Raw genomic sequence first — 116,022 nt, 5'->3', positions numbered from 1 at the left:
ATCCTCAGAGTTCTCCTATCACAGCCATTCAACTGTAACTGTTTTAAAGTCACCATTGACCTCATGGTAAAATCCCTGAGTGGTTTCCTTCCTCTCTGACAACTGAGTAAGGAAGGCCTGTATCTTTGTAATGACTGGGTGTATTGATACACCATCAAAAGTGTAATTTATAACTTCACCATGCTCAAAGGGATACTGAATATTTTTTATTCTGTACAGGTTTCCTTCTTTTCACTCTGTCATTTAGTATTGGGAGGGTGCTCTAGCCAACAAACAGCAGAGACCTGAGGACACCATTCCAACCTGGAACTGAGCCAGATACAAATTCAATTGGCACTAAGGTGTGAAGTAAAAGGCCTTTGGGCTCAACAAGAGTCTTTGAAGCATCCTCTGAAGCCCCCTCTTGCTGTTCAAAGACCATTCACTGGCATTTTCTACAAGAAATCTGCCTCCAGAAATAAAAGCTTCTCCCAAGTGGGTGTGACACCTGCTCCCATTGCCTGCTGCACTGCTGCTTGGATTCCACCAGGCAATCTGTTCACCGTCTTCCCTGCCTGTCTCACCCTGTCTGGTACAGGTACCTCCATCACACTCACCCCTCTCTGTTCACCGTCTGCCCTGCCTGTCTCACCCTGTCTGGTACAGGTACCTCCATCACACTCACCCCTCTCTGTTCACCGTCTTCCCTGCCTGTCTCAACATGTCTGGTACAGGTACCTCCATCACACTCACCCCTCTCTGTTCACCGTCTGCCCTGGCCTGTCTCACCATGTCTGGTACAGGTACCTCCATCACACTCACCCCTCTCTGTTCACCGTCTGCCCTGGCCTGTCTCAACATGTCTGGTACAGGTACCTCCATCACACTCACCCCTCTCTGTTCACTGTCTGCCCTGCCTGTCTCACCCTGTCTGGTACAGGTACCTCCATCACACTCACCCCTCTCTGTTCACCGTCTTCCCTGCCTGTCTCAACATGTCTGGTACAGGTACCTCCATCACACTCACCCCTCTCTGTTCACCGTCTTCCCTGCCTGTCTCAACATGTCTGGTACAGGTACCTCCATCACACTCACCCCTCTCTGTTCACCGTCTTCCCTGCCTGTCTCAACATGTCTGGTACAGGTACCTCCATCACACTCACCCCTCTCTGTTCACCGTCTGCCCTGCCTGTCTCAACATGTCTGGTACAGGTACCTCCATCACACTCACCCCTCTCTGTTCACCGTCTTCCCTGCCTGTCTCAACATGTCTGGTACAGGTACCTCCATCACACTCACCCCTCTCTGTTCACCGTCTGCCCTGGCCTGTCTCCCCCTGTCTGGTACAGGTACCTCCATCACACTCACCCCTCTCTGTTCACCGTCTGCCCTGGCCTGTCTCACCATGTCTGGTACAGGTACCCCCATCACACTCACCCCTCTCTGTTCACCGTCTGCCCTGGCCTGTCTCCCCTGTCTGGTACAGGTACCCCATCACACTCACCCCTCTCTGTTCACCGTCTGCCCTGGCCTGTCTCACCATGTCTGGTACAGGTACCCCCATCACACTCACCCCTCTCTGTTCACCGTCTGCCCTGGCCTGTCTCCCCCTGTCTGGTACAGGTACCCCCATCACACTCACCCCTCTCTGTTCACCGTCTGCCCTGGCCTGTCTCCCCCTGTCTGGTACAGGTACCTCCATCACACTCACCCCTCTCTGTTCACCGTCTGCCCTGGCCTGTCTCCCCCTGTCTGGTACAGGTACCTCCATCACACTCACCCCTCTCTCCCGAGCTTTCGCTCGCCTCCAGCACACAAGCACTGTTGGGGCGACTGACTTGAACTTACAAGTCGTTAAATATTTGTATTTTTTTCTTGTGCATTTTGCTATTTGCCTCATGACTCCTGAATACTTTGTTGACTACAAACTTTCTTTACCCAACCGTGGGACAGACGGTTTGTTCCCACACTCGGGACTCTGACTCTCTACTGGTTACACAGACTTTTGGCCTCCCATCCTATTCTAACCACCTCGCCGGCTTTGTATTCATGTTACCTGATGAAATTGCTGTACAATATGATCTTGTTGCAATCTGATGCACATTCAGATGTCATAAACCAGCACTGCAGATCTCTCCCTGTACTATGTCGTGCCTTGATTGTATTACTGTTGATGGTATCTGGAAATGTACATGTACACCCTGGTCCATCTATACTTGCTAGCCCCAATTCTGACTTGTGCTCTGATATCTGCTTCACTGATTTCTGCTCTCGTAAAAGCCTGGGTTTTCTGCACGTTAACACTAGAAGCTTATTAACAAAAATGGATCAATTGAAATTGTGGGTTCACAGCTCCAATCCAGATGTGTTTGTCATTACTGAGACATGGTTAAGGAAGAGTGTTTTGAATACTGATGTTAACGTTTCTGGTTATAACCTTTTTCGGCAAGACAGATCTTCAAAAGGTGGGGGAGTGTCGATCTTTACCAAGGATCACCTTCAGTGCTCGGTTGTCTCCATCAAGTCTGTCCCCAAACAATTTGATTTGCTGGTTTTAAGCATTAAACCTTCAAATAAACTCAGCAAAAAAAGAAACGTCCTCTCACTGTCAACTGCGTTTATTTTCAGCAAACTGTAAATATTTCTATGAACATAACAAGATTCAACAACTGAGACATAAACTGAACAAGTTCCACAGACATGTGACTACCATAAATGGAATAATGTGTCCCTGAACAAATGGGGGGCGGGGGTCAAAATCAGAAGTAACAGTCAGTATCTGGTGTGGCCACCAGCTGCATTAAGTACAGAAGTGCATCTCATCCTCATGGACTGCACCAGATTTGCCAGTTTTTGCTGTGAGATGTTACCCACTCTTCCACCAAGGCACCTGCAAGTTCCCAGACATTTCTGGGGAGAATGGCCCTAGTTCTCACCCTCCGATCCAACAGGTCCCAGACGTGCTCATTGGGATTGAGATCCGGGCTCTTCGCTGGCCATGGCAGAACACTGACATTCCTGTCCTGCAGGAAATCACGTACAGAACGAGCAGTATGGCTGGTGGCATTGTCATGTTGGAGGGTCATGTCAGGATGAGCCTGCAGGAAGGGTACCACATGAGGGAGGAGGATGTCTTCCCTGTAAAGCACAGCGTTGAGATCGCCTGCAATGACAACAATTTCAGTCCGATGATGCTGTGACACATCGCCCCAGACCATGATGGACCCTCCACCTCCAAATCGATCCAGAGTACAGGCCTCGGTGTAACGCTCATTCCTTCGACGATAAACGCGAATCCGACCATCACCCCTGGTGAGACGAGAGCAATTTTTGCCAGTCCTGTCTGGTCCAGCGATGGTGGGTTTGTGCCCATAGGCGACGTTGTTGCCGGTGATGTCTGGTGAGGACCTGCCTTACAACAGGCCTACAAGCCCTCAGTTCAGCCTCTCTCAGTCTATTGCGGACAGTCTGAGCACTGCTGGAGGGATTGTGCGTTCATGTTGTAACTTGGACTGTTGTTGTTGCCATCCTGTACCTGTCCCGCAGGTGTGATGTTCGGATGTACCGATCCTGTGCAGGTGTTGTTGCACGTGATCTGCCACTGCAAGGACGATCAGGTGTCCATCCTGTCTCCCTGTAGCGCTGTCTTAGCTGTCTCACAGTACGGACATTGCAATTTATTGCCCTGGCCACATTTGCAGTCCTCATGCCTCCTTGCAGTATGCCTAAGGCACGTTCACACAGATGAGCAGGGACCCTGGGCATCTTTCTTTTGTGTTTTTCAGAGTCAGTAGAAAGGCCTCTTTAGTGTCCTAAGTTTTCATATCTGTGACCTTAATTGCCTACCGTCTGTTAGTGTCTTAACGACCGTTCCACAGGTGCATGTTCATTAATTGTTTATGGATAATTTAACAAGCTGTCACGTCTGCTCCCACTCTTCCCTTCCCCTGGCGCTTGAGGGCGCCAGATTACCCTGCATCACATGCTCCTGCCATCATCACTCACACCTGCCCTCCCTCGTCACTCGCGTCAGTGTTATTGGACTCACTTATCACCTGTAATTTCCTCCCCTATATTTGTCAGTTCCCCAGCTCTGTTCCCCGCTGCTGCATTGTATTGTTTTTGTCTTATGAATTTGTTTCTGACGCTGTTCCTGTCTCGTCTCTGTCCGTTATAATTAAATGTTTACTCCCCGTACCTGCTTCGTCTCAACAGCGGCATTCCGTCTGACAGAATGCAGCAACCAAACATACGAATCATTCGGAGGTACTGGCGTTCCAGTTGGAATGGTGGCAGCGACTCTGGGTTGCCACTGATGGAACCGGGGTGCCTAAGCCAGGGGTGCCTAAGCCATCGGGCTCTCACGCCCTGGCTGGCTCGAGAGGTTTTCCTGGCTCGGTGGCTTCCCATCCCACGGCACACTCCACTGGATCATCGGGCTCTTCTTCAGTAGCGGGATCATCAGGCTCTCATTGCCTAAGCTTCGTCTCAACAGCGTCATTCCGCGTGACACAAGCATGGGAAACAGTGTTTAAACCCTTTGTTACGTTCCCCAGTTTCTGTGTTGTGGTTTTGTTTGTATGTGTGTGTGTTTCAGGATGGCTTCCTGGATTCCTCTAAGCAGCTGATTTTTTCGGCCCCATTGATTGGAGCTGACCCTGCCCTCTCGTCAGAAACAGCTGTCTTCAATTACCAACTTCATCTGACGCTATAAAAGTCAGTGTTCTGTTGCTCAGAAGAGAGCTGATTGCTGAGAGATGAGGGGGATATCCAGAGTTGGTTGTTAGGAGAGAGATGATTAGTGTGTCCTGTGTTGGGGTAGGAGAGGGGGCTTTGACATTTACTTGCTTTGGTTCCGTTCAGCCCCTGTTCCCCAAAATTACCATGTGATAGAATAAATTCCTTGTAAACGGTACCACTCTCTGTGTAACGGTTCTCTTGTGGTGAAGGAGAGTCGGACCAAAATGCAGCGTGTAGATTGCGATCCATGTTTAATGAACAAACGTAACACGAATCTAAATACAAACACTACAAAACAATAAACGTAACGAAAACCGAAACAGCCTATACTAGTGTAAACTAACACAGAGACAGGAACAAGGACACTAAGGACAATCACCCACAAAACCCAACACAAAACAGGCTACCTAAATATGGTTCCCAATCAGAGACAATGACTAACACCTGCCTCTGATTGAGAACCATATCAGCCCAAACATAGAAATAGACAAACCAGACACACAACATAGAATGCCCACCCAGCTCACGTCCTGACCAACACTAAAACAAGGAAAACACATACGAACGATGGTCAGACCGTGACACTCTGCCTTTGTCATCCTTACTCGCACCTACAATCGCATACCTCTTTCACTCCACGGGGAGTTGTGTTGTAGCAAGGTGTTGCGTTCCCTCTTCCTAGACGCGTGCGTAACACCTTTACAACGAGGATCTGTGAAGTTATTTGGATTTTTACAAATTATCTTTGAAAGACAGGGTCCTGAAAAAGGGACGTTTCTTTTTTCGTTAAGTTTAGCTCTTTGTTGCTGGGTGCTTTTGTCCTCCATCAGCACCGGCCTGTACCCTACCTGCCCTAAGGTCTCTCCTGGCCCCTTACACTAAGTCTGAATTTGACCTGCTAGGTGACCTAAACTGGGACATGCTTAACCCACCTGACCAACTCCTAAAGCAATGGGACTCCCTAACTCTTTCTCTGATTTTCACCAATCCCACAAGGTATGACTCCAAACACCCAGAAAAGGCGACTCTCCTCGATGTTATCCTCACAAATAATCCTGATCAGTCTGGTGTTTTCGGTAATGACCTTAGTGATCCCTGTTTTATAGCCTGTGTTCGTAATGGCTGCTCAGTGAAACGACCTGTCCTGATTTGTCATAGACGCTTGCTAAAAAACTTTAATGAGCAAGCCTTCCTTCATGAACTGGCCTCTGTAAAATGGTATAGAATCAGCTTGATTCCCTCTGTCGAAGACGCTTGGACCTTATTTTTTGATATTTTCAGTGGTATTGTTAACACGCCCCCATAAAGAAAATGAGAATTATAAACAGGTTCAGCCCCTGGTTCGACCGTGATCTTACAGAGTTACTCCACCTCAAGAATTGCATTTGGCGAAAGGCTCGGCACATGCATACTCAAGCTGACTTATTTCTCATTCAGGCAAATGAGAAATAAGTGCACTCAGTCTATCCGGAATACTTAAGGAGCAGGGTCTAACCCCAAAAAGTTCTGGAAAACGGTTAAAGACCTGGAGAATAAACCCTCCTCCTCACAGCTGCCCATGTCTCTTAATGTTGATGATGTGGTTGTTACTGACAAGATGCACATGGCTGAGCTCTTGAATCACCACTTCATTAAGTCAGGATTCCTATTTGACTCAGCCATGCCTCTTTGCCTGTCCAACATTTCCTCATCTCCCACCCCTTCTAATGCAACTATTCCTGATGCTTCTCCCTCTTTTTCCTCTGCCCCACTACAAAGTTTCTCCCTGCAGGCAGTCACTGAGTCTGAGGTGCTAAAGGAGCTCCTTAAACTTGACCCAAAAAACCATCTGGGTCAAATGGTTTAGACCCTTTCTTCTTTAAGGTTGCTGCCCCTATCATTGCCAAGCCTATCTCCAACCTTTTTAACCTGTCTCTCCTTTCTGGCGAGGTTCCCATTGCTTGGAAGGCAGCCACAGTTCGTCCTTTATTTAAAGGGGGAGATCAAGCTGATCCTAACTGTCATAGGCCTATTTCTATTTTGCCCTGTTTATCAAAAGTGTTGGAAAAACTTGTCAATAATCAACTAACTGGCTTTCTTGATGTCTATAGTATTCTCTTGGGTATGCAATCTGGTTTCCGCTCAGGTTATGGATGTGTCACTGCAACCTTAAAGGTTTTCAATGATGTCACCATTGCCCTTGATTCTAAGCAATATTGTGCTTCTATTTTTATTGACTTGGCCAAAGCTTTTGATACGGTAGACCATTTCATTCTTGTGGGCCGGCTAAGGAGTATTGGTGTCTCTGAGTGGTCTTTGGCCTGGTTTGCTAACTACCTCTCTCAAAGAGTGCAGTGTATAAAGTCAGAAAATCTGCTGTCTCAGCCACTGCCTGTCACCAAGGGAGTACCCCAAGGCTCAATCCTAGGCCCCACACTCTTACATTTACATTTTACATTTAAGTCATTTAGCAGACGCTCTTATCCAGAGCGACTTACAAATTGGTGCATTCACCTTATGACATCCAGTGGAACAGTAGTGCATCTAAATCTTTTAAGGGGGGGGGGGGTGAGAGGGATTACTTTATCCTATCCTAGGTATTCCTTAAAGAGGTGGGGTTTCAGGTGTCTCCGGAAGGTGGTGATTGACTCCGCTGTCCTGGCGTCGTGAGGGAGTTTGTTCCACCATTGGGGGGCCAGAGCAGCGAACAGTTTTGACTGGGCTGAGCGGGAACTGTACTTCCTCAGTGGTAGGGAGGCGAGCATTGTTACATCAACAACATAGCTCAGTCAGTAGGAAGCTCTCTCATCCATTTATATGCACATGAGTCTTATACTCAGCTGGCCCCTCCCTGAATTTTGTGTGAAATGCTCTACAACAAAGCTTTCTTAGTGTCCAACCAGCTTTCTCTACCATTAACCTTGTTTTGAACACCTCCAAAACAAAGGTCATGTGGTTTGGTAAGAAGAATGCCCCTCTTCCCACAGGTGTTATTACTACCTCTGAGCGATTCGAGCTTGAAGTAGTCACCTCATACAAGTACTTGGGGGTATGGCTAGGCGGTGCACTGTCCTTCTCTCAGCACATATCAAAGCTGCAGGCTAAAGTTAAATCTAGACTTGGTTTCCTCTATCATAATCGCTCCTCTTTCACCCCAGCTGCCAAACTAACCCTGATTCAGATGACCATCCTACCTATGTTAGATTATGGAGACATAATTTATAGATTGGCAGGTAACGATGCCCTCGAGGGGCTCAACGTTCTTTACCATTCGGCCATCAGATTTGCCGACATCACTGCACTCTATACTCCTCTGTAAACTGGTCATCTCTGTATACCCATTACAGTTTTATCTCAATCTCTTCAAAGACTCAATCATGGATACTCTTACTGACAGTTGTGGCTGCTTTGTGTGATGTATTGTTGTCTCTACCTTCTTGGCCTTTGTGCTGTTGACTGTGCCCAATAATGTGTGTACCATGTTTTGTGCTGCTACCATGTTGTGTTGCTACAATGTTGTTATGTTGTTTTGCTACCATGCTGTGTTGTCACGTGTTGCTGCCTTGCTATGTTGTTGTCTTAGGTCTCTCTTTATGTAGTGTTGTCTCTCTTGTTGTGATGTGTATTTTTAATCCCAGGCCTCCGTCCCCGCAGGAAGCCTTTGGTAGGTCGTCATTGTAAGTTAGAATTTGATCTTAACTGACTTGCCTAGTTAAATAAAGGTTGAATAAATAGAATAAAATAAAAATTGTGGAGTAACTATAATATTGTTGATCCATCCTCAGAGATGGAGAAGAGGTAGTCATTCAAATATCATGTTAAACGCTATTATTGTACAGAGTCCATGCAACTTGTGACTTTTTAAGCACATTTTTACTCCTGAACCTATTTAAGCTTGCCATAACAAAGAGGTTGAATACTTATTGACTCAAGACATTTCAGGTTTTCAGTTAAAACATAATTCCACTTTGACATCATGGGGTATTGTTTCTAGGCCAGTTACAAAATATCTATATTTAATCCATTCAGGCTGTAACGCAAGTCTCCCTCAACAAATTATATTTAAAAACAAGTTTTATTAGATATAATTACTGGGAATAAATATAGTGTCATAACACATTGTACACAGAGACATCTAGAGCAGGGAACTTTAACCTTTTCATGCCTTTTCATATTCTAGGCCAAGCCACACTACTGTGCCAGCCTGGTTACACATCCATTGTAGTTGCTAAACTGCTGGAAAGGACCATGTGAAAGCCAGCTCCGTACGGTTAGGGTTAGCACAACAGTGTGAAAAGTGTATGAGTATGCTTAGTTCCTGAAAGTCAATATCAATACCATTTCCACTGACTTCAAATGTTACTGTCAATTATAAAGCACAGACATGTTTTGCAGGAAGTCTGCCAACGTTTGGCCTTTTATTGGACAATGTAACAAAGGTAGATCAGACAACACAAATCAACAGAATCAACATCCAAAGTGACAAACGCACCAAGAGGTTTTCATAAAGTGCTGACCAAGAAAACAGACAAAGTAACTTAGACATGAAAACCACATAGAAAAGTAAAAATATGATCAATGAAAAGACTCAGATGACAAAACAAATTAAAATCTACCTCACGATAACTTCCGCCTCTGGAAAATGATTAATGGCTTTGCTTGTCCCTTAGTTGCCATCGCCTCTACGATTTCAAAGGGCGTGTAACAGGCATATTATCAGTAGTAATTCATTTGAGATTTGACCATGTAATAAAAAAAATACAAAATAAAATTTAAAAAAAACTCGGTCCGAGCGCTTGTACTTTGTGCAATTTTCATTTGTAAAAATATATTAAAACCCTAGTTTCTAGTACATTCTAACACCACTCAGCAACAGTCAGTTCTAAAGGCACACAGAAACATTCCAACAGTGCTTAATTTGACCTCTAAAATGGAAAACACCCCATCATCATCATCAGTCTGTGACAAAGTAAAACAAATGTCTATATTCAATCAAACCTCCATCAATGAAAAGCTTATCCACACCGAGGACAAACATTCAGTCCAGTTATATTTCCTGTCAAAAAGTTGGTTACAATAACCTGCTTTGTAATGAATAATTAACATTTTCAAAGTGTACTGCCTTAGTTAGCTCTGCTTTGCACAGAAATGACCCTTTCTGAAAAGAAAATGCCAATGTTTAAAAAGTATAACTTTTATATGCAGAGAAAAATATGTATCAGATGGACAAAGATGGAGCCCTCTGTAGAGAACCTCAAGACCTACGAATAGATGTTAGAAAGCTTTCATAAACACTCAAAATGATAGAAAAAGGATAAGAAAACAAAAGGCTGTTGACGGGATGTTGGTTTACAACGTTTCCATTGAGTGTTTCGGTGTTAGGCTTAAGACTGAATTGAGCTGACCTCAGATAAAATCAGTATCACTCACTTCTCAACCCATTCAAAGACAGCATAAAAACTTACTTATTGTCAAATGCTATTGAAGCATGAGCTTTTGACAACAGGACAATTAAATGAGACAAAGTAAGTAACATTTTAAAAAATCTGACCAACTGAGAAACAAATGTAAAAATGGGAGCGGTGCAAATGGCGTTTTGAAAGTTAAACACTAGCTTGTGTGTTGACAGTTGCTGCATCTATACCCGGTTGGGTATATATTTGTGTGGACATTGGTGTTCTGCTGAATCCTGGTTGGGGACTTATTCAGACAAATACCGTGATGGAAGCACTAATGTTCAGTAGGACAGTACAGTCCTTCCCCGTCACATTACTATGTCCCCCAACTACGTCTCACGTCTTCTGATGCCTTCTGCCGTTCATTTCAAAATAAGGGTCCTCGCTTTTGTTCTTGAGTTGGGTCTTCTTTGTGAGAGCAGTGTTCTTTTGGGAAGGGAGGGCTTTGATGTTGGGGCTGGTATTTTGGGGGGCCGTTTTGGTGGGCAGCGGTTTGAGAGAGGGGGTGATGGCAGAGGGCGCTTGCCTCCGTACTGCCCTCTGGGCAGTTGGTACCGTTCTCTGGTTGGTCTTGCCAACAGCGGTAGAGCCACTAGGGACCACATGTAACCGCCCAGTGGTGCCGCCACGTAGAGGCACAACCACTTTGGGGACGGCCCTGGTTTGGGCCTGGCTTTTGGCTGTGGTGTCTTTGCTCTTGGGGAGCGAGATGGTGGATTTGGGCAGGGCTGTTGTGGCAGTCCTGGGGGTAGGGGTTAGTGTCCTGGTGGGTTGGGCCGTTGCCGGCCTGGGTGTTTGCACAGTCACACGGGGGGTTGGACGGACCCGTCTGGCAGCATCCGGACGAAGGCGCGAGGCCGGGGAGGCGGGTCGCCTCTGAGACAGGCGGCGTTGAGTGGCGCCGGTTGGGGGTCGGCCCTCTTTCTGGAAGGGGACCCTCGATGGGGCTGTGGCGGGGCGTGGCACTGTGATGGAGGTGTGGGTGGATGGAGTGGAGGAGGGTTTAGGAAATTTACAGGAGGGCTCGGGGCACACAGGGCTACGAGGCTGGGAGAGGGCGCCGCGAGGGGACGGCCTGAGCTTCAGCTTGGGGGCAGAAGGAGCCACAGCTGGGGAAGAAGAGGAATGGAGCAGTGGTGCCGTCTGCTGGCTCTTGTCACTGTGAATGGAAGGGCTTGGGCCCTGCTGCGAAGACAGGGTGGGCGACACAGCAGCCACCTTCTTGGGGATTGGCAAGGGCTTCTGATACTTGGTGGTGTCCCATCTTTTCCACAAGTTCATCAATGGTCCTCAGAATTGAGTGGAGGTGTTCAGTAAGTCGACTTTTTGTTCAGGTTCATCAAAGAAAACAGTTGGCTTCTTGGGGGAGGGAAGGGGCATCTGCAGGATCTTTTTGGGTGCTGCTGCTGCTTTCCTGGGCAGAGTAGGGGTCGAGACGGGGGTGCAGGTGGCTTTGGAGGCCGAACCAGAGGAAGACGAGGAGGAAGACGAGGGGATGAGGTTGACTGCAGCGAGAGGGTCCATGTCAGGTGGAGGGGCTGCTGCTGCAGAGCCGTGGACCAGTGGACCCTTCTGGTATGCCAGTATCTTCTGCTCCAGAGTGGTGAACTGGAGCACCCGGCCAGGGTCGTACTTGAGCAGGAAACCCCTTAGGGTGTCCCAGCCACCCCCCACACGCACCATCACATGCTTCCCATGCAGCATCTACCACAGTGAGAGAGAGGGAGAGACAGGGATAAATGTGAGACATTGCAGTTAGTCTCTTTAAAGGGTTAACATGGTTATTTTTTTACTTAACTATTCCTCGAGACCCGCATCTACACTCACTCCTACTACTACTTTACCACCCACTACTCACTCCTACTACCATCACTACTCACTCCTACTACTACTTTACCACCCACTACTCACTCCTACTACCACCAACTAATATCTACAGTGCTGCCAACTACTATCTACAGCCACCATCTATTTTCCAGCTGCTGTTTGATGGAAGTGTTAACGCTGTACCTTGGCCAATAAGGGTGTAATCCCTCCTGTAGGTCCAGTACTAATGAGATCCACTCTGCTTCCATAATGAGCTTAGGGAGTGATCTGCTGCTGTGTGGAAACGTGAGACAGACCTCTCCTCCTTCCTTTATCCTACACCGCTATTTTAAACACTTGGCACGGTTTTTTACTTTCCAGTTATATAAGCATTTTATCATCCTTAAATACCCAACAGCGGTACTAAGCTTACTTTTCCAAAATGTCTAAGTCTACAGGTATATAGCAGGTTGGTCTCAAGTCTACAGGAATATCTAGTCTATATAATAGGTTGGTCTCAAGTCTACAGGACTATCCAGTCTATAGTATGTGAAGGTATAAAAGGACCAGACAAGTACTGACCATAGAATTAAGTCATGTGTAGTAATGTAATTTATACGGTGCTGACGCAGCCAAACGTGTGCCAGGCACCGAGACTGTGTCACTATACAGTGTGTGCCGCTCACCCGGATGAAGAGGGTCTTGTCTCCCAGCCTGTAACGGCCCTCTGACAGGTATTCAATAGATACTCTCTGGGAGCAGTTACACGGAGGCTCGTCCGTCAGATGTTGCTCCTGTAACACAGAGGGAGAATTAACATGGGCCTATAGAGTCCTGGCTAAGGAAGCAAGAACATGAGAAAGAAATGTTCTAAAACATTGAGAAACCCTGTTTCATTAACCCATCGTCTAAGGATAAAGCAGAGTTGCTAACAGGAAAACTCAATGAACCGATGAACTCAACTGAACCAATTTTAAGTTGCAAAGACTTGAAAGGCTATAGAACAGCATTCAGTAGCAGCCTCTGAATACTGTAGTTTAAGAGGACCGCTTTGGAAAACACACTAATCAAAGGCTAAGTGTCATGCAGCTTAGGCTGTGGACACAGGAAGCGTTCTGATGTCCGTTGATGTTGTGACTGCGCTGCATTGGTGCCACAGGCTACAGAGTCACATGACCCCGGATGGATGGAGCATCACAAGGACCATAATGACTCATACAGCCCTGAGCAGCGAGGCAACTAGAGCCACTGCTGCCGCCATTTTGGATCTGATGAACTGGGTCACCAACTAACCAACTAACTGGGTCACCAACTATTTTAATTGAACAAGAGATGAGACGAAAGTGGAGTAGAGTCCCTATTTAGTCAGTACAAATTTGACAATAGCAGTTTTAACTCCTGGAGTGACTTACCCCAGGCTGGTAGAGGCCCCCATGCTGGCAGCACACCGTGAAGGTTTTGACTGCAGGAGCAGGCTCTGTCGTCTTCAGCAGGGTCTCCTCCAGTTCAATCTCCTTCTCCAGTTTCACCAGCACCGGAGGCTCCACCCCATACCTATGGAGAAAAACAGATCAGTTCAGTGCTCTTAAAGGACTGTTAGGAATGGAAAAAATGATGCCACACACATTCATTTTTGCTGCATTGTCCATCTTTCTACCCCAACATACCACATTGCATAACTACAGGATCAGTGAAAGGTCAAAACAAAACGTGGTGGTCATATTCTAGAATGATCTCATCTTACATTTGTCACAGTGCAACACCTACAGCACACATAGTGCCAGTCAAAAGTTTGGACACACCTACACATTCAAGGGTTGTAATGTATCAAACAACACCAAGGGCAACATAGTAATGTATTAATCAACTCCTAGGTAATTAACTCCCAAGGATAATGTAGTAATGTTACAAGAGTGGTGGAGTGGAATGGATTGGACCCTACCTCAACTGTACAACCATGGTTCTACTCCACTGATTACACAAGACTGAATGGGTTTTGGTTTGATTGATATACCTGTGATACCTGTCACAGTGCAACACCTACAGCACATACAGTGCCAGTCAAAAGTTTGGACACACCTACACATTCAAGGGATTTTCTTTATTTTTTACATTGTAGAATAATAGTGAAGACATCAAAACGATCAAATAACACATGGAATCACTGTAGGCGTGTCCAAACTTTTGACTGGTACTGTACATCATCCATCAACCAAGGGAAACTTACTTGGAGACGATGCGACCGATCTCTAGCAGACACAGACACACCTGCCGGGGATCCTTGTGCAGAACTGCGAGACAGAGAAAATACATACTGTAGAGAGACGACATGGTTGTATAGTATAGCAGCAGTGTCACAAACCCATTACTTATAATGAGAAGGTGTCCACATAGAGAACTTATGTTAATTGCTCTCTATGGTGGATCCTATTATGTCATTAAGGAGGATGGCTTAAACAAAAGCCAGAAAATGGCTTGCAGTGGAGGCATCTGCTCCGTTCAGTCATTAAAGGCTTACAACTCAGCCCATGTTCCTTTGAACCGATTAAGCTAAGAAGCCATTAATCAACTCCAAGGGTAATGTTGTAACGTATCAAACACGAAGGGCAACGTAGTAATGTATTAATCAACTCCTAGGTAATTAACTCCAAGGATAATGTAGTAATGTTACATGAGTGGTGGGATGGAATGGAGTTGGACCCTACCTCAACTGTACAACCATGGTTCTGCTCCACTGATTACACAAGACTGAATGGGTTTTGGTTTGATTGATACCTGTGGACATTCGCGCTACAATGCTAAGCTAACTAGAGGCTGCCGAGACAAAATAACCCAAATATGCACTTCAAAACTATCTGGAGCGATTGCCGTTTGTGATTAGCTCCTACTTACTGTGCCTACTGGTCAGTACAGCCTCCCCACCAAACTAAAACACGTACCTAGGCCCTCCGATTCAAACAGGTACGTCTCCTCCACGCCTATGTGGCGACACCAGCCCAGGAAGTTGGCAGTGTTGTCACGGGCGAAAAAGGACCCTGGAGAGGCATTGCACTTACATGCCACCTTCTTCATGGGAAACAACTGCAGGGAAAGGCATTCAAAAAGTATAACAAATGAACCACACATGCATTGGCATCACAGTTGACATATGACCATTCTTGGTTAGGTAATATTTTCAAATAGACAGAAAAACAAATCATTTCAGAACCAAACACACCAACTCTTTTCAGATGGGAAACAGACCACCAACTCAAACTACCCTATCCTTACCACTCTCCCCACTCCCCTACTTTTCCTTAATATCCTGTTCCCACCGCCATTCCTCTCATCACAGCTCACCTTGCCCATATCCGAGGCCCTGCTCTGAGAGATCCTGCTCTGCAGAGCTCCAATTAACCGACACAGCTTCACCCCGTTGTTCAGCTCCGCCATGAAGCTCTCCGCTCTCACCTCCTCTCCTGTGTATCAGAGACAGAGAGGAAAATATTAGCATGAGTATGTTAGTGTGCGTTGTTGGGAGTGAGGGGTGAATGACAGGGCAAGACATTTAAGGCCAAATTATTAACAAAAAAGGAAGAATTCTAGGCTGCACATCCAACAAACTTCCATTGCCAGGTTCAGAGTACAAATAATGCCACACGAACAAGACAACGACACACTTTTTGAATTATTTTCCCCCATGACCCTCCTGGTCTTACCCAGCATCCCGGTGAGCCAGATGGCCAGGTCCTCTTGCATGGGTACCAGTGTGGCTTCGTGGCGCACGGCCAGCCACTGGTCATACTGGAAGACATCGGCTAAGCCCGGCCCATGGCGCAGCGTCAATGGGCTGCGTGGACTCTGCAGGGGCGTGTCAAACTTCTCTCCGAACCACATCTGCAGGGGGGGGGGGGATATAGAAAAAACACATTGAGTGACAAACTACCACCAGCTGGTGTCGTTACTATGGGAAGACGGCAGAAAAAGGTTTTGGGGGCTGACAATTAAATCTTCCGAGCATATCGCTTACATTCATCCGTCATTCAACCCTTCCATTATATTACAAGTGGTGTCAGCCTGGCAAAGGAAATGTGTCACATTTTCAGAATGGATTCCAGCACTGTAGTGATTGTATCCAAATGCTCGTAGACTAAAGGAGCTGCACGGATCACTGGAAGTGGGTTTAGACACGGCTGGCAGTGGGATAGACCAGGGGAGAAATCCGAAATCCTTCACTCACACAGGCTACTAGAACTCAGCCCCTGGCACAGACTGTGCTTTTGTCAGGGCAAGAATAACATGATTGAAGGATATCAATTTTCAAACATGTTGATATTCATCAGTATACAATTTCGACATTTGGACAAAAAAAACAATCCAGCTACACTAATTAGATTGAAGTGTAAATAGACGGAGGAAAGGTTGCCTTGGAGATTGAGCAGCATTTTGAAGAAGAATAGAAATAGGATATTGTCGAGACAACCAAGTACTCTGAGGCTGCCTACTAGATGTCTGCGGTGACATTCCACTCGCAGTGAGGGAAAGGAAATCAGCTGAGGGGAGGAGAATGCCTGGAGGCTGGAACAAGCCTTGTATCCTACAGTCACATCAGATCAACCTCCAATCATACACACAGCTGACAGTATATCCGCTATCGCTTCCTCTCTCCCACACCCTCATTGGTATATCATGATTGAGACTCTCCCTGGGTTTAGCCTCACAGAAAGGCCTCGTTTGTTCTTTGGGAGTTTTTCCATGACCCCATTTGAATGACTCCCAAACTTCAGTGGGGAAGAGAATGGGGGTGAGTCAAGTTATCACTGCTGGAGATATCAGATGTCACAGAAAACATCCCAGACTGACGAGAGTATGAGAGAGGAAGAAAATATGAGAGAGAAGGAGGGTATGAGAGAGAAAGAGAACGAGAGCAAGTAGGTGTGAGATCGAAAGAGTGAGCGTAAATGGCCCTGCTCAGTAGAAAGTATTTCAAATTCTGTCTGGTTCTCAAAAAGAGATACATTTAATTAATACAGAAATAAGAAGAAAACTCCTCCTCCCCAACCCCCTCTCCCTTACATAACTGTGTTCTAAGGATAAAGTGCCTGGCTGGTGCTCTGGGCAAGGCAACCCCACAACATATGTTGTTTTCCGTCTTACCCGTACCAAATATAGCTAATTAGAGAAAAGACGACGAGGAGGGGAGTGTTTGAGTTGCATAAACATGTGGAGATTACCACCATACCATTGGGGATTACCCGTTGTGACATCTCCAGCGTCACCTGACTGGATGCAGGTTTCACAGAAATTAAAGTTTTAGTAGCCCTCACGTGGGCTTATTGTAGTTAGACATCAATTCAACTGATCCTTTATGGTAGTACTTGTGCAGTAGAATACCTACCACCTTTCTTGTGTCCAAATAAAATTGCTAAATGGTTTTGGGTACTGTGAAAACTTTAGACTCCTCCCAAGTACATGTTTAGTTTTCAGAATAAGGGTGTAGGGGTAGCCTGTGTACAGGCAAGTAGACTAATTGTGGAAACAAATACCGCCTATTCCTGGTAAATCTAGCACATAACAGAGGAAGATTGTAGAAGTTTTAACCATTGGACATTAAAGCTCCCTCTTAATGGAACATAGTTAGGAAAGGGATTTAAAAACAGCAAATCTACATTCCTAATGAAGCCACCAAATAGCCATTCAGGATGATGTGGATCGCATATATGTACACATACTAGGCCTCTTGATTGCATGTTGGTGTGATCACAAGACAGACACCAAGCCAATGAGTTTGAATACTTCTCAAATGCATCCTTTCACCCTTCCTTAACAGAATCACATGATTTGAGTGCGAAAAAACTAAGTTTCCACTATATTGCTTTCACTAATAATGTCACATCAGATTAGTGATGGTGAAAAAAATGTTTACAGTTACATATCGCAATATTTATTTGCGCTGTACCTGCGCCATAACTCCAGTATTTTTCATCCTATATCTTGTTCTCCATCTTTTTTTAAATAGTGAGCCAACATGTTTTCAGCACTTTTATTTCCCTGATCAACACTCATTTTCTCATGGCTCTCTTATCGTCCCTCTGCAGCAGACATAGGGTGAGCAATATGTTAGGAACAGCAAAGCATTATAAAATCATAGTATCCAATCGTAATACACATTGTATCGGCACCGACGTATCATGATAATATTGTATCATGAGGTCCCTACATCAGATCAGTGATAACGTCAAGGACGAGAGGAAGGAAGGATTCAAACAGGGCCAGAGTTACACCTGCTAGTCCTTTATGCTCCTCCTAGTTGTGAAATCTTCCCATGGTTCTCGTTGACCTTTGACCTAGAGAGTAGAAACCCCCCACTGCCGTAACCAAGGTCTGAGTTTTAGTGAGGTCTGGACAGGGGGGAAAGATGAAGCTCATTTACTGCATTTCTATACCATTTAAAAACTACAAAATGCTATATGAAAAACAGCAAAAAAGAACCCTAGCCATAATCACATTCCCTTCAGTCCATCTACAAACACATAGCCTATTACCTATACAATTAGCTGCTAAACATTAACCAAGCACCGTGATTAAAAACTACAATTTATTACGTTACAGAGGGATCTGTTTGCAGCAAAAGTATTTTATTAACAAAAAGTAAACAAATGAGTTTGCTTTACAGAACTTCTATTTCAGACCATTTTCTGCAATTGTACACATTTTTCCACAGGGCGGGAATTTTTTTAAAGCACATTTTCTACAATTCTACCATGTTAATATAATATCTGAGTGAGAGTGACTAACAAAATAAATGGGTGCCCCCTGGAGGTCAGGGCCCCTGGGCATGTGCCCTGTCAGTAATTCAGCCATGATTACTACAAGTTTAGTTAGCTGGCTAAATTAACTCATTTACCAATCAAAACATTTTTACTGACTATCAGTGAGTAACATAACTGGAAAACTGCTTATGTACATCCATCCAAGTTTCAAAATTGCACTTAGTGTATTCCACTATCCTAACTCAACAGTAAATTGAGATCCTCGACGACTGTGTGCCCCCCAAACAATAAATCAAATAGTTAAAAAAATATATATATATATTTAACAAAAAATGTACGAGATCCAGACCTCTGTGTCCTCATATGTAGTACGGCCCTGCTCACAGGGTCTTATTGGCCTCCTCAGATATCAGACGGCCTTGAGAGAAAACAGATTATGTTGCTGGAGATAAGACCAGTAAAAACAGTAAAGTGATTGGTGTCAGTCCGCCTCCTGAATAGACAAGCTAAACCAGGAAAGTGTTAAGAGATTTTGAATGACTTGTGAGGGGGTCCTAAACTGACGGGGAAAAATACATTAAAAAATACATTTAAAAAAATCACAATTTTGCTTTGCCATTGTATCCAAGGCATTTTGCTTACACCTGACTGCTACTCCTATCCTTTAAATATGTAAACACAGCAGGGATAGGGACCACGGTATGAGAAGAGGTCTTTGGACTGGGCCTTTGGGGGAAACAGAGTTACCCCTTCTGAACAAAAAATTCCCAAAATCCTTGTATGTGCATAATAAGTCATTTTCTTACCTGTATGCCAGCCTGCACTGCCATCACTGCAATCCGAGGAGATTCACCTTTTCATCCTGAAACAGACATGAGGCTATTAAGTATAAAATATCTAGAAAACAGCATTGGAACATGGGCCACAGCACTGAGGGTATCAAATCACCATTCTTATAGGAAATAGGGTTGAGTTTGCTGCCTCCTTGATCTTGCTTTGTGATTCTATACCAATTATGACAACACATTCAAGCATTCACATTCGATACGTGGCTCACGCATCATCATGTCCTATCCACCACGTGCTAACAAAAACAACACTTCCAGAAAATCTGAAACATCTGCAGCTGACACACATGGTGAGGATGATACAGTCCACAGGGCTGAGAAACATCTGGCAGTAGCAACCATCTCTGTAGATTTTGTCACTTAATAGTAGAGCTTCTCATCTAGGTAAGAACACTTTTCAAACACACTCAACTAAAGGGCTGTTTAGCATGTAGTCTGGAAAGTTCAAGAATGGGATGGGACAACACTGATTCAGCATCAGTCCATGCTATCAATTACACCTTCCAGCCTTAACAGCTTCTACCCCCAAGCCATAAAACTGCTGAACAATTAATCAAATGGCCACCGGACTATTTACATTGACCCCCCCTCAATTTGTTTTGTACATTGCTGCTACTCGCTGTTCATCATCTATGCATAGTCACTTCACCCCTACCTACATGTACAAATTATCTCAACTAACTTGTACTCCCGCACACTAACTAGGTACCCCTTATATATAGCCTCGATATTGTGTTACTTTTTACTGTAGTTTATTTGGTAAATATTTTCTTGTTGAACTGCACTGTTTGTTAAGGCCTTGTAAGTAAGCATTTCACGGGAAGGTTTACACTTGTTGCATTTGGCGCATGTGACAAATACAGTTTGATTTGATTGAAAAGGACATGAGTCAAGGACCATGTGCCAAGTAAATGACATGATATAGGTTAGTGACAAACGAATGAAACTATCTAGATTAGGTTTAAAGCGCTGTGCTTTACCTTAAGAGATTATGACTCAAAGATTGACATGTTTTTTTTTAATGACTAAGCACACATACATACATCTCAAGGTATTGGAGTGGCCATCACAAAGCCCTGACCTCAATTCTATAGACACTTTCTGGGCAAAACTGAAAGTGCATGAGAGAAAGGAAGCCTACAAACCTGACTCAGTTACACCAGCTCTGTCAGGAGGAATGGGCCAGAATTCACCCAACTTAGTGTGGGAAGCTTGTGGAAGGCTACCCAAAACATTTGACCCAAGTTGAACAATTTAAAGGCAATGCTACCAAATACTAATTGAGTGTAGAGGTCGACCGATGATTTTTCAACGTCGATACCGAATATTGGAGGACCAAAAAAGCCGATACTGATTAATCTGACAATTTTTACTTATTTATTTGTAATAATGACAATTACAACAATACTGAACACTTATTTTAACTCAATAAAATCTATTTAGCCTCAAGTAAATAATGAAACATGTTCAATTTGGTTTAAATAATGCAAAAACAAAGTGTTGGAAAAGAAAGTAAAAGTGCAATATGTGCCATGTAAGAAAGCTAACGTTTCAGTTCCTTGCTCAGAACATAACATATAAAAGCTGGTGGTTCCTTTTAACATGAGTCTTCAATATTCCCAGGTAAGAACTTTTAGGTTGTAGTTATTACAGGAATTTCCCTCTATACCATTTGTATTTCATTAACCTTTCACTATTGGATGTTCTTATTGGCACTTTAGTGTTGCCAGTGTAACAGTATAGCTTCCATCCCTCTCCTCGCTCCTCCCTGGGCTCGAACCAGCAACACAACAGCCACCATCGAAGCAACGTTACCCATGCAGAGCAATGCAATGCTTGACGCACAACAAAGAGCTGCTGGCAAAACGCACAAAAGTGCTATTTGAATTAATGTTTACGCGCCTGCTTCTGCCTACCACTGCTCAGTCAGATGCTTAGATACTTGTATGCTCAGTCAGATTATATGCAACGCAGGACACACTAGATAATATCTAGTAATATCAACCATGTGTAGTTAACTAGTGATTATGATTGATTGTTTTTTATAAGATAAGTTTAATGCTAGCTAGCAACTTACCATGGCTTACTGCATTCACGTAACATGCAGTCTCCTTGTGGAGTGCAATGAGAGAGAGGCAGGTCGTTATTGCGTTGGACTAGTTAACTGTAAGGTTGCAAGATTGGATCCCCCGAGCTGACAAGGTGAAAATCTGTAGTTCTGCCCCTGAACAAGGCAGTTAACCCACCGTTCCTAGGCCATCATTGAAAATAAGAATGTGTTCTTAAACTGACATGCCTAGTTAAATAAAGGTATATAAAAAAAAATCTAAAATCAGCAAATTGGCGCCCCCAAAAAAAACTATTTCCGATTGTTGGCCCTAATTAATCGGCCATTTCGATTAATCGGTCAACCTCTAATTGAGTGTATGTAAACTTCTGACCCACTGGGAATGTGATGAAATAAATAAAAGCTGAAATAAATAATTATCTATTATTCTGACATGCCACATTCTTAAAATAAAGTGGTGATCCTAACTGACCTAAGACATTTTTACTAGGATTGAATGTCAGGCATTGTAAAAAACTGAGTTTAAATGTATTTGGCTAAGGTGAATGTAATCTTCTGACTTCAACTGTGTGTGTGTGTGTGTGTGTGTGTGTGTATATCACACACACAACTATATACAATTCAGAATGTAAAGCACTCCCTCTTCCTCCCAGGATGTAGGGGATTACCCAGACCCATCCCCTTTGCCCAAAGGATGTGTGTGTGAGAACGAGAGAGCGAGAGACAATAATGAGCTATAATAGCCTCTGACACTTTAGTCAACAAGAAAACACAGCCCCCCCCCCATACACACCCCAAAATTGCTCCCTTTCTCCCTCAGCAATCCACCCAAATCCCCTTCCCAGTCTGTTCTATAGGATAGAGACTGAGAATGTAAACTTCTCTACTGGGCTGAGCTCCAGTACTCAAACGTCACCATAGACCCGAGTGGCAGGCAGCACAAACTAAAACCCTAGCACTATGACCGCATTTCAATGTCATAGATAGGGTTGCAGAACTTTCAATAAATTCCCTGGTTTCCCCCGAAATCCCAGATGGGGGATTCGCCGAATCCGGAGGGAAGAAGCAGAAAATCCAGAATCCTCCACCAGGATATCTGGAAAACCAGGGAATTTATTGAAAGTTCCCAGAATTTTGCAACCCTAATCATAGATCCACATTTCAGCTACTTAATACACTGTTGTCATTTCAAAGACAGCTCTTTACGTGCACAAAAAAAAAGTGCATTCAGTTACTCTGACACAGCGTGAGAGAAATCAATCCATGTCTCATCTGTGATGCGTTGCTCTCAGCAGAGAACAGGATGACAGCAGTGCAGACAAGCAGAATTACCTTAGGACAGGAGGAAGACAGTAGTCATGTACGAAAAGAGCTGCGTAGAACTCCCAGAAAGTCGGAAAAACCCGTCTCCACCCTGCTTCTGACCGGAAAGCAGAAAGCGCAGCACAAAACATGCAGGCTCCTACTGGCTGGTTCCAGACTTCAGAGTGTGTAATGTCGACAGCCAGAGAGAGAATGACAGAGGGAGGAGAGAATGGAGGGAGGAGGGAGAACATTCACTAATGAAGTGGCTCTGCTCAGCGCTGCGGAGGCCCCCCACTCCTGCCACAGCCAGTCCTCCTCTCACAAAGCACCCATTGTTACACACCACACCCCCCTCCAGCCACCCCACACGTCCATCATCCCAACTCTGCAGCCTGCCCTGGGAGCTCCCTGCGAGGAGCTAGTGGAAATGGAGGGCTAGGGGGCAGGGGAACCAGCCACTTCCTCATCCCATCCTCCTTCCCCAAGCCCCACTCCAAAAAACATGATCGCAAGGGGAAAGTTTGGTGTGGGGAAGACTGAAGACGAAAGGGCAAGGGCCAGGGTTCAAATTGCACATTGTGACTGTCCCAAAGTTTGCATTGTCTAATGCTTATGCGGGTGCCCAGGCCAGTGCACATGTCCTGATTTGCTAAAAGGTGACAAGTACTGCCATAGTTGGAACCCTGGCAAGACTTGCTCCTGGAGCAGATCAGTAGGTCTAAACTACTGGACAGTAGACAAACAAAGAGGGGGAGAAAGAGAGAACGGGGTGACTTTCAATTTGAGTAGGGAGGCGTATGGGGCTGACAGCCGAGGACAAAGGGAGCACTAGTCTCTAGAATGTGCTGCATCTGGGGCCCCAATGCGCGAGCTGAGAGAATGCCTCCCCGTGGGGACCAAAAGGGCAGCATGTGCGTCCACACCACCACCAAAAGTCAATGCGAGGGAGGGAGCGAGAAATGAAAAGAGAGCCGTTCAAAAACAGAATGTGTTTTATACTGCTGGGTTGGCTGAAGTGAATGTGCGAGTGTCTGAGGAAAGGGCAAGGCTCGACACTTGACAAGGGCCGCTGCCTCGCACATTCGACAGTGGTTGCTGAAACACTTGAACAATGCCTGTTCGCTCTTGGCAGCCCTGTTCAATCAAAACTGGTCTTCCAACAATGACCTTTGGGTCCAGCATGCATGTTTGAATGAATATGCATTTGAGCTAGTTTTTGCTTCATAATGTAAACCTTGTTAGGTACATTATTATACATGGGCACATTGTTGGGTAAATTAGATGTCTTTATCTTCTTTGGAAAAGGACCAGTAAGTAAGCATTTCACTGTTAGTCGACGACGCATGTGAAATAACATTTTATTTGATGTTGATTCATGTGTTTTGCTTCTGATAGAACCGGGATGTAAAATTACAAATCAAAAACCTGACAGCTCTTTAAATGAATTGAAATGGTGAGTCTCCCTTTGTGAGTGAGTAAATGGGAAGGTTTAATGAAGTAGAGGGACATGAGCCAAGCCTCTCTGTAGTCCTGAAGATAAACATACACAGATGGATGAGGGATCAGTAATCATTTAAGAGGATCAGGGGCTATTCCAGACATGGACGATCCACCCTCACCGATCACAATACTACAGACAGCACGTGGCACATGGATGGAGCTGCAGTCGGAGTACATCATGTGTTTGATGTGCATTCACAGTGGATTGTAAAGTGTGTGCGAATTAGTGAGTTAGGGGGGTGATATGCGTATTTACCAATAGCATGGAGCAGCTGCACGAGTCTAACATAAGAGTGTAAAGGGGCTGTAAGCCAGCACATGGGGCAATAACCTTTTTCATTTTAACCCTGCTCTCCTGCCAAACGGGGTCTGCTCCACTCTCCCCAGAGACTACCGACTTCTTTTTAATTTAACTTCTCCCGCTGAGCCCTTTGTGTCTCAACTTAATTGGCCTGTCAGTTGAAGGTTTCATTCGGTGCCTCTCCATCAGAAATGGACCTTGTATCCATTATGGGAGTAGGTGCATTCAGGCAGGATTAGGCCTAAGTGTAGCGTACATCATTTAGGCTCAAACCCATATCCTTCAATTAAGAGTTGTCCTGAAGATGACGGGTCGCCAGGAAAGCCCCTCATCGGCTTTTAGGTGTGAACTGAGGAGACACCTGCCAATCCCACTTCATCCTGGTTTGATTAGTCTATTACTACAGCATGCACTTTGAGGCTGCTGGGAAGTTTGTCTTTAAAAAAAAAAAAAATTGAGATAGTCGCACTTCTAGTAGGGAGTAAAAATGTGTGGATTTATTGAAGTCCGAAATTGAGGCAACCAAATTAAAGTTGTCAAAGGGAGCCAGCATTGAGTTAGATCTCCTATAGGGTGATTGTGCCCGTTAAGCTGCGGAAGGACTGGCAGCTTTCCCATTCATCGGGGGGAGTTCGCTCGCTGATTAACATAGGCTAGCTAGGCCACTGAATAGCAAGTCAACGCAGATGACATCATCCCTTCAGAAAACAATATCCCAACTGAAGTAGCTAAGAATGTCCCGAAGACTGCCAAGAGCACTGATCTAACCTGACAGTTTCATAAATGTTGACATTTGCTTTAAATACATTTTCCAGAATGAATAGGGCTCCATGGCCATACTGACAAAGTCCCCATCAGGAAGGCCTTCTTTGATTGCCGAGGAGAGGGTTGTGATCTGATCATTGCAGTGATGGCAACAACTGCAGAAGCTGCTGTATTTAAAAATGGGTCAGTTGTAAGGACAAGGCAGTTAATGACCTCATCTGAAACTGTGACTGGATGATGTCAACAGAATTAAAAAAGGGGTTTGACTTAAAGAGGGTGTTGAGGAAATGTTCTGTGTGTATTAGGGTATGCTGAAATGCTCTTATGACAGGAACATACATATTTTTTTGGTTATCTTAAAAGGTATACAAGACTAGTTGTACCTTTCAAATTGTACGACTTGTGTTCTCCATTGTGCTAAAACTCAAAAAATAAAATTGGAACACAATGCAAGACCAAATATGGGCCTAAGACGTGTAGGCTAATTTGTAACCGGCTTTATCAAAGTGGTCAGATAAGCTGCTAGACGTCCGAGGCCCTGAAGAAGACCCTCACAGATGGTCAGGTAAGGAGGGTTACTTGCCTGTATGATAATCCCAGGGGTAGAGGGGAGTGGGACTGGGTAAACCTTTCACCTTAACATGAAAAAAGCTCAGCCCTCAATAAAAACAAAAGCTACCATAGACCCTGTTGTCATTAACTAATGACCTCCAAACACCCTTTCAGCATCCTCCTCTCATCCTGTTCATTGTTTTGAAACTGGACTCATCATCAACTGTCGTAGAGGAGTCCAAAGACCTCTAGAATTAAACTGTATATATTCACAGGACGCCTAAAAGATAAACTCCTCTCACTCTGTCAATTAATCGATGTTCATTGATTCAGGTCAGCGAGGTAATTTCAGTAAGGCCCTACCTATAGAAGTAAGTCAACTCTTGTAATAGAAGACTCCAGGAAAATACGACACTCAAATCATGTCTGTTTTTATATCAGAACTGAGAAATTTAATATTGAATGAGGTCATTAGCCATGAGGGTTCGGCAGGTAGAGAGTGAGACAATGGAGACGTTCGCTGTTAACCAGACAGGCTACAGCCCAGCTGAAACCTGGCCAAAGGAGAAGACATTTAAGCCAACAGAGAAACATTTGTGCTGGGGAGACTATGAAATATTCAAATCCTTGGTGAATGCATCCTTTGAATGTGTACTTTGAGAACCAGTAGCCTAGCATGCCATATGTTTGGCAGAAAGAGAAGAACTTCTGCTGAACAAAGTGAGCTTAAATGACTGCCCTAAGGCAACACGCCAAAGTTACCACACCAACCAACCTATCCTGGAAATGAAAAAATTAAATTATCATGAATGTATGCATCACTGTGGGCACACTGCCTGCCCTCCAGGACATCTACAGCACCCGGTGTCACATGAAGGCCAAGAAAATCATCAAGGACCTCAGCCACCAGAGTCACGGCCTGTTCAACACGCTACCATCTACAAGACGGAAAGTACTGGTGCACCAAAGCTGGGACCGAGAAAATGAAAAACAGCTTCTAACTCCAGGCCATCAGACTTTTAAATAGCCATCACTAGCTGGCCTCCGCCCAATACCCTGCCTTGAACCTTAGTCACTTACTAGCCGGCTGCCCTATGTACATAGTTATTGAACACGGGTCACTTTATTAATGTTTACATACCATTTTACCCACTTCATAAAGTTGAAGTCTGAAGTTTACATACACTTAGGTTGGAGTCATTAAAACTCATTTTTCAACCACTCCACAAATTTCTTGTTAACAAACTATAGTTTTGCCAAGTCAGTTAGGACATCTACATTGTGTATGACGCGTACATTTTCCAACAATTGTTTACAGACAAATTATTTCACTTAATCACCATTCCAGTGGGTCAGAAGTTCACATACACAAAGTTGACCAGAAAATGTCACCATGGCTTTAGAAGCTTCTAATAGGCTAATTGACATAATTTGAGTCAATTGGATGTGTACCTGTGGATGTATTTCAAGGCCTACCTTCAAACTCAGTGCCTCTTTGCTTGACATCTTGGGAACATCAAAAGAAAATCAGCCAAGACCTCAAACAAATTGTAGACCTCCACAAGTATGGTTCATCCTTGGGAGAAACGTCCAAATGCCTGAAGGTACCACGTTCATCTGTACAAACAATAGTACGCAAGTATAAACACCATGAGACCATGCAGACGTCATACCGGTCAGGAAGGAGACATGTACTTTGGTGTGAAAAGTGCAAATCAATCCCAGAACAACAGCAAAGGACCTTGTGAAGATGCTGGAGGAAACCGGTACAAAAGTATCTATATCCACAGTAAAACGAGTCCTATTGTCGACATAACCTGAAAGGCCGCTCAGAAAGGAAGAAGTCACTGCTCCAAAACAGCCATAAAAAAAGCCAGACTACGGTTTGCAACAGCACATGGGGACAAAGATCGTACTTTTTGGAAAAATGTCCTCTGGTCTGATGAAACAAAAATATAACTGTTTGGCCATAATGACCATCATTATGTTTGGAGGAAACAGGGGGATGCTTGCAAGCTGAAGAACACCATCCCAAACGTGAAGCACGGGGGTGGCAGCATCATGTTGTGGGGGTGCTTTGCTGCAGGAGGGACTGGTGTACTTCACAAAATAGATGGCATCATGAGGATGGAAAATGATGTGGATATATTGAAGCAACATCAAGACATCAGTCAGGAAGTTAAAGCTTGGTCGCAAATAGGTCTTCCAAATGGACAATGACCCCAAGCATATTTTCAAAGTTGTGGAAAAATGGCTTAAGAACAAAGTCAAGGTATTGGAGTGGCCATCACAAAGCCCTGACCTCAATCCTATAAAAAGTTTGTGGGCAGAACTGAAAAAGCGTGTGTGAACAAGGAGGCCTACAAACCTGACTCAGTTACACCAGCTGTCAGGAGGAATGGGCCAAAATTCACCCAACTTATTGTGGGAAGCTTGTGGAAGGCTACCCGAAACATTTGACCAAAGTTAAACAATTTAAAAGGCAATGCTACCAAATACTAATTGAGTGCATGTAAACTTCTGACCCACTGGGAATGTGATGAAATAAATAATTCTCTACTATTATTCTGACATTTCACATTCTTAAAATAAAGTGGTGATCCTAACTGACCTAAAACAGGGAATTTTTACTAGGATTAAATGTCAGGAACTGTGAAAAACTGAGTTTAAATGTATTTGGCTAAGGTGTATGTAAACTTCCAACTTGAACTGTATGTATATACTCTATTGTAGTCAAGGCTCATCCTATAAGTAACTTTCCTATAACACATTTTCTATTCATATACTGTCCAAATAGTATACCAAACATTAGTAACACCTTTCCTAATATTGAGTTGCGCCCCCCCACCCAAAGGACACAACTGTGGGAAGTATTGGAGTCAACATCGGCCAGCATCCCTGTGGAACACTTTCGACACCTTGTAGAGTCCATACCCAGACAAATTGAGGCTGTTCTGGGGGCAAAAGGGGTGGTGCAACTCAATATTAATGTTTGGTATACTCAGTGCATATATTCCAGACTGAAATTGCACGTACTGATATTTCTTAATTGACGTGTGTATTGTTAGGTATTATTGCACCGTTGGAGCTAGAAACATCAGCATTTTGCTGCACCTGCAAAATGTGTATGTGACCAATACAATTTGATTGTATTTCTTCAGTCACTTCTCCCTCTCCTGTAACCATTCCTCTGCCACTCTCCCACTGGTCCCAGTCTGGCCATTAGTCAACAGTACCCTAAATAAATGAGGAGAAAACCAAGAGGTCTTCATGATCTTCATTGCGTCCAGGGCAGATAGCAGCACATATGGGCTCACGTGGGGGTTTAACCCATTAAGCTGTTCATATCTTATATGTGGCAGTGTTTTTTTGGTTTGGCCTCCTTCTGGAGACTCCACTTCCCCAAAATGTGAGGCATAATGCCAGAGATCAGCCAGATGGTGATTACGGGGTAGAGGGGCAGAATCAGGGCTGTTTTGGGGGCGCACTCCTTACGCATGCATGCGTCTGGATCCAGTCCAGAGCTCAAGTATGACCCTATGCCTAATTTTTATTATTTCTGCACAGTTGCAGTTGCCTGACAAAAGCAGCACAAAGGGAAAAAATAACACTCTTTGTGTGGTAGGCCTACATATGAGAAATACCTATGAAAAATATTTGTTTTCACATTACAGCTCAATTCAGATACAGAAATGTGTATGTTAAAGAAACAATAAGCAGGTCTACTTGAGTTTCTAAAACGGGTATAGTATTTTGGATCCCTTTGTTGTTGGTGAAATGGTCTTCCTCTGGGGTAGCAGCACACACTTAAGCAAAGGGAAGCACCTGCACAACTTTGCTATTACGGTATTCCTCTAGCAGAAAACCAGGAACAGGAGATTTAAATGGACATAAAATCAGTCTGTAGTCAAACATGTTCTATCCATCTCAAGTTGTAACGGTATAGCCTAACATTATGTAGCCTGAAAGTAAGCCATAAAATCAAGGGTATCTCCTTTCCAGAGAAAGGCTGGATGGTTGCCAGAAGATACGGACCCAGGGCTCGAAGCCTTGGGTCTGGACACCACCCTCTGCAACTGGATCCTGGACTTCCTACCGGGTAGACCACAGGCTATGAGGATTGGCAACACCTCCACCCTGACTCTTAACACAAGAGCCCCCCCCCCCAGGGGTGTGTCCTCAGTCCTCTGCTGTACTCCCTCTTCACCCACAACTGCATGGTTGCACAACACCAACGCCATCAAGTTTGCTGACGACACCACGGTTATAGGGCTGATAACCAACAACGAGTCAGCCAATAGGGAGGAGGTCAGTGAACTGGCATTGTGGCGTCATGATAACAACATCCCCCTCAATGTCAGCAAAACAAAGGAGTTGATTGTGGACTTCAGGACACAAAGGGGGGTGGGGGGGCATGCCTAGATCCACATCAACAGGACTGCAGTAGAGAGAGTCCTGAGTTAAGTTCCTTGGCGTGCATATCACTGAGGACTAGTCATGGACCAACACCACCACCACCCTTCTCAAGAGGGCACAACAGTGTCTCTACTTCCTAAAGGTGTCCACATGATTCCCAGCTGAAACAGTTCAGTAGAATTTGTGCATATATTATGATGAAATTGTGGCATTTTCCCCCTGTTTTGTACTTCGGTGAGTGTTTTTTCAGCAGTTCGGGCACACATTTTTTCTGGAGGTAAGCCAAAGTTCTGAGCCGAAGTCTACTTCCCTTCGTCAGTGATTTGTTAACAGTAGGGACTCTTCAATAAAGTATTTTTTTGTCATTCAACGAGAGATGACTTGTTTTCATGCACATTTTATCTGTTGAAAAATACTGACGAACACATGCTGACGAACACAATGATACATCGAACTGAAGCATGCTGATGAACACGAGGATACATCGAGCAGATAGAAATACCGCTGAAAACTGCCCTTTTCATCCTCGTGCTAGCTACCATTAGTCACAGCAGCCATTTTTAAATGACAGTGTCAGCCTATCAGATCCTTTGTTGTTCAACATCATGTGCCATTCCATAATGGCTGCAGTGGCTACTGGTAGCTAGCATGAGCACAAAATGGGAAGTTTTCTGGGAACACAAGTAGTATTTTAATCTTATTGATGGAGCATGTGGATAAAGGTCAAATTTGGAGTACAGTGGCATATCCCATTCCTGCATTGAGGCACGTTTTCAAACTCATATCTCACACCGGCTCAACTGTGTCAATGTAGCCAGGACATAAAAATGTATCAAAAAGTCACACTATATACAAGCTCCCAGTAATATATTGGGTAAACCACCAACGTTTCAGCATCACTGTGCCTTCTTCAGGGTCATGAATGTAGCCAGGACAAACATATTTTCATGATTTCACTAATATCATCAAAATCAATAAATCATAGCATGGTTTTGGGCTTATTCAGTAGTTTTTACCTGATAAAGTCGAATGATGTCAAAACTACCATTTCTATTCATAAAAACAGTGGTCACAAGCTAGTTGATTGTGATCTTTAAGGCATTCCTAGTCGATCGCCAAACATTTCTGTAGAAAAGCTAACGTTAATAAAGGCACACTGGCTTGCGATGCTTTTTTTTTTTCTTCCGCCGAGTTGCACTGTTGGCGGTAGGTGCACAGGGTCGGTGTTTCTATTTTCAACCATTTCATTTGTCTGAAAGACTAACTCTGCCTATCCTGCGGACCAGGAGATCTGTGACTACATCGAGTGAGCAGAATGTGCTGACCAATCCGATAGATCAATTCACTGTGCCTACTACAGCTTCCATGACACTGGGCACAAAAAAAGTTTGATACTAGCCTACGTGAGACTTCATAACTTTTAAACCCATGACCAGAGAGAGAGACTGTCAAAGAACAAAGCAAAGATCTGCTGTTTATATGAGTTTTATTCAACACTATTACAAAAAGCACTCTACTTCCACTCGCACTGCAGCTGCAATGAATGAGTAGCCAAGTGTATCGATAGCCCTGCATTTCTATTATTATTAGTAGCTCGTTGTGTCTATTTGAATATCGAGTATTTAACTTTCTCTGGTCATAGGAACAATTTGTGCCTGAGGCAGATGTGGTGCGACTCAAGTTTTTCCATCAGGTGGAAGCCTGTCCCCTCTCTCTGATCAGTCTCACTGGAGGAAGGAGAGAGCAGGGACTGTGAGCAGTGGACCCCTCTGCTGTTCTCACCCTACCTCCGCTGAGACTAATGCTGTCTTTGAAACAACTGGGAACCCGGAAAACTCTTGACTTTTGAGGGTTCAAGACAACTGGCAATTCTGAAAAAAAAAGAGATCCCACTGGGGGAAATCGTTTTTGAACGGCCATCCAACTCGGAAACTCAGACATCTTTACAGAGCTCCGACCTGAAGTTCACTGACTTCATGATTTGACCTTTGAGGCCAGACTTTTATGGAAGGAGCGCGCAATTTATTTTCTAGCCACCATAGCCTGAAAATGACAGCTATGTTCTAAGTCCTCCTATGGACTGGCACTTATGACAAACACCGGTACTAAACCAAAGATAATAATCTGTTTTAAGGAATAGATTTTGTGACTTCTTGATTTATTTAATTTAACTAGGCATGTCAGTTAAGAACAAATTCTTATTTACAACGACGGCTTACCCCGGTCAAACCCTAACCCGGTCGACGCCCTAAGGGACCAATCACAGCCAGTTATACAGCCTGGAATCGAACCAGGGTCTGTTGTGACGCCTCTAGTGCTGAGATGCAGTGCCTTAGATCGCTGCGCCGCTCTGGAGCCCTATAAACTGTGTGCACAGTTGTTATAGTCATCATAAACGGATTACTATAAACTTTAATACTAACATCACCAATCTGAGATAAAAAGGATGGGTATTTCCTGTCATTCGTGTGGTCAATTTTTTTTGTGTATTATGTTGTAACACATTATGTCCACCATGAGTAAATTTGAGTAATATAACATAATTCAACGTCAAAGTAATTCAACACTAATATATTATCATACTACTTTAACCATGGAGTTTAAAAATGCCCGTAAACGCAATTTAACCAGGCACTCTAGACTAGAGCGTCCATAGGGTCTGTGCAGCAGGATGAATGTTTGACTACCATACTTAATTAATGTAACCACGATTGTGTTCCGACCTCAGTACACACAAGGGTAAAAGGTAGTGTCGGTATCTTCTGGCAAGGTGGATGGTTGTCCAAGGCCAAGCATTTCTGTTCCTTGCAGTTTGTATCCATGGCAACATTTTCAAACACGCAGTCATTAGTAGGGCGTCTATAACCTGTGTGACATGATGATGCTCATTATGCACGTTCATACATGGACACGTCGGCAAATTTAGAGTTTTCGACTTCTTCGCTCATTTCGAAATGTGTGTTTTAAAATCCTTTACCAGGGTTTTTCCAGATGTGTACGCCTAATTGTACATTAAATGTAAAACAAGTTCAGTAATCTAAGCAGGCTACCATATTACACGCCTTTTATTAAAACCATGAGACAAAATCTAGTCTATTGTGTAGACTATAATAGGGTTTACGAACTTAGCAACTACATGAAAGTCTTCCACTCGAGAGAAGAGATCAGCCACGGGGCACTTGTTGCTTCCTCGTGGGTTGAGAGAGGAAAGGACAGATTCGTTCACGCCACGGAAACAATAGTCTAGTGTTAACTCACCAGCAGCATATACATTACCTGTTCCGTCTCTCGTATAGTTTTCTTTGAAAGTTCCCAAAAGGTTGAGTTCTCTGTCATTAGTTGTCAGTTAACCCTCTCTCCAAACGTGCATGCACTGTTCGAAACAACCAACCAGAGCACAGCCGAAGCTCTTCATGGAAAAGGGGCGTGGCGAATCTCCTGCTGGAAGAGCAGGTAGGCGGACCCAAATGACGCTCCAGGTGGAGTTTGGCTAAACCCACGAATAATATAGACAAATAAATTGTGGTTCGTGAATATATTGTGACAAATCAAACCCCATTTATGTTATGTTGTCATATTTGTTTACGATATTTTCAGCTCTCAATTACTTTTCCATCATAGGCTAACTTTGGACATTTATGGAGACTTCTGGGATATTTTTTAAAATAATTATTGTTGTTGCAGACCTGTTGTTGCACACATCTTCAAGTCTTGTCAGTGCCAAGTTGTCACAGATCTGGAATACTGTAAATTACACATATAGAGGTTAGAGCGTTGGGCCAGTAACCGAAAGGTTGCAGGATCGAATTCCCGAGCTGACAAGGTAAAAATCTGTCGTTCTGCCCCTGAACAAGGCCACAGTTCCTGTGCGCGGTGGATGTCGATTATGGCAGCCCCCCGCACCTCTCTGATTCAGTGGAGTTGGGTTAAATGCGGAAGACACATTTCAGTTGAAGGCCTTTGTACTAGGTATCCCCCCTTTCCCTTAATTGAGAGACAGAGAGAGACACAGACACTCACTTGAAATGTCTCTATTCCTTTGGAACTTTTGTGAGTGCAATGTTTACTGTTCATTTTCTTTTGTTACTTAACTTTCGTTTATTATCTATTTCACTTGCTTTGGCAATGTGTTTCCCATGCCAATAAAGCCCATTGAATTGAGAGAAAGAAAGAGGCTAAAGTTCCTCCTCTCTGTCTCTAGATCAAAAGCAGATATATACTACCCCTCCAAGGCTGTTAGTCGTTACTACAGGCTAAGACTTTTCTGGGGGAAATTTAAATTGAGTGAACTCAATAAACAAATGACATATTCTCTACTTCTTGCAGTTTTAGCTTTTACATGTTGTTTTTTAAGTCAACCAAAAGAAAATGTGTGCTCTTGATTAAAGATAGGCTAAATAAAATATATTGAAATTGGGCCCACCAATTGTGTGTGTGTGTGTGTGTGAGAGAGAGACCATTGGAACAACTACTGGGACTTGAATCAGGCTCAGCAGACATCTGGTTTGAGGGAGACCTAAATTGGACAGGGAATTGAGCCAGTGTGGCTGGATGGGCAATGAGCACTCTCACACAGTGCAGACACAATGATTCTAGATGGTGTACTGTCTGTACAATGACACAGCCATCTGATCAGGTTGGGCAATGTCTCCACAAACACCCATACAAAAGAAGCGTCCTTCACCCTTATGCAAAACACACAACTTTTTTTCTGAATAGTTTCAAGTTTTAATGTCACATTCACAAGTACAGTGAAAAACCTTTCTTGCAAACTCAAAACCCAACAATGCAAAAATAAATAACAATGTAATACTAGAAGAAAAAAACACGAGAAACAAGAAAATACATTTTATATCCCATAAAATATGTCAAAATGTAATTCTATACATAACATTATAGTGTCAGGAAAGTACACCCAAGCACGCTTCAGCCCAGCTTGAACAAAAAGGGAATCAGGTGATGAAGGACTTGAAAATGTATGTCTCCTTAATACATTTCTGATCTATGCAGAAACAGAATGCACATTTTTCTTAATTTTCCTGGATAGTCACCCGCTGAAGTTTCCAGGGATATGGATTTTTTGGGGGGGATGAAATATAGTGTGTATTATATACATTTTTGCATTTATTACAGATTTTCCATGAAAAATACACCATGTGACAGATGGCCTTTATAACTGTACATGTTGCTGGTATGTCTAAAACAAATCAATACATTTCTGCTAATTATTTGTTCCCTGATAATGTATTGGTTTGATATGTATTAGTAACGTTTCTTACATAGGACATAGAACGTCTCATATGTTTGAACATGAAACACAACATATTACAAAATATTCAAGGAATCTCTTGCAAGTAAGATCTCCACAAGGGGAAGCTATTTTCCACGTTATGGGTTTACCGTCAGTAATAACATTTATTCCAGTTGAGATCCAGGAAATGTCAAGGACCTGGAAGGCAAGGACGTTACATGCAATTAGAACCCTGCTGAGATCTTTTGTCTAGGTGTGCAGAGGCAGCGTGGACCATGGCCCCATTTACGCCATATGCTATAAAAGGACTGTCAGACCAAATAAAGACCAACATGTGACATCACAACTGACCATGCATGCAGTTCATCACTGGATGGACACTGCTTTCAGCTTCATGTCTCAAACCAGTGATGGCCGATCAGCTTTTTAAGGTCAGGCAAAATATTGCACCTGAATGTATTTATTGAAACCAATACAAAGCTACAGAGCACTGCTCATACTGTACAGAATCACATTAGAAATGTTGGTAATGTCAGGGATTTTGAGGAGAATTGTATTTATTTTATAAAATGGCTAGCTATTGCTTACTTTATGTATTCTCTTCTCAAATTATATTGGCATCTGAAATCTCATTTTAAGCAGTATCCTGTTCAACAAAGAGAACATGATTGTTTAAAACGTTCATGCCTAGGATAACAGGCAGTTGTTTGCCTGGATATATGCATTTTATTTGACATTATTACATGTTATAAACCCTACAATGCGTGCCTACATGTCATAGATCATTGCATTACAAAAGTATTGCGCTATAAGGAAGTCACTGAGAAATAATTAAATAATATAACATGTACTGTAAATAAAGGTTAAATAAAATAAACATGTAATGTGGTGAAATGGGTGGTGCCAACATGAAGGTCTTACTGTGCCTTGTCTGTGTTGCTTGACTATAAGGCTGCTTCTTTCCACACATTTTTTTATAACAATGATTGGGGGCCAACATACTTTACAATAAATATTCACATGGCCTTACAGGAGAGACAATGTGCACATGTTCAATCTCTATTGAAACATTTTTATGACATTATCCTGATCTGAGCCCCCCAAGCTGACACAATGGACATTTGCTGTGAATAATTTTTTGTCTGTATTTTAGATTGATTCAGTATCCAAAAGTACATTTCAATACTGATCCATCAGTTATGTGAATTGCTTACAATGCAGCCACCATTATACATTTTTAGCAGGCCTTCCAACTAGCTAGATCTTACTACAAATTGTATCCGAATCCAGGGCTTTGTGTTCTATTTCAACAGAGCGCGTGCTGCTAGCTAACCGCGCGAAACTTTGCCTTTCAGTTTATCTGTAGCTAGCCAGCCTGTGGGAGGACACGTCCATGTTGTAACTAGCAACTGTCTTGTGTCAAAACGTGAAATTATTAGCTACAGTTGTTTATATTCATTGTGAAATTATAGTTAGCCAGTTACTACGAATACGCACATCCCAGTTTCTGCGAACGTTAGCTAAATTAGAAGATAGACTATTTAGCCAGTTAGATAACGTTAACTAGTTTACGATTCGTAAAGTCGACATGGTTGTTAGATAAATTCGCTAGTTAACGTTAGCTGGGCAGTTGAAATAAAGTAATGGGTAGACTATTTAAATAATCCCTCGGGGTTAGCGATTATTAGTTGAGTTTTCAGGAACGTTGACGTAGCTAACGATATCTGTTCAAAACCAATATGCCTCTAGCAAGATAGGTACCGTTACAACTAGCTATCCAATAATAGCTAGCTACGTTGCCGCCATGCCAGCAAATAAAACCATTCTGCTCATGGAAGGAAACGCTGAATATTTGCTTAACTCCAAACCCATTCATAAACTGTCCTGGATCTAAAACTGGCTAGCTATGTGGCTAACGTTAGCTGCTGGCTAAAATGTGACTGACTAGCTAGCAGCCACCGTCAACTAGTAAATCCGAAATCGAATGCCTCAATGTTGACGAGCCGCTAATCTCAGTATTGTTGCTATTTATTTAGCTGAGTCGTTAATATCCAATGGGTAAAGTTAGCTGCACCCATAGACTTTCTACTCCACAAAATGGGGTCTATTAACGTTTGTCTCCGCCATTTTGTGACAGAAATTTCTCTGAGCACAGGGGTACGTGTAATGGTTGAATGTAGTAACCTCGTCAAGTAGATATCCGTCTGGCAGTTACAGAAAAGGGATCATGAGCAATTTCCATTCATCTCAGGAGACAAAAGTCATTTCTGAGTGCTCGGCTATTGGTTCCAACACCGGTGATAACCTGGTAGCTGTTTGCTCTCAGGCAAGGGCTGCAGATACTGGAATAAAGTTACATTACTAGCTATCTCCAATTAAGCTATGACACAATATGGCATTATCACTTTGAAATTGTAGCTAGATTTGGTAGAAAGTAGAGTTGCGGCTATTGAAACGGCCAGGTGATTTCGTTATCACAATATAACCAAGAGAAAGTATTTGTGAACAAACAGTACAGTAATGATACATTATTATAACGTGTCTTCATTTCTACATTGACAGATTAGAGTACCGCCCTGGGCCCAGACAATTTAGTTCTGAACTGTCACAGCTTTGACACAGGTGTAAAGCAATGTGGTGTAATGGGATACTATTTTTGGCGTTGAGATAACTAATATCATGAACCACTCATTTTGTGGATGAAATGAGCAAAACTGAATTTACTGTGGTGACTTTATTAACTGTAAAGATTAGTCTTAATAGTTAAGAATATTCAGAGAAAGCAGTCACTTCATCAAACTTTACAATTTATATGAAACCATTACACTACTAGGAAATTAATTGAATGTCAATATTGATCAACATATAGCCAACTTTGAGAATAAAGTAGGTCTCCCCTCCCCCACGAACAGTAGTAATTCTGTTCTGTTTGAACGGGTCTTGTAAATTTCAGATGAGCTCTAAAAAAGACAACACTGTCTATTGTTCCAATAAACCGCTTTGGAGTGCAATACCGTTGTTTCTAGTAGAGGGCGCTGCGTGGCAGTACGAGCTCGAGGCCTCAGATCTTTTTGTCTGGAACTGGATCCCGCTGCCGCTCTACAGTGTGTGCGATTGCTTGGAGCCGCGTCCGTAACACACTGTCAAACCACTCCAAACGAACACATTTGATACCAAAACTATTAATTTAACATATTTTACAATGGCAGTTTTAGTTTGCCGTTGAAATCGGTCGTTATTCTGGCTAAGTGTTTATTACAACTTACTGAATCGGCTTGTTTTCTGTGTGTAGCTGTGCATCAGTCTTTATTAGCGAGCTGGCGCTCTTCTTGCTATTAGCTATTTCTTTAACTTTTTTAAACACTCAGCTTCGCGAATGACTGAGCGCCGGCGGAGTATGGGATCCTTGGTGTCTTAGGAAGCGAGTGAGTGGGGTTTTAACCGTTTTTACATGCAAAAACAATGGCAAATTCGACGGGGAAAAATGTACTAGATCAGCGAAGGAAAGGACTGGCTTTCCTGGACGAGCTGCGGCAATTTCACCGAAGCAGAGGGTGAGAATGGGGCGTTTAAATACACCTTTAAACATCATGTGCATATGACTATGGATGCTTACAAACAATTAGTAATACCATTCTCCATGTATTTAATGATTTTTTCCTTCAGATCGCCGTTCAAGAAGATTCCTATCGTGGGTGGGAAAGAGCTGGATCTTAATGCTCTCTATATCAGAGTCATTTCGTTAGGTGGATTTGCTAAGGTGAGTGCAACTAAAAGTGCATTTTCGCACTCTCGGTTTTCAGTGAAGTCTTCAGTGAACCGCTAGAGAACTCTCTTTCGGCATCCCGAAGAGCTATTTCATACTAAAACCGCGGTAGGAGAGAGAGGATTGCGGTCGGCCTTGTGCTAGTTTGCCATCTATGCAATGTGGTGGCTTGTGTTGTGTATGGTTTGAATTGAAAGTCCGTACGGTAGCTGCATTGCTCGGAGTCTGAGTGCAGTTAGAGCAACTCAAAATTAGCGGGCACGTTTAACATCGATTATCGGCACAGAGCACTGGCTAGGAAGAACTATTCGCCGCGGGCGATAGTTAACATTTTGTGCAACTATATTTTTTTACGATAATTTGGGGGAAGCTAGTTATTCGCATTAGCCATCTTTGGCTCAATGGCTGAAGACACATGTAGGCCGCACACAGGCCTATTTATTGAAAACTGTAAACGTGAAAACAATTACTCAAATAAAGACTGCTCGCCATCATTGTTACTAGCATTGTGCTGAAGCGGGTCATCGCTGTCTCGGGCTTTGGTAGCTACCACATTTAGTCTGCACGCTTGGCTTGCCAGAAAAGTAATGTTAGCCAGATTGCTAACACTAGCTAGTAAGTAAGCCATCCAGTTCAAGCTGTAGCTAGCTGTGAGTTGTTGCTTGCGGTGATAACTAGATGGCTTGCAAACATGGAATAAAATACACAGTTCTAGCTAATAAAAGTAGCTAACATTAACATCTTATTAGATGCTAATCAGATTGTTTGACTGTCTTATCCATATTTTATGCATCCTGATATTGCTTAATTGAAAAATGTATAATAACAGCCTCATTTTACTTTACAGGTTTCTGACAAAAATCAGTGGTCTGAGCTGGGTGAAGATTTTAACTTCCCAAGGAGTTGTTCAAATGCAGCATTTGTTTTAAAACAGTACTACCTTCGGTAAGTGGCATGGTCTTGCATTAGCTACTACACTCAGGCAGCATGTGGCAAATGTTTACAAATTGTGAGAGGCTGGAAACAGGAAAGGACCATGCAACAATCCAGCATCGCTGACAGTTTTTAAAGATGTTGAAAACAAAAACACTATACTGGACCTTACACTGGCTGCAATGTTTATACATCAAATCATACTGTTATGAGGCAACATTTAGTACATTTTAGTGGGTTAATGCAGATCACTATTTTATATATATATATATATATTATTTTTTATATGCCGTCTTACTACTGGGGATTCTGCCATACATCTTCTCTTTGTAGATTTAAACTATTACTAAGGGACATGAACTGGGAATGCTTTTTAAATGGTCCGTGATTGGTGTGTTACTGAATGCTGGCTGGTCATTTGTCATTGAATAGGCTAGCCGTTGCCATAACTATGCCATCAACAGCACGTTACCCTAAACACCTTTTGCCCTCGGTGTAGATGTTTCACCTTTTGCCCTCGGTGTAGATGTTTCACCAGCAGCAAGCCTGTGGACAGTGTGGAGCTGCTTCTCTACTCAAGTCTCCTTTTCCCTCCAAAATATTGCCATCATTGCCACGGCCACCTGCTTTTAAGAGGAAGGATCACATTCACCAGTCTAACCTGGAGGCTGTTTATATAACCCTGCTTTGCCAGTTAGTTGAAGCGGCATATCTTTAGTAATCCTGTTGCATTAATCACCTTCACTTTTTGGGAATGGTTGAAAGAGCAGTAGCTCAATAGTCTACAAGTATCCAATCATGTAGGCATGTTAAATTCTAAACAAGGTTCACTCAGACTACCTAAGTGGCATACCTGCTTACAGATATGGCTTATGAATTTGAACAACTTGGCATAGGCCTGAAGATGTTATTGCCGTCCTCTCTTAAGTCATCATGGGATTTTATATAGGCCCAACATGCAGAGTCAATGATAGGCCAAGCATTGTAATGAAGTGTTTCCAAATGGTGCTGGTTATTCCAGCATGTTTAGCAAAGGATTTAATTCTTGGCATCAGATGAACAATAGTAACACTTGATACCCTATAAGAGTTTATTGAATTCAAGTATTTGAACATTAACTTCCTGATTTGATATTGGGTAGGCAATTTCACCCTGTGAGGTTGGGTGCAGAATGTTCTAGCCCAGCTGCAACACCTGATTCTACCAATGAACAAGGCCTAAATGGTCTTCAACCAAGAAACAGGTGTGTTGCTGCTTGGCTAGGAACAAAAGCCTGCACCCAGTGAGACTTTTTTTTTTCTCCCCTTTCAAATCGTCATTTGAAGAGTCATAGGCTAACTTATGATATAGCTCAACGCAGGGCTCTGCAATGACTATTTTACTCGTATATGTGTATTGTGATATTTTATTTAGGAGCACCAGTGTGCCGAGGAGAACGAAGGATTCTAACATTAATTACTTCAAATATTTTTTTGTTGCGCTCCTAAATTTCTGTGTTTACCTGGCTACATTTTCCAACTTAGGTGCACATGTGCTCTTTGTAAAAAAAAAATAATAATTAACACATGTCAGAGTAAAGCCCTGTAAAACAATATTTGACTGAAACACGGAGCTGTAAATAGCCTAACTGACAGCAGGTTGGAAGGAGCTGTTGGGAGCTGCCCAGATGCATTACTTATTTTGCTTCATATATTCAAACAAATGCACAGGCCTAACCTATTTCAAGCCTGCATTTGACCTCGCTCCCTTAAACTTCTCCTGTGTTTTACCCCATGACACACCCCACTCGAATCACATGTTAGTTGTAGACTAGAATGGTCAAACTTCTATTCCTTGGAAGGTTTCTTTCACAGCTTATATAGGTATATATATCTATTTATTTTACCATACTCCTGTGTCTTTACCAAACAAAAAATTGAATTGACCAGGTTAAGACCGCCTTCTACCGTCAACTCAAACTGGTTTAAGTGGAAGTATGTATGTAGTCTCTGTTATAGGGCAAGCAAGCCTGTAACAGTGAAACTTATTGGAACCAAAGAGCCCTTTGGTTTAGCTGGGAGGGGTATCTCAATACCAACGCGGTCTTAAGGGCAAACACTGAATAGTCAAATGTATTGGAAGTAGGAAGTCCTTTGTTTGCTTGTTGGTCTTCTTGTACCACTACTTAAATTGAACGTTGCCAGGGGCAAGGCACTTGTCATTGAAAATAGTAAATAATCCTGCAACCTGGGAACCTGAGCAAAACCGTAGTTCAAGTGCAGGAGAGGATGTCTCTTAAGACTGAGATGCTGCTTGTGAATAGACTGTACCCAACATGATGTTGTTAACACTGTGATGCCCATGCCAAAATAAGAGCTGGATTAGAACTACATAGCTGTTTTCTTGCATACGTGAAGTCCGAGACAATCAAGTTGTCTCATTGGCACAGCGTTGGCTAGTGAGATTAGCCTTGGCACCTGAACAAAGGTGAAACGTGGCCACAGCGTCTATAGATCCAGAGTTACAGATATCAGGGGACAGCAGGGTATGCCTTTCTCTGATGCTAAATAGAGGGTGCTAAAATGATTTAGCAAAACTCATGTATCAGCAAGCTACAGAAAACGCAGTCTGCAAGCGAGTCTGCTGCAACTTTGGAAATGCATGTTATTTTTTGACAAGGTCAACAGTTTAAACCAGTGTCATATAAATTAGGGCTGTGACGATACAACGATCGTGATATTTTTTTCCATGGCAAAAATGGAAACGCAAAGCAGACATCTCTTTGGTCCTTTAAAAACTTGCTGTTTGTGAAGTATTGTGTTTTTATAGCTTGGAAAACACAGCGAACAAAAATAAACGTAACATGTAAAGTGTTGGTCCCATGTTTCATGAGTTGAAATAAAAGATCCCAGAAATGTTCCATACGCACAAAAAGCTTGTCTCTCACATTTTGTGCACAAATTTGGTTAGATCCCTGTTCGTGAGCATTTCTCCTTTGCCACGATAATCCATCCAGCTCATGTGTTTGGCATGTTAAGAAGCTATTTAAACAGCATAATCATTACACAGGTGCACCTTGTGCTGGGGACAATAAAGGGCCAATCTAATGCCACAGATGTCTCAAGTTATGAGGGAGTGTGCACTTGGCATGCTGACTGCAGGAATGTCCACCAGAGCTGTTGAAATTTCTCTACCGTAAGCCGCCTCCAAGTCGTTTTCGAGATTTGGGCAGTGCGTCCAACTGGCCTCAGACTACATGTATGGCATCGTGGGCGAGCGGTTTGCTGATGTCAACGTTGTGAACAGAGTACCTCATGGTGGGGTTATGGTACGGGCAGGCATAAGCTACGCACAACGAATGCAATTGCATTTTATTGATGACCATTTGAATGCATAGAGAGATCATGACGAGATCCTGAGGCCCATTTGTCGTGACATTCATCTGCTGCCATCACCTCATGTTTCAGCATGATAATGCACAGCCCCATGTCGCAAGAAACTGTACACAATTCCTGGAAGCTGAAAATGTCCCAGTTCTTCCATGGTCTTCATACTCATCAGACATGTCAACACCCATTGAGCATGTTTGGGATGCTCTGGATCGACGTTTATGACCACGTGTTTCAGTTCCCACCAATATCCAGCAACTTCGCACGGCCATTGAAGAGGAGTGGGAACACATTCCACAGGCCACAATCAGCAGTCTGATCAACTCTATGCAAAGGGGATGTCACACTGCATGAGGCAGATGGTGGTCACACCAGGTACTGACTGGTTTTCCAACCTTCAACCCCTACTTTTTTTTAAAGGTATCTGTGATGAACACCTGTATTCCCAGTCATGTGAAATTCATAGATTAGGGCCTAATGAATTTATTTCAATTGACTGATTTCCTCATATGAACTGTAACAGTGAAATTGTTGCATGTTGCGTTTTTATATTTGTTAAGTATAAATGTGAATCTGGATGACATAAGGATGTTTGTTTCCAACTTTTGGGCTGTTTTCCTAAACAAGTTAAATCCGCTTTGTGTTCTGTTTCCTTGCCACAATAATAATGAGTATCGCGAGACTTGACTGGCAAGTAAGGACCTAACTTTGTGTGTTGGACAATGAAAACTATAGAAAGTCTGCTTGTTTGCAATTTGATTTCAGGTGAAGAGCCATTTGCTTAGGTTTTGTTCTGGTTTTCCGCCACAGCGTGAGGTCACAGCTAGCTCTCTCCCTCAGTATACCCCCTTATTTTGTCAGTAGTGATCTGCTTGCCATGTCTTTCTCTTGACTTAAAAAAAATAAATAGTAAAACCTTGTCAGCAACAATAGCTAGCAGAGGTTTTGAATCACAGATAAAACAGTCCATAGAGGTGGGGATTGGAGATGTTGTGACTAGCGAAAGCTAGCTGAGGTAGGCAACACTACTACTACTACTACTATTGGCCTAGGATTGGGCATGCTGTCCCAATTTTCTTTGACTGCGGTAAGCTCTCTGCAGATCACACAAAGAAATGTTTGAAAGTGAGACAAACTTTTTAACTTTGCATCAAGCAACCTACACCAGCGGAAAATGTATTTTAGGGGGCTGACAAAATAAACTTACCCACCATTCTCGTTATGTTAAGCATAGTCTTGAGCTCAAAATGTTTCCTTTTTTGTCTAATGGCATTATTTTACCTTTGTGATTCCCACCTTGATTGTAGTTGTTAGCGTTCTTCTCAGTGTAGTTTACCATCGTCTCCCTCAGTCTAGTTTATTGTCCTCAACCGAGTATTTGGATTTCACTCACCCCCACTCTCAGTAGTGGTCTGTATATAGTGCTTCCATTTATTATTTTATCAGCAATAAAACCAGCCTATTGCTTGATGTAGCTTTAGGCTACATAATCTGGATTTCTAGTGTTGCTCATTGGTCCCTGTTGTATGCCTCCATGTTTAAGAAGTTGTCTCTGTCTGCTCAAATGAATCTGCAAGCATTTAATTTTCATGGTATAGTAATATATATTCACCTATTTATAGAATAGTAGTAATGCCAGTTTACTCGATCTGATTGTGTGCTTGTCCAACAGAGGGCACCCAATTTTCTCTCTCTCTCTCTCTCTCACACACACACTGAGGCAGCCTTTATTGAGAGGGTTGCTCTTATGTCCTATCAGCTCTTGTATGATCCGGACGACCTTATTACATCAGTTTGCAAACAGTCACCATTTGCAGTGTTAGATCTATGGCTTCAGTTGCTTACATTTTTGTGTGCCGTTCATGTTAATTGAAAAAGGGTCATCTTGTTTAGATTTTTTTTTGCTGGGGACAAAAAACAGGTAAGAGCCCTGTTACACCTTAATTGCTTTTTGAATTTTTTTTACATGCTGATCGTATGACACCTGCGATGATATAATTTTTATATGTCAACTTGATTAGACACTGATAAAATGAGAAGGCCTCTTAATTCTGTGATGTTTTTCTGTGGCACACTGGCTGTTGTCTTGTCAGAATAATGGGAGCTTTTTGCCAGCCATGTATGAAAAGGGAAGTGCAGACATTAGCAGCTGCAACAGAACCCCCCCCCATGCAGCCTCCCCTTCTGCCCGTGCCCAGACAAGCGTGTGATGACGCTATGCAGAGCCGGGGCCCCTCCTCTCCAAACGGAGAGTTGGTGTATTTATAGTCCAGTGTGTCACGCGCCGTGAACGGGGGATTACCTTGGCCGCTGCGAACCAGCAGCAGCACTGGGACTCCGTTCAGATTGGAGCTCTCACTCTGACTCACGGCAGCACACACACTCCGCGCTTAGCCAGGGCTTTCCACGCTACCACTGGTGAGGTATTTCCTGCTGCCACCACTGCGGCATGTGTGTCTGTGTAAACAAATATTCAATGTGCAGATGTGTTGGTCCCACCCTACCTAAACGTGTGAGAAACGGCTGCAACACTTGTTAGACATTAACTCAAGTAAGGTTTTGCAGGTTTTTTGGTAGATTTTTTTCCTTTTGTCTTTCGACCGAAGGCTATCAGTCTTTGTGTTTTATTAAAACTCCCTCTACTTTTCTGCACCTCTCCCCAGCCGAGCGGGTGGTCATTTGAATGAAGACATCACCCCAGTGTCTAGAATATTCTGTCTGTGCTGGTGATAAGATCATATCATCCACAACTGTGTCACATCCGAGCTGAATATAAAAATATTAAGGAAGACTGGTATTGGTTGTGACTCTTGATAAACTAGTTTGCCCTGTCCAATAGGGTACAAAGGATTCATGACTTGTACTCTGCTTAAACACTTGCACTGTCATGCAGATGGTGTAACACATGTCTTTTGATTTGAGTCAGCTAGGCGTAAACATAATTATTTAATCATAACCGATGGTCTCTATGTCAGAAACTTGAATTGGATTGTATCCCCCTCTGGCAGTATTTTTCACTTCATGCTTTGTCGTGTAGTCATTCATATTCACTCTGTCGATTTGAAGTAGGCGAGAGACATTGGTTGTGTTGTAAGCCCCGTTTGTAGTTTGTTCCAGTCGGCAGCGGCTGAGTAGTGGAATTGCTTTGCAGCTGGGGTTGAAATAGGATGTGGGCACAGATAGCCTGACAACATTAGTGTTGTCTGTAGGAGAACTTTGAAAATGGTAGGAGTTCACAGAAGTAAGCTTGTGAGACTTTATAGGCCAGAGTGTAGCCTACCAGTTTACTTGTGTGATTGCAAGCATTAACCAAATTCCTCAGTGGCTGTCATAAAGAACTCCATTGGCAAATTATATGGTGGGAATGTGCCAGGGTGTCCAGTTCTGTTATCAGGGATTTGGAGGCACAACAGTTGGTGTTTTTGCCATAGTCTAAGGATGCAGGACTTATCCTAGTTTGGCAGATTTGAGGATCGGGTGAAACAGGATTATTTGCTATAGAGGCCATTTCAGATTAGATTTTGGGAATAGGTGGGGTCTTGGATCAGTCACCCTTTGAGCGTTAAGTTCTCTTTTGTCTACAGATATTTAGAAAAGTATGAAAAAGTCCATCACTTCGGCGAGGATGATGACGAGGTGCAGCCTGGGAACCCGAAACCATCTCTTCCAATTGGTGCAATCCCCTGCTCCTATAACTACCAGCAACACACTGTATCAGGTAAAGCTTTCCCTCTCTTTTATAAAGTGTCTTCAAACAACCACAAAGCAATAATTAGCTACATAAGTTTGGCCCAAATCTTCTTGGTTGGGCCAAGACTTGAAATACAATTAGGATTCTTGAAGGGATGGCCCCATATTCTGTATACATTCTGTATACTTCTGGCCCTTCTTTGGACACTGTGTTAACAAACCTCCAAATGAGTTTCAATGCCATACAACATTACTTCCGTGGCCTCCGACTGCTCTTAAATGCAAGGAAAACTTAATGCGTTCTCTTCAACCCATCGCTGCCCGCACCCGCCCGACCAGCATCACTACTCTGGACAGTTCTGACTTAGAATATGGACAACTACAAATACCTAGGTGTCTGGTTAGACTGTAAACTCTCCTTCCAGACTCACATTAAGCATCTCCAATCCAAAATTAAATCTAGAATCTGCTTCCTATTTCGCAACACAGCCTCCTTCACTTATGCTGCTAAACATACCCTCATAAAACTGACTATCCCACCGATCCTTCGGCGATGTTATTTACAAAATAGCCCCCAACACTACTCAGACTTCATCCAATTTGCTATCACAGTGCCATCCGTTTTGTCACCAAAGCCCCATATACTACCCATCACTGCGACCTGTATGCTCTCGTTGGCTGGCCGTCACTTCATATTCGTTGCCAAACCCACTGGCTCCAGGTCATCTAAGTCTTTGCTTGGTAAAGTCACGCCTTATCTCAGCTCACTGGTCACCATAGCAACACCCACCCGTAGCACGTGCTCCAGCAGATATATTTCACTGGTCATCCCCAAAGCCAACACTTATTTTGGCCGCCTTTCCTTCCAGTTCTCTGTTGCCAATGACTGGAACGAATTGCAAAAATCACTGATTCTGGAGTCTTATCTCCCTCATTAACTGTAAACATCAGCTGTCAGAGCATCTGTAAATAGCCCACCCAACTACCTCATCCCATATTGTTACTTTTTTTGTTTGTTGCTCATCTGCACATCTATCATTCCAGTGTTAATGCTAAATTATTTAGGAACAATGTGTTAACTGCCTTGTTCAGGGGCAGAACGACAGATTTTTACCTTGTCAGCTCAGGGATTCGATCTAGCGACCTTTCGATTACTTGCCCAACGCTCTAACCACTAGGCTCGGCTCAACTTTTTGGGGGAGGGGGGGGGGGGTAAGATGGGGAAAAAGCTGAGTCGTGGGGCAGGTACACCTGACTAGCGTTAATAAACAAGGTTACGTTTAACAATTATAGTGACAGTAACTATGTAAAACGGGCAAATATGATATTGCGATACTCTACTGTATCCATACTGTGAGGTTACGCGACCACCCTTTGGTGGATTTTGGGATGCTGTGAAATAAATAAAAGTAGCCTTAGGTCAGAGGACAACCTTGGTGCAAGTTTATCAAGGGGGATATTTCTTCAAGTACATTTCTTCAAGTATCGAGTGATGGGGCTGTTGAAGAACACCGCCAACTCTGAATTTGAGTCAACTTTACGACTCAAATGGAGTCAACATTATGGCCACCTTCAGCACTGAACTTCCTCTCAACTAAGTCTCTCTACTCAAAGCACTCAAATTTGTTAGTCATCTGAATGTGCATATACTGCAGGCTTGTTTGCTTTGTCCTTTCAGACAGTTTATTGCACCTCATAACATAATCATAGATTCATCAAGATAGGATTTGGCAGCTCTTCTCCAAATGTTGCAATTTAGTTAGTCATAATGGTGCTGCTGGCCTGCTCCTACGGTAAAGCCTGCTCCTACGGTAAAGCCTGCTCCTACGGTAAAGCCTGCTCCTACGGTAAAGCCTGCTCCTACGGTAAAGCCTGCTCCTACGGTAAAGCCTGCTCCTACGGTAAAGCCTGCTCCTTAAAGTGAAAGCTTATGGTAATACGGTTATACAGTTGCTTGAAATGGCCAAGTGGGTGCTGAAAGTTCATTCCTCCATTTTTTTTTTTGGGGGGGGGGTAAAGACAGCTCAAGAGAGGAGGATGTTAGCAAGACAAGATCTTAAAATGTATGATGAAAGTAGCTAATATACCAAGACAGACGAGTTGTATTAGGATTTGTCTTTGAGCTGTTGAATGGTGTGCTTCAGAACTGAGACGCAATATACTTCCTTACTGTATTAGGTCTGCTACATTTATACTCCTTTTGTTTATGCACAAACATATGGGCCTTTAAACCTGAGCCCTGCCACCAGAAGCTCATATCCTCCGTCATATGGCGGTTGAGATAATTGTTTGAATAATCTTGGACTTTGTATTAGAATTTTTGTCCAATCTTGCCCAGGCCTGAGAGTCCCCCATCAGTAAGAGTGTATCTGAACTGAGGTTGTCATGTCCCCAGGCATGCAGGCAATTTGCAACCGTGTGTTACCATGGTGCTGTGTGATGGTGCATTACCACCATACACGCTGTGTGTGAAGTAGCTCTAGTTCAGGAGTCCTGTCAGCCACACACACACACACACACGTGTGAAACAGATGCAGAGCTGGCGGCTGTGAGGAGTTGGCTATTTATATCCCGTTTGATTGCACTGTAATCAATTTCAAATAACTGAAATATGCTATACAATCATTGCCATCCCAGCAAAGTTATGCCAAGAGACTGAGGCTTCAGGAAGTTGCACTTGTTAACGCCACCCCTGCATGTGACTTTAATCACTGTTTCCTATCTTTTGAATGCATATTCATTATCAGGCAGGTGTCCCAGTGCATGCAGTTGCAATCATTTTTCTGAACAGTCTAAATAAACTCATAAATCATCATTTCTCAAGGTCTTTATAGCACAACATTGTAATATTTTTTAAATGTTTTCATCAGGCTTTCTTTACATTCACTTTGAGGTTGAAATTACAACTGGATTTGTGGTTGTTTTTTGTCCCCAGACTATCTCCGCCAAAGCTATGGGCTGTCCATGGAGTTCACGGCCCCATGCGACTATAACAAACTGGTGCTCTCTCTCCTGTCGGGCTTGCCCAATGAAGTGGACTTCGCAATCAACGTTTGCACTCTCCTCTCCAACGAGAGCAAGCATGCCATGCAGCTGGAGAAAGACCCCAAACTCATCACGCTGCTGCTGGCACATGCAGGCGTCTTCGATGACTGTACGTCTTCAACACCTTTAAATATTCTTCATTAGGATCCAAATGTATTTTTTCAGGACAGTAATTAGAGATGTATGGGTGTTTTTTGTCATCTTTGTCTTGTGGGAACTTGGTGGGGGAACTGTTGACACTCGCACTAATGTGCTCATTTTCCCTTTTTGGGCAAAGTGGAAATGGGGAGAAAGTTGTTTATTCCCTTTCATTTGCCTGTATGGAGACTAGATGAGTTATTACCTCCTTGGTAAACTTGTTAATTTAGAGTTTGAAGCAAAATGCAAAAATCCAGGCTTCAGCGCAACAAAATGTGAACACTGCATTCCCTTCAAGGCACTGCCATGGCAGAACCTTTTTTTTTGTTTTGTTGTTGTGATCCCTCAGGTGTGAAAATACCTTCTGTCTCAGAATGTAAGGGTTGGAATGTTCTCTCTTAACGGTACTCTTGTGAATTTGCAGCACTAGGCAGCTTCTCCTTTGTATTTGGGATGGACTGGAAGGAGCAAACCTCCCGGGACTTCATGAAGGTAGATTTAACTGACTCACTATATATCTATATTATAGGTTTGTAACTTACTAGGCTTTTGGTCAGAGGGAGAAAAAAAATAGTTGCCTCGCCTCCAGCCGTTCAGGGATCTTAGTGAAATACGGTGTGTTGTCTGACTTTGCGGGAGTACATCAGCCTTAACCGCTCTTGTTTTTATAGCAATGCATCTTTTCGGAAGTCAGTATTTCAACAATAATCTGTGAATATGATTCTACAGTTCTGGAAGGATGTGGTAGAGGATTCTGAAGTCCGGGACCTCATCTGGGACAAGACCAGCCTGACACAAGGTAAGCAGCGTATGCTGACAGACCAAATTTCAAAAACCCATTGCACAATAAAATATTTATTTCACAACAATGGGGAAAATATTAAGTCAAATAAATATTTCGACATTGTTTAGTGAACTTTCTGTGTAATAAAGTATTTGAAGATTTCTCATTAAAAAAGATACTCTTAATGCCATTGCTCTGACATGAAGATGTCCTTGGTGGATCAGACAGTCACTGTTCTTTCTGCTCTTCTCCCAGTGACAGACACTACGTCGGGGGATGAGCGCTGGGGCGCCCTCTTCCACCCTCCACGCAACCTAGGCATCGGCGACATCGAGGGTCAGCGGGTCCTGCAGGTGGGAGTCATCCTCCGCAACCTCTCCTTCGAGGAGGCCAACGTCAAACTGCTTGCTGCTAACCGCACCTGTCTGCGGTTCCTCTTACTGTGCGCCCACTGCCACTTCATCTCCCTACGGCAGCTGGGATTGGATACACTCGGCAACGTGGCCGCAGAGGTGAGGCGTTTCTACTGCTAGAATATTTATGTTCTGAAAGTTAATATTTTGTGCAGTATTGAGCTATTTCATTACATGAATTAGTACTATTCAGTATAATATTGTATAATGTTAGACAAGGCTGTAGCTGTCCAAAGCATTTGTGTTATTGATGATTCTATGAGTTAATATCTGTTTTTTCTCACAATAGCTTCAGTTAGATCCTGTTGACTTTCGAACAACCCACCTAATGTTTCACACCATCACCAAATGTTTGATGTCAAGGGACAGGTTCTTGAAGATGAGGGGTGAGTGTCAGAGCCCGTACTTTATCTTTTTCAGTGTCTTGGTATTTTTATTACAAATGTCAGATATATTTTAATGTCACGGTCCTTTTTTAATGTGAATGGTACTTCATGTCTTTATGTAAGAACAGTAAGCATAAATTGTGATAAAAGTATAGATGATTTTCCCAGAGCCTGACCATTTGTTCCTCCTCCCCTCAGCCATGGAGATCCTGGGTAATCTGAGCAAGGCGGAGGACAACAGCGTGCTGATCTGTGAGTACGTGGACCAGGAGTCATACCGGGAGGTGATCAGCCTGCTGTCGCTGCCTGACCTCATGCTCCTCATGTCCTCCCTGGAGGTCCTCTACCTGCTGGCCCAGCTGGGGGAGATCCCCTGCAGCAAGATCGCCTCCGTGGACAGGAGCATAGGTGAGATACCAACAACCTAGCCCTAACCAGGGTACCAGTAACCTAGACCCTAGTCAGGATTGAGGATACATGCAGTAGTATAAACAACCAAGCCAGAATGGAGGGGCTGGAGAACCATCTAACTGAGATAAAGTGTAAGTATAGCATTAACAACTTGGCTAATCGAGTGTTTGGGTATTGTTTGATTAAGTATAGTCTCTTAGCATGGCACAGCAACCAAGCTGCATTAATTATCAATCAAACTCGTTCCGCAGAAGATATTCGTCGTCTCTTGGAGGAATTGGAAATTCAATGATTTTCAGAATTGGGAAATCAAAAATAACTGTCATGCAACAATTTAGACACATGTTATTAAACTGTATATTTCTGTCTCCCTGAGCAGATCTGCTGGTGCGGCTGGTGTCAGTGGACCTGCACACGTTTGGTCCGGATGCTCTGACGGCCGTGAGGCTGATGGAGCACCAGGCTGCTGGGCAGAGCCAGGTGGCTGATGTGCGGCCGCAGCTTGTAAACAGCTGCCCGCTCCGCTGCAGGGCGCACCCATCCCAGGTGAGCATCTTAACACTTAAACCCTGTCCCCTGATCTTCAGGTGCACATTGGAATTAAACTAAGCCAGGTTATAGTCATGTTGTACATAAAATCAGAATTCAGAGCAAGCTGTGTGAGGGCAATAATTAGCCATATGGTTTAAAGGAACAGTTCCCCGAGACAATGGCCTGAGATTATAGGCTCAGCTCTGTGGAGCCTTGCTCCTTGTCGTGTACGTTGGAGTCTGATCGAAAGCTGACTGCTCATCAGTTTACGCCTCCCATAAGCCTCTGCGTCCACCCTGTCTGTAGAGACGTTCCATCTGTTGGTTATTTAGAAACATGGGTGATCAGGCAAAATGGTGTAAACCCGTGTTGTATGCAATCAATCAGCTAAAGTTGACGTTGGCATTTGGTGCTAAGAATAATTCAAGTTCGGGTAAACATAGCAGTCTGCTTGTACAGTACTGTCGCTGCTCCCTAGTGGGCAAAATGAGGAACAGCACACTAAACACACCATGTAGGAAGGGAGCACTGTTCTGCAGATTTGACCGTTCAGTCTCACATCAGAACACAAGTGTTTCCAGCGTCGAGAATGGGTTTATTCAAAAACTTTCGTAAGTTTATCAAATTAGACTCACTAATTATGTAATCTCTCACTTTAGCAGCAAGAGTCCCTGTCCAGTCCACTCCTCCTCCTGGTATTGTTGAGCTAGATGGGGAGAAGTTTACAGTGCAGTGGTGAGTCCCTCTCTCACACACACATCCTCTCATAGTCATGCTCTCTCTGTGACACCTTCCTGAGTTCCCTTTGTCTCCACCAGGCTGAACGCCCACTTCGAGGTGAGCGGTGAGAGCTCAGTGTCGCGTTCAGAGATGTACTCGGAGTACCTCACCACCGGCAGCAAGATGGGACGCGCTGGCATCTTGGCCTCCCAAGGCTTCCTCAAATGTCTACGGTTGGTTGGCATAATCCCATATTAAATCAATCGATTTCTTTGAAAATCGTCATCATTTAGAGAACACACAACTAGAAGTTTACAGTTTTTTTTTCTTCTCCCAATTGTGGTCCTGGAAGCCTTGTATTCATGTTATGTTTTCAACCAAGAAATCACCCTATGGACAGTAGTGATCCAAATTCAATGACTTTGAGAAACATGATTTACAAGGTCTTAGTGTCAACTGCACTCACACCGTGTCTCTCATTTTGTAGGACCATCTTCCCAAACCACACAGTGAAGCGGCTTGAGGACACCAAGCCCAATGCTCAGGCACACATACATGTGGTGGGGGTCAAACGGAGGGCCATCCCACTACCCATCCAGCTGTACTACCAGCAGCAGGCTAGCCCCACACCAGGGCCCAAACATGACGTCCCTGTCGACCCACAGGCATCCCCGTCAGGTAAACTCACTGTACAACTTACTACAGTTTCCACGTACCTTGATTGTTATCACAACAAACGTCAGACATAGTTGCTGTACATGTTGTCTTGGAGTATGGTGAGACATACTTTGCAGTTGTGTGAATTGGACCTCAATCAATGATTCTGTGTTCTTTGTTGTCTCTCTGTGTTTACACTTTGTCAATTGGTATCCTGGTTTTGCCCGGCCTCCAGTCCCCAGCCTTACTGCTAACCCGGCAGCGCCGCAGGATGGTGTACCCCTCCCCCAAGCGGCTCAGACTGTTCCTCGGCTCCCCCTTCACCACCAGGCCTCACCACATCAGCACCCCCACTCAGCTCAGCAGGCCAAGTCAGCGGATATCCTCAAGACGGCCATGGTCCAGAGCTCCATCCCCACCTCTGGCCAGGTGGTCCAGAACCACAGCCCCAACATGGCCCAACAGCTCCATCATCAACAGGTCATGGCGCCTACCGGGACCCCCGTCACACTGTTCCAACAGGTACAGCAGGGCCACATCTTCACGGCGCGGGTTCAGGGGGTGCCCATCGCCCAGCGGCCGCCCCTGCCACACACTCCCTCCTCAGTACCCCAGGCCCTCTCCCAGGGCACCCAGCAGGAGACGGCTGTGTTCTCTGCCCCCCCGCACTACGCCGCCGTGTCTGCCCCCTGCTCCTCACTGCAAAACTTCCAGGTGGGCGGGGGACAGGTGTTCACCATCGCTGGCGTGTCCAACGCCCAGGGCTCCCGTGTCACTTTCCAGAACATCGCCCCCAAGCCTGCACCCTCGCAGGCCAGCGGATCACCAACAACCACTCATAACCAGCAGCAGCAGTCCAGCGTTGTCATCGTCAGCCCCAACCCCCAGCAGAACCAGGCCTATGCCCCGGCTATCCATCAGATTGTTCTGGCCAACCCCTCCACCATGTCTGGTGGCCAGGCCATCCAACTGGCAGGACAGTCTCCCACTCCTTCCAACCCCCCACCCTGCCCTCCCATTATCGCTCCACTACCCCAGGGCCTGCCCTCTCCTTCCAACACACAGATCCCAATGCAGGGCTCTGCTTCTGTCAGTCAGATGCTGTCGGTCAAACGGCAACCACAACAATTGAACCCCCAGCAGCAGTTTCAGATTCAGGCCCAGCCCCTGCCTCAGCAGCAACAGCAGCCCCCCCAGCCTACCTCCACAGAGTCCAGCCTGATCAAACAGTTACTGCTTCCAAAGCGGCCCTCCACGCCGGGCGGCAAACTCATCCTGCCCGCACCCCAGGTGCCTCCCCCTAGCAGCACGCAGCGTGCCCCAAGCCCACAGGTGCTCTACCAAGTGGCCTCACAGGGCCAGCCTCAGCCCCAGCAGCTCAATGTACAGCTGGTCCCCAGCCAGCTCCAGTCCCCAGGGGGGCCTCTCCAGACGGTGCAGCTCATCTCCACCAGCAGCCCCGCCACCATCATCCAGGGCCAGGCTCCTGGTGGCCAGGTCACCTTCACTGTGGTGCCCAATACAGGCTTCACCACTTCAGCTTCTGCAGCCGCTGCCCAGATCAGCCAAGGAGCCGCTGCACCAGGCCTGCCAGCGGTCCAGACAGGCAACACCCTCCACGGGCCACCGCCGCCCTTCAGGGGGGACAAGATAATCTGCCAGAAGGAGGAGGAGGCCAAGGACGCCACGGGTCTGCACATCCACGAACGCAAGATCGAGGTGATGGAGAACTCCTCTCTAGCCGATGGGGCTGGCACCAAAACCAGAAACGGAGACCTGGCAGGGGCTGCTCCAGGGGCCAAGCTGCTTAACGGGAGGAAGTGCATGGACTCCAGTCTACCTCCATACCACTCAGGGAACAGCCAGGGGGCCTGCGTCAATGGACCGGCCAGCGAGAGCTGCCCCACCAACGGGAAGCAGCCCTCTGGCCCGGCTAACCCACAGGAGGGACACGTCGACCCCAAAAAGGCTCTCGTCAACGGGGTCTGTGACTTTGAGAGAGGGGACGCCTCCACCGCTTCCCACTTAAGCAAAAACATTCCAAATCACTTCGCTTCCAAACACTTGGGGAACGGGGAGGTGGGTCCTCCTCAGAAACTGCATGGGGCTCCCCAGGAGCCCTCTGTCCCCCAGCAGGATACTGCCAAAGCTGAGCAGGCAGAGCGCCTTGCCAATGGGCCTCAGGCAACAGGCCCCTTCTCTAACGGACCTATGGGGCCGGGGCCTAACTACACTCTGCCTGCTTTCAGGCAGCAGCTGTTTCCCACTGTCACTGTAAACTCCCAGGGCGCCACGGGGCCAGGGACCCTGCCGGCCAATGGTTTGAGTGGCGAGGGCCGTGCACTCAAGAGGCCGGCAGAGGAGGACAAGGGGGCGTCTGTGATTCCCTGTAAGGTGGGAGTGAGGATCATCACCATCAGCGACCCCAACAAGGCGGGCTGCAGTGCCACCATGGTGGCCGTGCCTGCTGGAGCCGATCCAAGCACAGTAGCCAAAGTAGCAATAGAGAATGCCACGCAGCAGAGGAACTGCTCCACCATACAGGCATCCAGCTCTACGGTGAGTTTCACATAGCTCAACAATTTGTTTCTTGTCCCAGTTTTGCAAGCTGTGTCAACTAGTTGGCTAGCAAGCTCATTAGATTGCTGACTTATCTTGAATACTTTATTGGATCACTGACATTCTTTTCCTGCTGGTAAAACATGTGACTCCGTTTTTCTTCACAAACATAAAATGCAGGACTCGACATTAACGCTTGTTCTCTTGTCTGGGGACAAATAAAAACAATGCTTGGACAAGAAGAATGTAGATTGAAGTTCAGACAAGAGTAATAAAACACATTTTTTCACATTGAACAATTACTCAGATCAGAATTGGATCAGAGGTCAACATTGGAATAATATTAAAATCTATTTTTTTAATGTACATTAATAAAAAAAAAGCCTACGTGTCAAAGTATAGATGATATGCATGTTGGCTACAGCCTCGTGTCCAAACCGATGCTGACATGAGGAAGGCACCAGAAAATGTAGCCAAACTTTTATGAGACTTTTAATTACATAAATAAAGGCTGAACAGTCATGTTTGACAAATATAATGAAGGGTCATTAATGTCTAAAGGCTTGATTTGACATACTCCAGGCACGGTTTGTTCAGATCAAATGGTCACAAGACCGGGCCTGTTGCGCACCGCACATCACCCACTTTGAATCTGAGTGGAGGCGTCTGCATTTTGAAGCTATTTAAAAGGCAATCCCACCACTTTTTGACTTCATTCATCATTTCCAGTGTATACATGTGTGAAAATAACACGTTTCTACAATCTGTGGTTACAGAGAAGAGAAGTCCTAAATAAATGCTTCTCTGTGACATCACAGGGTAAGATTAAAAGTTTTAAATTGTCAACCTGCAATGTGTTTTTAGCCCAAGGGAGGTATTTTCTTGCTCCCCACATCACTGTGAATCTGTTTGAAAATCACTGTTAAGTAATCTAGTAGAACTTTTTTACTTTAGTTTTTTTCTCTACAAATGTATAAATGCAGTGTTTTCACATATGTTGACACTGGTTTTTGTGCTAGAGATAATGAACATGAGGTTGGTGGAGTTGCCCTTGATCCATAAACGTAATTGTTTGAAACCTGGATGTTTTGTCATTTTATGACGAATGTCTTACCTTGTTTCAAAGTATCCAAGCATAATCCTAGTCATATTAGTAACCCATGCTAGTCGATCAAATCAAATGTATTTATAAAGCCCTTCTTACATCAGCTGATGTCACAAAGTACTGTACAGAACACCAGCCTAAACCCCAAACAGCAAGCAATGCAGGTGTAGAAGCACGGGGGCTAGGAAAAACTCCCTAGAAGGGCCAGAACCTAGAGAGGAACCAGGCTATGAGGGGTGGCCAGTCCTCTTCTGGCTGTGCCGGGTGGAGATTGTAACAGAACATGGCCAAGATGTTCAAATGTTCATAGATGACCAGCAGGGTCAAATAATAATACACAGTGGTTGTAGAGGGTGCAACAGGTCAGCACCGCAGGAGGAAATGTCAGTTGGGTTTTCATAGCCGATCATTCAGAGTATCTACCGCTCCTGCTGTCTCTAGAGAGTTGAAAACAGCAGGTCTGGGACAGGTAACACGTCCGGTGAACAGGTTAGGGTTCCATAGACACAGGCAGAACAGTTGAAACAGAAGCAGCACGGCCGGGTGGACTGGGGACAGCAAGGCGTCATCAGACCAGGTAGTCCTGAGGGAATGGTCCTAGGGCTCAGGTGGAGAGGTAGAGCGAGAGAGAAAAATATACACTTAAATTCACACAGGAGAAATACTCCAGATATAACAGACTGACCCTAGCCCCCCGACACACAAACTATTGCAGCATAAATACTGGAGGCTGAGACAGGAGGGGTCGGGAGACACTGTGGCCCCATCCGACGATACTCCCGGACAAGGCCAAACAGGATGAATATAACCCCACCCACTTTTTCAAAACACAGCCCCCACACAACTAGAGGGATATCTTCATCCACCAACTTACCATCCTGAGACAAGGCTGAGTATAGCCCACAAAAATCTCCGCCACGGCACAACCCAAGGGGGGGGGGGCACCAATCCGGACAGGAAGATCACGTCATTGACTCAACCCACTCAAGTGACGCACCCTTCCTAGGGACAGCATGGAAGAGCACCAGTAAGCCAGTGACTCAGCCCCTGTAATAGGGTTAGAGGCAGAGAATCCCAGTGGAGAGAGGGGAACCGGCCAGGCAGCAACAGCAAGGGTGGTTCGTTGCTCCAGTGCCTTTCCGTTTACTTTCACACTCAATCATAGGACCTACTAAAGAGATGAGTCTTCAATAAATCATTAACGGTTGAGACAGAGTCCGTCTCTCTCACATTGTCATAGGCAGACCATTCCATAAAAATGTAGCTCTATAGGAGAAAGCCCTGCCTCCAGCTGTTTGCTTAGAAATTCTAGGGACAGTAAGGAGGCCTGCGTCTTGTGACTGGTGTACGTGTAGGTATGTACGGCAGGACCAAATCGTAAAGATGGGTAGGAGCAAGCCCATGTAATGCTTAGTAGGTTAGCAGTAAAACCTTTAAATCAGCCCTTGCCTTGACAGGAAGCCAGTGTAGAGAGGCTAGCATTGGAGTAATATGATCACATTTTTTGGTTCTAGTCAGGATTCTAGCAGCTGTGTTTAGCACAAACTAAAGTTTATTTAGTGCTTTATCCTGGTAGCCAGAAAGTAGAGCATTGCCGTAGTCTAACCTTGAAGTGACAAAAGCATGGATTAATTTTTCTGCATAATTTTTGGACAGTAAGTTTCTGATTTTTGCAATGTTACGTAGATGGAAAAAAGCTGTCCTTGAAACAGTCTTGATATGTTCGTCAAGAGAGATCAGGGTCCAGAGTAATGCCGAGGTACTTCAGTTTTATTTGAGACGACTGTACAACCATCAAGATTAAAGTTGATGCATCTAGATCTCCCCTTTATTTCTAACATATTTTCATCTGTCACATGAAACTGCTCACGCATGCGGTGTGCTTTGGAAAAAAAGTGTGTGGTTGTATTTGTAATGTTGCAATATTTTATAGGCTACCAAGGTGGCCAACCAATCTCCAGGAGAGCTTTAAAGGGGCAGTGTTGTAATTTGAGACTGGCTTGAATATGCAAAGAAGCCTATTGGCAGAGTGTAGCCTACATTTGTCTGATTCTCTATGGTAAAAAAGGTAGTCATGCATTTTATTTTGAAAAGTGGATGGGGGGGGCTTGAGCTTTTGAACAAGTAAAAAATCTGAACACACTTATCCAAAGGACAATCGGTCAAGTCCTTAAATGTGTAGTTGTAGGTGGAAGGGTGCTATCCATCACATGCAACTACAAGGCTTTTCTGTTGCTGTTATTTGGGAAAATCAACTGCATTGTGATGAGTAGGGTTAGAGGCCATTTAATGATTTATACAGACTGACTTGTTTTATGTTGCACTTATTGGATTGGCAGGTGTGTGTGATCTTTCATGTCATCGTATAGCAATGCAAGGCTTTTACAAGCAAATTACTTGCATGAAACAAGATTAATGATGAGTCTTCAGGTTCTAGGACCTTGAATAATTTATTCAAAGTCTGTTCATATTTTTGTTTAATTCATTTCTGAATAACTAATAAGCAAATTGTAGGTTATTCATATTTATTGTATCATATTTATTGTAAGCAGAGGGTAGCTAGGCTAAAATCTAAATGAATTTCTTCAATTAGCTTAATTTATTTTGTCATACTTTTTAAAAAGGTAAAAGAAATACAAAAAAAAATGTTTTAGACTTGTTTGTTTTATTTGGGAAATAGTAAAACAATCATACAACACAAAATATCACTTGCTTATTTGGTCTGATAAAGCTTTGCCTGGTTTTACGCAGCTTCCGCCAACAGTGGCTCAGCCTGTGCAGGCTGGCAGCTCCAGCCCCAACGCCCCCCTTCCTGGGCCACAAGCCATGGTGGCACCCCCTGAGCAGACCAGGAAAGCGGGACAGAACTTCAAGTGTCTGTGGCAGTCCTGTAAACGGTGAGTCAATCTCTGGCCATATTGACTTGACCTACTTAAAGAAGTCCTGTGTTGTGAAAGGTGTGTTCATATCATGGCTAACTAAAACTGCGTTTAGACAGGCAGCTCAATTCTGGTATTTTTTCCACTAATTGGTCTTTTGATCAATCACATCAGATCTTTTTCAGAGCTGATTGATCAAAAGACCAATTAGTGGAAAAAATATCAGAATTGAGTCTGTGGCCTGTTCATTGACTGTCCCATTTATATCCGTGTTGTTCTTCCAGGTGGTTTGAGACGCCGTCTAGGGTGTTTTACCATGCAGCCACGCAGCATGGTGGCAAGGAGCTGTACCCAGGCCAGTGCCTCTGGGAGGGATGTGAACCTTTCCCCCGACAGAGACTGTCCTTCATAACCCATCTACAGGTAAGACTACACCTTCTCAATCTATCAGTCCATGTTTGTGGCTTTTTACTGACAATTATCCTATTTTCTTCCTGTAGGATAAGCATTGTTCTCGAGATGCCCTATTGGCCGCACTAAAACTGGAGCAGGAACCGACACAGACGCAAGACTCCAATCAGAAAACTTCCAAGTATGTACCCTCTGGTTAGTTTAGCATGCTAGTGCTAATGTCCATTCTGGTGATGCTAGAATGCGCTATGTGTGGCAGACTCTTTTGCATTGTTCCACAGGCCTCAGCCAGTGGCAAGCAGCACTCCAGCACCACGAGCACAGAAAGCTATTGTCAATCATCCGAGCGCAGCCCTAATGGCACTACGCAGAGGCTCTCGGAACCTGGTGTTCAGGGACTTCACTGTGAGTATGGCTAAGCTTAGCTGTTTGTTTACACTGAAGGTGTCTGGCTGGCATTTGACAGAATTGTATGATTTTATACGTGGAAATAAGATTTAAGATGTTAATCATTGCATTCCTTGACTACTCCATATTTATCATATATTCCCACTTGGAAATCTTTTGTTATCAATGTATCTTGTAACTGATGAATTTCACAATCCTTTTCCTTAGGATGAAAAAGAGGGACCAATGACCAAACACATACGACTAACTGCTGCCTTAACGCTAAAGAACATCGCCAAGTATTCAGACTGCGGTCGAAAGTAAGAACTTTTTTTGTATCCATTCACAACTACAGAAGGGTCTTCTGAGGACTCCTCGTGCTGATTGATCGGCGGGATGAATCATAATCAATTAAACCTATGTTTATTTACTGTTTCATGGATAGTATGTAATGACAGCTTCCTATCTTGTCTTCTCAGGTTGGTGAAGAGGCATGAGAGTCACCTCTCTGTGCTGGCACTCAGTAACATGGAGGTCTCCACAACGCTCGCCAAATGCCTTTATGAACTGACTCGCTCTCTCCAAGCTTGAGTCCAAAAGGGCAACCCCACCCCCAAAAATAGGAGAACCATCCTTCAGGGGTGTCATGACAATGGGGCACACAGGTGGGTAACACCAGACCATGCCCTTCGGACTCCCCTCCCGCACCCCACTGTGCTCAAATCCCCCCCCATCTCCTTCACAAAACAAACTGCCACGGGGTCTTCCACCAGCCGCCCAAGAGGGGGAGCTCTTTAGACTGCTGCCCTGAGGGACTCTACTAATGAAACCCTAAATACGAGCACATTTTTGTAATCCTGGGACTGTTTGCAGAGAACTTATTTGAGTAGGAGTGGCAGTTCTTTGAGGAGTTTTGCTTTGCCGAGGGAGGGGAGAGGCTAGAGATGGGGGAGGGAGACACAGCTGCAGGAGACTGGCTCGATTGTTTTTCTTTACAACTTGGTAGCGTGGTTTTCTTACTTGAGTCAATATATTTTCACTTATTTATTATTGAAATGAATACCATTACAATTAATGAAAAGAATCTTGTAAATATTTGTGAATATATATATATAAAGAAAATCCTCTCATGCCGATACAGCCACTGGGGAACTTGCTCTGTGGAGAAATAGAAGCATTACTTTGGTAGAATCTAAGTTTTTTTTTTTTTATGATCCCTGGTTACTTGTATCTAATGTGATTCTATACTCAGCAGTGGATGAATGTACTTAAAACCTGTAAATACTTCTGCAAAGGTACTGATGCTGTAAAGTTAAGGGGGGGAAACAGTTTTTTTTTGTGGAACTGACTTTTTTTTGTATTATAATACCTTGTAGAACTCATTTTGCTGGCTGAAAGAGTATGGAATAATATATCTCATGTCATTTTGTAGAAGAAAATAATATTGAAGGTATTCTCTCACCCCTCACCCCCAACATGTATCCACTGTAAACGTTTGTCATTGTACGAGCACAGTGCGCGTACATTTTTTTTTTTTTTTTTTGTATTTGTAAATTGGTTTAAATACATGGAGTTTTATACAGGTTTTCTCCTGTGTTCTTTGCTTTATGTGCAGGTATATTGTCTTCACTACTTTTTTTCTATGTTAATATAGTGTGGCGTTTTATTGTACTATTTTTTTCATTCTTAATACCATGCCACATTCCGGCTCACGTCCTCAGACTATCCTCTCTATGGTGTGTTGTGTAACATTAATGACTGCCTGTTAGCGTCCGAGCGGGGCAGCCCACCCATCCTCATTTCTGCAGTGTCAGTAGGATGTGCTATTATACATAGACATAACAGTCTGTTAGATTGGCTTTATTTACTTTGGTGACTGTTTATAGTTTTTAAATAAAAGACTGAACAATTTGTCTTTTTGGGGCTCTTGATTTGTGGTGTGAGGCAATGGGTGCCTCTGTTCCACAATGTTAGATGGCTGTGATCATCCACTTTTTAAATACACACATTTTAATGGAAAATGTTTTCCCCTAAATGTGTATATTCTATTGATCAAATTACAACAAAGTTGAGCTGTTTTAGAACGTTTCTTTCCTTGATCATCTCTCCCAGTGGAAAGTGGATCAGAATGATTTTCTATCCCAAACTACCTCAATTGGGTATATATGGCTCTGAGTGTAGCTTACCTTTTACTTCTGATGGCCTGTCATTGAAGTTGTCAGTCTCTTGATACTGTTAATGAAATGACAACCTTTTAGCCCCCATGCCAGTTACTGGTATAATTGTTTCTAGTCATTTTATTGCATATAAATTCCGTTGAATTGAAAAGAGGAAAATATCAATGGTTTCTTGAAAATATTTTAATATCATTGGCAACTAAACAGTGTTCCGGTTATATCTGGGACCGGAAACAGTTGAAGGATTTTTTTCCCTAGTGTAAAGTGTATTGCAGCGACACTGTGCGGTGCTGTTTAAACTTCACAGGTCTCAGACAGACATCGAGACATGTGGCCGAGACGTTCGTAAATGTATAACGAGTTAGCAGTGCAATCTATTCGCCTATATTCAGGTTATCTTCTAGCTTTGGAGTCTAACCAATACACGGAAATAAGTGGGACAACAAAAAATAAACAACCACGCCAGTTTTCTAGCTATTGATTTAGCTTCGGGTAAGTCAACAAACACGTAGCTAGCTAACCAATTTAGCAAGTCTGCAGCCGTTGGCAAGCAAAAGTATCGTTAGCTGCTAGTTAGCCACGGTAACAGCTACCTAGCTAATATAGCGTCTGTATTGTAGGCCAGGCCAGTCTCGTTAGCCAATGAAGTTGAATAATTAACTAGCTAGCTATGAGCATACTTGTTTTGTTTCTTGTTAGCTAAATACAATTACGTTGTTACTAGCCTGCTAGCTAACAGCTGACTAGCCTATATCAACCAAAAGTAGTTAGTTAGCTGACTAGCGCCTGATCATGACCATCTTGTTAACGTTAACTGAATTGCAAACTAGCCAGCTAACGCCAACTACTTAACTTAGTTATCAAACTAGTAGAAATAACAAGTAGCTAGTTAACCAGCTAAACATAGAAGTTAGTAGAAGTTTGAGGGGCACTAGTACACACTACTAGAATAAGTTGAAGGGTCGTGTTACATCACACATGGGCCACAAAGTTTAAATTGTTAACGTCAGCGACCGCAGGGCATTTCATAATGTTTGACTTACTTGACAGCTAGCTGCGGGGTATTTGGTTAGCTAGCTGGACATAAAATACAAGACCACAACTCGCCGGATTTACTAGATAGCTGGAAGCTTGCTAGTTTACGTTAGTAGTTGGCTGACTAGCTGGTAAATTAAATAATCCAAGATGGCATTGGATGATAGAGAACATGGCTAACGTTAGTTATTTTAGCAGCTCACATGGTAGAGTGTTGGCCTCAGTGACCTGTATAACCCATTTAATTTAAATATCTGCGACTGTGTCTGCCTGTATTTTAGCCAGAGCTGACACTGGTTAAGCAAGACCTTTTGTTGTACTCTTACCACTGGCTTTCACTGGACAGTGTTTTGCTTCTTGATTCATGCGGAAGGCACATTTCAGTTGAATGCATTCAACTGTACAAATTTTCCCATTGCTCCACTCACCAAGCAGACATTAACTTCTCAACTGGCTATGTACACTTTGTGACAGTGTTTATTTTTGTTTTTTCAAGTTTATTTAATTTAACCTTTATTTGACTTGGCAAGTCGGTTAAGAACAAATTCTTATTTACAATGGACGGCCTAACCCGGACAACGCTGGGCCAATTGTGCGTCGCCCTATGTTACTCCCAATCATGGCCAGTTGTGATACAACATGGAATCGAACCAGGGTCTGTAGTGACGCCTTTAGCACTGAGATCCAGTGCCTTAGACCACTGCGCTACTCGGGAGATCTCCAGAGCTCTGACATCTCCTGCTTCCATCTGCTGGTCGGGAACCCGCTTATCTAGCGATCCATTATTCAAGTATGCCTGTTTCTTTTATTGGACGTGGAGACCGAGAGAAATCCTTGGCCAAATCAGCCTTGCATTCAAGTAGTTACTCGCCAGACACATGCTGGCAAAGACGAGACCATTTGTGCACAGTTGCTGTGCTTATGCTGATACAGTTTTAAGTTTTGTCTTATGTGCGAGATAGGCATGGTATAAATCGTCCAACGAAATGGTCACTTGCAAGTTCCTTCTCGACAATGTAACAAGAATACGAACATAAAGTAAATGGCAGTAGAATAGAATAAAATTTTTAGCATAGGTATAATTCAGGAAGGTACAATGTTTACAAGTGTATTGGGGATAGGGGCAAGTGTATAAATTGAGAAATATAGTAAGAGTCTCATGTCAGCAGTTGTGATAAGGTGTGGAGAATCACAGCAGTCTGATGCTTATAGATAGAAACTGTATTTGAGCCTGTTGGTATCAGACCTCATGCTCCGATATCGTCTACCGACGGTAAGGGAGAGAACAACGCGTATGTGGGGCCCTTGATGCTGCGTGCCCACCTCAGGCACTGTTTCCAGTTGATATCCTGGATGAGTGGAAGCACCAGTGATGTACTGGGCCACCTTCACCCCCACCCCCATAGGATTATCATTTATTTACATTTTAGTCATTTAGTAGACGCTCTTATCCAGAGCGGCTTACAGTTGGTACATTCATCTTAAGATAGATAGGTGGGACAACCACATCTGTTATAGTAAGTATATTTTTCCTCAGTCAAGTGATCTTGTAGTGGATGCGAGCTTCGACTGGAAGCCAGTGGAGCGTGCAGAGGAACTGGGTACAATGGGTGAACTTGGGAAGGTTTAACACCAGGCAGGCTGTGCCATTCTGGATAAATTGCAGGGGTTTGATGGCACATGCATGGAGTCCAACCAACACCGACTTGCAGTAGTCCAGACGGGAGATGACAAGTGCCTGGATTAGGACCTGCGCCTCTTCCTGTGTGTGACAGGGTCGTACTCTACCGACGTTGTAGAGCATGAACTTGCAGGAGCGAGTCACTGCTTTGATGTTTGCAGACAGAAATTATTCATGACCTGGCAGGAATATAGTATGTGGGTCTGGTTTAGAGGTCAACCGATTAATCGGAATGGCCGATACCAAGTTTTCATAACAATCGCACTGCGTTCATCCACCTCTGGCCTGCTCGCCTCCCTACCACTGAGGAAGTACAGTTCCCGCTCAGCCCAGTCAAAACTGTTCGCTGCTCTGGCCCCCCAATGGTGGAACAAACTCCCTCACGACGCCAGGACAGCGGAGTCAATCACCACCTTCCGGAGACACCTGAAACCCCACCTCTTTAAGGAATACCTAGGATAGGATAAAGTAATCCTTCTCACCCCCCCCCCCTTAAAAGATTTAGATGCACTATTGTAAAGTGGCTGTTCCACTGGATGTCATAAGGTGGAAGCACCAATTTGTAAGTCGCTCTGGATAAGAGCGTCTGCTAAATGACTTAAATGTAAAATCGGAAATCTGTATTTTTGGACACCGATTTGGCAGATTAAAAAATTATAATAAATAAAAAAAGTTGCTAGCTAGCATTAAACTTATCTTTTAAAAAACAATCAATCAATCATAACTATTAGTTAACTACACATGGTTGATGATATTACTAGTTTATCTAGCGTGTCCTGCATTGCATATAATCAATGCGGTGCGTATCGTTGCTCCAACGTGTACCTAACCATGAACATCAATGCCTTTCTTAAAATCAATACACAGAAGTATATCTTTTTAAACCTGCATATTTAGCTAAAAGAAATCCAGGTTATCCAAATCAAATTTATTTGTCACATACACATGGTTAGCCGATGTTAATGCAAGTGTAACGAAATGCTTGTGCTTCTAGTTCTGACAATGCAGTAATAACCAACAAGTAATCTAACCTAACAATTCCAAAACTACCACATTATACACACAGTGTAAAGGGATAAAGAATATGTATATAAGATATATGAATGAGTGATGGAACGGCATAGGCAAGATGCAGTAGATGTTATAATGTTATAATCTCTACCCGGCACAACCAGAAGAGTACTGGCCACTCCTCATAGCCTCTAGGTTTCTTCCTAGGTTTTGGCCTTTCTCGGGAGTTTTTCCTAGCCACCGTGCTTCTACACCTGCATTGCTTGCTGTTTGAGGTTTTAGGCTGGGTTTCTGTACAGCACTTTGAGATATCAGCTGATGTAAGACGGGCTATATAAATACATTTGATTTGATTTGAGATGGTATCGAGTACAGTATATATATATGAGATGAGTAATGTAGGGTATGTAAACAAAGTGGCATAGTTTAAAGTGGCTAGTGATACATGTATTACATAAAGATGCAGTAGATGATGTAGAGTGCAGAATATACCCTACATTACTCATCTCATATGTATATGTATGTAAACATTATATTAAGTAGCATTGTTTAAAGTGGCTAGTGATATTGTTGGACTAGTAACCGGAAGGTTGCAAGTTCAAACCCCCGAGCTGACAAGATACAAATCTGTCGTTCTACCCCTAACAGGCAGTTAACCCACTGTTCCTAAGCCATCATTGAAAATAAGAATTTGTTCTATAACTGACTTGCCTAGTTAAATAAAGGTAAAATAAAATATATTTTACATCGATTTCCATCAATTCCCATTATTAAAGTGGCTGGAGTTGAGTCAGTGTGTTGGCAGCAGCCACTCAATGTTAGTGGTGGCTGTTTAACAGTCTGATGGCCTTGAGATAGAAGCTGTTTTTCAGTCTCTCGGTCCCTGCTTTGATGCACCTGTACTGACCTCGCCTTCTGGATGATAGCGGGGTGAACAGGCAGTGGCTCGGGTGGTTGTTGTCCTTGATGATCTTTATGGCCTTCCTGTGACATCGGGTGGTGTAGGTGTCCTGGAGGGCAGGTAGTTTGCCCCAGGTGATGTGTTGTGCAGACCTCACTACCCTCTGGAGAGCCTTACGGTTGTGGGCGGAGCAGTTGCCGTACCAGCCAATATTAACCAGGTGAAATTGTGTCACTTCTCTTGGGTTCATTGCTCGCAGAGTCAGTGTATATGCAACAGTTTGGGCTGCCTAATTTGCCAGAATTTTACGTAATTATGACATAACATTGAAGGTTGTGCAATGTAACAGGAATATTTAGACTAATGGATGCCACCCCTTAGATAAAATACGGAACGGTTCCAAATTTCACTGAAAGAATAAACGTCTTGTTTTCGAGATGATAGTTTCCCAATTTGACCATATTAATGACCTAAAGGCTTGTATTTCTGTGTGTTATTATGTTATAACTAAGTCTATGATTTGAGAGAGCAGTCTGACTGAGTGGTGGTAGGCAGCAGCAGGCTCGTAAGCATTCATTCAAACAGCACTTTTGTGCGTTTTGCCAGCAGCTCTTCGATGTGCGTCAAGCATTGCGCTATTTATGACTTCAAGCCTATCAACTTCCGAGATTAGGCTTGTGTAACCGATGTGAAATAGCTAGCTAGTTAGCGGGGTGTGCGCTAATAGCGTTTCAAACGTCACTCGCTCTGAGCCTGTGGTTGTTCCCCTTGCTCTGCATGGGTAACGCTGCATCGAGGCTGGCTGTTGTCGATGTGTTCCTGGTTCGAGCCCAGGGAGGAGCGAGGACAGGGACGGAAGCTATACTGTTACACTGGCAATACTAAAGTGCCTATAAGAACATCCAATAGTCAAAGGTTAATGAAATACAAATGGTATAGAGATAAATAGTCCTAAAATTCCTATAATAACTACAACCTAAAACTTCTTACCTGGGAATATTGAAGACTCATGTTAAAAGGAACCACCAGCTTTCATATGTTATCATGTTCTGAGCAAGGAACTGAAACGTTAGCTTTCTTTCATGACACATATTGCACTTTTACTTTCTTCTCCAACACTTTGTTTTCGCATTATTTAAACCAAATTGGACACGTTTCATTATTTATTTGAGGCTAAATTGATTTTATTGATGTATTATATTAAGTTAAAATACGTGTTCATTCAGTATTGTTGTAATTGTCATTATTACTAATACATTTTAAAAATCGGCCGATTAATTGGTATCGGCATTTGTTGGTCCTCCAATAATCGGTATCGGCGTTGAAAAATCATAATCGGTCGACCTCTCGTCTGGTTAGCCCTATTCTTCAATGGAACAATAAATACAGCATAATGGGGAAATGAGAGGGGACCAGTGTATTATGGGTACTACAAGAAACAAAGAGAATGACACCCGTTATGAAGATTTCTAAATACTTATATACTTAAATGGCTGTTGAAATAAAAATTACTTTGTTTAATGTAAATGGCCTTAATAGCCCCATTAAAAAATATTGTTAAAATTGAAGAGGGATAGAGGTGATATCATCTTTCTCCAAGAAACACATCTAAAGAAGAACATAGAAAATTAGAACAACTGGCATCAGCACAAGTGTTTTCCTCTTCCTACCGTTCAGCAAGAAGAGGGGTAACATTAATGACCAAAAATAATATCCCTTTTCACACAAAGAACCATTGTAGACAGACTGAAGATACATACTAGTAAATGGAAAGTTTGAGGGCAAGGAAATAACATTAAATGTATATAACCCAAACGAACAAGGACCCAAATTTATATCCAAAATGCTTAACCTACTTATCATGGGGCCGAAGGGGACAATAGTAATGGGAGGATACCTCAGCCTTCTCATGAATCCCTTGTTAGATTGTCAACATAAACACAAGGCAGAGAAGGCTGCAGTGACACTAAGAAGGGCAGACTTGGCTGGGTCTGATAGATGTTTGTAGAACTCTACACCCTATTTTAAAGCACGTAACAAATTTACTCGAGATTAGACTATTACTTTGTTTAAAAACAGTCCTAGCCAAAGTCAATAACCTCCTCATTAGACCAATTGAAATACCGGATCATGCTAAGTATGAAACTAAATATATGACCAAAGAAAGGCTTGACAGTCTGGAGTTGAAATAATTCACTTTTCATGACATAGAATTTAAGAATAGAATCAGGGCAACACTGAAACAATATCTGGAGATTAATGATGATGGAGAGGTCTCCCATAATGGAATGGGTGGGGGCCAAAGCAGTGCTTCGGGGCGTGATAATATCATATGCTTCTTCTTCAAAAATAGAGTACGTAACAACCTGTAACTCCGCTATTATTACTGTTATTCATAAAGAAGGTAAAGATCCAGCAGAATGTGCATCGTATCGACCAATATTGTTGCTGAACGGCGACCAAAAATTGCTTACATAAATTATTGCAAATAGATTCAGTAATATAATCCCAGATATCATAAACTCTGACCAAATGGGTTTTGTCCATGAGACTTCTGAGAAATTAATGTGAGACAAACATTTAATTTGAGTGGAGCAGCGGTCTAAATCAAATCAAATTTATTTATATAGCCCTTCGTACATCAGCTGATATCTCAAAGTGTTGTACAGAAACCCAGCCTAAAACCCCAAACAGCAAGCAATGCAGGTGTAGAAGCACAGTGGCTAGGAAAAACTCCCTAGAAAGGCCAAAACCTAGGAAGAAACCTAGAGAGGAACCAGGCTATGTGGGGTGGCCAGTCCTCTTCTGGCTGTGCCGGGTGGAGATTATAACAGAACATGGCCAAGATGTTCAAATGTTCATAAATGACCAGCATGGTCGAATAATAATAGGGCAGAACAGTTGAAACTGTAGCAGCAGCACGGTCAGGTGGACTGGGGACAGCAAGGAGGCACTAAGGCACTGCATCTCAGTGCAAGTGGCGTCAATACAGTCCCTGGTTCAAATCCAGGCTGTATCACATCCGGCCGTGATTTAGAGTCCCATAGGGCGGCACACAATTGGCCCAGCATCGTCTGGGGTAGGCCATCATTATAAATAAGGATTTGTTCTTAACGGACATGCCTAGTTAAGTAAAAACATTCATAATCTAATGGAGCACGCTCTCAAGAAAAAACATAAATAGCTTATGCTAACCAGATGCAATAAAACCATAGTGTCCTATCTGGATACAGACTAAATACAGGGAAATCAGAACCAATTACTGTAGGTCAACCAATATCCCAAGACATCAAAACTAAGTTTAAACTTAAATGGGCGGATGCGAGGGATTGCGACGCAAGCTATGCAAAAAAACTGATATCTCTAGTTTAAAATGACAGATGAAAAAAATGTAATAAATTGTTACTTAAACTGACAAACAGGTCAATCTAAATTTTACTACATCTAAATAGAGAAGCTATACCTTGGCAGGTTTTTTGGATGATCTCTTGTCAATTATTTGATAAAATATTTGAATGGCTTTAGTCGATAGACTCTTAAGTTGGCCATTGTGTAAATAATGCATTAAAGTCAATGGAAAACTTGCTTGACAAATTGGTTACACACACAGATCTCAGGTTTAATGTAATTAAGTGATGGCACTGTGACTGGGTTGTTAATAGAGCTACCCCCTGCTTTTTTCCATTTCCGCCTGAAGACATACCCAAATCTAACTGCCTGTAGCTCAGGCTCAGAACCAAGGATATGCATATTCTTGATTTAATTTGAAAGAAAACACTCAGAAGTTTGTGTAAATGTGAATTGAATGTAACATAATAGATCTGGTTCAGATAATACAATGAAAAAACCATACGTTTTTTCATTTTTATTGTTGTATCATCATCTTTAAAATGAACAAGACAAAACAAACATTCAGATAGGATGATGGGGACAATCAGTGAAAAACATAAGAGGGCAACAGTACTTGTGCAAGGTTTCAGAATGATAACTTCCAAAACAAGTGTGCTACATCACATTTATCATGAAGTCACCCAGGTGTCCCATACAAGTAGCCCAAATGTACCCAAGTGCCCCCCCCCCCCCCCCCAATGGAGGAAAAAAATATTTACACTTACAAAATAACATGGGTAACTATTTACACACTTTCAATATTTGGAAGACCCTCAGTCCTCTATCAAATCAAATGTATTTATATAGCCCTTTGTACATCAGCTAATATCTCAGTGCTGTAGAGAAACCCAGCCTAAAACTCCAAACAGCAAGCAATGCAGGTGTAGAAACACAGTGGCTAGGAAAAACTCCCTAGAAAGGCCAAAACCTAGGAAGAAACCTAGAGCGGAACCAGGCTAGGAGGGGTGGCCAGTCTTCTTCTGGCTGTGCCGGGTGGCGATTATAACAGAAGATGGCCGAGATTTTCAAACGTTCATAGATGACCATCAGGGTCAGACACTAATAATCACAGTGGTTGTAGAGGGTGCAACAGCACAGCACCTCAAGAGTAAATATGAACAGTTTAGGGTTTCATAGCCGCAGGCAGAACAGTTGAAACTGGAACAGCAGCAAGGCCAGGTGGACTGGGGACAGCAAGGAGTCATCATGCCAGGTAGTCCTGACGCATGGTCCTAGGGCTCAGGTCCTCCGAAAGAGAGAAAGAGAGAATTAGAGAGAGCATACTTAAATTCACACAGGACACTGGATAAGACAGAAGTACTCCAGATATAACAAACTGACCCTAGCCCCCCGACACATAAACTACTACAGCATAAATACTGGAGGCTGAGACGGGGGGGATCAGGAGACACTGTGGCCTCATCCGATGAGACCCCCGGACAGGGCCAAACAGGAAGGATATAACCCCACCCACTTTGCCAAAGCTCTACACAATATTGTGCTGCTGATGCCAGGTGCCATTTGGAAAGCAGAGGGTGGCCAAGCATGTGGTGCAGGTGATGGGGGACTTCATCTTGCAAACAACACAGTGACGCCTCCATGCTGTGCCCTTTTGGCCCTGAGGCACATCCATACCTGCAGAAATACATTTTGGCAGATGAACACTTGTGGCAGGGGCAGAAGGGACAGAGGTAGAGTAGGTAGAACGTGGTGCAGTGGTGCTGTAGCCAGCAAGCTCCTTGATGAGCAGCTCTCTGAAGTGAGAGGAAGGGCTTTCCACAGCTCTTAGCCATTTCTTTGTTTAGGATGAATGCATTCACCACAGCAATGTCGATGAAATGATAGAAGAACGTCTTGTACCATTTCATCGTCTTATGGAGAACATTGTAATAGCTTATCAGCGTATCTGACAGGTCCACACCTCCCATGCTCTTGTTGTAGTCCTTTATTGCAGTTGGAATGGGGACATTTTTGGTGGTCCATGCCCCGGCACCGTCCTTCACACATCTGACGACATGATCCCCACTGAAGGACTTGTAGATTGTTGTGCACATCACCACCTCTCTGGTATCCATCCACTTTACAAAAAGCAGGCCATCTTCACGGATCCATCGCATGGTCCCCCGCTCAGCCCGCTTAGGCATGTCGTTCAGCTTCGTCTTCGGAAAGCCCACCCTGTTGGTACGAATGGTGCCACAAGCCCACACTTCCCGCTTCCTAAGGTCTGCAAACAGGGTAGGGCTTGTGTAGAAGCTATCCACAAACAGTTTGTAGCCCTTCCCTAGCAGTTGAAAATCCAATAACTCCATTACAGAGTCATAGCTAAGTCCCTTACCGGTAGCAAAACTGTTCTTCCCCTCATAGACAAAACAAATTGCATGTGTAGGCACACACAGAATCAGTCACCACAAACTGCTTGTAACACCACTTGGTTGGTTTGTTTCTCATGTACTGTTTGAGGCCAATTCTGGCCTTTGAGGCTACCATCCTCTCATCTGTTGACACATTCTGGGCTGGCTGAAAGTAGGTTTTGCAGGCCTCAACAATGCTGTAGTAGAGAGGTTTTATTTTGCACAGTCTATCAAATGTTGCTGTGCCTCTCTTCTTGTCATTCGCTTCATCAACCTTTGGGTCACTGATATGAAGCGCCTGTGCGATAACCAGAAACCTTTTGCAAGACATAGCGGTCATGGGGAAAGGCAGTTGGTAGAGAGATTATGTTTTCCAGTAGTCCCTCAGGCTTTTCAGCTTCACCAGCCCCATGTAGACGACCAGTGAAAGTTAGCAGAAAAAGTCTGACATGGATATGGGCTTCCATGCTACCTTTTTGCCTGCTTGCTTCTTCTACCCATACTTATTCGTGTTAGACACGAGCGAATCGACAACGGATTGGGTGAAAAACAGCTGAAAAAGCTGAAGGGGGCTGTAAGTTGATGTCATGTTCACCTGAGGTCCTGGCTTCCTTTTTGGCCTAAATGTTGGTTGAGGTGCCTCCACATCATCTTCTAGGACAGTGTGCCAACGCCCTTCTGTCCCTTCCTTAGCAGGTGGCACACTTCCCCTCCTCCGCTTCTTTGTCAGTGCCTTCACACCTCTAGATGGCCCGTGAGGTGTGGAGCCGGAGACAACAGGTGTCCGGCTGGATGAACCAGCTTCAGTGGGGGATGGACACCTTGGCACTGGGGTCTTCCATTCAGAGTCAGTGTCACTGTGAAAGAAAATGTTCAGTTAGAATAGTTTCACATATGAGCCCTGTATCAACAGGTATAATAAACAGATATATCGATTACAGGGAACATAAAGTGCTGTTCCATTTCACTTTGGCCATATACACACACACACACACACAGACAAACAGGCTATGGGTCATTCACATACATACAAACACCCCCACCCACAACACATAGCCAATGTGTACTTTGCACATTTCATTACATTTTAATATATTGCAAATAAAATGTTTGTTTTTTAAATCACAAATAATATTTTATATTATTAATTTCAAACAACGGCATTAGCATGAGAAGAATTTACCAGTCCAAAACGATGTCCTCTCCGTTCAAAACATATGCTTCTATTTTGGAGTCATAGCTATGGTCGCTAGGCTGAATCGTCTTCCAAAAGAAGATCTGTTTCACTGTCACGATCAATTTCCTCTATAATTTTGTCTACATTCGTATATCTAGTCTTAGATTTAGCTTTTCCTGACTTATTCGCCATGATGCTCGATATATAAACAGCTGAAGATGCGCGTTACCGAAAAAGGGCTGTGCATCACAAGCTTGGCTCCTTCCAGTATGAATCTTCAATGGCGAATGACCGTATTTACGCAGGAGTTTACTACATGGGTTGGTCTTCCAACACATAAACATTACATATGGCCGTTTACCTCAGCTCATTTGCTATCTACCCAGCTAGATTTCAAGACGATCAGTGGTCATTGGGTTAAAATACAGTCAATCAACGAAACAGCGGTCATATCATTGGTGCACAATGATGTCATTGCTTTTTGTCTTCAAATCGGTTTCTTTCAGTCAATACGTCCCGCAAAATGACCCATCAGGTTTGGCTGTGTTACAAACAAACCAGTTGATTGCAATGAAACCAAACATGACTGGAGAAGTCACGTTTACTGTGTGTATTTACATCGAATGTGTCGTAGAAAATGGAATGAGACGGAATTCACGACACAAGCGGTTCACAAAATGTTTCGTGTTAGGCTATTACATTTTTTTATCAAACAAAAGACCATTCATTGTGTAACAATGAGCATTGGGATTGCAAACAGAGGAAGATCGTCAAAGGTAAACTATGTATTTTATTGCGGTTTGTGATTTTGTTACGCCTGTGCTGGTTGAAATAGTTGTTTTTTTATGGGGCTCTATCCTCAGATAATCGCATCGTATTCTTTTGCAGTAAATCCTTTTTTAAATCTGACAACGCAGTTGGATTAACAAGATTCTAGGCTTTCGAAACATGTGAGACACTTGTATTTTCATGAATGTTTAATATGACTATTTATGTAGAGATCACCGTATGTTGTCGGGTTCGGTGCGCAGAGGTTAACAACAATCTCTCATAAATGTTTATTTCCAGGGGTCATCTGGTCATTAGGGACAAAGCAACACTGTGCCAAAGATGACGGGTGAATCGGGAAATGGTAAGTAACTGCCAGCCAGTCATCATGAATAAGATCTTTCAGTGGGCTTTGGCGTGATGATTTCATTTCAAAGTCTCTACCCTCAAGTTTGTTCTTGAATGACAAGCTGTTGTGCCACCTCTCTCTGGTTGTCAGACGGACAGACTCCAGAGGGAGACCCGGAGCCGGAAGAGGCGGAGCGGTGTCCTATCTGCCTCGGTGCCCTGGGCCGCTGTGTCCTGGCCATGCCTGACAGCTGCTGCCATTTATTCTGCCTCAGCTGCCTCCTCAGATGGGCAGAGGTAAGCACCATGTACTGTCCTACCACCTAGACACATCACTCTCATTGGCAACAGAGAGTGCTGCAACTGGCAAGTTGTCTGTTGTGATAAGCCATGGTCTTACTCTCGGTGAGGCTCAGGAGACTATACATGGCTAAGATGTGTTGGACTGATGTTTTTTTCTTCTTCTGTGTTTAAGTTGCAGGCAGTTCCATCCTGCCCAGTGGACAGGCAGCCTTTCAATGTTGTCTACAAACGTGATGCTGTGCTGGGATGTGTGACGGTAAACAGGGTGGCTCCGCTGGCTCTACCTTCTGTTTCACAATTTGTAAATGGCATGTCATGAAACATCAGAAGCTACATTATAGCTTTGGTCACTATGCAAGAAGAATGTACGTGCTTTGACTTCAGTTGTGATGTGAATCTCAGGTTCCTGTGAAGAAGAGAGTCAGCCAATCAGAGCCAGAGAAGTGTGGCTGCACAGACCCGGAAGCCAGTGGCTGTTTGTTGAAGTGAGTAGAAGTCTTGTGTTAGTGAAAGGGTTGCCCTGCTGCACAGTTAACGTTTCGACCAAGGTTCTTTATCAGGTTGTCTTTAAACTTGGAGAGCATTCAAACGGTGTGCAGCTTAATGGCAGTCACTTTGCGGTGCATTATTATATTTATTTTTTACCATTTTTTTTTGTTGGAGGTGGGTGTTACAGGTACAATATACATGTTAATTTACACACTTAGTTTATACCACATGTACCTGTACTCTAAAGGATTAAAAACTAAGAAATACATCATCATGCCTAGCAACACAGATTGGGTGTCAGTTGCCCCATATCTCTATCTGTCCCCCACCTTCCCACCCTGCCTAGCAACACAGATTGGGTGTCAGTTCCCCCATATTTCTATCTGCCCCCCACCTTCCCATCCTGCCTAGCAACACAGGTTGGGTGTCAGTTCCCCCATATCTCTATCTGTAGTTATTTGGCGAATTTAGTTGTGACTGATACAAACCTTAGAATGTCTTAGAAATCAAAACATGTGGACTGCATGATGCGACTAGGCTATTCTATTAGAAAAATTTGCATAAAAAGATTGCACTCTTCTTTGCCTCAGGCTGCGCACCCTGTTATCTCATCAAGTGATCATATTTTCACCCATCAGACTATTTTCAGTTTAAATTTGTCTTTACTAATATGTCACATTTGTTTTGATTTAGAATGGCACATTATCAAATGGGTAGGAACAGGGGGGGGGGAAATGTACATGTCATCCTTATGCACTCAAATAGCGAATGAAGGCCACGTTCCCACTGTTTAAATTATGCCCGGTAAGCTATTCCTGTTTTATAGCGGAGCAGCTGAGAAATAAATATAGTAGCAGCTGGGATCCTCCTCTTTTTAGTGGCAACCATCAAAATCCTGCTTTCCAAACATGTTCCTGCAGCTACCCAGTGCTTAATTTGGGAAACTAAATGAAATATGTTCATGAACATCGATAACAAAGAAACATATTTAAACTGTTGACAGCCCCTATCTCTGCATGCTTGAGAAAGGAATGAAGGAGAGAGAGGGGAGATGGGAACACACAATGGTGATCTATTCTGTAGCTAAAGTTAATGTCAGCCTATTTATTATGAATATATTAAACATACCCTATTACTAGGCTATTCAAAATCAAATACAAAGTCACTATAATTGTAGGCTAATTCTGTAAGCCACCTGCACAATCAATGAACCAACAGCATTGCCTAGGAATAATACGTTCACTCCCAGACTCATGGATAGTTTGGAGTGTAGCATAAGGTAACCAGTCCATCCAGTATGCATAAAAATATAGTCCACACTCCAAGGCGATAACTCCCCAAAAAATGGTTGGGAGTCTAGACCAATTATGTACCAAGACATCGTAAATCTGGGTTTTTATAAAATATTTTTTTCTGCTGTACGTAATGTATTGTATACCAGCACAGTAATTATTTTAATTCAGGGTATTTTTTTCAGGTATGGGCTCATAAAGGCATATGCCTATGCATAGGCTCTAATATTCATATGGATGTTCTACATGCAATGTCTTAAATGCTTTGAATGAATCATCACCTTAGAAAGCGCTCTCCATTTAGTTGTTTGACATTGAAACAACGACCATGTTCAATTTAAAGAACTTCTTTCTTCAAATTGATCATCAGTGAGGTCCAAAGAATGTAGCCTAATGGTGAGGTTTAAAAGCATGTTTTAATGATGTTTGATGTGATTTTCGATATTTGCATTGATGTCAGTGGTTAGAGGGACAATACAGCCCTGAGTACCAGGCCATTAGCGACCTAATGGTCGTTAGCGATTTGGGTACTACAAAAGAGGAGATTACCAGGACCCCATGGTCACGTCGAATTTAACTGCGGTCATTACAACCCTAGTTGGGAGTTGGGCCAATTTCATCATACCTTTTCATTGGTGTTAAATACCAACTTAAAATGTATAAGTTCATGGTTAGGACACCAAGGTCATGTTTTTCCATATTCTATTCCAGTTAAATGGTTGTTCAGATTCACTCAGGTCTTTGGATCATACTTTTTTAATGGCGAGCCCAGAATAAGCTTTCCAAAACTTGTTTATATATTATAGAGATTCAATATTTTTGGGGACTCAGATAATTTATTTATAAATCCTGTCATTGGCATAGATGACCTAATTTGTACATATTTTTTTTTAAAGGAGTCGCTTCCAGGGCAATGTGATATATCATATTTCTCTCTATACTCAGCCAGGGGTTGGAGGAATCATGTCTAAACCAATTTAGGATGGTGGGAAATGCTAGTCCCTGGAAATACATTTTAAAGTTTGGTACAGTTCATCCTCCCACGTATTTCTCTCTTTAGAAGTTAATTTTAACCGGATTCGCTTACCTTAATTTTGAAACCACACTATGAATTTTATCCCAATAGCCAGAAGGGCGAGACATGGGAAGCATTGAACTACAGAAATTCAGCCGTGGCAATATTCATTTTGACAATCTATATTCTGCTGGTTAATCTGAGGTTGGATTGAACGTTCTGTTAAAATTTCTGGCAATGGTCTTATCTACTCCCAAATTTTTGAGATTTCATAAGTAGAGATGGAGTCCATCATAGAGAACGGCCGATCCAATATTGGCCTTTTAGTCTTTCGGTTTTGCCTATAGGCCCTCAACATAGTAAACCTGCCGTTACATTGAGATGTACAGTTATTTATAGAAGAATCTTGTCTTAGTTTGGGTTCTGATAGTAATTCCCCTGTTTCAGATGCAATAGTTGCTATATCATCTAATTGAGCATTACGGCTTAGCTTGTGGGCCAGTAAATGACTGGGCCGATTACCATGGACGTCATGGTTGAGTCTAACTCGATGGATGGCAAATTCTGCTTCGTCTTGTCAATAAATTAAGTTGTCTTGACTTTGGAAATAGTAATAGCTACCTGGTCTGAAAAAAAGGGTTTGTTGAAAACGATTTAATGCAGTTAACATTTCCCATTTGTGATTTATTCAACACAGATGCAAATGCAGTTGCATACATTTTTATAAAACTTTGATGGCATTCCATAGAATTCTGACATTTGAAGTAAAGGTGATGATCAGACAAGCTCATGCAGTGCCTTCGGAAGGTTTTCAGACCCCTTGACTCTCTCCACATTTTGTTACGTTATAGCCTTATTCTAAAATTGATTTACTTTTTCCCCTCAGTCTACACACAATACCCCATAATGACAAAGCAACAACAGGTTGAAAATTTTACTAATTTATTAAAAATAAATTTGCCCCAGTCTGAGGTCCTGAGCACTCTGGAGCAGGTTGTCATCAAGGATCTCTCAGTACTTTGCTCTGTTCAGCTTTCCCTCGATCCTGACTAGTCTCCCAGTCCCTGCTGCTGAAAAACACACCCACACCATGATGCTGGCACCAGACGTGGCGCTTGGCATTCAGGCCAAAGAGTTCTGTCTTGGTTTCATCAGACCAGAGAATCTTGTTTCTCATGGTCTGAGAGTCTTTAGAAGTCTTTTGGCAAACTCTAAGCGGGCGTCCATGTGCCTTTTACAGAGGAGTGGCTTCCGTTTGACCACTACCATAAAGGCCTGATTGGTGGAGTGCTGCAGAGATCGTTGTCCTTTTGGAAGGTTCTCCCATCTCCACAGAGGAACTATAAGCTCTGTCAGAGTGACCATCGGGTTCTTGGTCACCTCCCTGACCAAGGCCCTTCTCTCCCGATTACTCAGTTTTCCTAGAGCTGGCCGCCCAGCCAGAGTCTTGGTGGTTCCTAACTACTTCGGTTTAAGAATGATGGAGCCCATTTTGGTTTTGGGGACCTTCAATGCTGCAGAAATGTTTTGGTATCCTTCCTCAGATCTGTGCCTCGACACAATCCTGTCTCGTTGCTCTACGGACAATTCCTTCGACCTCATGGCTTGGTTTTTGATCTGAGATGGACTGTCAACTGTCGGACCTTATATAGACAGGTGTGTGCCTTTCCAAATCATGTCCAATCAATTTAATTTACCACAGGTGGACTCCAATCAAGTTGTAGAAACATCAAGGATGATCAATGGGAACAGGATGCACCTGAGCTCAATTTCGAGTCTCATAGCAAATGGGCTGTTTTAAAAAAAAAACTGTTTTCGCTTTGTCATTATGGGGTATTGGTTATGGTGTGTAGGTTAATGAAGGGAAAAAAATAATTTAATACATTTTTGAAGGCTGTAACGTAACAAAATGTGGAAAAAGTCAAGTGGTCTGAATATTTTCTATTTTCTTCATTTTAGAAAATAAAGGTTTAGATAAGAGAAAATTGAGTACTCTGTTTGAGGAGAAAGTCTACTCTTTTGCTTTAGGAGTATGTGCTCACCAGGCATCATTGAGGTTGTAATCAAAGAGTATATGTTGGAGGGCCTAGGTTACATGTGGATTGTAGTTGGTCTTTATTAGATTTGTCCCACATGTTCAAAATGGCATTCATGTCTGTCCCAATAACTAGTTGGATTTCAATTAATTCTAACAATAGGCTGTTCAGAGAATACAAAAACTTGGGCTCAAACGAATTTGGAGCATACACATCAATAAAGGCAATTTTCTTTCCATTATGGATACGTTTAAGGAAAGTGATTCTGCCTTCTTGGTCTTCACCTTAACCAAGATGGTGATTATTTCTTGGAGCATTGCTATATCAATATGGTTTATTGCTAGGATATCAAGACAGCTAGAACATTTGATTAGTTGAGTAGGTATCCACTTTAGAAGTGAGCAATGACGAGATTAATTTACCGGTTTTAATTGCAAGTCGAGGGCAGCCGTAATTTCCCCACAAACAATCTCTTGCATAGTAGCAGCCAACTCTTTCCGTTCCCACCTGCTAGTTGTTTCTCCACCTTAACATGGTGTTAATATGTTGACAATTATTTTAAAATATACTCAGTGGCCAGTTTATTACGTACATCCATCTAGGACTGGGTCGGACCCCCCTTTGCCTCCAGAGCAGCCTGAATTCTTCGGGGCATGGAAACATTGCTCAATTGCTATCAAGGGACCTTATGTGTGCCAGGAAAATAGTCCCAACGAATTGTGGGTTCCGAGATGCCGTTCTTCACACCACTGTTGTACTGTGCCGTTATTCGCCTGTTTGTGGCCCGCATGTTTGCACGAGACTTTCTCCTTCCACCCCTCATCAACAAGCTGTTTTTGCCCACAGGACCTGCCACTGACTGGATGTTTTTTGTTTGTCACACCATTCTCTGTAAACCCTATACCAGATCAAATATCTGTTTGGGATTCTTGCAGTTAATTTGCAGTCTACAAATTTGTAATTTTGTTCCGGTTCCCTGACCAGCCGCTCAAGAAAGAAAATCAGCCCACGGTTGAATCTAGTTGATTATCCCTGCCATAGACACTGTCGTGCATGAAAAGCCCAGAAGGCCATCCGTTTCTGAGATACTGGAACCGGCGCTGCTGGCACCGACGATCATACCATGCTCAAAGTTGCTTTGGTCACTTGTTTTGCCTATTCTAATGTTCAATCGAACAGTAACTGAATTCCTCGATACCGGTCTGCCTGCTTTATATAGCAAGCCACGGCCAATTTCGTGAACGGGGTGGTGTACCTAATAAACTGGCCAAGTGTAAGTGTTAATGTAAAGATATTTTGCTAAAGGAATTCGTGAGAAAGCCACAAGTTTCAATGCATGCCACCTTTTATGACAAAGGAAAAAAGGAGGAAGATGGAGGAGACCGAAGACGGAAAGGACATCAGAAGCCAAAGGCCTTATTCGGAAATGTATGTGCTTATTCTCCTCATATAAATCATCTTTCCTTCATTTGTTGGCATTTTATTGGCATTTTATTCAGATGTAACAAGATAAATTGTGTTCCCCAGGCAGCGATGATGACCCCTCTGTGTTGAGCAAGAAGAAGGTTAGTAATTTCAGACCCCTTTGTAGAGGCATCTAATTCATAACAAATAATATGTACGGTTCATGCAAGATTTTATGGGTTTAGAGTCCAACTGTGAAAGATATGTAATGCATGCGATGCAACTAAGAAACAAAAGTTTGTTTTAGCATGCTAGATTCGCGTTAGATTCACACTACATACAAACACACACGCATACCGACACAATACAAATACATTCGTGCATTCGTAAAGTATTTAGTTAGACCCCTTGACATTTTCCAAATTTTGTTACATTCCAGCCTTATTCTAAAATTGTTTAAATAAATTGTTTTCCTTAATCTACACACAATACCCCATAATGACAAAGCGAAAACAGGTTTAGACATTTTTGCAAAAACAGGTTTAGACATTTTTGCATTGATTAGAGTCCAACTGTGGTAAATTCCCACCTCGACAACAGCCAGTGAAATTGCAGGGCACCAAATTCAAAACAACAGAAATCCCATAATTAAAATTCCTCAAACATACAAGTATTTTACACCATTTTAAAGATAAACTTCTTGTAAATCCAGCCACAGTGTCCGATTTAAAATAGGCTTCACGGCGAAAGCACAGCAAACGATTATGTTAGGTCAGCACCTAGTCACAGAAAACCATACAGCCATTTTCCAGCCAAGGAGAGGGCTCACAAAGTCAGAAATAGCGATTAAATGAATCACTAACCTTTGATGATCTTCATCAGATGGCACTCACAGGACTTCATGTTACACAATAAATGTGTTTTGTTCGATAAAGTAAATAACAGAAATACTCATCATAAACATTGATAAAAGATACAAGTGTTAAACATAAAAATACAGATAAACTTCTCCTTCATGCAACCGCTGTGTCAGATTTCAAAAAGGCTTTACAGCGAAAGCACACTTTGTGATTATGCTAGGTCAGCTCCTAGCCACAGAAACCCATACAGCCATTTTCCAACCAAGGAGAGTGTCACAAAAGTCAGAAATAGCATTAAAATGAATCACTTACCTTTGATGATCTTCATCTGGTGGCACTCCCACCAGATGTTTTCGATAGTTAAACTTTATGTCCAAATACCTCCGTTTTGTTGGTGCGTTTAGTTCAGAAATCCAAAGGCACAATGTGCGCTCTCAAAACCAAGACGAAAAGTCAAAAAGGTACTATAAAAGATAGTAGAAACATGTCAAACGATGTTTAAAATCAATCCTCAGGTTGTTTTTGTCATAAATAATCAATCATATTTCAACCGGACAAAAGCTTTGTCAATGGAAAAGGTAAACAAGAAATGCACGCTCCCGATCACGTGCTTGGTTCATGGATGGAAATTTCCACTGTCCTCTCATTGAAAGCGGTGTATCTCCCTCATTTTTCAGAGTAAGCCTGAAACTATGCCTAAAGAAAGACTGGTCACATGTTGAGGATGCCATAGAGATTGTGAACTGGGTCCTAAGTCTTTGTATGGTGGATAGGCTTTCAATGGAAAACCAGCCTTTCAAAATAATAGTACTTCCTGGTTGGATTTTCCTCTGGTTTTCACCTGCCATATCAGTTCTGTTATACTCACAGACATTATTTTAACAGTTTTGGAAACTTTAGAGTGTTTTCTATCCAAATCTACAAATGATATATATATCCTAGCTTATGAGCCTGAGTACCAGGCAGTTTAATTTGGGCATGCTTTAATGCTGCCCCCTACCCTAGTGAAGTTAAATAGAAGAAGTTTGGAACCATGAAGACTCTTCCTAGAGCTGGCCAAACTGAGCAATCGGGGGAGAAGGGCCTTGGTCAGGGAGGTGACCAAGAACCCAATGGTCACTCTGGCAGAGCTTTATTTGGTATTTTATAAGAATCCTCATTAGCTGTTGCAAAAGCAGCAGCTACTCTTCCTGGGGTCCACACAAAACATGAAACAATATAGAACATCATTAGACAAGAGCAGCTCAAGGACAGAACTACATACATTTTTTTAAAGACACACGTAGCCTACAAATCAATGGATACACAGAAACTATCTAGGTCAAATAGGGGAGAGGCGTTGTGCCACGAGGTGTTGCTTTATCTGTTTGTTTTTTAACCAGGTTAGGTTTATTTGAGCAATATGAGATGTAAGGAAGTTCCATGCAATAAGGGCTCTATATAATACTGTACATTTTCTTGAATTTGTTCTGGATTTGGGGACTATGAAAAGACCCCTGGTGGGATAAGTGTGTGTGTGTGTCAGAGCTGTGTGTAAGTTGACTATGCAATCAATGTGGGATTTTCAGCACATTAATGCTTCTTATAAAAAGAAGTGATGCAGTCGGTCTCAACTCTTAGCCAAGCGAGACTGGAATGCATAGTATTTATATCAGCTCTCTGGTTACAATTAAGAGCAAAACGTGCCGCTCTGTTCTGGGCCAGCTGTAGCTTAACTAGGTCTTTCCTTGCAGGACTGGACCACATGACTGGACAATAATCAAGATTAGACAAAACAAGAGCCTGCAGAACTTGCTTTTTGGAGTGTGGTGTTAAAAAAGCAGAGCTTCTCTTTATTACGGCTAGACCTCTCCCCATCTTTGCAACCATTGAATCTATATGTTTTGACCATGACAGTTTACAATCTAAGGTAACGCCAAGTAATTTAGTCTCCTCAACTTGTTCAACCACCACACCATTCATTACCAGATTCAGCTGAGGTCTAGCACCTAAGGAATGATTTGTACCAAATACAATGCTCTTAGTTTTAGAGATGTTCAGGACCAGTTTATTACTGGCCACCCATTCCAAAACAGACTGCAACTAAGGGTTTCAGTGACTTCATTAGCTGTGGTTGTGGATGCGTATATGGTTGAATCATCAGCATACATGGACACGCATGCGTTGTTTAATGCCAGTGGCAGGTCATTTGTAAAAATAGAAAAGAGTAGAGGGTTTAGAGAGCTGCCCTGCGGTACACCACACTTTACATGTTTGACATTAGAGATGCTTCCATTAAAGAAAACCCTTTGAGTTCTATTAGATAGATAGCTCTGAATCCACGATCTCCACAGAGGAACTCTGTGGAGATGGGAGACCCTTCCAGAAGGACAACCATCTCTGCAGCACTCCACCAATCAGGCCAGACGGAAGCCACTCCTCAGTAATAGGCACGTGACAGCTTGCTTGGAGTTTGCCAAAAGGCACCTAAAGGACTCCGACCATGAGAAACAAGATTGATGAAATCAAGATTGAACTCTGGCCTGAATGTCAAGCGTCACATCTGGAGGAAACCTGGCACCATCCCTACGGTGAAGCATGATGGTGGCAGCATCATGCTGTGGGAATGTATTTCAGCGGCAGGGACTGGGAGACTAGTCAGGATCGAGGGAAAGATTAACGGTACAAAGAGATCCTTGATGAAAACCTGCTCAGGACCTCAGACTGGGGCAAAGGTTCATCTTCCAACAGGACAATGACCTTAAGCACACGGCCATGACAACGCAGAAGTGTCTTCGGGACAAGTCTCTCAAAGTCCTTGAGTGGCCCAGGCAGTGCCCGGACATCAACCCGGGGTGGCAGGGTAGCCTATTGGTTAGAGCGTTGGACTAGTAACCGGAAGGTTGCAAGTTCAAACCCCCGAGCTGACATGGTACAAATCTGTCGTTCTGCCCCTGAACAGGCAGTTAACCCACTGTTCCTAGGCCGTCATTGAAAATAAGAATTAGTTCTTAACTGACTTGCCTGGTTAAATAAAGGTAAAATAAAAAATAAAATAAAAACCCCATAGAACTTCTCTGGAGAGACCTGAAAATAGCTGTGCAGTGACGCTCCCCATCCAACCTAACAGAGCTTGAGAGGATCTGCAGAGAAGAATGGGAGAAACTCCCCAAATACAGGTGTGCCAAGCTTGTAGCCTCGTACCCAAGAAGCCTGAAGGCTGTAATCGCTGCCAAAAGTGCTTCAAAAAAGTACTGAGTAGAGGGTCTGAATACTTATGTAAATATGATATTTCAGTTTTATTTGTAATACATTTGCAGAAATGTCTAAACCCGTTTTTGCGTCGTCATTATGGGGTGTTTGTGTGTGTGTAGATTGAGAGGGGAAAAAAACTATTTAATCCATTTTAGAATAAGGCTGTAACGTAACAAAATGTGGAGAAAGTCAAGGGGTCTGAATACTTTCCGAATGCACTGTACATACACATGCCTACTCACACACCTAATTTGCTGCTGCTATTATGTTCTTTATTATACTCTTATTGTTATCTATCCTGATGCCTAGTCACTACCCTGCCTCCATGTTCATGTCTACCTCAAATACCTCGTACCTCTGCACATTGATCTGGTACTGGTACTCCCTGTATACATCTCCTTTGTGTCTTTTGTATGTGTTACTACTTTGTTTTAAACTCTGCATTGTTAGGAAGGCCTAGTAAGCAAGCATTTCACGGTATAATCTACACCAGTTGTATTCGCCGCATTTGACATAACATTTGATTTTAGATTGTTGGTTAGAAATATGTTCAGCAGATCTAGCCTTTCCCATGTTTGAATTTGCTCAGCCAAGAGTTTTCGATAATACTCTGGCATAGAATAAGTAGTATCAACGTGGCCCCATGTCCTCATCGGCCTATTTGTTCCCACTGGGCGCTTGTCTGGTGTTTGCAACAGCCAAGCCTCATTTTGAACGTGTTTCTCTCTTTTCCAGGTGAGAGGACCTCTGTGCTCTTGGTCTGCGGCCCAGACAGGCACAGCAATGGGGACTATGACACAGTGCATGTGAGTAGGCCACTTTGTTAACGTTTTGATTTGCAGCTCACCGAGCAGAGACACAGTAACTACTTCTTATGGTACTTCACAATTTGTTGGAAACCCTGTTCTAATCATCATTGTCCTAACAAAGTTGAAATAGATGGACTCTTTCTGTCTCAAGTTTGTGTTTTTGACTTAAAGACAACCAATGTTTGTATATTGTGTCCTTTGTCTACTCTGCAGTGCAGAACCCCTTTGGGTGCCCGAGGAGGAGCCTGAGGATGACTGTAAACAGTGTAGCCGCAAAACACAGGACTGCCCATTTCTGCCTGTTGCTGTACCCGTTCCTGCCAGTGGCAACTCCAGGTGAGTTGGTCCGCGCACACAAGTAATGTATGTAGATGGAGTGTGTGTATACATTGTAGGTAGAGGTTGTAGGGTGAGAGTCTTTCAATAGAAAGGGATTTTGAGTGCATTTTTGACAGTATGAGTGAATATTGGTCAGCATAATTTGTAGAGCTCTGATCTGATATTTCCCTCCCAGGCAGTTGTTCCATCCCTCTGAGTGGAGTAGCAGCCCCTTTCCTCTGAGACCCCTCTCACCGTTCTCTACTACTGCTTCACCTCTCGGCTCGGGGCATTTTGGTGAGTCCAGCTATGAAATGCTTATCAACCATTTAGTGAGTCTGTTCAAATGAACCCCCTCAGGTTTTCCCCCCTCCCAAACCCGGTATAAATGTTAACTTGAATCACTGAGTTTGAATGAGGTCACGAAAGGTGACTGACTGTAAGCTGCTTGGCTACATGAAGCTACATTGTGGCAGTAAGCTACTTTTTCTGAATAATTTCCATCATGTGTGTGGGTTGTGCAGTACCCTGGCATTAGGAGTTCAGTTTTGTGAAGGCACCAAATCCAAACCTTTAATCGATAGGTTATGCCTAATTGTATGCTACATTGGACCATTTAGATTTCTCACAATACTTCTAATATTCATGATTATGTCTCATAATAAGTCTTTCAGGGAAGAGTTTGCGCAGTCACCTGCCCCAAAGGAGAGGAGAAGAAGGGCACACGTGGATCTGGCTCCAAAGGCCCCTCCAAACAGACAGAGGCCCTGACGACTAGGCGCTCTGGCCGCCACAGCAGGGTTGAGGAACAAGCTCCTACAGAAGACCCTGCATCTTCGCAGTCCCACTCTTCAGACTCTGACACTTCCACAAACCCACCCACAAAAGCGGGCAAAAGCACCGCAGCAGCTGGTAAGAAGAAGGGCAAATGGGCAGCTCAGCGAAAGCCCAGCGCCAGGAGGAAGGCCCAAGTGAGAAAAAAGGCCTCCAAAGTCATCCTCAGTAGTCCATCAGGAAGTGAGGAAGAGAAAGCCAAAGAGGAGGAGGAGGAATTTGAGCAGCAGAGGAAAGAGGTAGAGGAAAGGGAGCAGCTCTCAGACACTGCAGTGAGCCCGCAGGCTGTGCAGCGCACCTCCAGCCCTACCGAGGAGGAAGGCCATCCCGAACCTTCTGCGTGTGATGCCCTGAAGGACACTGAGGACCAGCCATGTGAAGATGAAGATGATCTTTCTGAGGAAGAGGAACATGGGAAGGAAGAAGTGGAGGATGGTGAGGAAGAGGACCGGAAGTCACCGTCGTCAGATGTAGAGCTGAATACCCCTGGGCTCTCCCCCGACAGGGACCAAGGTGCAGGGGAGAAACACCCGGACCAAATAGAAGACCCAGAGAAAAGCAACTCACCCACCTCTTCCAACTCACCAGAGAGACCATTGGAGAGCCCCCAGTCTGGACAGTCAGGACAACTTGGGGAGGAAGATGCTGATGCCGTGGAAGCCACTAACGATCCAACAGAAGTGAAATCAGATGATGAAGCCTCAGTGAAGGAGGAGAAAGCAGAGGTCTCTCCCTGCCCCACTGCAGAGCTTGAATCTTGTACTGGCTCGACTCGTTGTGAATCTCCAGACGGTAATGTGTCCCAGAGAGTTCAAGGCGCCTCAGAAGCAAAAATGTCCGAGGAGGACAGGCATGATCCAAAGGATGTCATAAATGAAAAACCAACAGCCGGCAGAAAAGAGGACGGTCTGTCTGAGGATGACACAGAAGCAATACCAATGGACTGTGATTCACCCAGCAGTGAGCGCAGCACCAACCTGGCCTCTGATCCACCAAAAGAGATTGAAAGTACAGCTCACGAGTCCACAAGCCAGGCCACGGAAGACAAGAGGAATGGTAGCAGGCAGGAGCAGGAGAGCTCGGTCAGAGAGGAAAAGGTAGAGGAAAGGAAGAATGGTAGGCAGCGCAAGTCGCGCTTCCACTCTGCTGCCACCACTTGGTCTCCCAAGAGAGAGTCGAAGCAGGACTCGTTGAGGAGGTCGCGCTCCAGATCTCAGGAGCGCAACAAGGAGCGCCAGGCCTCGGGCAGCCGCAGCAGGGAACGGGACGCTGAGAGGGACGCCCCCAGGACGGACCGTATCCGTGACCGTAGCCGTGAGAGGAAAAACAGGAAGCGCTCTAAGAGCCGTTCCAGATCTAGTTCCAGGTCCAGAAACAGGTCCTACCGAAGAGGGTCATCCCCGGAGCGCCCAGACTCAGGGGGACAGTCACCACGGAAGAGAGATCGCTGGACTGGAGATGGATGGAGGGCTGGGCCGGGTAGCGACCCCTCTCGAAGGAATTTCCCAGAGAGGCCAGCCAGAGACGCGGGCCGCTCTGAAAACGGCGTCTTTGCAGATGTTTCCCCCAGCAGGGAAAATCCTGACTGGGTTATTGAGAAGGCGCGTGCTGACACAGAGGCCAGGGTGACAAGTGGGCCTCGCTGGGAAGATAAAGGCTGGGGTGGAGATCGTGGACGAGGCACAGGACGAGGCCGGGGCGCCTACGGAACCTCCAACCAACAGGGGGAGCAGGCAGAAAACCGCTGGCAGCCCAGAAACACATTCTCAGGGACCTCAAACAATTCAGGGAGCGACGCGTACAGCCGATTCAACGAGAACCGTGGCGGCCGCAGGAAGGAGCCTGAGATGGGCGAATCGATGATGGACCGCTCTGGCTGGTCATCAGCTTCTAGCTGGGCTGTGCGGAGGACACTCCCGGCAGATGTGCAGAACTATTACTCCAGGAGAGATCGAGGGGGAGGTGCAGGCTCTGGCAGCTGGAGCAGGCAGGAAGAGACGTCAACAGCAGGTCAGAACCCTTCGATTGTGTGCCATGGAGTGTATGCACTCATTACTGTTACCAGTTTCACTGTGCATATCGAAATGGTATTGCTGATGCCTGTTGCGCAGTTGATGTGGATCCCACTTCTGCCACCAATGTAAATCTTAATAAAAGCCCAGAATGTACATTAGGTAATCTAATATTATTCTTGATATTTGTTTTTGTCTATTCAGACCCAGCTCAGAGTGAGAACAATGCCCAGCCCAATGCGGGTGGAGAAGCTCCACCCGCCCTGAATGTCATGCCTCCCCAAATGAACGTCCTGCATTACCCAATGGGCCCGCGAGGCCCACCTGTCAGCCTGCAACCACCCCCCTTCGGGATGCCTCCTCAGGTCCCCATGCACCACCACTCCTCAGTGCCTCTCCTGCAGGTCCCTGTGACAGCTGCCCAGGGCCTCCCACCACCACCACCACCACCACCTCCCATGCAGCAGGGCAGCATGATGGCCATACAGGCAGATAGCCGCACAACACAGGTAAAGACAGGAGTATTTTTGCATCCTTTGTCAAAATATAATCTTCTGGACCCAAGCAATCTGTTTGAGTATTTTCACTTCTCTCATACTTTGTCCCCATGAATACCTCCATGCCTCTTTCCCAGATGATGAGCAGCATGGCAGGCCATGGCAAAGCCCCCTTCATGCCCACCATGACCAAAGTAGGTGGCGCCAACACAGTCCAGGCCCACAGCATGGCTATGCCATCCTCCACCACCCAGCACAGCAGGGCTGCCCCCCCAGACAGCTCCAAGAAAGAAAAGGTAATGTCACCGCCACTAATAACAACCACAGCACCAGGTATTATTCTCAAGTGGCATCCTATACGTTCTGTTTTGTATATACTGTGGAGAGATACTTTGCTAGTGAATGATTTGTGTTTGCATTCTGACCCAGATAATTAATGATCCTTTTATTAGATTAGAACTAGATTTCTTAACTTGATATCTGCTTTGGAAACAACAGATCCATGAGAGAGCTGTCAATGAAGTGAAAGCAGCCATGAAACCCTACTACCAAAACAAGGACATCACCAAGGACGAGTACAAGGAGATTGTACGCAAAGCAGTTGAAAAAGTGAGTGGTTAAAAACTTCCAGTAACATTTTGACATTGGTATTTGAACTTAGCTTTTAGGAGTATTAAAACGACATAGCTTTTAGGAGTACATGTAGCTTTTAGGAAATCAAAACGGTCTGTTTATATTTTTTGATTTCCTGAGGGTATTTTATATTTCAGGTCTGCCACAGCAAGAGTGGAGAGGTGAACTCTGGGAAAGTGGCAAACTTGGTGAAGGCCTATGTGGACAAATACAAACACGCTCGCAAGAAATGAACCCTGACATCTGCTGAGGGGGAAACGGTCTCAGCCCATCTGCTTAAGTGCAATTTCTACCAGGTGTAACAGCCTCCCGGCTAACAGACTGGAGCCCGACTTTTGATATCTCTTACTTTACCTTGACGATTTTTCTATAGATTTCATATTTTGTTTAGAAATAATCCAATCGGAAACTAGTGTGAGAAGACCGTTATTTCAAGTAGATCTTGTGGCTTGGGAACTACTATGAGATAGATTCCCAGAGTAGCTGGAGCAGTAAGGTTAGCACCTGTTCTCTGGTGAGATGGACATGGTGCTATGGGTAGTACAGAGGAGAGCACCCTCTCGTGGAGCCAGCTGGTATGATGAATTTCTCCCTCTCTCCACCGGGGACCTCCTAATGACTTCTTAGTTAAAAAATATTGTAATTGTTTCTCATTTTGTTTTTGTTTTATAAATATTATATTATGATTATTCTGGAGAAAGCCTAGGTAAATGTGCATTGCCTTTATGACTCTCTAGGCTGCATCACACAGGCAGCCCAATTCTGATCTCTTTCCACTAATTGGTCTTTTGACCAATCAGATCAGCTCTGGAAAAGATCTGATTGGTCAAAAGAGGGTGCGAAAAATATCAGAATTGGTCTGCTTGTGTAAACTTGGCCTTAGTCATCACAGCTCAAAGCTTGAGTGTAATTGTATCAGGGACTTCATTGGTTGAGAGTTGGTGATCAATTGTCCAATCAGCAGTGAATTTGTAGCGTAAGGTATGGGTCTGGCAGATCAGGTGAAAATGGCCATGTCCCTTACTTGTTAAATGTGCTGCGTAAACGTGCGAAATAACTAGAGCAATGAAATAAATGAGCTGCTTCATATCTGGCTATGTGTGTGTGTTTGTGGTCATACATGGAAAAGTTATTGACCCCATCCATCAATTTTAACATCAGAATTTCTATTTTTTAAAGGTCCAATGCAGCTGTTTTCTCTATCAAATCATTTCTGGGTAACAGTTACTGTGGTTGTTTTCAATAAAAATTGTAAGAAAATGTATGTAAATACCTTGGCAAAGAGCAATTTCTCAATCAAGAATTTAACTAGGACTGTCTGTGAGAAGTTTGTGTGGGGAGGGGAAAACTGAAAGGTAGCCATCCCACCAAAACAGACTGAAATTTCAGGTGCTTTTCACACAGCTCTTAACACTACAAGTGCATAGTCGGAGTCGCTATCACTGTGAAAGAAAACATTTAAAAAATATTTGTATTTGTATGAGCCTTTTATCATCACATAAAATATGTATTGTATAGAGCAGAGGGAACAGTCACTAAGGTGAAGTGCTGTTCCATTCAACTCTGGCCATTGATGTGGGCCTGCCCTCCTCTGAACAGCACCCAATGGCTATTTCATATGGAAATGGAGAGGAGTAGCAGGCACAGTGGCGATGTGTGTGTTTGTTGTTCTACTCCATTCCATTTGAATAAAAAATGGAAAATATATATATCTGACATGGAAAATATATATATCTGACATGGAATATATATATATATATATACACACACACCCAAACAAACCAACACACACAAACAAACCACACAAATTGAAAATTGCAAAATATATATATATATATTTTTATATTTCATAAAACGGCATTAGCACTTACCCGTCCAGAAGTACGTCCTGTCCTTGCAGAAACAGCTCCTCAGCTCCTGTTTGAATCATAACACTCCAAGATTCCTCAAACAAAAAATCTGTCTCACTTTCACTTTAGACTTCGCTTTTCCTGATTTATTCGCCATGATGTCTTCAATGAAATCATTGAAAATGCAACTTTCCAAAATAGTGCTGCGCGTAACAGCAACTCCTCTGATAGTCAAGGCGAGAATGGAGTTCGTTACGCATGCATTTACAAACAAGGAATGATGGTCCAAAACCAATACATACTGGCGTTTACCTCAGCTCATTGGTTATCTACCCAGCTAGATTTCAAGAATATCAGTGGTCATTGGGCAGAAATACAGTCAATCAACGAAGCTTCGCTAAAATTATTGGTGCGCAAGGTGGTCGTTGCTCGTTGTTGGTCGTTGCTCGTTGTCTTCAGATCAGTTCACTTCGGTCAATACTCCCTGCAAAAAAAACAATGATGTTAGGCTGTGTTGCAAACATCCAGAGGAATGCACTGAAACCAACCATGACTAGATAAACGATTGTTTACCGTTTGTAATTACGTCGAATGCTCTGTAAAAAATTGATAGAAATGGAATTCACGGCACAAACGGGTTACAAAATGTTTTTCGATTTAGGCTATAACAATGGCACTTCATTTGATCACTGGGACCCTCAGGAAGATAAATAAGAGCAAGATATCAGAATGTAAGTCATAATTTTACCTTCAGATGTGAATGTGTAAAAACTGTCATGGCGGAAAATGATTTGTTGTTGATTGCTCTTCTCAAACAAAAGCACAGTATTTGTTCTCTGTAATAGCTATTTTAAATCGGAAAACGTAGTTTGATTACCAAGATCCTAATCTTTTGAAGGATGTAAGACACTTGCATTTTCAAGAATGTTTAATGTTATGACGTTGTAACACGACGTCTGAAATTTCCCCTGATGTTGATCCCTGTACGGGGATCGCAGCCATGAAAATGTCCTTCACTAGTTTCACCAGCAGGGCAAGCTTGTCAAAACCATCGTCAGTTTTTTTTAAATCAACCCACCATTTCATAGAAAAGATATGAACAGTTAACAGGACAATCAACAGAACATTGGCAATCAGGGCCTTTTCCAGTTATAAGCGACATAAACGGTTGCTTAGGCCGGGGTCTCAATCTAGTAAAAATTGTAGAATACGCCAGGTGCAATTTCAGGAATTTGGTTGCGCATCTGCCGTTTTTCTCTTATGACATGCACCAGGTTTCCATCCAACCTTTTTATGCGAGTAAAGTACATGATAAAAATGTCATGACAGGCTAGATGGAAACATCATTTTTCGGTAAAAATTCCAAATGTCGGCAAAAAATACACTGGACAAGGTGGGATTTTTTTTGGGGGGGGGATTAATTATGCGAAAACGTCAGTGGAAACACTTTTTTTGCGCAAATATTGATATGCTTAATAAACATATCGAAGTAAACTTGGAGAGTCACGCGATGACATGTATGGTCCTCCCATTAAGACTCGTCGGGAAAGAAATCAGGTTACAGATTTGAATTAATTATTATTAACGTTGATGACTGATACTCCTTTCCAGTAAATATCGAGGGATTTATTCTTGTGACATGATGATTGATTTTTGGCTTCCATTTGACAAAAATAATCTCGCTCTTTTGTCCATCATAATAACAATCTCATCATGTAGGCTATGTGGGTGATTCTACGGAAATGGTGGATTTTGAAGAGCAAATTTTTTTTTGTAAATAAAATTTTGTCAGATAATAGTTAACCCATTGTAAATCAACATGCATGCCTGTTTAATTACATTTAATATCTGTAATACATAACATAAAAACATGCTAGTGCTGCCTTGTCGTCGCTGGTGCTCCCTATATTTTAGATGACAATTCAGGCTTTCCTGAATGTAATTTCACATTTTAATTTGCATAGATAATCAACTGAGACTGCTCTTCTCTGTATCACGGAGGCGCTCCGCACTGCTAAAGCTAACTCTCTCTCCTCTGCTCTCATCCTTCTAGACCTATCGGCTGCCTTCGATACTGTGAACCATCAGATCCTCCTCTCCACCCTCTCCGAGTTGGGCATCTCCGGCGCGGCCCACGCTTTGCGTCCTACCTGACAGGTCGCTCCTACCAGGTGGCGTGGCGAGAATCCGTCTCTCACCACGTGCTCTCACCACTGGTGTCCCCCAGGGCTCTGTTCTAGGCCCTCTCCTATTCTCGCTATACACCAAGTCACTTGGCTCTGTCATAACCTCACATGGTCTCTCCTATCATTGCTATGCAGACGACACACAATTAATTTTCTCCTTTCCCCTTCTGACGACCAGGTGGCGAATCGCATCTCTGCATGTCTGGCAGACATATCAGTGTGGATGACGGATCATCACCTCAAGCTGAACCTCGGCAAGACGGAGCTGCTCTTCCTCCCGGGAAGGACTGCCCGTTCCATGATCTCGCCATCACGGTTGACAACTCCATTGTGTCCTCGTCCCAGAGCGCTAAGAACCTTGGCGTGATCCTGGACAACACCCTGTCGTTCTCAAATAACATCAAGGCGGTGGCCCGTTCCTGTAGGTTCATGCTCTAAACATCCGCAGAGTACGACTCTGCCTCACACAGGAAGCGGCGCAGGTCCTAATCCAGGCACTTGTCATCTCCCGTCTGGATTACTGCAACTTGTTGGCTGGGCTCCCTGCCTGTGCCATTAAACCCCTACAACTCATCCAGAACGCCGCAGCCCGTCTGGTGTTCAACCTTCCCAAGTTCTCTCACGTCACCCCGCTCCTCCGCTCTCTCCACTGGCTTCCAGTTGAAGCTCGCATCCGCTACAAGACCATGGTGCTTGCCTACGGAGCTGTGAGGGGAACGGCCTCACTACCTCCAGGCTCTGATCAGGCCCTACACCCAAACAAGGGCACTGCGTTCATCCACCTCTGGCCTGCTCGCCTCCCTACCACTGAGGAAGTACAGTTCCCGCTCAGCCCAGTCAAAACTGTTCGCTGCTCTGGCCCCCCAATGGTGGAACAAACTCCCTCACGACGCCAGGACAGCGGAGTCAATCACCACCTTCCGGAGACACCTGAAACCCCACCTCTTTAAGGAATACCTAGGATAGGATAAAGTAATCCTTCTCCCCCTCCCCCCTTAAAAGACCTAGATGCACTATTGTAAAGTGGCTGTTCCACTGGATGTCATAAGGTGAAAGCACCAATTTGTAAGTCGCTCTGGATAAGAGCGTCTGCTAAATGACTTAAATGTTAAATGTAAATGTAAAGACAAAAGGTTAATGCAAATATTAATACATTGTAATAGATTTGTAATAATTAACTTTAAGCCTGTATGTAGAAAGTTCTATTGTGTGACATTTTTATATTTCTACCACGTGTTTTGTGTTGTAACATCAGAAATAATTGAAGTTGGGTCATCAAAATTGGATTATCAGATCCTTAAAATCTTACTAATGAATGCAGCAGCAGTTGGGTAGATAAAGATTAACATATTCTATGAAAATGGGCAACTCTGATGCCAGAACACAAGTATCCATGCAGTAACACCAGTGACACGATGTGAAACCATTGACATTAACATATAAATTATTTCATACAAATTTGATCAATTTAGTCATTTAAAAAAATATATAAATCATGTTAGAATGTGTTGATTTTATATGGACAATAAAATTAATGTTATTGGTCAAAGATTAAGACCAAAAGATTAAGCCTATTGCCTCAAATGTATTCCCTAACACATTGTCGTACAAACATAAAATATGTATATTAGAACTGTAGAAACACAACATTGAATGTAAACTAAGACTAACTTTTCCCAAAAGCACGGATATAGACATATTGTACGCAGTAAAACATGTTCATGGAACAGGTCTATTTCCTGTACTAACTTTTCCTGTACTAATTATTTCCCATACTAACTTCACTTTTACTTGAGATTTGTTTGTCTTTAGAAAAGTTTGTCCATATGTTTGTCTTTGCCATGTTATTGTATCACATCCATCTATTAGCATCTCCCAGCCAGTCTCCCTTGCTTTCTAACCACTGACGCCTTCTTCTCTGGGAGCCAGTTCACATCTTCCACTTTCACACATTCAGGTGCTCCTCCAAGTACTTCCAGATACTGTGGCCAATCTGCGCTGATCTTTTGTTCACTGGCATTGGCTTTGGCATCAGACACACAATGTGGTCATCCCCATACCAGTTGTTATCATCTCTTGGGCTTGACCAGAAGAACTTGTTGACTTCATTCCATGTGCATGCACTTAACTTTGACATTATGTTCTTTGACCTCCAGTATAACCCCAGGGTATGGTGGTTCATCGTGGTTCACAATGCACCCCTGTCGGGAGAGTGACACTGTCGGGAGAGTGATTTCTTGGAGTCCATGACATGGGCAATCCCACATGCTTTGCGCTGCATGGCAGAGACGACTTATGTCTTTGTATTTTAGGATGCCAGGCGCGATTACTCAGAACCTGGTGCATTCGTATGGTTCCTTTTATGGTTACTCCATAAATCGTCTGTGCCTTACTTTCCACTTCTTCCTCACTAACATAATATAACTCTATTTGAGTGCCAGAGTCCCTTACCTCCTCATCGAAAGACATTGCATCCTTCGTCTTTCACATGGTGGACCAAGGTCAGTTGTCCACTTCAGTGAGCCCACCACTCTACCTCTTCATTGGATTTCTGTCTAGCCGGTGGAGTATTCACATTCTTGGCTTGTGCCTTTGAATTGTTACAAACTGTGCTATCTGCAATCTCCTCCAGGTTGCTGGACTGTGAAAGACCAAGTTTGTGCATTTTATCCATTGTAAACTGCATGTTCTCAGGAGTCTTGCACTGGCAAGTTTCTCAGTCTCTCTCCTGCGGTGTCACCACCCAAAAAGGGGTTTCCCTGCAAAAGAAGTGCTCTCTCTCTCTCCTGCTCTCAACATCTCTCTGTGTTTCTCTGACTGACCCGACATTGCTTTCGCTACTGTCTTGTTCCTCTTTCTGTGAGATCATTCACTCTCTTTCTTTTTTGACTCTCTAAATCCTTTAAATAAGTAAGTTGTTTTTGTAATGCCGGCTGCTCTGCGGTCTGGGCAGCATCCCTGCGCTCTCTGTAGAGCCTTTGCTTTTCCGCAGCACTTACTTTTTAATTAGCTGTATCTATCAAAAGGAAAGCCATACAAATCACAATATTGAAACAGTATAAAACCTTATGTTGATATAAAAAGTTACAGTGTGATTGATTTTCACTGGTGTTAATGTCAAGTCACTGGTAACACCAGGGATGTAACACCGGTGACAAATCTGCTGACAAGATGGCATATCTAAAATGGGGGCCACAGTAGCTCAAACCACGCTTCTTAAATTGTAAATAAATCACTTAATAATATGATTGGATCAATTATTTTAATCATATTTCCTTTCCCCATACTATAAACTATTTACATCAGTGAAGGTTTTTTTCTTTTAATTTGATTTAACATCTTTGCATCATCAAATTGCTAATATGAAGAGAGAGTGCAGAGGGGGGGAATTGGGTTTGATCGTATGGCCTTGTGGTTGACCCCACTTGACTGTCACAGTGATTTAGTTTCATTTACAGAAATCACTTCAAATAGATAGGTTTCCATCCAATTGGCGACAGATTTTCATGGGAATATTTAAAAAATACGCATAAATAAAATATGCGATTTTCCCACCGGTGGTGTTTCCACCAAACGGATTCCTTGCTGATAAAAATCAGTGCGTGTTGACATAGTGCACACAATTTATTTATTTTTTGCTTAAGTTTTCATGTACCGAATAAAAATGTACTGTTCAATGTGTTTCTATCCATTTTCATCTATACCAATAGTTTTTACACAAAAAGTGTTGCGTTAAATAGCAAATGTGCCTAGTCTGGTATTGGTGTGAAATGGCTAGCTAGTTTGCGGTGTGCGCGGTAATAGCGTTTCAATCCGTGTCGTCCCTCGGATTTTGTGGAGCGATGGGTAACGATGCTTCGAGGGTGGCTATTGTCGATGTGTGCAGAGGGTCCCTGGTTCGAGCCCAGGTAGGGGCAATACTGTTACATTGGCACATGCCCTTTCGCTAAACAGCTCGCAGATACTGTGCGGGTAGGTTAGTCTACAATACATAGATAAACGCGACAATTTTTTAATTTGTCAAACAGCAGTTCATCATGTCACCAGAATAAGACCCTCGATATTTATTGGAAAGGAGCCTCAAACTCATACCGGTCCGTGCACTTTCACCACCCTGTAAAGTTCATCATAATTTATTTCATAGCGGGATGACTACTCATGTCATCGCGTGACTCCAGGTTGATTTCAATATATGTATTTTATTATAGATACCCATTCGCTGCTGCAGCAATATTACGGGAATTTATATATACACACATTAATACACACACACACACCACTACAACACATCTACAATACAAAATCAATACATAATGTGTGTAGAGTACTTGTGTTAGCGTGTGTGTGTATATGCTTGTGTCTGTGTGTGTGTGTGGCTCTTCACAGTCCGCGCTGTTCCATAAAGTGTAGTTTAATCAGATTTTTGTAAAATCAGATTATACTGCTTGCATGAGTTACTTGATGTGGAATGGAGTTCCATGTAGTTAGTCATGGCTCTATGTAGCACTGTGCGTTTCTCATAGTCTGTTCTTGCCTTGGGGACCGTGAAGAAGCCTCTGGTGGCATGTCTTGTGGGGTATGCATGGGTGTCTGAGCTGTGTGCTGGTCATTTAAACAGACAGCTCAGTGCATTCAACATGTCAATACTTCTCACAAATACAAGCGATGAAGTCAATCTCTCCTCTATTTTGAGCCAGGAGAGATTGACATGCATATTACTAATGTTAGCTCTCCGTGTACATTTAAGGGCCAGCCGTGCCACTCTGTTCTGGGCCAATTGTAATTTGCCTATGGCCCTCTTGTGGCACTTGACCATATGACTGGACAGTAGTCCAGGTATGACCAAACTAGGGCCTGTAGGACTTGTTTTGTTGATAGTGGTGTCAAGAAAGCAGAGCAGCGCTTTAATACGGACAGACCTCTTCCCATTTTAGCTACCGTTGCATCAATATGTTTTGACCATGACAGTTTACCCTCCTGGGTTACACCAAGCAGTTTAGTCTCCTTAACTTTCTAAATTTCAATATTATTCATTACAAGATTTAGTTGAGGTTTATAGTTCAGTGAATGATTGTTATTACATCAATATTTGCGCGTGAATTCGTTTCCACTGCCTTTTCTCGCATAATTGAATTTAAAGACGCAAAAAGATTCCACCATGTCGAATAAACAAATGATCTCTCTCAACATTTATAAAATTGCATCGAAGCTTCCTGTTTCCATCACAGCTGTCGTGATTTTTTTTCATAGGGTGGATGGAAACGTGGTTAATGAGGTCATTTGCATGAGTTGTGCTTTTATTTATTTCAGCAAGGCAGAGTAAAGATGTGTCTTACACATCTTTGGCTGTTCAAATCCAATCAACAGCACTACTTTAACATCATGTCTAGAATAAGGTTGTGTCTTCCTGTCACCTCATATTCATCATTTGATCACAATGTCCAAACACTGGTGGATTTATGATTCTGGACTATACATCTCATTCATGCCAACATTTGAAAAATGCATCATTTCCCACCACAATATTTAGACAATGTAATATTCTCTCCTGAAATTGTTTGTGTTTTTGTGCAGTTTATTAATTAAAATTGAGGGGGTTACAGTTCTTTGTCTCAGGAGTTGCCATCACTTTCCCAACATACGGTGGGCTCCCTGTAAAACCACACCACAATCAGCTGGTCTGCAAAATAGAACTGACACAATAAAGACCCGACAATGTGTGGGATTATCTTTGACTTTATTTTGACAATAATTACATGATGTACATAGTGTTTCATTGAAACAAGAGTGTAACACTGGTGGGCGATGCCCTCTGCTCCTGAGGTCAAGAGATGGCTCACATACTCTCTAACCAAGACGTGCATAAAGCATGAGAGAACAGGTTATCAGGGTCACAAATAGAACAAGTGTGAAGTGTGTTACACAAAGACCACTGCCACTATGTTTTGGTAGGTTCCACTTTAAACATGGTCTTTCAGAATTACAGCAAGTGGAAAAGGGAAAACTCTCTCACTATGGTTCCAGAAATGAAAGTGAACAGCTCCATACTGAATCATAGGGGGTAAATTGATAAAGACCAAATTCACCAGCTATTTTTACAGCTCTAGTTTTAGTGAAATGCCAATAGAAGGTTAAACAAAACAGAGCATATATACAGTAGTTCAACTCATAGATATTTACACATATATGTACAATATATAAATATAGTAAAATAGATAAAATTACATTGATTTCATGTTCTTCCATAAATAATCGCAGGACAATAAGTTTGGATGATGTGTGAGGTTAACATTGGAAGCAGTGAGCCGCTCGCCTCGTGTTTGTGACGAGGTGACAAGCCAACTCTACACTATCCTTATCAATCATTTCGTTATTTTTTTGTAACTAAGGTTATGTTTAATAAGGAGAAGCTGCCAACCATTAGAAAAACACTGACATTTTGACAGATACACTGAGCAGCTCACACGACATTCCTCCGCTTTCCCTCAGTTCTGCATGGAAGCCATTATGTAACGTTGATGTGACGTTTGGTTATGTGCGGTCTCAAAACAGTCAGAAAACAAACTATTTTTGCAAGGTAAACAGGTACATTACAACCACGCATGTGGTCAAATTCAAGATATTCTTCCTTAAAGAAAAAAAGTGTAACGTCCCCCTCCCCTTAGCATCCAAGGGATTTGACAGGGAGCATGCCCCATCTACAAGCAGTAGTGTCATCGCTGTATAAGATTTGAACAAGGTCTTCAATACATTATAATGCGTAATACATTTCTTTAAAAGAGATTTCTCCTAAGAGATCTTTTGCAACTTCCAGTGTGGGGTTTTGAGAAGGCAGGTTTCGTTGATTCATACTAAGCATTTTACAAGTTAAGCCGACACCACTAGCTAGGTCACACAGCCTTGGTACAAATACTGATAAGCGGTCTAGTAGTCCGTGAACAGACAATTTCCTCACGAGTGTGCTGAACATGTGATTTTTAAATATATAAACACATATTACAAATACCTTTTTTGGCAATGTTTTAAAAAATAAGAAGTTGAACGCTAAATTATTCACCTCGAGTAGAGTCTGCTGTCCCGTTCTCCACCTCTAATGAGTTCTGCGATTCCAGGAGGTCCGCGGTTGCGTGCGGCCCTGGTTGAGAAAAGTTGTCGCCGTGCCCAAAAAGCTGAGCTCACACGCAGTACCTGAATATGAGCTGCAGTGGAACTCTACAACTACACCATCCCTGTTTGAGGCACCGTCAAATGTTTCAACTGTACCAGAATAACAAAAAAAGAGAAAACGTCCAAAACGGGAAACAAAACAAAGAAAGCACAACGAAAGGAAAAAAAGATAATCACCACCTGTGTGGCTTAACTGCATACTGTACAAAGTTCAGTACATTCTCATTGGAATGGTATAGTCTCTTGCTTAGAGTTCAAAGCCGAACATTGTTGTATGTGAGGTCATTTTCTTCTTCTTGGGTAGCAGTCTTAGCGGTCAGATGTTTAGCGGCTGAGCTGCGGATGGTGTGGTGCCCCCCCCCCGGTGGATGAGGTATCCTAGTGTCCGTCAGAGGCTTGTGAGGCGTTGTTGATCCAGTCAAGGGTGATGAGGGTCAAGCTGCCGATCATGACGAAGAAACCACTGCACAGGAAGATGGATGCCTGGAGAGAGAGGGAGGACGAGACCGTTGGGCTTTTAGCACAACAAGGCTTTCTTCTCCACTCTATGATTGCTGCTCCTTGCCAGGAGTCACAGACCACAACACCCACAAACACATCAATTCATGGATCAAAAAGGAGCATGGTTTTTCTTACCCCAATTTTCTGCACAGACTTCATGGGCTCCTTCTTGACCAGTTTGATATAGAAGGCCGATGGCAGGATGAAGATCAACATGGCTGCCGCAGATGCACCTGAGAAGGAAGATGACAGGCTCAGTGGGGATGTTCACCTCTTTTCTTTCTCTATTACAACTTCTAGATTCTGTGAACTGCACCTGACCAACTGAACACATTCACTCACCAATGAAGCCGAAGATGTCTCTGATGGTGGGGACGAAGATGACCAGACAATTTGTGCTGGCCAGCAGAACCACGGTGATGATGGTGTGGCGGATCCAGCTGAACTCCTTGGAGGCACACAGTAGCTGGTTGACCGACGTGCGGATCTACAGAGAGACAGAGACGGGGGACCAAGGTCAACATGGTGGCAATGCCGAACTTGACAATGGACGATGGACAGACAGACAAACTGCCAGCCAGACAGATAGATAGACAGATGTGGGGCTTACGGGAAACAGCACCACAGGGACAGTCAGGGTGACAGCTGTCAGCACGGCCAGACGAACGATGAGTAGGATCACGTCAGACTTGTAGACCTTGGAGTAGGTGTGCAGAAGTTCGGGCTCCACATTCACTGTAAAGCCAATCCAATACGGTCATTTAATTTATGCTTGTTTCCTTTCACTTATAAAGCCACATAGTCAATTCATTTCCCTTAGCCTGATGAGTCCACACCTTTCAGATATTCAGATATCCAGTCATAGGCCCATGTGTGACCAACTGGGTATCGAACCCTGGTCAGCAATGCTCTATAATAACCCCTACGGCCAACATTCACTCATTTAGCTGTATTATTGGTGTTCGTTCCGAAATGTCTTTGTAACCTGCATGTTACATGTCCAGCCAAATCAAACTGAGATTGAGAGATCAATTGGAATACAGTTTAGATTATTCAAGGTTGTGCGTAACTTTCACACCCTCGTTCATTCATTTTCGTCATGTCGTCCTTGCTAACGAGGGCCAATGCGTAGTCATACTTTTAGGGAAGTCTGGAACATGGCTGGACACCTGCTGCGATGTCCTTGCCATAACAAATATACAGGATCATTGGTGTATTGGACAGATGATTCTGTGTCTTGTTTTCTCATGGGGGACAGTACTTGCATAACAACTGGTTGTAAATGAGCCCAAAACGGACTGTTTCCTGCTCAAACTAGTTTTGTATCCGACTGTTAAAAAATGGATGAATATGTTTCTAAGAGGGGCGGGGGTGGCTCACCGTTGAAGGTCAGATATCCGAAGAGAGCAGCCAGCAGGTACATGATGAACATGGCCAGGAAAGACACGTTGGCCACGCCCTGCATCTTTCTACGGGAACGACTGGGAAAGAAGAGGAGGTTGAGACAACACAGAACCACTGTTCTTTTCTCTTTCTTCCTTCACAAGTACTACAGCTATAAACTCTGTGTGTGTGTGTGTAGCCTTGACAACGTGGCAGCTGGGTAAACAGCGATAGACTCACTCTTTAAGCTCCTCGTACATGGGCAGGACGGCGGGGTGGCAGACAAAGGCGAACGTCAGGATAGGAACAGCATACACAGTCTGAAGGAGAGAGTTAGACAAGACCGTTAAGACATTTGACACATGCACACAGACACAAAAAAACATTAGATCACACAAAAAACAAACATAAAGACAAGTACGAAAGCACTTGGACATCCATTAAGTAGTTCTCTTTCTATTTATCGATTTACCACTCAACATATCTGTCCATTTCTCACCTGAGAGTTGAAGACAAAGTATTTGGGTGTGCAGACGTCCTCGTTGTAGACGACGGCGGTGGTGTTGAGGAAGCCCACCGTGTTGTTCAGGACCTTGCTAACCGTCTCGTTCAGTATCACGTCCATGTTAGGGATGTAAGGGCACGGTATCTGGAACTTCTTATAGATCACCTGGAAAAGAAACCAAGCCCATTTAGACTCCCATACAAAAGGTACAGACTATTGGCTACATACATTGCTAATTGCCAATATTATAACTACTACAGATTAAAACTCATTACTTTTAGAATGCTTGCTCATGGTCCGGCTAGTGTGAGCAGGTCTGAATTGTAAACCAATGTGTCACAGTTATTCGGGTGTTCTATCTTAATTTGACCAGTTTCTCACTGCAGGAAAATAGTCCTGCAGCGACAGGAAATGTGAATTATTGTATGGATTATAATTAATGGAAATGTGGTTGATACATTTTAGTTAGGATAAATCAAGATTGACAGTATTAAAGTGGAAATGACTAACTTTAGAAGCCGCTTTAAACCTTAAACACACTACAATTTGCATTTCCTACTGTGCAGGAACATTATCTACGATAACAGAGTTATAAAATTAAGATATCATATCTATAAGTGAGCCATTCACTACAATAACCTGAACTGTAAAGACCACAACAGCGGAGTAGTTTAGGATGTTGACTCACCACAATCAGGAAGAACACCATGCAAAGCAGGGAGAAACCACTTGTGTAACCAAGGTAACCTGAAGTAAGGTAACAGAGAGAGAAAACTATTGAGTACTTCATATACTGTGGAAATGTAAGATAGGAAATATACTAACAACTGTGTAATATCCGTTATAACATATTAAAACTGTATTACAATGAATAAGAATGTACTCTAAGGCAATATATTAACTTTATCAGTCAAAAAGGAATCTAATGTAAACAAACTGTTCTGGCCTCTACTACACACATACGTTGCCACAGTGCGTCACCATCCCCTGCCCTTTCACAACATTTTACACAAGTGCTGCATTTTACCACACACACTATTGTGTCTTACCAAGGTTCCTGAGAAGTGAGAGTGGCAGGATGATGACAACTGACACCAAGATCACAAGATAGTCCCCGTTCGCATACCACTCTCTGGAACGCACAGGAGAGACAAGAACACATCATACACTGTACACACATATCACCACACAGTTTAATATAATAACACACAGTTACACCCACACACACTTACATTCATATCCCAACATTTATCTAGCTTTTGTGAAGAAATATGACCTATATCAAAACTATTGTAGCGTTCGTTTCTCGTTTGACTGTTGTTGTAAAATACAAACATGGCAGAATGTCTGCAATGCACACATAAATAGCAGCCTGCTCTTAGGGTGGTCTAGCTACATGCTGGCAACACTACATGAATGTTTGATGGGCCAGTTGGTTGGTCTGAATGAGCTCATCCAGAGGTCTGTCTCGGTGCGGCACTGGCTCTTCTAAAAGGACCCTTTGAATGGCCGCCGACAACACACCGTCCCTGCTCCCTCCTCTCCCTCTCTGCTGAGAGGGACAAAGAGGCCTCTTCACATCTTCCCAGCGCAGCACTCAAAAACAACCCGCCGCCATTTTGAATGACACCAAAGTCACTACTTCACCTCGAGGGTCGACCGCTCAAAAACAACCATGGGCCATTTGTCAAACCAAAGTAACAGCCGACTAAAAGACACACACACACCAACCGACACACAGAATCTAGAGACAAAGCTGCTTACCCGTTGGTAGCTCCCATGAAGGCTTGGATAACGATCGGCAGCTCGTACTTCACAATGTAGAGGTAGCTGGACATGGCTGCAAAGGTAAAAGCAAAGTCACGGTTAGTCAAAGTCATATTGTGAATCAGTGACTTTGCATCAAAACATGCCTTATTTTGTTCCAAAACAGACATCTCTGAGAATGTTCTAGTAGCACTAACCAAGGATGAATAGGCCTATTGGTTCGCAGAAGGGATGTTTGTTCCATTGGAAAGTCTATATTTATTGTAAACATTTACAGAACCATTTGGTTTATTTGGCTCAATGAGACTTTGATCGGTCTTCCTGAATGACCATTGAAGTGTCCTTAGTTCTCACCTCCGATGTTCTGCATGGTGATGGAGATGGATGCAGCCAGTTTCCCGGGCATGCCGAAGGCCTTGTAACCCAGCTGTTCATAGACCAGCGACCCTCCTTCATTGGCTGTCTTTAGAAGCAAGTGCACAGAGTACAGGGAGAAGATGGACACAGCCACCAGGAGAATTCTGTGGAGAGAAGAGGAACATTGTATCATGAGTAAAGGTATGGAACCAGGCCAAAGGACTGGTAAGGACTATTATCGACTGGTATTAACCACATTGACACCTAGTAACACGGTTGACTACTGATAAGTGCACATTGGATAAGAACAAGCTTTGTTTCCGTTTGGTGCATTTCACCAGTCCCAATTCAAACCTATTATTTTGACTTGATCTCCCAATGGTTCCATCTGAACGTGAAGACAAACCACACCAAATGTCAACGCAGGGCTTAAATTCACATGGAAAATGTGTTCTGACCATCGCAAGGACACATCTCATGTTGACCATGTTGAGGCTGGGGAAGTGACATACAAGTGACCTTCTCTACTGTACTGTAGCACCCAAACACAGGGATCAATAGGTTCTGTCTGTGAGCTGATCTGCAAAGACCTTGTCATGGGGACAGTTTTGATGCAACACAGCTATGCACAATCCAGATACAGGGATGTGATTGGACAATGGGCTCCAGCTGTGCAGAGCTAACACTGACTCACTGTATTAATAGTAGAAATTGTGCCACTGAGAAAAATTCTCGAAGAGATATGAGCTAGGTTCACGTTATGAAGGCTTTGTGCAAATCATTTCACTCACACAACTTCAGAACCACAACACAGTGGTATAGAGACGATTACTCAACTATATCCGAGCACAGCTCTGTCGACTCGGCTACTTCAAATCAAATGTATTTATAAAGCCCTTCTTACATCAGCTGATATCTCAGAGTGCTGTACAGAAACCCAGCCTAAAACCCCAAACAGCAAGCAATGCAGATGTAGAAGCACTGTGGCTAGGAAAAACTCCCTAGAAAGGCCAGAACCTAGGAAAAAACCTAGAGAGAAACCAGGCTATGAGGGGTGGCCAGTCCTCTTCTGGCTGTGCCGGGTGGAGATTATAACAGAACATGGCCAAGATTTACTTGTCACCATTTACACTTCTGCCCATAATAGTTTAGTCTACATCTCATCACGTCATATGCACTTCACTGACTCATCAAATATACCGTAGATGACCCCAAGGTAATTGTTTTCACTCTGTAAATACTGAATCTACCCAACAGTGAAGTGTTTGCAAGTCCCATGGTGTGGAAACCTTTTGCAAACAAAGATCTTTTTTAAACAGAGGCCTTTGTGAAAATACACAAAAGCTTTTATACCCTGAAGAAGGTATGTTACGGAAATGCATAAGCCAAATCAATAAAGGTTTTTCAGTATGGTTTATATATTTTACAGAATTTCTCCTACTTCACAAAGCTACACTAATAATCAGAGGTATTATATTCATAATTCATATTCATAAGCTGTTGGAGCAAGTGGCCCTTCAAACTGGCTACCCAATGGGCACAGAAGTCATTTCAACATCTAGTTTTGATTTACATTTGGTTGATTTGTCAACTAACGTGAAATCAACAAAAAAAATGACACCATGTCATTGGATTTAGGTTAAAGGTCGTTCGAAATGACGTGTAATGAGTGTAATGGCGAGAAGAAGAAGAGTCTACTGGAATGATCTCATGCGAGGCCCGTTTCCCGTACCTTACACCTTTATATATCTCTGGCCCCCTCGCAGAAAGATTAGCGCTGCTAAGCGGCTTCCCCCCGGCTTTGAGTGACTGGCCCACATGAAAGGCCCTGATGCTAATGCGCCACACACCCAACCCCAGCGCTCACACTCATACGCCCACTGTTCGTAAACACTGGCCTGCGTGGCTACTAGCTACCGTGCCCTGCGGTAGCATAAGCTTTGATCTCACCAGCCTACTCGAACTCCCTTCAGGGTTATCCAGGGTTGTCTTAGACAAGGACACATCTCCAGTAGACTGTGGAGAAATGCTGTGCTCAGGTTGTATGTACAGTATCTATGCCTCACATTGGTAGATATTGAGATGTGTGACCTTGTTGTGCTCTACCTGGTGGTATATCACACTGCCAAGTTTAGAATGTGCTGTATTGTCTCTGATATGACTGAGTGCATTCAGACTCAAGACAGTTCCACAAACCATCTTCCACACTAGCAACATACAGTGATATTCTATATTATATTCTATTCAATGTGATGTTGACTTGCATTTTAGTTATTTAGCGGACGCTCTTATCCAAAGCGACTTACAGGAGCAATTAGGGTTAATTGTCTTGCTCAAGAGCACGTCGACAGATTTTTCACCCAGGGACTCGAACAAGCACACTTTGGGTTATTGGCCCAACCCGCTTAGCCGCTAGGCTACCTGCCACTCCTAATTCCTACTACCTACTTGCCAGATTCATAAAGCTGAGCCCCATTTCAATTGTGGAAGTGTATTTTCATTCCAATTATTTATATATACACTAGTTGACTGACAGGGAGTGCTGTTTTGAAGCCACTGCGCCTTCATCTTGGCACCACCCTCCACCATTGTAAAAAATATTTTGGTAGCTATAAAATAAAAATGTATTAATGTGTACATTTGTTTTTGCCACATTTATTAGTTTACTGACACCAAAATGCATAATCGAAATGTGAGCTAAACATAAAAAATAAAAATTCTTTACAATGTTTTTCCATAAAGTATCATTTTTTGAAAGTACTAATGTTACTGTACCCACTACAACAACAAAATACTTAAATACATGTAATTTTGTGCTTGAAAATGTGTATTAAAATACTATAGAATTCCATTCATTCCTATAGAGGACTACTCCTTCTGGGGACTGCCGATATGACCGACCGGTGGCTTCAGCAATCCTGGGATATATCATTGGTGTTAACCTCTTTAAAACAGACACCACTAGCTCTTCGTCACACCTTGCAAGCTGCGGACGTTGCCATTGGATGACAGGGTGTGAACATTCTGATTGAACCCGCAGTGCAGTTTTCCTTCATTAATCAAATGTATTTATAAAGCCCTTTTTACATCAGCAGCTGTCACTAACTGCTTATACAGAAACCCAGCCTAAAACCCCAAACAGCAAGCAATGCAGATGTAGAAATAATCTGCAATTGATTTCAATGAAACCCAAGTCTGACATTGGCATACAGGAACACTGGAACAGTACTCACACAAAGAGTGCAATGCCAGTGTTGGCCATGGCATAGGAGAGAGCAAGGATGCCACTGCCCATAATAGCATTGCCCAGGTTGAAGACTGACATCCCGAAAGAGGCGGTGCCCGGATGCTGTTGGGAATAAAGTCAAATATACCCAGTTAGAAAAAAAAACTCAAATAAATGCACAGTAAACCATAAGGCTCAAATTGGGTAACCTATATGTTATCAGGACAGCACTTACATAATCCGTTTCATACTTCTTCTTGTCCAGGTGGTAGTCTGGAAGGAAGTTTTGACTCTCCGCATCCATATCGGGATATTGACTGGAAATCAAACACGCATAAAGCATTTATTTAATGGATTAATCCCATTCCAATTCAGCCTTTAAAACAAACATAATACAAGTCCTACAAAAATAAGCAAGTTGATGACATTTCTGCGGTTAGAAACACAGGCATAAGTCTACTGCAGGGCATCTTCAGACCCAGCAGGCTGCAGTGCCTCACCTGTCAATGGGAACCTTCTTGGTTGGACAGGAACTGTATTCATGACTATTGGAACTGACACTGCTATCCTCATCCGGGGAAATGTTGAAGCGGCTCATCTCTGTTTTTGCAGTGGCCTGTTTCATGCTATAAAAATAAACAAATGGAAAACCTTGAATACATTTGTGTTTATTTGTGAACTTCTTGCCTGTGCCATTCTAACTCTCTTCTTTCATATGACCGTGAGTTCTACCAGGGACGTTGAATAATCAATATTAGAAAGGGAGAGACTAGGCTACTCAATGCGCTGCAGCTACCTCATAAATCTGAAGTCATGTGACCAGACGAAGGGGGGTTGACTCATCCCGGGAGCCAGTGGAAAAATACCAGCCGCCCGGCACCCGCGTCTATCCACATCAGCGCAGCGTCACATTCCCAATATGAATGACAAAAGCATTGCGCAAGTCTTCTGATCTCCAATTTCAACGTGTTAAATAAGAAGGACATTGTAATAGGCCGATAAATGTAACTAACAAATCCCGTTTATTCAAACAGAATGTGAGATCATGTTATTAGTTTAGGGTTTTAAATGATAGAGCACAGCCTAATCTAAAACATTATAGGCATGGGACTGTTCAATAATTCGATTTTGGGCTCCATTTAATAAGATTTCTTCCATGACTGACTGATGGAAACAAAAGGCACGTGCTTGTCTATTATGGGCATGGCACCATTTTGCGCAGAGCTGTAGTCCTATATCTCTTTTAGATATCCTCAGCTGTAGCTTACAGGCATTCATTTGGGTTGCATCATTTCTTGGACATTGATGTCTTTTATTTACAACTATCCTAAATAAGGGAAAGACTCAACCATCAAATCCATTACATTCCTTTCTTGGTTACCGCCCCGACATTCCTCTGTAAATAATATAGCCCACTAGCCTACAGCGTCAGTGCTACTTATTTATCTCCTTGTGAGTCTGGCCCATTGCGCTGTGTAGCCTAGGCCTATAGCATAGCATCATAAATATTATAAAGAATACAGAAACAACACATCTATAACCTAATAAATCTGATATTTGCGCCTAATTGATCTTGGCTAATTGACTAGGGAAATAACCTGCAAGAGATGAAATACATCGGCCCGCTATTTCAATACACAATATATAGGCTAATTATTTAACCCATTTTCAAATAGAATAGACTTAATTATTAACAATACATCCATTTACTAGGCCTATAGAATTGTAAATTACAATGTATAGTTTATAGAGAATTACAAGTTAATTAGCCTACACCCGGCAACCCATCATATTTCCCGGAAGACAGTAAAAGATGCGGCGCAGACAGAATCTTACCTTTGAGAAAACGAATAAAATCCCTATGAAAAAGTAGCGATCCTTTTCAATTTTAATTTGAAACAATTCCTTCACCGTTGAATGTCTCCAATATTCTACTAGAAACTATTTATCCTTGAAGTTTTAATCAGTAACAATAAATGTATCTAAGATACAATTCAATTGTCCCAATTAAATAGGAAAATAACTTACAATGTGGATACAATTGTATAAGAATAGCTTAAAAGATCAATTTTAAGATGTTATATAAATCAAATTGCCAACGATGTGATACGCAACTTGAATTTACGTTGTTCTAAACGAGGTGGGGTTTGTCTGCACCTTTATATCTATCCAGCGTTGCATCAGCTCGAGGAGGAAGGGGAGTGGCTTTTTGCCTTGGCGACAGGCATAGACTTCACACACGCCAGAATGAATGACGCGGTTTGTGTACAAACACACGGTCCAGTAAAGGGGATGGTTCTGAATGCCCTTCACAATGTGCATTCGACTTTCTTGATTTCTGCTCATGGAAAAAGTTGAATTCAGATCATGTATTTGGATCACTGTGTCCTCGTTAGTTTTTTGTTGTGTGTTGCACTGAGAAGATAATAAATAGCCTAGCCAATAGTCTATACTTTAAACTATAGCCAATAGTAGTCTAGGCCTACATTCCTTTGGTTTAACGCACCCCGATAATTAGGCCATGGCTCCTTTTCTGGACAGTTTTTACTTGGTTCCCGGACATGAAATTGACCAGACGATTAACTGATGAGAAAGCACGAGATTGTGTGTCAGTAGAATTTAAAATGAGACCAACGCTTCAAAGAAGACCTCCCAGTATCAAGAAGATTAACGTACGCAAACGAATCATGTGACGACGGTTCAGTGAGCGCGCCAGGAATCCGTGTCATCCCAATCCCCTTGTCATGAAGTGACTCCCTCACATCGGCTTTAGGTTCACACTCTGCTCCTTTGCGAGTCTAAGCAGCGCGTTGGTTCTCTCACCCATGCTGTTAAAGTTATGTTTACACACTCTTTCTAAGCACACTAAGCTACCCCCTACTTCACACACAGGCTCTGACTCCCTGTTATGGTTACCTGTGTCTCACACACACACACACACACACACACACACACACACACAAAGCTGTTTCTTCATTGTAGCCCATACATGTTAGGCTATTACACATGTATTAGGCTATCACTTTATTATTGTCCATAGCAGGGTCAATGTTCCTCAGTATGCTACACATTTTAGATTGATTCAGCTGGGGTGTCTGACATTGAGGTGAAATCACACAGTTTCGTAACAGAGACCCCGTTTCCATTCATTATGCAACCATATTAGCAGCAGTCTTTATGTCTAGCCTTCTGGTCTTTACTTTGGCTTCATGAACTTGTGACACAAATACAAATGAACCCATGGCACTGTTAGAAAATAAGGAGTTTGCAGATGAACAAAGTTAATGTTGTTTGGTGGTATGAGACCAGTTGGACCTCAGTGGTTAGGGTTAGTTGCTTATTCAGGAGATATTACTGTTAAAGGACCACTCGTCTACAACGTCCACTATTCGTGCCAGGTTCATTTCCATGTGATAGTAGAACGGTATACAATGTAAAACATACTAACCCTGTGTACGTATGAACAGCCTCCCAGCCTATAGACCAAAACGTAGCAACACAGATGTACACACAAACACACACACACACATTATTCCCCTCTCAGTCACACATGAGTTAGTTTGTGTATAGGTCTGTGGGAGCCATTGTTTGGGGCTTTAGAATGACCCTGCCAAACTAAGACGGATCAGGAAAGTGGAGCAGGGCCTGGATTTGGGACGATTCCCCAGCCTCGCCATGGCCCTATGCTACATTAACGCATCATTTAAGCTGACGCGTCCAGACACAGGCCGTGGGGCAGGCACCTCAGGAGTGGGAATTATCTTAAATGAACATAACTTTTGACTGATATACGAGAGTGTGAAGACTAAATGTTGTCAATGTCTGTCTATGGATTTGGATGGAATGCACCCAAATATGTATTTCTATAGGACAATGTAGTATAAACAATTGTTTGGTTTATCACCTGTGTACCCTGTTACTGTCCCAAATACCTGTATGAGTAGCTTAAAGCATTTCTACCACCTTAATTAAAATGCTGCTGAGTATTCTAGTTCAGTGTTGTGCTAATAAACCAATAGCCTACTGTCAGCTGATTGGCTGCAAGAGGTGAGAGATATTTTATTTATCAACCATTTCCTGTTCACATTCTCGGAAAAGAAGTGACTAACTTGAAAGTAAAGCAACAAAAAGGCATAGCAAAGGAGATCTACTTTTAGACTGTGCCTCTTTGTCTCTGATATATATATATATATCCTTTTTTCAGGACCCTGTCATTCAAAGATAATTTGTAAAAATCCAAATAACTTCACAGATCTTCATTGTAAAGGGGTTTAAACACTGTTTCCCATGCTTGTTCAATGAACCATAAACAATTAATGAACATGCACCTGTGGAACAGTTGTTAAGACACTAACAGCTTACAGACGATAGGCAATTAAGGTCACAGTTATGAAAACCTAGGACACTAGAGACGCCTTTCTACTGACTCTGAGAAACACCAAAAGAAAGAAAGAAAGATGTGGCCAGGGCAATAAATTGCAATGTCCGTACTGTGAGACTTCTAAGACAGATCTACAGGGAGTCAGGATGGACAGCTGATCATCCTCGCAGTGGCAGACCAAGTGCAACAACAACTGCACAGGATCGGTACATTCGAACATCAT

At 43.2% G+C, this 116,022-nt stretch overlaps 4 protein-coding genes across 4 annotated transcripts; 2 read left to right on the top strand and 2 right to left on the bottom strand.

The window, feature by feature from the left end:
* Positions 1–9,085: 9,085 nt before the first annotated feature.
* LOC115132970 (GAS2-like protein 3) lies at positions 9,086–33,889 on the bottom strand. Its single transcript, XM_065021536.1, has 10 exons — positions 33,744–33,889; positions 19,519–19,574; positions 15,659–15,836; positions 15,300–15,418; positions 14,900–15,041; positions 14,188–14,251; positions 13,373–13,514; positions 12,647–12,754; positions 11,505–11,858; positions 9,086–11,402 (listed from the first exon to the last, which is right to left on the bottom strand). Exons 2-10 carry the CDS (start codon positions 19,540–19,542, stop codon positions 10,491–10,493), a joined length of 2,043 nt encoding a protein of 680 aa, XP_064877608.1. The 5' UTR covers positions 19,543–19,574; positions 33,744–33,889; the 3' UTR covers positions 9,086–10,490.
* A 4,758-nt stretch (positions 33,890–38,647) lies between these two features.
* LOC115132969 (AT-rich interactive domain-containing protein 2-like) lies at positions 38,648–63,812 on the top strand. The gene is given in 22 exon segments (XM_029665726.2): positions 38,648–39,272; positions 39,385–39,478; positions 40,332–40,429; positions 47,370–47,503; positions 50,411–50,629; positions 51,083–51,150; positions 51,388–51,457; positions 51,698–51,954; positions 52,145–52,241; positions 52,440–52,649; positions 53,032–53,157; positions 53,160–53,198; positions 53,843–53,918; positions 54,002–54,136; positions 54,391–54,581; positions 54,796–57,119; positions 60,976–61,121; positions 61,388–61,526; positions 61,604–61,695; positions 61,796–61,919; positions 62,130–62,221; positions 62,381–63,812. Coding segments are annotated over 22 exon segments (4,935 nt in total). The 5' UTR covers positions 38,648–39,180; the 3' UTR covers positions 62,493–63,812.
* Positions 63,813–64,356: 544 nt separating this feature from the next.
* LOC115132968 (protein SCAF11-like) lies at positions 64,357–93,563 on the top strand. The gene is made up of 15 exons (XM_029665725.2): positions 64,357–64,570; positions 76,693–76,756; positions 76,892–77,037; positions 77,216–77,299; positions 77,446–77,528; positions 83,233–83,303; positions 83,403–83,440; positions 88,109–88,179; positions 88,396–88,518; positions 88,697–88,797; positions 89,167–91,344; positions 91,551–91,855; positions 91,981–92,139; positions 92,342–92,452; positions 92,614–93,563. Exons 2-15 carry the CDS (start codon positions 76,735–76,737, stop codon positions 92,707–92,709), a joined length of 3,588 nt encoding a protein of 1,195 aa, XP_029521585.2. The 5' UTR covers positions 64,357–64,570; positions 76,693–76,734; the 3' UTR covers positions 92,710–93,563.
* An 8,669-nt stretch (positions 93,564–102,232) lies between these two features.
* Positions 102,233–113,564, bottom strand: LOC115132967 (sodium-coupled neutral amino acid symporter 2-like). The gene is made up of 15 exons (XM_029665722.2): positions 113,255–113,564; positions 111,919–112,044; positions 111,654–111,735; positions 111,426–111,541; positions 108,190–108,356; positions 107,833–107,908; positions 107,118–107,200; positions 106,757–106,815; positions 106,063–106,233; positions 105,804–105,883; positions 105,561–105,661; positions 104,791–104,915; positions 104,523–104,667; positions 104,316–104,413; positions 102,233–104,162 (listed from the first exon to the last, which is right to left on the bottom strand). The coding sequence occupies exons 2-15, from the start codon at positions 112,041–112,043 to the stop codon at positions 104,058–104,060; spliced, it is 1,533 nt and encodes a 510-aa protein (XP_029521582.1). The 5' UTR covers position 112,044; positions 113,255–113,564; the 3' UTR covers positions 102,233–104,057.
* Between the last annotated feature and the right edge of the window lie 2,458 nt (positions 113,565–116,022).

Source organism: Oncorhynchus nerka, linkage group LG8 (assembly GCF_034236695.1).
Source record: "Oncorhynchus nerka isolate Pitt River linkage group LG8, Oner_Uvic_2.0, whole genome shotgun sequence".
Classification (NCBI taxonomy): domain Eukaryota; kingdom Metazoa; phylum Chordata; class Actinopteri; order Salmoniformes; family Salmonidae; genus Oncorhynchus; species Oncorhynchus nerka.
Note: the sequence above shows the minus strand (reverse complement) of the source record. Positions and strands in the feature narration are given on the sequence as shown.

Coding starts and splice junctions, on each gene's coding strand:
- LOC115132970 (XM_065021536.1), bottom strand. CDS start 19,542: ATGGCAGTGCAGGCTGGCATACAG. Junction 15,837..19,518: donor CAGTGCAGGCTGGCATACAG/GTAAGAAAATGA, acceptor CCCCCCCTGCAG/ATGTGGTTCGGAGAGAAGTT. Junction 12,755..13,372: donor GGGGCCTCTACCAGCCTGGG/GTAAGTCACTCC, acceptor TCTGTGTTACAG/GAGCAACATCTGACGGACGA.
- LOC115132967 (XM_029665722.2), bottom strand. CDS start 112,043: ATGAAACAGGCCACTGCAAAAACAGAGATGAGCCGCTTCAACATTTCC. Junction 106,816..107,117: donor CTCACTTCTCAGGAACCTTG/GTAAGACACAAT, acceptor ACCTTACTTCAG/GTTACCTTGGTTACACAAGT. Junction 106,234..106,756: donor TGGTGTTCTTCCTGATTGTG/GTGAGTCAACAT, acceptor TTTCTTTTCCAG/GTGATCTATAAGAAGTTCCA.
- LOC115132968 (XM_029665725.2), top strand. CDS start 76,735: ATGACGGGTGAATCGGGAAATG. Junction 76,757..76,891: donor GACGGGTGAATCGGGAAATG/GTAAGTAACTGC, acceptor TCTGGTTGTCAG/ACGGACAGACTCCAGAGGGA. Junction 88,519..88,696: donor CCTGCCAGTGGCAACTCCAG/GTGAGTTGGTCC, acceptor TTTCCCTCCCAG/GCAGTTGTTCCATCCCTCTG.